The sequence below is a fragment of the Nelumbo lutea genome, chromosome 1 (assembly GCF_056320005.1).
Source record: "Nelumbo lutea isolate HS-2025 chromosome 1, American lotus-T2T, whole genome shotgun sequence".
Taxonomy (NCBI): Eukaryota; Viridiplantae; Streptophyta; class Magnoliopsida; order Proteales; family Nelumbonaceae; genus Nelumbo; species Nelumbo lutea.
Window position 1 is genome coordinate 8,330,151 of NC_142684.1, and position 122,560 is coordinate 8,452,710.

Here is a 122,560-nt window from a genome sequence, read left to right on the forward strand (position 1 = left end):
AATTGGTTGACAGTTATGTCCATTCAGAATTGGATTGTTGGTTCATCTTTGTATATATTGTGTGTTAGATTTGTGTTTTGAATATCATTTGAAGGGTTGCTGATAAATACTAGAGAATATTTACCTTGAGGGAATGATATTATGAAGCAAGAATTGTGTAGACCTTTAGCTGGGATAAGGTTGAGTTGTATTTTTTCCCTAATCTTTCTAATTTTCTTTATAACAACACTTTGGAGGCATACACTCTAAAGCCCCTAACCTCTGCCTAGTCAATCATGATCTTTTTGTCACTTGCTTTTTTAGTTAAGTATCCGTGATTGCTTTAGTTCTATTTGAACCCACTTGAGAAGCATGTTATTATTAGTCCATATGTAGATTATCTATGTGTGAACTGTTATTACTGTACAGTCTGACTAAGCTATTCTGAGTAAATAACCATGACCCTCCAAGTGGGTTCAGAGAAAGTGAATTGAATATGTATAGAGCTAACCTTACTTTATTTAAAGAAGAAAAGACATGGTTGGTATTCCTAATGAATTCATGGTGATGGTTTCATTGTGGAAAAAGCAAAACAGAAATGGAAAACCTAAACAAGTAAACATTTGTAGTTTGTTTTCAGTTATTATTGCTAATGAATTTACAGTTCAAAAAAAAATTCTAACTTAAATTATCTGATTTCTAACCAAATTCATAGGTAGTCATTGAGATCAGTGCTTTACATGAACTTCTATTTCAATCTTGAGCCACTGGACTTAACTAGACAGCTATTAAGTTATTCATATTGAATCAGTTTTGATCATATAACGTATGCTTATCTTCCATGGGAGGAGTCAATCTCTTAACCATTTATCAAAGATTTTTTTTTGAAGTTCTGTAAAACCATCAGTAATGAACCCATTCAAATTCTATCTAGAGATATCCAGTTGGCTTCAATTGTTAAACACTTAATTTTATTCTGCATGTAGAAAGGAGTCCCCTAAATTTTCGTCTGTCTCTCTGATCTTGCCTTATTTTGTACTCTGCCTATTGGAAGTCTTATGTTATTCTTCTGTGCTCCTTTGTGTGTGCAGAAAGCATGCTTCATTTAGATAATGGATTGATAAATTTTGTAACATTTGTACTTGCAACAGGTAACACAGATACACTGGGAACTGATCTTCTAGAAAGTTTGTTAAGGATGGCTCCAACCAAAGAAGAAGAACGTAAATTAAAAGAATACACAGATGATTCACCATTCAAGCTTGGCCATGCAGAGAAATTTCTTAAGGCAGTTCTTGATATTCCTTTTGCATTTAAGAGGGTGGATGCAATGCTATATATAGCCAATTTTGATTCAGAAGTTGAGTACCTTAAGAAGTCATTTGAAACGCTAGAGGTAAATCTTTCGTCAGCCTTCAATATTTTTGTTTATAGATGCATGAATCTTTAAATTTACTGTTGAGTCATCTTTCAATTTCTATTCCCAATCACATGTATCCAAAGTTGCTTGCTGTCTAGAAAGTTCTCTATATAGCTGACTTGAACATTTTCAAGTTCAAGGTTGATGTCTTTTACTGATAGTGGAGCAACCAATATGGTACATCTACAAGCTTGTGACTTGAAGAGTCAGCTGGGCTAGCATATATTTGTCCTAGATTCCTAGTTGTACAAACTGTGGTACATTTCTTCTCTGCCTTGGTTCTGACTTTTGACTTGAAATTCAAGTACAGAATGCATGGATGAGGAATATCAACAACCCAACTGGGTGCCATTGCTTGGTGCTTTGATAAATTCTCAGGCTGACAAGTGTGAGAAAATTGTTTTGAGGCTACAAGTGGCCACTTTGTGCCAAAATGCTAGATGCTTTGTATCCAGTCCACCCATTCCAAAGATCTCGGATCACTATGCACCAGCCTTGGTTTGAGACTATGAGTGGCCACTTTGTGCCAAAATTCCAGAGGTTTTGTATCCAGTACACCCATTCCAAAGATCCTGGATCACTATGCACCAGCCTTGGTGGCCTTTATGTGCAATACTGTTGGAGAATTTGGTGGAAGAACAAAGATACTGATTTCTGCCTATGTAATGACTTTTTGTTCCATGGGGAAAAAAATTTGGGTTGCTCACGGACTATATTAATGAGGCAGCATGAAGACTTGAATGGTGTAATCCAAATGTCATGGTGTTCAAGTCCATGACCTGTCTATTATTGTTATTACACTTATCCTTAATTTTTAATTTTAGATCTACAAATAATAGTAATCTGATACCTGAACATGCTTAGCATATCCAAATGTCATGCTATGACATCAATCATGAGCCTTGAAAATGCATGCGTAAGAGTTGAAGTCTGTGATTGTCACAAGTTACTCTTAACTCCTAATGTTTTATTTTTAATTTTAATTTTTTTTCTTGTAATGAACTCCTAATAGTTCACATTCATGTATTGCCATCACAAAGATATAGATAGAATATTTTAACAAACTTTTCTATAAAAATTTTATAGATGCTTTAAATTTTGTCGAATTTAAGCATATGCTGATATGAATGAGTGGAAAAACTAGAAAGGATAGGGTAAAAAATGAAGGTATTTGATAGAACCTAGGAGTAGCTACAAATTGCAGCACAAGGTGTAATTCTTTGCCTGAAAGTTTACTGTTATAGTGTTGGGTTATTTGTAATAAATTCTACAGTCAGACGAAGACGACAAGATGAAAGTTCCTTCTTTTGCCTCTTCTAGATCATATATGCAGGGTATTTGCTCTGTACAGGTCATCGGGACCTATTTTTGATGGTACAATAAAATTGCGTATGGATGGAAAATGCAATTATATCTCATTATTGCAAAAACTTAGGTTCTGTAGTTTCTTGTGTCCAATGACGAGTTAGTTGCTTCCTGATCATCATCCTCACCAAATTTTCTTTTGCAGGCAGCTTGTGAAGAACTGAGGAACAGCAGGATGTTTTTGAAGCTTCTAGAAGCTGTTCTCAAGAGTGGGAACCGCATGAATGTTGGAACCAACCGTGGGGATGCCCATGCCTTCAAGCTTGACACACTCCTCAAGCTCGTTGATGTCAAGGGCACTGATGGGAAAACCACACTCTTGCATTTTGTTGTACAGGAAATCATAAGAGTGGAAGGTTCTCGTCTTTCTGGTGCCAATCAGAATCCAACCAATGGAAAAACCCAGCAATCCACCTTTAGGGATGATTGTGAAATTAGGAAGTTAGGCCTTAAAATTGTAGCTGGTCTTAGCGGAGAGTTGACTAATGTAAAGAAAGCTGCTGCAGTGGACTCCGATGTGCTTAGTAGTGACGTCTCAAAGCTTGCTAGAGGAATTGGGAACATCAATGAGGTAGTGAGATTAAATGAAGCAATGGAGTTGAAGGAAAGCAACCGCAGATTCTCTGAGTCGATGAATGCCTTCTTGAAGAAGGCCGAGGAGGAAATTATCCGGATTCAAGCACAAGAGAGTGTGGCTCTTTCTCTAGTGAAGGAGATAACTGAATACTTCCATGGAAATTCAACCAAGGAAGAAGCTCACCCATTCAGAATTTTCATGGTGGTGAGAGACTTTCTTTCTATCCTTGACCAGGTCTGTAAGGAAGTAGGGAAGATCAATGAGAGAACGATAGTAAGTTCAGCCAGACATCTTCCTGTGCCAGTCAATCCAACACTACCTCCTGTTTTTCCTAGATTTAATGGGCGGCGGCAATACAGTTCTTCAGATGATGACAGTTCATCATCATCATAGGACTTGGTTCTCTTTGATATTTTGATTGCTTTTCATGCCAACTTGTCAAGATGCCTTTTTTTTCTAGGAGAAGACTTTTGACAGGGGAGGATAATGGTTGGACGGGCCTCCCAAATATTTAATGAAACAGTCTCTGTTGTATTTATACAAATTCATGTTTCTTGTTCTGCATATAATATAGAAGAGCAATATCTCAAGGGAAGAATAAGGAAGAGTTGGTGATATGTTGATCTCTCTTGTAAATCTATTGGAATTGGATATCAAGAATGCGGTTCAGTAATAGATGTAGGGTTTTCATTGATGGGCTTTATAAATTTACATGCCATTTAAATCTCTGGATATTTCTATTTTGATATATGCTGACATTTATTTTTTTCCATCGACAGATTGAGGGGGTGTTTGGTACAATAGCGTTGTGTTGCCGTTGTGTTTTGGGTTGATCAATACAGATCTGTGAGAAAAAAAATGTATTGCCACATTATAGATGAATGTTATTTTATTAGAAAAATGCATGTATGTAAAAAACATCAAATTTGATGTTTTAGGTAAAATTAGCAATTTATATTGATATGTTTTCAAATATCAAATTTGTATTAATCAACCCAAAACATGATGGCAAAACAACAACACTGTATCAAATAGTATTGGAAAGACAATTTTAAAAGATGTATTAGGATATATTTTGGTGGTTGAATGTTACAAAAGATGTATCAGAACCTGATAGTATTCCAATACAAGTGTGGAAATATAGAGAGTTAGGCTTATCATGACTAATTAAGATATTTAATATGATAATAAAAGAAAACATGTCTAATGAATGGTAAAAACTCAGTATGATATTTATATTTAAGAACAAAGGTAGCCACATTATAAAATTTTTAAGAGAATAATTGAGCAAAAATTACAACATAAAAAAAGTATATCACAGAACTAATTTGTGTTTATACTAGGGACACCAACCATGGAAACTGTCTTTCTTTTGAAATAATCAGAAGAAAATTCCATTAATTTTACTGTCAGCAGACAAAATACAGCAGGTGTCCTACATACATCCCATTCATCTTCAAGATGTTTCAATGTGAATGTAGAGCTTGAGGCCTCTGCAATAAAAAATCCTATATGTATTCTTGTAAATTCTTGTTTTCTCTTATCGCAAGGTATATTTACTAATTAGTAAATGAATTGCGAGTTCTCAGCATCCATGCGGTCAAGCACCCGCCGTGCCTCCTCTTCTGTTGCTGGCACAACACTCCGAATCCTCAGTCCATTTTCCATGGCCTCTGGACGCACAGTGAATGTGAAGTGAAATGTATTTGATACCTGTTTATAACATAAAATGCATAAAAACGTAAGCTACTGCTGGAAGAATCTGCAATTTCACATCAAAAGTGTGACAGTTTATAAATAAGTAACTACTAAACCAGCTGGATTGTTGTTATATTGCTTCATCTTTCAGGATCTCACCTCACTAGATCGAAGTTCAGGCCTTGTAACATGAGCAACTACTTCAATATTGATGAGTGGCAGCTCCGGGTTGTCAAGTTCTGTGTAGAGCACACATGATTTGAGACGCAGAAAGTCTCCAACGTCCACCTGCATCAGCAGAACATGGTGATCCCTTCTAATATGTACTTGTTCTGAATGACTCCTAAAGCAGAACATGGTAATGTAAACGCTCCCCAAGAAGCTCGCAAAAATGGTAATCAGTAATATCCTTTTGAATAGATATATCAATGCAACATTTTGCTGATCAAGCAAGCTGTGCTAAGGAAATCAACCATGAACTAGCTAAAGTGTAAACAGAAAATCATAAAATGTATGTATTCTTTCAAATGTGTTAATTTTTGGTGTCAATGCCACATGGGTAGAATCCAACAATTTCCTTGTCAAAAAGGGCATTACCCAATGTTGGTCCCAGCTACCTGGGGTCTTGGGAGGGGTACACTGGCTACGGTCCTTGTCACATTGATTAAATTTGATAGCTAGGAGCTTATGACTTCACAACACTTCCTAGTAGAGATTCCAATTGAAAGTTTCAAAGATAATCTTATGCATTCTTGCCTTTGGACATAATGGAAACATGTGGAGATTGGGGAGAGGAATAACAATTGGCTACTATTATTCTGGAGTTTCTGATTCTTTTTTTCCCTTCCGAACTTGTGAATGGTTTATACACTGCAATTTGCTGCATGTCCATCGGGGTGGGGGGATGGGGGGTATGGGAAATTTGGTTTCCTCGTGGGAGTAGTAGTTGAGCCAAATCCTAATGATCCGAAGTATGAGAAGTGGATGCAAGAGAATCTCCTAGTGGTGTCGTGGTTGGTGAACTCCATCATGGTTTCAAATGTTGCCAAATGTTACTAATGTCGCCCGACATATGTCGACGTTGAGGTTCACCGACATGAAAATGGATGATAATATAAAAATTATATTATATCGGTTGACATTTCCTATGTTTCGGAAATGTCGACACATCGGTCCAAATAACAAAAAAAAAATACAGTTTTTCCTATTATGTCGACTAATGTACATTAAAAATATAATATAGTAGTATATTATATTAATATAATACAGTATATTAATATAGATTATTCCATTAATAATTTCTATTTAATATTTCAAATAAAATATTTATAAAAACAAAAGAATAAATTAATTACTTTATAATATAAAACATAAAATATTTTTCAAGTAATAAAATATTAACTAGTTAGTATTTTTTTAAATATCTATTAAAATCAGAAAATGTTTATTAAATTTTATAATAAACCATATTCTAAATTTAATATAAAAAATCAGAATAAATTTAATAAATTTTATACTAAATCATAATTTATTATAAATTTAGTATTAAAAATCACAATAAATTCATTAAGTTTTATAAGAAATCAGAATTTATCATAATCTTAATACTACAAAAAAGAGAATCAGATTATTAAATTTATAATTAAACATAATGTATTATAACTTTAATATTTAAAAAATCAGAATAAATGTATTTCTATTTACTAGTGTGAAATAAATATATTAGAATTTATAATAAATCAGAATTAAAAATAAGAAAAGAAAATATCAGATAACCTTGTAAAAACATCAAAATGTATAATAAATCAGTAAATCGTCATTTACTACTTTGTTATTGATCTTAGTTTCTTAGCTATATATCATGGTTGGGAATAAGATAATAGTCTAGAAATATATATTAATTCTTATTTTATCATTTTACAAAATATCTTTGCATATTTCCACAATGTCTCTAATTTTTACAATATTTCCCCTCAACATTTCCGACATATCCAACATATGTCATATATTTTGGTGAGCGACATTTTCATCGACATCTTAAACCTTGAACTCCATACATAAGTAGGAACTATCTGCGATAAGAACTGCCAAAGAAATTTGTGGAGTGTCAGAAACTTATTCCCAGGCTTTCAATGTTGCCTTTGCATATCACTTGAGATCTGAAGTGAACAATCTCAATTATGGAAATAGACCTCTATGTATTTCTCTAAAAGTCTCTTTGGAGGAGATTGATTGTTTGGAGACCATGGAGTGCAAGAGCTCCAAAGAAGCAGCTACCTATAAGAGGGAAGCAGGGTGTTTGGGTTTTAGGCCAGTCTGAATCCTGAGTACAACATTTATTTTTTTTTTTTATAGTAAAACAAAAAATTTACAGAAATTACAAAAAAGGAGAGAAGCAGTCACCCGAGAGAAGAAAGTAATCCTACACCCCAACCCAGCTCCAATCCCTCAACAAACAACCAACAGAAACACCCCAAAAGACATAAATACCAACACTGAAACAAGCTAAAGCATCAAAAAAATACCCAGGCACACAACCAATATTTTGATAAACAACTTACAAGTTACAACCCAAAAGGCAAACACACACCAACGAAACAAAACTTGACTCCATTACTTAGTTTCACCAATGGCTTGAACAGAAAACTCTTTGCTTCTCTTGGAATTTTTTTTTTGATTTCTTAACCATTTTTAAAGGACCAACCCCAAATAAACCCCCTTTCAACCTGGCAAAAACTTTTGAAATCTGCACTGTTTGATGAATTTTCTGCCTTCAAAATCGTCTTAGTGCATCACGCGTTTTCTCGGGATGATATATCTCTTTTACAGGCATATAGAGAGTAGAAGGATGATCATGTTCCAATAGTCAACATCTGATAATTCTACTCTTACTCTTGTCACATCAGACTAAAAGTATGGTCATTTTTATAAAAAGCCTATACACATTAGGAATACATGCTGGAAACTTTACCTATACCTTATTATTTCTCAGAACAACACGAGAAGCATAAATGAAAAACTTAGAAAAGGCACACCTGAGCTGTGGTGCAAGACACACTAAATGTATGCTTTTAAAAGGGGCTGTGCCTGAATTGAAGTACGGTGCATGCCTTAAATGTGCCTCACCTGTGCACACTGATCCAAATGTTCAACAACATTAACTACACCTTTTTGCATAATAAATGGAAGGACACTTTATTAATAGTGATGGCGTTCCCTTTAGCTGTGTTATTAGAGAAATTGATTCAGGATACATGGTATGCACAATTGGTGGAACCAAAATGCCATTTTGGTTTTAACCACTCATCCAAAATTCCAATTATCATATGACCATATTTTCTCTAACATGGTTTTAACCACTCATCCAAAAGAATGCAATGGATGGGATAGCTAACAGTATATGTTAGCCAGATATGATAAGGGCGTGGCTGGAAAAGGAGCCAGATATATGGAATTTACACTAAAACCCAGAAACTGTGAAGTCTGTTTTCTCCGGTGAAGGGTTTCTTGTCTGAAGTTATGGTGGAGAGTAAAGTCTCTTACAGTAGTAGATCAGGTGGAGGTAAGCGAAGATGGGAAGCCTTCAACTGGTACCGTAGATTGGAGAACGAAGGGAGGGCAAGGCGCAATCTTTCTTACAGTGAAGCGGCGGCAGCTGGGGTTTGGCCTGCTTTTGGGGCGTCGGAGGTGAAATGGGTGGATGGTAAAAGGGTGGTAGTTACGGAATTCTTGAGGAACTGTCTGGTGGGCAGATTCCGTAGGGGGGAGGAGATTAGGGAGGTAGAGAGATGGGCAAACAGATTTTGGAGGGAGGTGGGGGGTGTGAGAGTGAAGAAAATGGCGGACGGACTTTTCACCTGTCCGTCGAGAGCTGGTGCGGAATGGGTCTTAAGGCAAGGTCCTTGGCAGTTGGGAAGAAACCCCCTTTTACTGGACTGGTGGGGGGCGAGTGCGGGTTGTCATTACCCTAACCCTTTAGCAGTAGGGGAGGACTTAGAGTCGAGTTGGATTAGGGTTTTTGGACTTCCACTTCTGCTCTGGTGCCCAAGTGTAATAAGGGCTATTGGGGATGCTTGCGGGGGTTTCATAGAGACGGACGATTCTCCGTTGGAGATTGCGACCTGTGAGTGGGTAAGAATGAAAATCCGTAGGGGGAACCAAATCCCGAACAAGGTTGAAGTGGTGGCGGGGGAAGTGGTCTTCACTGTCCAGATCTGGCAAGAGGTGCTGCCGTCTGCTCGAAGATGGAGAGGTGGAGAAGAGCTGTCTCGTGATGACCAGATAGAAGAAAAGGGGTGTTCAAACTGCTCCAAAACTTTGGTCCTGGAAGACTTGGGCGAAAGCGAGCTCTCCTGTTTTTCTGAAGCAGTGCGTAGCCAGAAGACTGGGACGCGAGTAGCTTCTCCGGCGGCCGGTGATAGAGAAGAAGATGCAGGTTTGAGGGATCCTTTGAACCGTCCGATCTTGGCGACTTCGAATGGTCCAGATGGGCACGCCCAGGAATCTGCTGTAAAGGATATTCGAGTTTCAAATTTGCGGGCAGCGGGCAGGCTTTGGGAGTTGAAGCTATTAAAGACTTAATTAGAGAGTGCCTTGTCGAACTCCAGCTGGCACCTAGGGAGGGCCGCGTGCCAGTGAGTCATCACAAGGTCTACCAGCCCCCCCTCCTCGAGTCTCAGGGGGCCCATGGCAGTTCGGATGAAGTTACTGGGCCTAGAGTGCTTTTCCCAGCCCAGCCGGCTCAACAACCTTTTAACCTGGAAGTTGGGCCTGGGCCCAATGGTTATAATGAGTCCAGTTCCCCCTCTGATCGATGGGCGCATATGTCTCCAGATCTCAGTCCTCCAGTTGGGTGTGGTCATCAGGGTGTGGGTTCTGGTGCTGCTGGGGATTCTCAGGAACGACGGGGGATTGCTTCACGTAGGGAGAAGAAGGGAGGGGGGGGGAGCTTTGGACCCCGGCTCTGGGGTTGTGAAGTCTTTGCCTTCCCATTCTACTGCTTTGGAAGGTGAGATACAGTTAAAATCCAACCAGCTAGCGGTGCTGAGAGAGGAAGAGGAGCTGATGGAGGTAGATCCGATAGTGATGGTGGCTGCAGATTCTCAAGTTATAGGCGGTGGAGGTGAACTAGAGGGTGCTGGGTCACAGGTGGAAGGTAGGAAGTTCAGTGAAACCGCTAGGGGTGCTGTTTCGGATGAGCGGCCTTAGAAGTGCAGCAATCTGTTATTGGTTTAGCCGAACCTAGTAAGGGAGCATCTTGAAAGTGCTTTTGATTCTTCTCGGGTTTCTTCTAAGTTGATGGGTTTGGGAAAGTTTCTGGGGATCTTGTTAGAAGGTTTGGAAGAGGAAACAATTAAGTACTTGGAGGGGGTAGAGAAAAGAATGCATCTAGCCAGGGGGGAAAGCTACAGTAAAGAAGGGGGGTAACAAATCCAAAAGAAGTAGAGAATTGCTACGGAATTGCTACGCTTGACTTGGAACCTTAACGATAAAGCAGGCAGTAGTGGTTGTTTTTTGGTTTTGTTATTGGAGTTCAAGGTATTATCCTGGAATGTTAGGGGATTAGGGTCGGGGAGGAGGCGTGTAGTTTGTGACTCTCTGAAAAATTCAGGTTCAAAAGTGGTTTTGATTCAAGAAACTAAGTTGGAAAGTGTGGAAGCTGCAGTGGCTAGAAGTATCTTGCGGGGAGGGGGAGGTTAGGGCCAGCAGTTGGTAGTGCAGGGGGGTTACTGAGCATGTGAGACCCGACAGTTTGCAGCTTGATTTCTCATCAGATAGGAAAATTTTCGATTTCCCTTGTCTTGAAATTTGCAGATGGTAATGTGTGTCGAATCACTAATGTGTATGGTCCTAATGACAAAAATTGGAGGGAGTTTTGGGAGGAATTGGTCGTGGCTAGGGGAAGTCTTGCTTTTCCTTGGGTCATTGGTGGGGACTTTAATGTCGCTCTTTTTGCGGATGAGAGAAGCTCGGGTGGGAGAAGATCGAGGGATATGGTGCAATTTGTTGATCTTATCAATAGATTTGAACTTCAAGATTTACCTCTCCATGGTAACAGGTTTACTTGGACCAACAATCAAGATCTTCCTACCCTAGTGAGGCTAGACAGGTTTCTAGTTACTTCTAATTGGGAAGATATCTTCTCGAAGTTTAAGCAGGTTGCCCTTCCAAGACCAGTGTCAGACCATATTCCTATTCACCTGGTTTGTGGTGTTAGAGTGAGAGCAAAGGTTCCTTTCAAATTAGAGAATGCTCGGTTTGAGGATGATTCTCTTGTTCCTTTGCTGAAGTCTGTTTTGGAGGACCTACAAGTGGGGGGTACTAGTTCATTCATCTTAGTAAAGAAATTGGGGGCCATTAAAGCAAGACTAAAGATTTGGAAATTGGAGAAAAGTTTGAGTTTAGATACTGAGAAGAAGGCTTTCCTGAGTACCATAAAGGAGATTGACACAACTGAAGAGTTAGGCCCTATTACTGAGGAGCTCAGATTAAAAAGATTTCAGGCTAAGTTGAAGTTTGACAAATTGGCAGTGGAAAAATAAATTAAATGGAGGCAAAGAGCCAAATTGACTTGGCTAAAAGAGGGGGATAGGCTGAAAGAGGCCCTATTACTGAGGAGTTTAAGTTTAACACATTTTTTTCACAAAATGGCAAATGCTAAAGCTAGAGCTTCTGTAATTACCAAACTGGAGGGAGAGGACAGGGTAGGTATCACTGAGACTGATATGAAGCTTGTGGCAACTAGCTTTTACAAGAAGTTGTATAAGGAATCTTGGTCCTTCATACCTTTTCTTAGATCCCTTTCTTTTAACCAGTTGAGTGATGAGCAGTCTTCACTCATTGAGAGACCTTTCTCTAAGGAGGAAATTAAAGAAGCTATCAAGTTGTTGGTTGGTGAGAAGTCTCTAGGGTCTAATGGTCTTACAGATCTTTTCCATATTAAATGCTAGGATGCGGTGAGACAGGACATCTTGAATGTTTTCCAGGATTTTTTTGAGAGGGGTTCATTGCAGAGAAGTCTAAACACTACCTTCATTACCCTCATTCCAAAGATCGAAGGTGCAGTGAATATTAAGGATTTCAGGCCAATTAGTCTTCTCCATAGCTTCTATAAAATCCTAGCTAAAGTGCTTGTTGAAAGATTGAAAGCAGTCCTTGGTAGTGTTATCTCAAATAACCAAAGTGCTTTTATTCCAGGTAGGCAGATGTTGGATTCTGTTCTTATTGCCAATGAGCTCATTCATTCCAAGAAAAAAGAAGGTTCCCTAGGGTTGATTTGTAAACTTGATATTGAGAAGGCCTATGATCATGTTAATTAGAGATGTGTGGACCTTGTGCTTCATCAGATGAATTTTGGGCAAAAATGGCGGAATTGGATTAAAGTTTGTATCACTTCCCCAAAGTTCTCAGTTTTGTAAATGGCAAGTCTGCAGGTTTCTTTGATAGTTCCAAGGGTCTTAGGCAGGGTGACCCTCTATCTCCTCTTCTATTTATATGTGTAATGGAAATCCTCACACTTTTCTATAAGAAGGCTATTGTGTCAAGAGAATGGGAAGGTTTTGCAATTGTGCCGAGGGGAGAGAAAGTGAATATTCTTCAATTTGTAGATGATACATTGTGTTTTGTGGATGCCTCCCCCTCTCAGGTGGAGTTAATCCTTGGGATCCTGTCTTGGTTTGAAGTGATTACAGGCCTAAAATTCAATTGGGATAAGAGCCAAATTATCCCAATTGGACTTGTTCCCAATTTAGTAGAGTGTGCTAGTGCTTTGGCTTGTCAGATTGAGTCCCTCCAGTCAAATATTTGGGACTCCCGCTAGGGGTGAGTGGTGGTTCCTCTGCTATTTGAGACCCAGTTATTGAGAGATTGTAAAGGAAGTTGGCTTCTTGGAAGGCAAAATACCTATCATTTGGGGGGGAGGGTGACTCTGATTAAGAGTACCCTCTCCAATTTGCCTACCTACTTCCTATCTCTATTCTATATTCCTAAGAATGTTGCAAATTAAATTGAAAAGCTTCAAAGGAATTTTCTTTGGAGATGATGGGAGGAGGAGAAAAAAGTGCACTTGGTGAGTTGGGAGCAAGTCTGCCTCCCCAAAATTGAAGGGGGGTAGGTATAAGGAAGCTGAAGTATTTTAACTCTGCTCTCCTCGGTAAATGGATTTGGAGATTTGCTGTAGAATCTGATGCTTGGTGGAGATCTCTCATTGCCAGCAAATATGGTGTGAGTTGGGGCAATTGGAGAACTGGGGACCCCCCTCCTAATTGGGGTAACTCTCTATGGAAAGGGATAATGAACTTTCCAGATATGGTCAGGGGGTCTCAATCAGGGTTGGTAATGGTAATAAGACCAAATTTTGGAAGGACCCTTCGTGCTCAGATGTTCCTCTTGCTCAGTCCTTCCCACTTCTTTTCTAGTGCGCTTCAGATCAAGAGGCCTCAGTTGCTGAGTGCTATAGTATTTCTGGTGGTTCAGTTCTTTGGACTCCCTCTTTTCGAAGAAACCTCTTTGATTGGGAGGTGGAAGAGGCAGTGGATCTCTTGATCTGTCTTCAATATCAAGAGTTGGATTATAGTTCGGAGGATAAGAGGATAAGTGGCATTGGAAGTGGAATTCTGATGGGATGTTTTCAGTTAAATCTTTGGCTGCTATGCTTGGTAGGAGGGGTGTTCCTGATTTTCCAGTTCAGCAAGTGTGGAATCCCATCAGTCCGACTAAAGCCAGCTTCCTAGTTTGGACTATGGCTCTTAATAAATGCCTTTCCAAGGAGAACCTTGTGAAAAGGGGATTTCAGATTTCGGACCTTTCTTGCAGGTTATGTGGGTGCAGTGCTGAATCTACTGATCATTTGTGTATCCACTGCCCGTTTTCTGCTCAGTTGTGGAACCACTTCCTCAACGCTTAGAAGGTTTGTTGGGTGATGCCGAGGTCGGTAAAAGAGCTGTTATGCTGCTGGCAGATATTGGGCTTGAGCAAGAAAAAGACTTTATGGAAGATGATTCCAATTGCTGTAATCTGGTGTATCTGGACTGAGAGGAATAGAAGAGTGTTGGGTAACAAGTTTCGAAGTCTGGAGGACTTAACCCAGAAGTTAGTGGGCAAGCTGATTTCTTGGTTGTCTGTGGCGGCAGATTTTAGAAACTGTAATGTTTCAGATGCATTATTTTCTTTGTCTCAATGGCTTGTGTAATTGCTGATTAGATCGGTCAGCCTGTTCTGGGACTCATCTCAGCCTCTTGTGTGCATTTCATTCTCAATAAATATTACTTTACCTTTTCCAAAAAAAAAAAAAATTGATGCATCAGACATGATAGAGATAGACTACCTTTGTCTAGGTATCCAAGTGTAATAGCTCCAAGTTGTAGCATAAATGATTAAAATTAAAAGAATTACTTGTCAGCACTAATGCTAGTAAAAGGAATAAGAAATAGCCTTATCACTCACAGGTTTTAGGAAATCAACATGGTCAACTTCTAGAAAGCAGGGCACCATGCCTGCAAAGGCATAAGCCATAAGCTGTTGAGAATGCCAGCTCAAATGCTCTGTTCATCAAGAACCCTCCAAATATTCGACCATGCATGTTCCTTTGCTGTGGCTGACAAATCAAAGAATTCTGAAGGCGGGTATCCCTCATAAGAATGCTATCTCTGTTTGCCAAAGCTGGCATATCACAGAAGATTCGTCCTTCAGCCAACAAAGCTTCAAGCCGATCAACCTCCCCATTTGCAAGGTCTTTTTTATGTTGTCCTCTCTTCAATTTCCTCAACTTATTTCTTGCCTCTGCTTCTTCCCAAAGCTTCTTTTCTTGTTGAGTTTCAGGTGAGATCCGGTTCACTGGAGCAGATTTTCCGGTCTTAGAGTCACGAGCTACAAATGTGAAGTTTGCTGTAAGAGCTATTGAATTTGAAGGATGTAAGCTCTCTGCAAGACAAAAGTCTTCATATTATAATATGGAAAGAAAATACAGACAACACTAAGAAACTTATGAGAAAAAGTATCAAGATACGATAAATTATGGGTAAATACCCTTGGTTATAGTATCATACTATTATATCAGTCACATATTAATAGGATAAGGAAGCATACACATATGTCAACATACTTATTTAAGACAAGGAAATGAATGTCAAGTAAGATGGAGGAACAAGACTCATATAGCCAACACCAAATAGGTTGGATATGGCTTTGTTGGGTTGATGAACAGACACATGCTTTGCAGTATCACAAGTTGAACTGCATCTATAAGTACCCCAGGAAATATGTGAACATTTTAATCAGATTTCTGGAAGAAATAGCATACAATTTACCAGAGTTTGAATTTATCAAGTCCTAGAAATTGGTGTAAACTCTACTAGTACAGATTCTCAGATTTTATTCTGAAAAATATTAGATGCCTGTAAGCCAATTTGAAAGGAATGTAAAAAAAAAAAAAAAAAAAAAAATCTAATAATGAGTCCAAGTACCTTCTATAGGTTGAGTCACTTCAAGTTGAATCTCGATGGATGAGCGTCCAACCCATACGACAGAACCCGCTATTTTCAGATCAGTGTCAACACGGATTGGCTTCTTCAGAACTATTTTGTCAACAGATGCAGTGACTAATAAGAGAGGCCTTGTTAAGCTATCATCATTGCAACAGTGCTGATTCAAAAAAAAAAGTAATCAGGAAAAAAGGTCTGTTTCTATAAATTCAGGATTTTCTAATTACACAAATCAATTATATTGAAAACAACAAAAGATCAACATGATGGTATAGCAAGCCACAATTGCTACACCTACTATGTAAAGTTGCAAAATGGCCTACATCTTGGGTATTTGAGGTGTGGTATGCGATATAGTCCATTAAAGTGATCTAGGTTCAAATTTGAGTGGACAAGTGAGGTTCAAAATTGGCTCAATAAAATAAGCATAAGCATCTAAAACCTAGAGTTTTAATCCAAACCCAAAACAAAATGTCATTGGTGGGCTAAAGGATCTTATGTCAGTGGTTTCAAGGTCAATCTTCTTCTTTGGATCCACTGAATGGTTGATCTCACTGTTCTAGTTTGTATTAAAAACTTGAAGAGGCGGCAAGGATGTTATGACTGAATCACTTCTAGTTAAAGCTCAATGGATGAGCGTCCAACTCATATGACAGAACCAGCTATTTTCAGATCAGTGTCAACACGGATTGGCTTCTTCGGAACTATTTGTCAACAGATGCATTGGTAAAAAGAGAGGTTTTGTTATGCTATAATCATTGTAATAGTGCTGTTTCACAAAAAAAAAAAAAAAGTAAATCACGAAAAAAAAAGGATTATTTCTATAATTCAGGGGTCTAATTACACTAGTCAACTATATTGAAATCAACAAAAATAAACATGAAGGCATGGCAAGCTGTAATTCCTGTACCTATCATGTAAAATTGGAAATGGATTAATGGATTCAATGGAATCTAGCATCTAGATTCAAAATTGAGTAGACAAGTTAGGTTCAAAAATGACTCAATAAAATAAGCATAAGGATCCAAAATCTAGTTGGAGCAAAGAAATGCATATAAAATCTAGAGTATTTTTCAAACCCTAAAACAAAATGTTATTGGTGGGCTAAAGGATCTTTGGTCACAGTTCAATCTTCTTTGTTTGATTCGTTTAAGGGTAGAGCTCATTGCTCCAGTTTGAATTGCAAATTTTGAAGAGGAAGTAAGGATACCATGACTCGAGTATTACTCTTGATCCAAACATACTTCTTCAATACTAGTCAAAGTAAATAGAAAATCAGGAGCAAGAGCTGAATAGGGAAATGATGATATAAGCCATGGACCATGGAAACAAATGGAACTATCAAAAACCAGAAGCTACAACAATGTAATCCAAATTCCAGAAATTGGCTCTACACACTAGCAATTCAGGAAACCATATTTCCAATTGCCATGCCAAATAAAAAACATTTCACAAATCCACTTTGTTTTTTTTCTACTGACAAATTTGAGCCCCAAAATAGCACTTGTGGAATCTAGGGACTTTGACCGTGGTATCAGCAACCTTATAAGAAACAATTGAGAACCCAACATTTCTGCGGGAAACTACAAGGAAAAACTAGCTTCTTAACTGATTCAATCATTTCATGATAGAAGAGTAGCAAATTGAGCGAAACTGATTCAATCATTTCATAAAATCGTATTTCAAGCACAAACCATTAATATAAATCTTGCAAAACTGCAGTGGAAGAGCTCGCGTTACCTTGACAGATATGGTCCCCGCGAGGGCATCAAGATCCTCCAACAATTTTCCAATCCTGACTTCGTTCCATGGGTCTCTGTACTGCTCTCTCAGGACGTAATCAGTGGAAAAATTGTAGAGAATGCTGGTCCGGCTCTGTGCCGGTGTTTTTGTGAGCAATTCACTCTGTGGAGGAGCGTCTTTGGGCGGGTCGATCAGCCTCTCGAAAATGCTTGATCTTGCTTCCCAAAGAGCATTTGTAACAGGAGAATTATACATTCCGGGCCATAGGCTAAGTGGTTTTCTTATGGAAGAGCTCGCGTCGATTGATGGAGAATGCTCAAAAGGAGAAGTGAAGGTGGAAACGACAGGGATGGTATTGGAAGGGGAGAATTCAGAACCCATTGAACCCTCTGGTTTCTGAGATGGGTCCGATGTTACAGAAGAAAAGGCCTCTATTTGAATTGAGTTGGGTGGTTTTAGTTCAACGCTTTTGATTATCTGAGAAGATGAGGTTGCAGTTTTGGTGAGTTGCTGAACAGGGTTTGGTGATTTCTGCTCGAGTGTAGAAACAGAATCAATTAAAAAGGAAGAATGAATGGGTGTTCGGGTGGTTTTCTGGTGGAGTTTGATGGCGTTAAATGCAGTGGAGACGGGTCTGCAGAAATGGAGAAATGGCTTCACGGATTGTTTCATGGCTGGAGAGTGGAGAGACATTCAAATAATTCTTGGTTCATATGATGTCATGGCAATTGGAGGTTATCAACCATTGTTGATTCCTTCATGGCCGGAATCATTTAAACATGGGTAAATTACAAAGAGCCTCCTATGGAATCCGAGTCCGAGACAAATACCCCCTAACTTTCATTTGGAACAAAAACCGCTAAAGTTTTACTTTACAACAAATACCCCCTCCGTTAAAGTTCCGTCAATTAATTTCCAAAAAGACTTATTCAGCTGTTTATTTTTTTTAAATACCCAATTTAGCTTTTATCTTATTTATTTGAACGATTTATGATTCAATTAGTTTTCTAAATATAACATTGAATTCTTAGTTGCTCCAATAGATTTTTTTACAAATTTCTAGTTGGATTCAATAATCAAATGAGATGGCAGAGGTTTCTTTCTTAGATATAATTTTATGGATTTGTTTGGTTTTTCTTGATTCATTGGAGAAAGGAGTGTTTTTTTTTTTTGTTTTTTTTTTATTTTAAGATGAAGAGAGACATTTATGTCAATAAAATGAATCAAGATTTGAAAAAGAAAAACATTTTTTCCATGCCAGCAAAATGATTCTTGTTATTTTAACTAGTTTCATTTGAAGAAATAGAGATATTTAGGGTTTGAGAGAAAAGGGAAAGAAAAAGAAAATAAAGAAAATTTAGGTGGGCATTTTGATAATTTAATGCGCTCTGCCATCTGACTTAATGGCTAGGGGTACTTGTGGTAAAGTGAAAGTTGAGGGGAATCCTTTTTTGCAAAGTAAAGTTCAGAGCGTATTTGTCACTAACCCCATATCACAAGAGAGTCTTTGTAATTTGCCCTTTAAATATTTAATTCCTTCAAATAAAATAAAATAAAATAGGGATAAATACACTGCACTCCACCTCAGAATTGGACTCCACATGTAATGTTGATGTGGCATTATCCATAGATGTTCATGCCAAATTCCTTGACTGAATAGTTCAGCAATGGAGAGGTTGGATCTACTCCCAAGAAAAAAACTTTTCCAATCCACTCCAACATGATATGTGTCCTGGCATCCCACACATAATGGGTCTCTCAGTCTCATGGTGAGATGTGCAGATCATGTTAGATCACTCTAGGAACAGTTTTTGTTGTGAGCAGATCTAAGCTCAGCCCTCGAACTCACCACTGAAATTGTCAGACATTTTTGTGTAAAAGTAAACCCATGAAAAATAAATGGACTTTAACATGATTGATTAAGATAAATGAACTCTTCTAATTCCCTACAAGCAAAAACTCAGCTCATATACGAGCATCCATCTGCACATTGAAATTATCTCCCATCCATATATATGTTATATTCCAAATATGCAACTTGATTCGTATGCCTTCAGTGTGTGCATAAGAGTTTTTGCTTGTGGCTTGCCGGGAATCCCATGGCAAATGTTGTCATACTCTAAATCTCTAATCGGACAGAAGACCAAAGTAAAAGTGAGTCACAGGTTTACCGGTTAATCAGGTGGTTGAATTGTTCAACCCATTAAAAACGTTAAATAACGAGGATTTTGATTTGACATTAGAGTCTGATTACGCCATCTAACGCATTCAAGGAAAAAAAATTACCCTTTCTAATTTGGGCTTTTTACAAAATAAATAACATAGTTTTAACAAATAACAAATTCAGTGATGTTTTGAAAATAATGTTGAATTAGGTGAATGAGAGAAAAACTTGAGCTGCATTTGGACGAAAACTATAACACAAAAGCAAAATAAAGGAAAGTCAAAACAAAGTTAAACCAGAATTTACATTATTTATTATACATATTCAAATATTAAATTGAAGAACAATAAACATATCACTTAAATATTCAATGGTCAAGTGAGACCAGTCTTTGTAACTATGAGTGCTTGGGTTTAAATCTTTACATCCACAAAATTTTTTGGGATTTATTTCCAAACAAGTTAGGCTGGTTCTATTAAGATTAACCAAGGCCAGTACTTTGAGTTCGTTCTTTTTTTTTTTTTAAGGCTGTGTTTGGAAACGATGTAAGTAAGTGTGAATAGAAATATGTAGTGTAAAACAGTTCATATAAATTGCAAAATTGGGTTAGTTTTGCATTGACAATTTTACCTTTTTACCAAACAGACTTTTAGCTGCAATGGATGCAAACATGAATTCCAATAAAGCATATGCTTTTTTTTTTATCAAAAGCCCACATGAATGCAAATCTACTTCTTTTTTAGTGATGTACTTTTACATCTTATTATCAATGTAAATATGCATTGATTTGTCATTTGTCAATGCATAAATGTAATGTTGCCAAATACAGGCAAAAGCGAACTAGAGTACAAATTTACCCTGAACCGGTATTTACACTCCATTTGCATCGTTTCCAAATGCAGCCTAATGGTTCAAAGGGGTTACACAATGGGAAGTAGCCCATCCCCCAAACCCATAAACCCCCCAACCCAAGTGCAAACACAATTCAATCATAAATCTCCACTACAACCAACAAGAGACCTTACCAACCAGCCTGAGAGGAATTGGACAGGGTCAATTCCAGGTCGATTCCATTCAGTTACCAGGATAACCTACCCATTTGATCACCCCTATTATAAGGTCATTTGTTGCTCAGAAAGATTTGCTAAAGGATGCTAAAATGCTGATCTTTGATGGATGGGGAACTGATGTCTATTGTGATCTTTGACTAGTAAGCATCCTTACACTACCTCCTAGTTCACCTACTACATTGAAAGTTGCTGCCTTGATTGACGGAGGTGGATGTGGCTGGAATTTCAAACATGCTGTCTATAACATTTGAACCTAATATCATTGGCAGATTAAACAAATTGAACCACCTCTTTAGCCTTTGCAAACTGAAGATAAACTTGTGTGGGCACTTACACCACATTGCCAATTTACATGTCTATCAGCCACGCATTATTATAGAGTGAATGTGGAAGCTCATCTTCTGTGCATAATTCTTTTCTTGGTTTCACTTGAAACAATTTTTGGCTACAAAGGAGCTTCTCATAGGGTACATGTTTTTATGTGGAGGTGTATCACACATGCCCTCCCTCTTCGAAGCTACCTTGCACGTTTTTCTAAAAGGATTGATCCTTGTTGTGCCCTTTGTGCTGCTGCTACAGAAGATTATGTGGGTGTTTGACATTGACCACATAGATGCTACATCATAGAAAGCACTGCTTCAAATAATGCCTTTTTGTTTGGTATCGTTTTTCTAGAAAAAAACGTTGTTCCAGATCATGCTTTAGAAATTGATAAGTATAGTCTAGAGCAACGCCAAATTCAGTATGTGTTTGGTTTCGTGGTTGTTTATGGGTAGGGTGTTAATTTGCACTTTTCACTTTAAACGTTTATTTCCCCAAATGCCCCATGCATAGAAATCAAAGCGTTTCAATTAAACGGTGAAACCAAACAATTGTTTCATTTTGCTTCATCTGCAATAAATGCCAACTCCTATGTGGCACTAATGTGGGGACATTTTTTCAATAAACGCCAATAGAACCAAACACCCCCTCAATGTTTTTTGAGAAAACGGTGCATTTCTGCCAACGGTGCAATAATGTGGCATCATCTTGGACATTGGATAATATAAACCATGTTGATAACGTTGCTGCCAGCACTAGTACCAAACAAAACAAATGTTGTTTTTTCAAAAAGCAGCATATGTGACAGCACCGATTCCAAACAAAAAATAAGTACCATTTAAAAAATAAAATAAAATAAAATGTTTACAATTCCACATGCCCAGAACCGTTTTTCTCAATAAATGGTACAATGTTCCCAGCACCAATGCCAAACACCTACTATAATCATTTGTTTTTCTATTGTCCATTCATGAAATCTATTTGGTTCGGGTCCACGAGATGGCTTTTTTGCGTTGATGATTATCCTCAGAAGCTTTGACGAATAGCTAACATTATGGTGGAATCACTCACTGAGACTACTCTTGATGATATTAGTGTGTTCAGTCAATGTTCTATATTTCTTTGGACTATATATGTGTAAGGTTATATATATGTGGCAAGTTTATGGAAGATACTGATGTTTCCCCTGATAAATTTCTCTGCAGCACACTCTCAAATAAATGAATTGGTCAGTATGAAACATCTTAAAAGTTCAGCTTCTCAACAACCTTCACCACCAATCCCACAACCCCAAGTCACCTGGACTCTGCCATTCCATCCATTCATTAAAATCAATGTTGACGGTGCACATAATTGCACCGCTTCAGGTAATGCTTCGGGACCATCGTAGTATTCTCTTGTTGGCTAGATCTATTCATTCTCAGCTGGTTGTCTTAGAGCTAGTAGAGGCTTTGGCTTTCCGAGCAGATTTGTCAATGGCTCGAGATCTTCAGCTCAGCCATGTTCACTTGGAAGGAGATGTGCAGAAGTTCGTTTTGATCTTGTTGGATGTTAATTTGGACATCCCATGGCGTTTACACAATGCGTAGTAGCCGATTTCACATCCATTCTGCATTCTTTCCAACAGTCTCTCATCTCCTTCGTCCCCAGTACAGGTAATACTATGTAGTAACTGATTACACAATGTAGTAGCCGATTGCACATGACACTCCAGACTTGATTACTACTGCTTTCACTGGAAGCATTTTATTCAGTGGGCGGACAGTTTTTGCTCCCACATAATTCATATTTCTAGGAGGAGGTATATGGCTGGCTCCTACATACATGTGACCTTTCAAATTCAGATCATGGTTTTTGGAAGGAGTTTACCATGGCAATTGCTATCCCCAAAACCTTAGTTAGATTTTCTAGTCTGATGTAGGCGCATGTGGCAAGGCCCATGATGGCATCACATGGCATTGGCCAGATGCAATCCTGGCTGTCCACTGCCAACCACTCCTAAGGTAAGGTCAAGTATAAATACGGGTGTCCCTCTCCAGGTAAAGCATCTTGTTCACTCCTGCTCTCTTGCTAGCCCTTGAGTGACTTTATCTGAGACCTCACCTCAGACCTCGTCCAATCCCTCTTACACACTTGACTAGCTTGACCGTCGGAGTCTCCGCCCGAGAACACCTGGGGCCTCTGATGTGCGACCTCTTGCTCTCAGGTTGCACACATCGACCTCAATTAAGGAAACAGATTTATCTTGTTGCCCTCGGCCCATCCTTGGCAGAACATGGTCTATTTGAGGGATTCAATGGTTGCTGAACTTATTTCTGTTGGAAGCTGTTTTTTTCCTCCTTGGCATTCCTACGTTTAGTATCACTTGCAGAGGCTTCTCGAGCTAGTTTCTCCTTGTGCTCGTAATTAGGTTTCTCTTCTCAGCAAGTTTGGTCTGGTTTATCTTGGAGTTGCATTTTTCACCTTTCTTGCTGCTTGTTCTTCTTGCATTGTATTATGAGCATTTATAAAAAAAAAAAAAAACAAATCTGATGTTTTCTTCTTCGAAATGCTGCTACCATCAGTCTCCGCTGATGGCCATTGCTCTCCAGTGAACAACTGAACATGATGATGATTGAGGTTCTAGTGGGCCTCTACATATAGTTTCAAAGGGTGACAACTGGTTCTAGGTTGGGTTAATAGAGTACATCATCATGTCTGATGATTTTCAACGACTGCCTTCTACGATCATCAGGTCACAGATTGTCTGTTCCGCGGACATGAAGGAAATGGATGAAGTGATGGAGTTTTCGTCTAATAGTGGGTGTGAGTGCGACATAAAGTAACCTGTTTCTGGTCTTCCCTAACTCTTTTGGATATCCATAGACTGTCATCTCTATGTTGTAGACACGATGTTTATGACTAACAGCTTCAAACAGTACGTTGGAGAATGGCATACTCAAGGTACATACAGGTAGAGGAGTTGGAAATTCTGAGAAATAATGGAGAACAAAATTGGCACATCATCATTTCCAATAATATTTAACAAGGATGTCAATTGTTAAAAACTTTGGGGTAATTTAAGGGACTTTTCAAACAGTAGAATAAATTTGTCCGTTTCCCAAAACTTAAAATGGGTGGTTCAAGTATTTTACCCAAAATTTATCATCTCCAATTGCATTCAAAACGCCAGCTTTACCAATGAAGATTAATAAAAATTATCAGCTTCAATTTCAGAAACTAATTTTACAGGCATATTTAGTTATTTACATATGAGTACAAAATCAGCATTACATTACAGGCGACTGCACATCCCTTCGCGTGTTAATCTACCAGTTACATGAAGAAAGAGAAGGGGGGAAAAGAATAGAAACCCATAACTTAAAACGATAAAAAATAAACATAAATCAAGGGGATGGTTGATTTTATGAGGGGAATCGAGCATCAGCCTAGCAGAACTAAAAGGGGCAATTTGTAACTGTCCGTATAACCTTACTCCGCGTGCAAGATCAGAAACCTGACTTCATGAGCTTTACTTTGGGCTTTATATTAATCTTGTCGAAGGGTCTTCCCTGTTCAACATGTATATAATCTCTTGTCTTTAGAACCTGCATGCAACACAAACAGGCCACTAATAAGCTGTTTGATAAATATAAACCAGTATTTGCAGTTTGATTCTGAAATTAGGCTCAGTTTAGGAGGAATACAAATACATACAAAATAACATAAAGTAAAAGGTTCTGCACTCTATATATTTGTATTTGTACTCCTTCCAAATGGAGCCTTAGGCTCAGTTTGGAAGGTGTACAAATACAAATATGTAGACTGCAAAACATTGTATTTTATATCTATTTGGACTGTACATATATTTTGCATTTGTACTCCTTCCAAAACTGAGCCTTTAAGAATAATAAATGAGCTTGATTATGATAACGGAAGGGCATGATACCAGAAATGGTTTCAATTTGTAGCATAAAATACTTCAAAAAAAAATTGGTAACATAAAAGTGGTAATCAATCAGGTGGTTATTTATCAAATTCATGGAAGTGTTTTGATTGGTCAAAGCCGTTTTGGTATTACGTCTTTTCAGCAGCATAGCTTTTTCTTGAATAAATATAAGAGAATGAGCAATTCTCTTATATTGCTTGATAAATTAGATAGAAATAATATAATTCGTGCTTGATAAATTACATGGGTTAGAATGTGAACTGTGATTAGATCTCAGAAGCCCCATTCAGTGGAGTCTGACTTAAAAAAGTTCTATATCAACTATTTGGTGTGAACTACATAAATCCTGTTTCACAATGCACTCCACCAGTAACTGTACCTTTATTAAAATATGTAATTTCTAACATCCTTTTCATTTCAGCCTCCTTTTAGATCTTTTTTATGTTCTAACTTGCATGAGATCAGTGGTCTTTCTATGCACATAGATATGTTGTTATCAAGGCAACATGACAGTATTATGTGATAGGGTACGGGGTACCACCATATTTCCTATGCACTACTTGATGCATGTACACAGGCACCGGTTATGAAGTGTGTTTTTGATAAATCGGTTATGAAGTATTTTTGAATTTTACAACCTATAATTTATTGGGTATAATCCAATGCTGACACTTGCACACTCCTTAAGGACCACAAAATTTAGTTTGGCTATGACTAGAAAGACATGATACCAGAAAAACTTCCAACCAATCAACCGGTATCATAAAAGTGGCAACAAATCAGGTGGTTATTTATCAAATTCACACTTTCACATGGGGGTTTTGATTCATCAAAGCCCTTCCAGTTTTGATTTGTCAAAATGGTAATCAACCAACCAGCAGCACACTTTTTTCCCACAAATTTGTATTAAATTGTAGAGAACATTGATGTGGGCCCCACAGCTGTGGTCCCACTCTGTCCGTAGGGTAAATTGTTCTCTAGTCACAGCTGTGATCAATTTATTATTCTGTTATTCTAGTTGTTATTTACTTTTCAGTTTTATATTGTTGTGTGATGATGTAAACACCAAGGGCAGATATGTCCTTTCATGTAACTAGCATAACATATAAATATTAACTTAAAGTGGCAGCGGCAGAATATTGAGATTCTGTTCTTCTCCTCAAAATCTGTGTTCTACTGTTCTCTCATCACTCTTTCTCCTCCTTTACTTTCTCTTCTCTTCGAACCTGAAGTTTCTTAGTAATCAAGACTGATAGCAGTCTTGATCAACTACATGGTATCAAAGCCAAATTAGGGTTTCTCATGTGAGCCTAATACCAGTCGACCACATGAGAATCTCCTAGGACTGGGAGCTGAAAAGGAGGAGTTCGCAGACTGATTCTTGAAGATCGCCAGAAGTGCTAGCAGCTATTGGAAACTTATTAGGGTTGCAGAGTGTTGGTGGTCAGGAAGGATCAGAGAAGACTAGGGTTCGGGTAACCCTAGAAGGCAGCGAACAATTTTTTCTTGTAAGTTATTTACTTTCTAAGAAGTTATATCAGAGAAGATAGGTTGGACCTATCTGGAGGGGAAGGCCGAACCACTCTAGGGTTTTCTCTCTTCGATTCACTAGGGTTTTACAACAAACCCTAGGCTGAACTGTCTCAACTGGTTTCTTTCTACTCTAGGGTTTGAAAGTGATCTTGAGGCAAGCCCCAGTGTTTGACTGAACCTTGTGGTTTATATATATAGATTCTAGGGTTTTCTATTAACCCTACTGCAAGTCTATATACACAGACTGATTGGATTGTGCAACTGAATTGTTCACTTTAAGGACTAATTAAAACCCTAACTCTCCCAAGCATATCAGACCTATTTTAAGCTGTTTTTTCAATGTCTTACGGGATTAGAGCTCTACGGACAGCTACTGTTGTGTTGGCTAGTTGGTTTCAGTTCAGATTTATCTCAGTTTGTGCACATACACTGTGAAGACAGATCAGGCCCATACTGTTTTTTATTGTGATTGGTAGTCCAAGTGCTGTTTTGAGACTTGACAGAAATGGAGTTTAAAAATCAGGCAGAAGGCAGCCTCGGAAACATCAGTTATGGTAGCGTTTCTGAGATGTGTGGTTAGATTACAACCGTAAAGTTTGATGAATCAAACTATTTGGAATGGGCCCAATCAGCCATAATGGCTATTGGTGGAAGAGGTAAATTAGGGTACCTCTTGCGAGATATGAAAGAATCTCCCAAGGGAGACCCGACATATACCAAGTGGATTCAAGAAAACTACTTGGTTATGACATGGTTATGTAATTCCATTCAACCTCATATTAGCTGGAATTATTTGTAGGCAAAGACAGCTAAGGAGATATGGGATGTTATGAAAGAAACGTATTCCCAACCCCTTAATGTTGCCAGAGCATATGAATTGAAATGTGAAGTGAAAAACCTTAAACAAGGAGAGAGACCGGTTTCAGTATATTTCTCTACCTTGCAATCCCTGTGGCGTGAGATTGATCACTTAAAGACTCTTGAGTGGGAGAGTCCCAGAGATGCACAGATATATAGAAAGCAGGTTGAGACAAACCGGGTATTTGAGTTTCTGGCAGGCCTAAATTCAGAGTATGACATTGTATGGTTATAGATTTTGACTAGAGATAGTGTGACTCTCTCTCAAGCATACTCTTTTGTTCACAGTGAAGAGACCAAAGGGGAGTTTATGATGCAACCTCAGCCCATCACACTAGCCTTTGTAGCGGTCACACCCAAATCAGGGGGTGATTCAGAGAAGGACAGGAGGAAGGAAGACAAGAAAGATGTGGTGTGTGAACATTGTAAGAAGCCCAAAGATACAAAATAAACATGTTGGAAACTGCACCTTCACTTGGTTCCTGCAAAGTTGAGAAGCAAGAAGGGCACTACTCATGTAGCAGTGAACACTGATTCAGCATCCTCATCTGGCACAAAAGGAACATCTTTAAAGACCTTATCTATAGTTCGGGCTGCCCTAATGCAGTTAGAAAAGTAAGTTGGAAATTCAGTTCAGCCACCGCAGTCTTCATCAGCACCTGCCACATCTGCCTTCGCACATTCAGGTACTCGAGCTTCAGCCTATCATGCCTCAGCTCCAGGTACTACTGAACCTTGTTGGGTAATAGACTCAGGTTCATCTAATCACATGACTATCTTGCCTTCATTGTTTACTACTTACCACTTGTCTTCTGGTAGGGATAAAGTATCTATTGCTGATAGCTTCCTAGTTCCTATTTCTGAAAAGGGTGACATCAAGTTATCAGAAACTATCTCCCTATCATCTGTCTTGCATGTTCCTAAGCTTGATACTAACCTTCTTCCAGTCAGTAGTATTACCAAGCATATGAACTGCTCAGTAACCTTCTTTCATGACTGATGTGTTTTTCAGGACCCGGAGACGAAGAAGGTGATTGGGACTAGCCGTGAGACAAATGGGATCTATTTGCTCGGGGAGAGGTTTTGTCAGGGAGAGTCAGTTGAGAAGATGTCTTTTGTTTCTCAGAGTGAGTCTGGTTATGCTTTGGCATAACCGATTAGGTCATTTGTCTTTTCGGTCTTTATAGAGTCTGTTTCCTACTTTATTTGAGTCTATTGAGTTGTCTCAGTTACAGTGTGAAAGTTGTGAGTTTGCTAAGCATTGTAGAAAGCCTTATTTATTGAGTAATAAAATGAGTGATAATTCTTTTGATATTATGCATACTGATGTTTGGGGGCCTTATCATATCCCTTCCATGGGTGGGTACAGATATTTCTTGTTATTTGTTGATGACTATACCCGTTTTTCTTGGGTTTATCTCATGCGTTCACGAGATGAGGTACCTTCCCTAACCCAAAATTTTCACCAAATGATCCTAACCCAGGTTGATGCCAAGATTAAAGTTCTCAGATCTGATAACGCAAAGGAATATTTTTCTAAATCATTGACATCTTATCTTCTTCATCATGGGGTTATCCACCAGAGCTCTTGCCCTCATACACCTCAGCAGAATGGAGTTGTCGAAAGGAAGAATAGGCACATTTTGGAAGTAGCTAGAAGTCTCATGTTTACTTCCAATGTTCCTATCCGCTTCTGGGGTGATGCTATCCTCACATCGGTATACCTTATTAATCGGGTTCCTTCCAGGGTCCTTGATATGAGATCTCCTTTTTCCCTCTTACACCCATGTGATGACTTGTTTTCTATTCCCCTTAAGACATTCGGTTGTACATGTTTTGTTCAACTTCTCGGACCCATCACTCCAAGTTCGAACCCAAAGCCTCCAAATGCATCTTCCTTGGTTATGCACAAACTCAAAAGGGTTATTGCTGCTATGATCCTGTCTCAGGGAGGAAGTTTGTCTCCATGGATGTCACTTTCTTTGAGGGGACACCCTATTATCCTCGGGTTTCCCCTCAGGGGGAGAGCAGTGAGAGTGGGGGTTTGAGTTCTTGTCTTCAGGGGGAGAGCAGTGAGAGTGGGGCAGTTCCTTTACCTATTCCATTGGGTGATGAGGGCTGCAATGGTGAGGGTAGTCAAAGGGATCAAGAGTTGAGGGAGAGCTGCGATGGTGAGGGTGGCCAGAGGGATCAGGAGTTTAGGGTCTATCACAGGTGGTGCAGACAGGTTGATCCTGATCATTAGCAGTCCAGGCCAGCTCCAATCTCATCTGCAGCTCCAGGTCCAAGTACTACAGTCCCAGCCATTTCACCTTCTACAGATGATCTTGACCTTTCGATTGCGTCCGTAAAGGGAAACGACATTGTACCACATCAACAGCCCACTGTATTTCCCATTTTTTATCCTATGATCGCCTATCTCCTACCTACAGGTCCTACCTTAGTTCCATTTCCAATGTCCCTATTCCAAGAACAGTGCAAGAAGCCCTATCCGTCCCGGAATGGAAAGATGTAATGCAAGCTGAGATAGATGCCCTGTTGAAAAACAACACCTGGGAGGTAGTTGATCGCCCAAAGGAAAGAAACCAGTTGGATGCAGATGGATATTTACGGTGAAGCATAATGCAGATGGATCTATTGAGAGGTATAAAGCTCGGTTAGTTGCAAGAGGGTTTACACAGACTTATGGCATAGGTTACTTAGAGACCTTTGCACCGGTAGCCAAGATGACCACTATTCGAGTCCTATTATCCCTTGCAACAAGTCACACTTGGCCTTTATACCAAATGGACGTGAAAAATGCCTTTCTGATGGAGATCTGCAGGAAGAAGTTTACGTGTGTTTGCCTCCTGGATTCTATGATGCAGAGATAGGTAAGAAGGTCTGTCAGCTCAACAAGGCTTTGTATGGATTGAAACAGTCACCTATGGATTGAAACAGTCACCTACAGGCCCAGTCAGATCATACCCTATTCATCAAGAGGGTGGAGTCCTCCTTGACACTATTGGCAGTATATGTTGATAATATTGTGGTCACAGGGAGATCGAGTCCCTTAAACAGCTCCTTCATCAAGAATTTGAGGTGAAAGACCTTGGTGCATTCCGATATTTTTTGGGTATTGAGGTTGCTAGATCCAAATAGGGAATCTTTATCTCTTAGAGAAAATATGTCCTAGACCTGTTGGCAGAAACTGGAAAGTTAGGTGTCAAGCCTGCAGATACACCAATTGAACAGAACCACAGGATTAGTGACGAGAGTGGGGAACTTCTTGAAGACAAAGTTATGTTCCAGCAATTGGTAGGAAAGCTCCTATATCTCTGCCTCACTCGGCTTGGATATTACTTATGCTGTTAGTGTTGTCAGCCAATACATGCATTCTCCTAGAACCACACATCTTCTTGCGACAGAAAGAATCTTAGCCTACTTGAAGAGATGCCTGGGTAGGGGTATACTGTTCAAGAACAACAACCACATGAAAGTGGAGGTCTATACAGATGCTGATTGGTCTGGGAGTGATGACGACAAAAGGTCTACCTCAGGATATTGTGCCCTTGTGGGAGGAAACCTTGTCTCCTGGAGAAGTAAGAAACAAAGTGTTGTCTTTCGGTCAAGTGCTGAAGTAGAATACAGGTCCATGGCCAACGGAGTGGATGAAATCCAATGGCTAAATCTCTACTTGAGGAGTTGGGTATTGAGTATGAGAAGCCCCTGATATTGTATTGTGATAATCAAGCAGCCATTAATATAGCACATAATCCAGTACAGCATGACAGAACCAAATACATTGAAGTTGACCGCCATTTTATACGAGAGAGGGTCTCATCTCAAGAAGTATGCCTCCCTTACATCACATCCAGTATGCAACTAGCAAACATCCTCACTAAAGTCGTATCTATCCAAGTTGGGAATGATGAACATTTACTCCCAACTTGAAGGGGAGTGTAGAGAACATTGATGTGGGCCCCACAGCTGTGGGCCCACTCTGTCCGTAGGGTAGAATGTTCTCTAGTCACAGCTGTGATCAATTTATTATTCTGTTATTCTAATTGTTATTTACTTTTCAGTTTTATATTGTTATGTGTTATGATGTAAACACCAAGGGCAGATATGTCCTTTCATGTAACTAGCATAACATATAAATATTAACTTAAAGTGACGGCGGCAGAATATTGAGATTCTGTTCTCCTCAAAATCTGTGTTCTACTGTTCTCTCATCACTCTTTCTCCTCCTTTACTTTCTCAGTCTTGATCAACTACATAAATTAAGCAAATAATAGAAAACCTGAACCAGTAATCTGGTTCAAAATGACAACAGGAAATGAACCATGCAGGAGATAACTCGTATACCCTCCTTGATAACTATATCCATGTGCCACATTCCAGCAAATATCTAATAAAAACTTCCTATTGTTGTTTGGGGACTGTAAAGGCCTTGCTGTTAGACAATGTATGCTCTCAGCAATATGATTATGAATAAAAGTTTGTTTTCTTGTTTTATTATAAAACTTCTTAGTATAATAGCCCTTGATCTACATTATAGAGTTATGAAAATCATTAATTTGGTAGGAGACATTCATGATTGATATGTAAACTAAAAGTTCTCAACCAGTGGATAAACTTGGACATTTTATCCTAACAAGGTTGCCATGACTTATACCACCCAAGGTTGGAGCAATATGTCTCAACTGTCAGGGTTACCCAAGGTATAAGTATGGATATTTTTGAAACACTAAACTGGACCAATTCTAATGTACTCTAGACCTCTTGATTGTCGGAGCAATTGGATTGTTGCTTGTGGTCCAAAACTTGATAGTAATACTATGCCAAGCATCAAACTAGTCTGCTTTTGACATACCAACCAATGAGGACCTTCTAGGGTCAATACCTGAACATGTTGGAGCAGAGTAGGATGATATTTTGGAAAGTGATCATTGTGATAGGATCTACCACTTTGTCAGACAGAGAATATCCCCATCCATACTCCCTCTGATAGAAACTAATAAATTGCTAGTATAGGTTTCAAAGTATTTTGTAATCGTTCTTGCAAAATAAATATTATATAAATATATAGTTTATTTTGATAACTTGTTTGCAAAATATTTTTCCTAAGTTCCATCGTAGAAAAGAGTGCGACTCTGGGTATTTTCTAGTAGGGGAAGAAGTCCTTCCCAAATTCCCAACGCTGGATATTAATGAAAGAGAAAGTACAATGCAAATATTCATTTAGGTCCTCTTACCCATGGTTTTAAAAAACGACCTGAAAATGGAACCGTTCTGGCCGCCGGTTTCCGGGTCGACGGTTCAACTGTCTGGTTTGAACGGACGGCCCGTTCTGACAAAAATTAAAAAAAATAATTAAAAATAAAAAACAGCCACAAGCTGTTGAACGGGTCAATAGATCGACAGTTCGATCGCCCGCGTCAATGGGTCATTGACTGATTCAACAGTTTTTGGCCAGGGACCGGGTTTGGGGTAAAATGGAACAGGTTGCCTGGACGGTTCCCTGGCCGAACGGTGCAACCATCTGGGTCAACGGAAATTCAAAAACCATGTTTTTAGAGTTGACCCGCTGAAACTTGATTTCCAGTCCTCTGGTTAGCCATTTAATCTCCCTCCTCTCATTAGAAAATTTCCAAAAGTCCACTAACCTCTTGTAACCAACTTAAGACCAGTTTTGAGTCCCCTTCAATGACTAACCTTTGTATACTCAATTCCTTAGACTTCCTTATACCCTCCAGTACTGCATAGACCTCAGCTTTAAGAGAGTCTTCAACCCCAATGGGACCACTTGTCTAGTAGAGACTGATCAGTCCTACTCTATAGGAGAATTTGACAAGAACAAAAGAGAATAGAAGAGGAAGAAGAAAGAGAGAGAAAGAGAAGGAGAAAGAAGTTGAAGAGAAAGAATTCAGAAAAGGAGTGTGAGTTATAGCTTATATTGCCGCCCCACTCAGCTATTTATATTAAAGATTTAAAAGATAGCTAACTTACAATAATGCCCTTACTAACATAACTTATCAGGAACTAAAGAAAGAAACTGAAATAACTAACATACTGACACTACTAACATGCTAACAGCAACATGAAAAGGACATTATTGCCCTCCAACTCTACAGGACCTGAATACAAAGCAAGCACCTTCCCATCCTCATCTCTGAAAACCCCTCCTACACCTGATGGACCTGGATTTCCCTCACTACTTCCATCAAAGTTCAACTTTATAAGTCCACTTCCTGGTGGTGACCACACAGGACAAACTAAAGAGTGGGCAGGAACAGAATTTGCCACCTCCAGCCAGCTATTCAGCAACCCATTATCATCATCTCCAGAACATTATCATTTGTTCCTCATCTCCTATCTCATTTTAATCTTCTTTTCTTTTTCTTCTTCTTCACCTTTTAATCTAATTTCAAACAAATAAACTTCCGCTGTGTTACTTTAGGGACTTCAATGTAATATCAACACCTTTAGAATTTTTTAGTAATTTTTTTTATAGTTTTAATATATGAAATTTTTTTTTTTTTTGATAAGCAACAGATAACTTCATTAAGAAGAAAACCACTGCAAAAACACAGTAGAAAGAAGAGGACAAATAACAGCCAAACCAGCCCCAAAAGAAATTTACTCTAACAAAAACAACCAAAAAGAGAGAAAAAGGAAAACAGCAAACAAAAGGAAATCAAGTGTTACAAATTGCTGCCGGTCCTGGACATCCTCAATCAAGTTGACTCTTCTGTACCCCAGCCTTGGATAGGAAATCAGCCAGACCATTAGCACTTCTAGGTACCCACTTGAATGAGCTATTCAATAAGGATCCTAAGTGTTGTGCCTGTCTCACCAGATGTCCAACCCTCCAGGGGACCAACTCCTGCTTCTTCAGCCAACTAATTAGAGTGTGACTATCACTTTCCACCTTGAGTAAGGCCTGCAGTTCAACTCTTTGGAAGTAGCCAAAACCTATGGGCCCAGAAAAGCATAGCAAGATACATCCATTATGATCTCTGACTACACCCCCATACCTGAATTACCTGGGTTTCCAAGGCTGCAACCATCAAAATTCAGTTTCGTTTTATCTGCTGCTGGAGCACCCCAACTGAAAGTCAGCCACAGATTTCCTATCCTTTAACAAATCAATTAGGGAGATACCTTTGAATTCTTTACACACCAAGGCCCAGTGGGCAGCTCTGATCATAGATAGCTCAATGAACTTCTCCACTCCTTTCCTTCTCAAAAACTCTGGTGTTCCTTTCTTGCGAAATACTCCACAGCGCAAAACCTCTAACACATTGCCATGAAATCTTAGGTCTCTTTGTGCTACAAATCACACAGTTTGTAATAAACAATTATTTGATTTCTGAAGGAGGCACCCAAACATGCCCCATCAGCAAGAAAAAATGGGCCCACAATAGGGTTGTAAAAGTACAAGGCATCAAGAGGTGGTTAGTTGTTTCCATTTCTGAAAGAAAAGGATGCAAATATGGGGGTATGAGAAACCAGTCCTTCCACTTCTTCTGAAGTCTTTCACAGGTGTTAATGATTTGTCAAGCAGCTTCCCAAAAAAAAACCTTTACTTTTGGAGAAATAGGACTGCCCATTTTTTATCTCATTAGAGAGACAGAATTGGTGTGCAGCATTGTTAGACCAACAATTTCTACTATTTTCTCTTCCAAATTCTCTTTCTCATCATTCACAACAAGATGCTACATCAATAAAATCAAAATACTATAACCCTTTTGTTGAAATAATTTAGTTATTTGTGTTAGGGTCTGTTTGGCTAGTTAAAGCTTTTTTTTTTTAATTTTTTGTTATTGTACTCACTTACAGCAGGGGAACAAGAGTCTTTTCCCTTCTTATTTCTGCCGCCCTATATAATATAATAGAAGCTGGCACCGGCAGTACTGTTCCATTGCTCCAAACCTTTTCTTCTTCCTTTCTTTCTTCTTCCTTTCTTTCTTCTTCTCTTCTCTCTTCTTCCTTTCTCTTCTCTACTTCCTCATATTTCAATCGGATTTATTGCCAAGATGGTATCAGAGCAAGGTTGTTAAATCTGGGCGACCAAGTTTTCTCTTCAAGTTGCTGAATCTGAGCGGAACAAAGGATTGAATCTGGGCTGATCAAATCAGATCTGCAACTGGTACAACCCTAAAGTTTTCTTTCTTCTTTTATTTCTTTCTTTGGTCGTGTACCAAGTGGAGAACAAATGAATCCAAACCACTGAATGTCGGCAGACTTTTGTGAGGGTTATACCTCTTTTATTTGTTGGATCGTGTGATCCTATACTATGAAAAGGTGACTGTAGGTCACAGATGACTTGTTTTCTCTGCTCGTTAGTCTGATTTCATGTGTAGTAGGATCTCTCTTATTGATTAATGTTGTGGTGGAACTTACTGGAAAACCGGTAAGTTGGGACTTTTCTTCATGCAGATCTGAAAACCAGTCTCGTCATAGTTCTTCTTTGGAAATTGGTGCTGTTTTTTGTGCTCAGATCAAGTCCAGAACTGAGTTGTTGTGTGTGGAGTTTTTGTCGATATAAGGAGGGATCCTAAGTTGAGAGTTTAGATAAAAAAACTGTGTTTTTACCATGTCGTCTGAGAATTCTGCCACTTCAAAGATTTCATGGAGCCACAATGGAGTAGGGGAATGGATATGAATTTCCCCATGGTTGTTATTCCCTTTGATGGTCTGAACTACCTTGGGGAATAAAACTCTACATCACTGCTAGGGGGAAAATAGGATACATCAATGGGAGAGTGAAGGAACCGAAGAACTGAAGTGTTGAATATGATAGGTGGAACCAAGAGAATAGTATGGTGATGTCATGGCTCTTGGTTTTCATGCTGCCACAGGTAAGGAAGACTTTTATGTGGGCTGAAACTGCTTATGAGATATGGGAACAAGCAAAGTCCACCTATTCAAAGCAGAGACACTATGCCAAGATATACCAACTGCAAGCTGACTCCTCTACTTGCAAGCAAGGGGAGAAGAGTCTCTCGATGTACTATTCTGATTTGACATCGATAAGGAAAGAACTTGATCACTACCAGAATGTGAATTGGAAGTGTGATGAAGATGTGAAGGTGTATAAGTCACTTGTATCTCAGCAAGGGGTATTTGCCTTCCTCCTAGGGCTGAATCCTTCATATGAGTCCATCCGGGTGCAGATCTTAGATAGTAAAGACTTGCCATCAGTTCGGGAGGTGTATGCCTTAATGCAGTCAGAAGAGAGTAGAAGAAGTGTGATGAATTGTGTAGAGGGAGAGTCAGTTGCCCTATATGTCCGGGGAAATTCAGATACAAATGTCGGAGGTGCTTTTAAGAAAGGTGACTCTTAGAAGAGAACATATGATAAGAGTAAACTTTGGTAAACTCACTGCCAGAAAACAAGACACACCAGAGATACATGTTGGGATCTCCATGGAAAACCTAAATGGGCACAGAATTTGGGTAAGAAGTCAACACCTAATCAAGGCAAGAAACCAAGTCAGCAGAATCAGAAAAAGTATAACTCAACTAATATGGCATCTTTAGAGACTAGTCCATAGGAAACTCAGGAGAGGCATCCCAGTTTTGACCCTAAGGAAGAAATTATCAACTCCTTTCGTGACCATTTGGAATTGTATGGTAGCACTCTCCGCCAAATGGATTCTGGTCCTACTCCCTCTACCTCTTTCATGTCTACATCAGGTAACACTGTCACTACCTTCCATGTGTCATCTCATACCACTGATTCTCCTTGGGTTATTTGACTCCAGAGCCTCAAACCACATGATCGGTAAGTCAAATTTATTTCAGACATATAACCTTCTCTCTTGGAGAGATAAGGTGAGACTAGCTGATGGTTCTTGCTCTACCATAACTGGCCAAGGTACCATACCTCTCCCACTCGGCCTTACCCTTTCTAGTGTATTGCATGTTCCGAAATTACCTATTAATTTGTTGTCCATTAGTAGTATAACTCACTCCTTGAACTGTTCAGTCACTTTTTTTCTGTCTTCATGTGTGTTTCAAGATTTGGCCTCGAGGAAGACGATTGGTAGAGGAAGCATGGTGGATGGTCTCTATGTGTTGGAGAATAAAGTTGGTCTTGTAGCTACAGAGTCCATGAGTTTGTCAAGTGAGAGTCAAGCCTATTTATGGCATAGTCATCTAGGTCATCTTTCTTTTGAGTCATTAAAAGTTATGTTCCCAAAGTTGTTTGAGTCCTTGTCAGTGAGTCAGTTACAGTGTCAGACATGTCAATTGAGTAAACATTGTAGAAGTTTTTTACCTTTGAGAAATAAAAGATTTGAATTTCCATTTCATATTGTTTATTCTGATGTTTGGGGCCCTGTTACTCTACCCACTGAGGCTGGATATAAGTACTTCATTACCTTGATTGATGATTACTCTAGATACACTTGGGTTTACCCTATGCGATCTCGAGATGAGGTGCCAAAAATTGTGAAAGACTTTCAACGCATGGTGTTCACTCAGTTCCAAACTGAAATCCATATCTTCCAATTGGACAATACTTCCATAGTGATCTCACGGAGTTTTTTGCTTCGAGTGGGTCACTTCAGCGAAGCTCTTGTGCCAGGACACCCCAACAAAATGGTGTTGCTGAACGAAAGAACCGTCACCTTCTCGAATTAGCTCGTGGCTTATTAATTCATATGAATGTGCCAAAACGTTTTTGGATGGATGCAGTTTTGTGTGCTACATACATCATCAACCGTATGCCATCTCGGTTACTAGAGTATAAGGCCCCACATCAGCTTTTGTTTCCTACAATTCCGTTGTCCACCATTCCGATGCGTGTTTTTGGGTGTCGTTGCTTTGTCCATAACTTGTCCCCTACTTGAGGTAAGTTTGATCATCGGGCTATTCTTTGTGTTTTCCTTGGTTACCCTTTATCTCAAAAGGGGTATCGCTGCTATGATCCTACCTCTCGCAAGTACCATGTCTCCATTGATGTATCATTCTTTGAGAATCAACCTTTCTTCTCGGTTTCTCCTCAGGGGGAGAGTAGGGTTGAGGAGAAATAGGCGACTCAAACTCAACTACCTCCTTTACCCAATCCCCCTCCATTCCGGGTTTTTCATTGTCACCATAAAAGCCACCAGGGTTCAAGAGCTGTGGAACCTGACACTATGCAACCAACATCATCGGATTCACTAGAGGCAGATCCGTCTCATCAACCAAGTAAACTTGCTCCTATTGATATGCATGTTCCTCTAAATGCTGATTCACCTGTCATCAATGATCTTGATATTCCCATTGCTAAGAGAAAGGGTGTTAGATCTTGTACCACTAATAATCCTATCTCTAGTTTTGTGTCCTATGATCACGTTTCACCTTCATTCCGTGCATTCCTCTCTTCTGTGGACAATGTCCCCGTTCCTAAGAATGTGGCAGAAGCTTTATCTAAACCTGAATGGATAGATGCAATGTAGAAAGAAATTGATGCATTACACAAAAATGGCACTTGGGAGTTGGTGGACCTTCCTGAAGGGAAGGAACCAGTGGATTGCAAGTGGGTGTTCACAGTGAAACACAAGGCTGATGGAACTGTTGAAAGGTACAATGCTAGACTTGTAGCAAGATGTTTTAAACAGGTATATGGAGTGGACTATGCAGAGACTTTTGCTCCAGTAGCCAAGATGAACTCTATCAGGATTCTTTTTTCATTGGCAGCAAATCTTGACTGAGAACTTTACCAATTGGACATCAAAAATGCTTTCTTGAATGGTGACTTGGAAGAGGAAGTGTACATGACCCAACCTCCAGGTTTTTGTGCCAAAGGCAATGAACAAAAAGTGTACAGGTTAAAAAAATCTTTATATGGGTTGAAACAATCACATCGGGCTTGGTTTAGTAAGTTCCACTTAACAGTTAAAAGATGGGGTTCAAACAATGCCAGTCAAGTCACACTCTATTTGTGAAAAAAAGGTGAAGGGAAAATTGTAGCTCTAATTGTGTATGTGGATGACATAGTGATCACAGGAGATTGGGACACTCTATTTGAGGTAAAAGATCTAGGACATTTACGTTATTTCCTTGGAATTGAAGTTGCCCGCTCTCACAAGGGCATCTTTATTTCCCAACAGAAATATGTACTAGATCTACTAGAAGATATAGGCAAGTTGGGGGTAAAACCAATTGACTCACCAATTGAATCTAATCATCAGCTAGGAGACAGTCAGGGAGAGTTTTTGAAAGATGTGAAGAAATTCCAGAGACTCGTAGGGAGACTCTTGTATTTGTCTATGACCAGGCCTAATATTGCTTATGCAATGAGTGTCCTTAGTCAGTTCATGCACAATCCTAGGACAACTCACTTTGAAGCTGCAGAGAGGATCCTTAGATACCTCAAGAAGTTTCCCGGAGCTAATTTGTTATTCCGGAAACATTGACACTTAAAGGTGGAAGTATATACTGATGTTGATTGGGTAGGAGCAATTGATGATCGTAAGTCTACCAATGGGTGTTGTGCCTTTATAGGAGGAAACCTGGTCACATGGAAAAGTAAAAAACAAAGTGTGGTGGCTAGATCTAGTGCTGAAGCAGAATATAGAGCGATGTCTCATGGGGTTGCTAAAATCATGTGGATAAGAAATATGTTAGGTGAACTGGGTTTTGCAATGAGCAACCCTATGTCACTCTACTGTGACAATAAAGTTGCCATCAATATTGCTGCTAATCCAATCCTGCATGATAGGACGAAACACATTGAAGTGAACAAGCATTTTATTAGAAAGAAACTTGTAAATGGAGAAGTGTGTACTCCATATGTCAGCTCAGAAGAACTTGCAGATATATTCACCAAAGGTCTTCATCATGTGCAGCACAATGATTTGTGTGACAAGTTGGGCATGATTGACAACTATGCTCCAACTTGAGGGGGAGTGTTGAAATAATTTAGTTATTTGTGTTAGGGTCTGTTTGGCTAGTTAAACCTTTTTTATTTTCTGTTATTGTACTCACTTACAGTAGGGGCACAAGAGTCTTTTCCCTTCTTATTTCTGCCACCCTATATAATATAATAGAAGTTGGCACTGCCAGTACTGATCCATTGCTCCAAACCTTTTCTTCTTCCTTTCTTTCTTCTTCTCTTCTCTCTTCTTCCCTTCTCTTCTCTACTTCCTCATATTTCAATCAGATTTATTGCCAAGACCTTTCATTCCTTCTTATCAAAGTAAAATTCTCCAAGCAAATAAATCTAAATCAAAATGCAGTTGTTTAGAACTCTACAGAACTGAAACAATATCCCTTTGTCAAAATTAATATGGAAATTCACACATTAACAAAACTGTGTAGAACAAACAAGCAAAGAACGTCCACAAAGAATAACCAAAAATTTACTTTTCCTTATTGAACCATCAGTTCTTTAGCATAATCACAAAGTACCTTTCATATGGAATGTTTATGCACAACTGAGATGCTACATAAATGAGTCTAGAAAATATATTACATGTTTTAAACCTAAAGTAAGATTGGATAACTCACAAGTGTCTCAAAAAACATCCTTGATGCTTCCTTTCGTGTTTTCCCAGCCAATAGGTTATCCATTGAAAGTTCCCTTCTTCCATGTCCAGCTTCATTATCAAACAAGGTTTGGAGGTACCTTGCCACAGCTCTTCAAGAAACAGAAATCCAAGAAGACAAGATTCAGATACATATCATGAATTATGAGATGAACAACTAATAAATCAAATGAGTAATTACAACAGATAAATTAAGGCTGATAAAAAATAAAAGATAAAGAAACAACTAAAGAAGCTTTTTCCCCAAAAACAAGGGAAATAACAAAAAGGAAGATAATAATTTTTCACTTGGACAGAAGAGAAAGAAGTCATCAACAAAATCTGCCATAAATTTGGCAACTGCAGATCTACATCCGGACCAACCAACTTGATGGGCAAACCTAGCTTATACTGTCAATCTATTTTTATTTATTTCATTAAAAGATAAAAACAGACTACTGTATGATGAATTACATGGATAAATGCTTCATCTCCTGTATACTCTTGGTTGGTTTGAGGCTATATTTAGCTTGTGTATAAATTTAGAAAAGAGAAAGCTAATGTGAATAAGCTACCTCTCTGCTTCAGGTACAACAAGGTTACTCTTCCAAACAGATATTCAGCCTCACCCCTAGGAACCAACTGTAATTCTAAGGTCATTTGGGACCCATCATAGAGAGATTTGCAAAAAGATAAACAGCCGGGATTACCCACTACCCCATTAAAGGAGGCAAACACGTAAACTAATTAGAAATGTTCTCTCTAGCCTCCTTTCCTATTTTCTCTCTCTTTGAGCTTCACTTTAGTGACAGATTCTGGGAGTCTCTAAAAACCCCATTGAATAACCCTGAAATCTAGGTTCTGCTTAAAATTACTTCCAGAGCATCCATTGCCTGCAATTCTTCACAAAAATTATAGAATATACTTAGTAGGACTGATATCAAACAAAACTTAATCTCCAATCTCACCTTAACAACGAAATCCTAAATTGACAACCCTGTAGCAGTTCTGGGGCAAGAGAAAGTGAACAGAACAGCACCTTGCAAATACTCTAGTTGTCCCCATAACAGGTGGTGATCTCTAAGACTTTTAAGCCTTGAGCACCAACTTTAATACAGACTCTAAGCTCCCAATCAGATTTCAAATCAAATCTCTGGATTTCTCCTCAATTTTTGGACAGGTTCCCTAGAATCTTCTTCCAGGCATCTACCCACTAACCTCTCCAAAAGTCTTCCCAAAAGCCAGGAGATCAATGTTAGGCAGATGAGCAACTCAAAACCCCATACACACTGTTGATCCTAGTGATGTATGGGTGTAGACATAGAAAAGGAAGAAGGAAACCTGCTAAAAATGTTGATCCTGTATTTCTTTTACCATTATTTAGTGGCTGACTGATCATCATCATCATCATCTAAGCCTTGTCTCAATCTAATGCTAAAACTTCAACCCTGCAACTTGAACCAGATCGAAGGGATTCGAAGATGAAATCCGTTTAGGATTTTCCTAGCTTGATCCTTATTAAGGAAACAGCCAAGGTACTTTTCCAAGCACCAAGATGTGGTGCCCTGATGTTCCTTCCCAAGTGGCATTTATAGTCTAGTCAGTAATGTTGAGCGAGTGTGAGCAGATCGGCAAATGCTATGGCTGATTCTTTGGCTAAAAAAGGGGTCTCAAGGGTTGAATTATTTTGGGCTACATTATGATTATATCCTGTTAATAGTATGGTTATCATCTCATCTCTAAGGGGAGGTAACATCTTGTGCCTTCTCTTATTAATAAGATCATTATTTATTTATCAAAAAAAAAATGTTGGGCAAGTGTCTTCTATAGATTGTGAGTCCTGTTTTTGCATAACAGAAACTCCATTTATTTTTCCATCCACAGCCAAATCATTGCACTATCTCATCTCACCTTTTGGAAATCATTAAGGCTATGTTTGGTTTGAAGGAAAAAGTAGGGAAAGGTAGGGAAACCTTTACAAATCTTGTATAGGTTTCCCTACCTTTTCCTTCCTTTAACTACATTTTCGTTCAAACCAAACATAGCCTAAGTCTAAGCTTCATTGGGTAAAGTCTACTGATCTATACAGCCTTTGATTATATGAATGATATAGGGTGAAGGAGCTTTTACATTTCCAACCACAAAACTAGTTCTTAGAGCAAATCCGGTGGAGAGCTGTAGGGGTATCTACATGATGCTTTTCAGTTTGACCTCCTTTTGATTCTCATTATAACATATATCTACAGCTTAGACAATCTACCTTGTACAGAACCTCATCGCACATGGATTCTGATGTGCAAACAAGAAGACAGCTTTATAAATTACCTCACAAGCAATTCGATAGATCCGTTTCAAACACAGCTTTATAAATTACCTGGGAAGATCTCCAAGTTGAGACCTCCCCCCCTTCTGAAATGGGCTAGGAGTGTCCAACACAACTTCCTCTATCTCTGATTGAAAAATCCTAGAGTTGGCAAGGCTGTGCCAGGCCACGGTCTACCAAAAGCTGGTCTGATCTTATATGTGCAGGGTGTAAGCTGGACCTAGGTCGAACTTTAGCAAAAGTCATGTTGCCCAAAATTGGGGGGTGGTCATGGAGTACGTCTGATAGTTTACACAATGGCAATAATTGAATTATAATTAACTTTGTGATTAATAATTTTTGAAAACAATATCATTTTACAATTTTCAAAAACATTTTACATAGAAAGATGATGTACTTAACATTTCTATACATATCCCTAAGACAGCCCAGGGTCAGTTATAAGCCATCCTAAACTCAACTCTGGATCTGGCCCTGGTTGGTCATTTCCATATATCTGTAGGCTTTCTAAGCCCTACTTCAAGAGTGGAGCAGGCTGGATGACAGGTGCACCCCAAGTTGGGGTCCTAAAAAATTTCCAGCAAAGAATTTGTAATTCCACCTATTGGTAATGAGCTTTCAAGAGATGAACCCACACCTTGTACGGGATGACCATCCACCGTTCTCAAAAAATTGAGCTTCTTCAGCTCTTGGTATGCCATTGTCCTCTTCATCATCCACATCCTCATCATCCACATTCAAAAACTCTGCAACACCAGAAAGAGGGAAGAAAATCATTATACTAACTAGTAAGAAAATAAATGTTGGGAAATTAAGAAAACATTAACACAGTTCTAACTTTTGGTGAAGAACTATTATCCATTTCCTAACAAGCAACGGCCCCAAATTCTCAAAAGAAATTGCTACTAGACATTGAAAACTTCATTGTTGCTTTTCTTTGTTCCCATATAGTAATGTTATGGAAGCACTAGCACGCACTAGATAAAGGCATACAGGAAAAAATAAAATAAAATAAAATAAGTCAGGTTAAGGAGATGCCACTTGTGTTACATGGACACAGGTATGTGTCAAAATCTGACATGGATGAAGGTTCCTACTTGGTGAATAAAATTGGATATGGAGAACGTAATGTTTATTAAAAAAAGAAAAAAAAAAAAAAGCATGTATCATGCATATACAGGAATACAATCAACACTATAAAATTAAATATACCAAATTATCAAGTACTACAAATTCCCAATTAATGCCAAAACGCTTAATTAAGAGTTGAAGGTTATTCCCAAATGAATTTGCACTTGGTGAAGAGAGAAGACTTCCCAATTGTCAATGACGGTGTCAATTGCACCACAGTTTCAACATGGATACAGGCCCTATTTTCAATTGTGCACATAATAAAGGCCCACTCATATTAAGTGTATACCAAATTTTAGGAAATAAGTTAACTCATTTGAACAACAAATTAACATACAGATCAACAGTTTTTTATCTTTTTCAACCACCAATTCCCCCATTTCCAATATAGGCCCAGATACATGTGACCCAACCCAGATTTCATGATAAGTAGAAGAGGAGTTTTTATCAATCTCTAGTTACAGTGCAATTACTAACAATGCATTAATTAAAATATATAACCATCAGATATAACACAAGGACATGCAATATCACTTATCAATGAAAACCTGCACACCAAATTTTTATGGATAAGGTTATACATCAAATATATGCATTGTTAACCCAATAAGAGGTCCTTCGGTCCTTCAAACAAGCAACACAGTGCAAAGTACTTGGACCTTCAGAGTGAAAGAATGAGGACCAAAAACTTCTCTACAATTTCTAACATACAGAGCTGAAACATATAAAGCATTGACATCTATCTCTTGGGCCAGTATTAACAGTTATAAAGAAGCAATGACAAAAGGAGGGAAAAAAACCAGAAAACAAATTTCTAACATGCATATTTCTTCCAACCAAAATCGACAAACTTACATGCATTTTAAGGTTGAAAAGAATATAACATTTTCAATCTATAATGTAAGGTTGAAAAGGAAGGGAAAACATGCAAAATAAACACAGAAGATAATTGACTTCTGGCCATAAAATGAAAAGGAAAAGACCCAAACCTGTATCATTCCCACTTATTATATTTCCAAAATCCTGCAAACAAGCATAAGGAATAAAAAAAATGTCATTTAGTGGCTGTACTGACATGAAAATATAAAGGTAAAGAAAATTGAGCATAACAAGTAATGCATGTAATAATTCTTTCATGTCAGAGATTATACTGGAAAAACATTACCAGAAAAACTCATTTAGCATGTATTTCGATTTTACTTGGACTGGATATCATTTTTGGTTCAATTGTATGCATGTATTACTATAATCCGCCACAAACAATATATTACAGAACAATTGTATGCATGTATTAGCATTTAGGTCTTTGCAAGCTGTAACAACTTAAAAAATCCCCACCAGCAGCAGAGATGTATCCATATGTATTTTTATGTCAATGCATGTTACTATAAAAGTATATACTGTGCATTTCAGAAGATTCTACAGAATAATAGTTTTCATTGGTTAAAAGAACAGCTGGAATGCCAAACCAGAGGAGATAAAATATGTTCCCATAGGAAAACCAAGAAGATAGTCTAAACTCTAAACTATAATAACATAAAAGCTCTCAATAGGCTTTATGAACCCACTGTAAAAAGAATAAAAAAGCATAGTTCCTATTATTAAAAATAGGATAATGCCCACTTTTCTTCCAAATAATTGATAGTTTTTTTTTACTCTAAATTACTAAAGATAAGGAATTATATTCTTCTACCCCTAAGAAATGCATCTACACGGCATATCTAAAATAGTGCAGGACCCAACTGCAATGATACCATGTTTAGACACACCTGAAATGATACCATGTTCCAGTCCAAATGTACAGTGTAGAAGGAATTTGTAAAGGATTGAGGAAAAACAAGATTGTATACTTGGCATTTCTATTAAGACAAAATATAGGATGCTCTCCCAAAAATGCACCTCTTTTTTTACCTTACAAGGGGACCAAAATCCAACAATATAACCTTCTACAGACCCTAATATAGCTGTCTATCAACCAGGACAAATATGGCCTAGTAATAAAATGCTCTCTATACCCCCTAAATACCACAGATCTCCTAACTATGATGCCCAGATACATATACCAATACAGGTATCCATGTCACATACTTATATCATGCTTTTATATATAGTTTTTCAACCACAGACCCTTTCCTCATGCTTCAGAGTTTACACAACATTTGTTAATGTTGCAAATTCATTCATCCTAATAAAAGATATTTTTGAAAGACACTTGCAGTTATAAAACCTTTCTTTTTTTACAGGGATTAAGAATTTAAGACCCTAATATGGACTTGTTTGGGCTTGCTTTGAGGGGCTTGGTTGGGGATCCAGGGACAGCGCCCCGGGCCCAGCTGCTAAACACAAAAAAAAAAAACAGAAAATTGCACAGATTTTCAAAAGGTGCACACCTAGGCACACCAGGTGTGCTCCTTTTGAAAATACTCTGCCTGGGACCTAGGCGAGGCGCATACCCTAAAATGTGCCTCATCTGTGTGCCTATGTGCACCTTTTAAATCATTGGACCAGAAGATGAGCTGTGCCTCTTATTTTTTTCTCTCCTTTTCTCTGCAAGTTACACACCCATACAATCTTTCCCCTATATTATTGCATTCAAAATAACAAGGGTGTCCCTTCGTATGTTTGTTTTCTTTTGTTTTCATTTAACAGACAACATGCAGACACACTCTCTACATCTCCCACTTGCATTAACAGACTAGAGATCCATTCCCTAATTTTTCAAAGGCTGTATAATATTTTATTTCTACTTTTAGTTGTTGATTATTTTATGTTAAATCACTTTTAATGTTTTCTAATTGCTATACCAACCAAAGAAAAAGTTAAGTCATAAGAGAATAGAGATGCAAGAAATACCCATATTAACAAAACGTAGTTTAACAAATCTCAAAAATACATGCGAGTTACCCCTTGTCACCATGCAAGCAATACCCATATGAACATAACGTAACCAACAAGATACTCCATTGTTACCTAGCCTAAAGTTAGCACCCTAACATAATACGAGTACTGCAACCAATACTCATTAAAGTAACTTAGTTTAATAAATCTCAAAAATAATTGGCTTCCCTTTCATTTAATCTAGATAAATAAAATGTGCTACCCACTAGAAAAAAACCTACTTTCAATGCAAAGAAGAGTGAAAGAAAAGCACATCAATCCTTCATGGATACAAAATATAAATAAGGGTTCAACCATGAAAACAGAAGACATGATACCGGAAAAAGCTTGTAACCAATCAACCAGTATCATAAAAGGTGGATTCACCTGGGGTCGGAGATTGATTAGCCAAAGCCCTTCCTGTATCATGTCTTACTGGGAGCAAAGATTTTCCCTATAAAGAACTATATTAATTACACCAATGATGACCATGATCGGAACATAGAAGAATCCAAATGCCCAACTTACATCAGAACCTCTGACATCAGCAGTATCAAATGCAGATATTTCAGTTTCAGTGTCCAAAGTGCTCTTTGGATTGGCTTCCCAATTGCATGGATTTTCCACTCCATCCAAGGAATCATCTTGAATTGCCATATTGAATTCCTTTTCAGATTCTTCACCAGAAACAGGGTTGAAGGAGGGGTTATCCTCATCGTTACCCATCTTTTCCGCCATAACCTCAGACTCCATTCTTTCCATTCGCTCCACAGTTCCATCACCAGTAGTAATAACAGCACCAGTCTGTTCACCACCCTCTGCAGAAACAATTGGTAAGGAAGGATTTCCATTTTCAAAGGGAGTTGAGAAATCTGATAGATGAGATCTGGTTTCCGGTGAGCCGACTGCATACAAGGTATTTTCCCTTACATCAATGTCGCATTCTTGAGGAACATTTGGTCCCATCATATCAACCAACCTGCAATCTTCACATTCCTCCAGTGGAGACCTATCATTAGATTGTGATACACCTTCAGATAGAACTAAATTCACCTCATTTTCTTTTGAGACATCAAAGGCATCAACTTCCTTGCCATCAATTCTATCCATGAGAGATGCTTCATGTTCAAAAGAATGACTACCCGACTCCTGGTTTGCAGATGTACACAACTTATCATTCATAGCTTCTGGCCCGCTGCTTCCATCTAGAGGAGATGATTCAATTATCAAACCAGAGGATACATGGCAATTATTTCCAGCAAGAGGATTGGCTGTTACAATATGATCCACAGCCTCAGAAGTTACACCACCTCTTGTGTCAGCTTCCATTGCAGTTATTTGTCCCAAAAGCCCATCTTTTGAAGATTCAAGTTGAGTGACCTCAGCTGGACCCATAGTTTGGTACTGACCTTCACAACCAACAGAACCAGCTGCATGCCCTTCAAACTGCTGGTTCTCAGACAACAGAAACATCTCACCAGGTTGTGCTTCCCCATCATTCACAACTGTTACTGGTTCGGAACTATTTTTGGATTCTATAGTAAGATTTGTGGTAGGAGAATGTTCTACATCCTTCACTGCTTCCAATTCAGTTAGATCATATGTTTGGTTGTGCAAATCAATTAACTCCATGGACATACCTGACAAAATAAATCCAAAGTAACTGATTATCATTCAGTTCAGATGTTAAGATACCACTACATATGTAATATGTGAAAGCACTTCCAATTTTAATTAAAAATTATAAAGACAGAATGAAAACCAAGAAATAAATGACCCAAACCTCAAACAAGTTTGAATCTATGATACCAGGATACAAGGACGCATGCACAAAGCTAGATATACAAAATTTATGATGAAGTTTGAAGTATCTGAAACAATACACCACCTTTGTACAGGTATCCAGTATTGTAGTCGTAAAAATGAATATTATTTGCAAATACTGAAAGTGTTTTTCATTTCAACAGGAAAAAAATTAAAAGGTTCAATTTGAGTGTAACTTCAGTGTACCAAACTTCACAGAGAAAAATGTTTGCACACACAAGCAATTTAACACACAATATGAATATCAACATCCACAGGGTACACCAGGAGGATGGGACAATATCTAAGCTATGCAACTTTTTGGACATAAAAGGGGAAAATTATCAGCCCAAAGACAGATACCACTCTATTGTTCTATTCATTCAGTGAACTCAACTTTTCTGAACTAGGTCATCTCTCATCCCAAGGGTATACCCATTACCTGTCCTCATATGTACAGATACGAACATCCCGCCCATTATGAATACCTAATTAAACATAAATAGAGATCCAGCTTTTGGTCCTGAAAATCTCCAAAAGATAATACCATAGCCAAAGGCACAACTAATATTAATAGCATAACACCTGGGAAGTAATCTAGAACAAAACTCACCAGTAAATATGGGTTCACCGAAAATCTCAGCTTCTAACAAATTCTTCTGTATCATCCAGATTTCAGAAGGAGTACATGGAGCTTTCCTTCTTACACGGCGTATGTCTTCAGTATTTGTCAACTGTTGTCGTATTGTACTTAAAGGAAAAACAGAAAAGCAAATATGTCAAAATGCAAATATTGATTAAAAAATGCAGCAAGAAAACAAACATGCATGTAAAACATAAATAAAGTCCACATGCCATGGTAAATAATAAGGTGGTATAGGCACCTATCTTTCGTAGAAACCTTCATGGCTGGGAGCTTGAGGAGGTGACAACACTCTCCCAGAGTTTGAAAGCCTCAAGAAAGAAGATTTTTTTTTTATCAGAAAGCCTCAAAAAAGAAGATTTTGGTTTGAATTGTTTGTGTACTTTGTCAGACTAATTGTTGTATGAGATCTTAGTGTGGTTTCTTTTCTTGGAGTTTCTTTAGTAATGTTGGGTGGTGACATCTTGTCACCTAAACCATTTTGTACCTTTTATTTTTAATAAAACTTTCTTTTTCATTTATCATCGAAAAAACAATATAATGTTTAGCAATCCACAGGGATATGGATACATACTCGCCATGCAATACCATGGTATCATCCAGAAGAATTTTTCTCTTTGGAACACTGTTCCTGGATGCAACCCGAGGACGCTTTGAAGATGCTGCTTCATGTAGAGGTGGAGTAGGCCTCAACTTCAAAACAGAAGTTCTTCGTCCAACTGAAGCAACAGTAAGTCAGTTAAAATCAAAATCATGTACCAGTAGAATAGTAATCATTAGCAATGAGGATGCAAGATACTATAACTGGGATTTAAAGGTAAACAAGATCTAAAGTATCCCTTAACCACTTCAGGAATATGAAATGCAAGAACCAGTCTGATACCTAAGATCGATGACAATAGATCATCATCATCAGGAATAGACCCCATAGTTCTTTTAGATCGGGGTACCCCAGAAAGATTAGCTGAGTTGCCACTCTGCAGAATTGGTGTACTTTCCATAGAACGACGTTTCTTTCCAGAGAGGATTTCAAAATCATCCCCATTTCCTATATTCTCTGTCAGGTCTGCTTTGTCTGGTGTGGATTCCACTACTAAGTTGTTTGGAAGGTCAGTAACTCCTGATGGGGCTGAAAGCATTATTTCAGGTGCAGGCATGCCATTATCCAAATGTTCATCTGATTCATTACAATCAACCTGAAGGTCTTCTTCTGGAGGGGGCCCCAAGGTCTCAGTGGTCTCTAATGTTGTGTCCATAAGATTAGTTGGTTCGCACGCTTCACCTGCAAAATGAAAACATATTAAAAGGAAAAATAATATTATACATACACATATTGCTATATTACTCAGATCCTGTCAAAATACCTTGAACATCTGTTCCAGAAGCCTGGAGCACTTCCTCCCTTTCTGATATCTCACATGAACAAAGCCCGACTCCTCTGGGTGATAACTCAGGTGTATTTTCTACTAAATTACCATCCATGACAGATAATGAATCAGACTGGTTCTGGTTGGAACTGCAAGCCCGAAGCACATGACAGTTGGGACACACTTTTTCAACAGAATTAACTGTGTCCAAATTCTTAAAATCTTGTGATTCTACACAAGTTTTAGCTTCAACTTTATCGGGCTCATGTCCACCATTTGACTCCAACAGAGAATCAATTCTAGATGATGATGCATGGTCCGGGGAATATGCTTCAGCTAAACTTCCTACAGCTACAGGATTCACATTCTTAAGAGCTTGTGGCTCAGTCTCCTTTGAAGAACAATCAGTGTTTACACCTAATTCTGACTGATGATCACAAGCAGGAGACACAGTTTCCTCCAATGGTAGCCCTTGAGGAGCTTTAGCCTCACTATGAGATAGATCAATAGAGGAATTGTTCTCTATCTTGTTACTTGTGGCTCCAATCTGTAATTCATCTGCCCTTTCATGACCATGAGGTGCATTTACAACTCTATCTGAGCACTCTGATAAGGGAGAAACAGGTTTTGGTTGCTCCACTAAAACTGAAGTGGGTGAAGAAGCAGAACGTGAAACATCTGAAGCCATGTGTTCCATGCCCTCTGCAGCAGATGGAGAATCCCTTTGCTGCTTTACTTGAATTGCCTCTTCCACTAATCCAGGAGTAAATGGGGCATGAGCACACTCAACCAAGTCTTTTGAAGGACTTGAGCATGAACCCTCAACTGGATTACAGTGGAAAACATCATTTTGATCTGGGGTCTGAATGGGATCACCATGAAGAATATTAGAATTATCATCTCTAATTGGATCTTGTAGATCAGAACAAATTTTCTTCCCATTGGCATCCTCCATGACTTCAATATCAGTTGTTCTATCCTCATTGTTTTGGTCATCATCAATATACATGGTAAAAGGTGTCATAGGTTGGCCACAAGCCTGAAGATCCAAACTGGAACCAGAAAATATTAAATTTTAACAAAATGATCAAATTAATAACCATCAATGACAAACATGGGGCACTGAAAAGAGTCTTGGATGTTATGTAACATGAATATCAAGGCACTCCAGCTATCAATATTTGCTACCACACACCAAGTGTGAGAAGATCATAAACTATAAAAGATTACAGTTAGCTAGCAAAACCATGATACTTGTTCCCTTAATCTGTTGTAACAGGGAAATCTAATAAACAAAAAAGTTCTAATTGCTATAAACAGTTGCTGCATTTATATTAAATCTATAAAAAATAATACCAATATGTATGTTATAATCCTGACTTGGAATTTGAGTACAAATATAAAATAGAACATGTGAAATGGCCCAAGAAAAACCTTTGTGCATTAGATGATTACAGTGCAGTTGATATAAAACGTTAGATATTTCAAGTGGTCAAGATTAGCTGAAGAAGGGTAGCAATCTGGGGTAAGATGTCTGCCAATCTTGGTGGCTATTTAACAAGGAGATGAGGTACACATGTTAGGGAATACAGCAAATCTTCATTGCCAGCTATCATCAAACATGGTGTTTGCACATCATTCAACCGTGGTCTTTCATATTTTGGCCAACTGTTTCTCAAAAATAGTAAAATATAGAAACTCTCTGAAGTTAAAACTTGTCAAATGTCAATATCATTTTTGGTACTTTTTTGTCAGTAATGGCATTCATTATGTCATGAAAGAACAAAAGGCAACCATGTGTACAAAAGGAAAAAAAAAATCAACAAAGACAAGGAGAAAGCCAAATAGGAAACAACATTGCTCTCTATACAGAGATATGCAATTGAGCATTCTGACAATACCAAACACAACCACTAGACCAAACCCAAAATCCAGCACCACCAATGGATCGAATGTTAATACCATTTTATCATCTATCAGATGGAAGTTTTGACAAAACACCATAGACATGTATAAATGGTACTTGTAATTTTTTATGCTAAAACATTAAGGGCCTGCTCGTTTGCCCTGAAGCCTGACATCTGAAAGTGCAATAATTACCTTAAGAGGTATATTGGTATTGGTGAACCTTTCTTTCCTCTGAACACTGAATGCAGAGAATGTTGTTCTGAATTCTGAAAATGATCAAATATCCATTTTGACCCCATATATGAGAGTTTTTGTTTGTCTTTTTGGGGGTATCATTTTTTTTATCAATCTTTTTGGGGGTCTCGTTGGAAAACAAAAAGTTGTATGGTTGCACTTCAAGAGATGAAAGATAAGAGGAAACAAACAACCATTTTTCTCTTAAAGTTAAAAGATTCCTCTTAAGAGATAAGAGTTAAGAGGAAATGAACAGCCCCTAAGTTAATACAGTTAAATTTAATTTAAAAGTTAAATACCACTGTTTGTCATCCCCTAAAGAAACTACACCTTACCAAAACACTTTAGTGTGAATTTAGAGGTTAATACAATTTAAATTAATTACTTAACAGAGAATAATTTGGTCAGTGACTTTTTACTTGGTACCAAAAAAGAAAAATCTTTAACACTCTTTCGACATTTTACAGCATTTTAATTAAAACTAGTAACTGCTTCCGAAGAAAGCAAATTTATATTTTAAGGCAACTAAAGTCACTTTTAATTTTAGATCTGCAACTGGACAGTATTAATGGGGTAATAAGCCTTGTTTATAAGATTTGGATTGAAATCCAATGTCTCAAGCATCTTTAAGGTTGCACTGTAAGTCCCCCCCCCCCAACCTCTATTCTGGTTGAACAAGTAGCAGACATAAATGATATCCTCTATATTCTACACTGCTTCACCATTTCTTCTCAGGCAAATGAAGCAAGTCAAGTGCAGTTAAATGTGTATCAGGAATAGAGAATGCATCTTCTCTTATCAAAAGAATCCTGTGGAACCACATGATTGACAATGAACAAGAACCCTTTAAAACTTTATAACCACAATGGATAAGAATGACTCAGAATAAGCAGTCACGCAAAGCCTTCCAAACACAACTACTAAGCTACTACAACCAATCAGAACCACTTTTAATCAAGAAAAAAAAAACGTCATAGTTTACACGTTAACCAATCTGTCAATGAAAACAAAATAAAAGGGGCATAGTTTAAGCAAAAGGCAAGTGACCATCCAAAAGCAAATTAGAAGATGACTACATATTCAATGTTGGCATGAAGCAAGAGAACTTACTCGCCATCTATATCCAATGTGGCTACAGAATGCCCAGATGCTTTATCTTTGTTTAAAAACAAATCCTGTTTGGCACCAACCAAGAACAAAAACTACTAATAAGTATTAGAATAAGAAAGGTAAATTGATCAAATTTCTTTTTCAAATTACACAAAAGTTAGATAAGGGTTATATTTTCTTTTCCTTGTATATCCAACAAAAATAATGCAATTATTTTTTTGATAATTGATAAAAATAATGCAATTTTCAAGCCATCTTTACATTCTGTAATAAATCATTAAAAATGCTTTCATATATACAACTTTCACAAGAATTTAGTCATTTTACGCATTTGCAATAATTGTTAATAAAAAGGTCAAACTTGACAGAATACAAGTATTACAATCAGGAAATACCCCAAACTAACCACTTCCAGTACCTTGGCTTAGATCAATCATCCATAATGAGGGAGAAATTAAAGCAAATGTTGCCCATGGAATTAGAGTACAGTAGTTTAAGAGGAGGGGTACATCCAATATGTTGTATGCCTACTGTATACCACTGGACTAAAAGGAAAATTCTGTAAGAGATTACCAACAAAAGAATCTACAAGACTTATAAGACCAGTCCTAGAATTTGGAAAGAGTGCAAGCCAATCAAGAAATAACATGTTCAAACATGACTGCAGCTGAGTTAAGGATACTGAGATGGTGAATGGCAAGACTGGAAATTTTGATTGAGATGATTGAGATGATCTGGTTCTGGTCATGTTTACAACAACCAAATGACTGCACCAATGAGGAATAACTTGATGGTTGGTGCAAGTAGAAGGCTTTAAAAGAGAAAGAGAAAGACCAGAGAGGTAATAAATATTCTCAGAAATTACAATTTAACAGAACGCAAATTGTTGATATTATTGTTATTTGACTTCTTATTATCTATCAACCTATTATATATAAAGAACTAGGTGTCTCCAGCTTAGATTTTCAACTCTCCAAAATCCCCCCCCCCCTTCACTTCTTCTTTTCTCTTCTCTTCTTCATCTTTCTCCTCTCTTTCTTCTTACTTTCTCTTGAATAATAGTTGGGATTAAGGCTGTGTAGGGTTGATTGAACCCCATCCTAGAACTGGAATCCAATTTCACATGAAGAATACCCGAAATCAATGATGAAAAACTAATTCTTAAACCATTCACTACGTAGCAAAGTGAAGACAAACAAAGGATTCTGTGCACAAACCAGGACAAGACATGGATGGTGCTTTCCTTCCATCTTTCTCAAAGGTTTGATAACATAAGTAGCACCAAAAATTTGGAATTTGAACCATTTAAACCATAAAACTACTCAAACATAGACACATATGCATATGGAGAAGGTTTCCTAATCAGGACAAGCGGGGAATTTCTCTACACAATCATATGAATTTCTGCCAAGTGAAATAAACTGTAGCTAAGCCCAACTATCCATTAGAAAGAAAGAACCCTGGATTGAACATCTACCCAATCCCGCCTTCCATATCAACCCCTATACCCAACCTTGTATTAGAGTTGTGCAAATTGACACAACTGATACTAGCAATCCAGACTTTTTTTAGTATCAAAAGTTGTCCATACAATTTGAACATGTATTATTTTTGGATAAATAAAAAAGATCAACAACACAGAAATGGCTTCATTAATAATAGAAAAAATAATTATAACAAGAGGTTGTGAAAAAGAAAAAACTGCAGCTTCAGAAAAGCTGACCCAACCAACAATTACAATTGAGCCCAACCCATTTAACTTGGATTGGCATTTCTTTTGATAGCCATTTAAATTGCCTGAATTCATTTCTTAGATGCCATGTCACCCCCTCCCCCTTCTTGAGTTCCTTTCCTACCAAACTGTCCAAAGCACCGCTGCTCTAGTATATCTCCCCAAAATGGCAAAATCCTGCCCCTCCTTTTATGACAGCTAAAAACAAGGCTAAACAATCCTTCCAAACCAAACTACCAGGAAAATACCATCTGCACCCAAAGAGAAAAGAAAGCCAATTCCAAATAAAGCTAACAAAAGGATGGAAGATTAAGAGATGAAAAGCAGCCTCACTATTTAACTTACAATGGAAGCACCAGTTGGGGAACAAACATCAGTTTGGTCTTTTTCTTTGAAGCAAGTCAAAGATCGTACTGAATTTTGGTGGGATGGGAAAACACTGAACTTCCTTGACCGGGAAAGAAGGATAAGGGGAGGTGGCTACCAAGGAATTAAAGAACGACTTACATTAGAACAAACAATCGGGATTAAGGCCCCAAACCCTAGAATCCAAACCACCTTCTCCCAGGACCACTGGATTCAGCAAGCCTAGAAGCTCAGACACACTAGGAATTTCAGATTCTCTAAGATTCTTCTTGAAACCTAAGTTCTAGTTCATCCCTGAAGGATGAGAGTGCTAGCCAAAAAGTGAAGGAAAGCTTTCACCCAGAGGGGTATCCTTAAGACTGGAAAGAGCAAAAAAGTAAAGGAAAGCTTTCACCCAAAGGGATATTTCCAATCCACACATCCTCCCAAAACCTAACTTCCTGACCCAAAGCCAAGTCATACCTGACATGATTGAGGAAAGCAGGAAGAATATCACGAATGGCCTTCCAAGGAGCGGCCAGAGTAATGAAGAGTTCTAGATGACGAAGGAATCGAAAAAATGGTTGTAGAGTTGTCTGGGTTCCATGTGTACATAACAATTCTCCCTATTCATGGGGCAAGCTAGCCCAACAAATGAAGCCTCTTTCTTGTGCATGGTATTTTAACTAGGATTTGCAAATTAGAACTTTAAAACTAGCATCATATGGAAAGTGATCCAACACATGATGCAGTATAGAGCAAACATCAGTTGACAAATGAACAACAATGCAGAAAATCATTTACCTTATAACAGGTATTGGCTACACTAAGCATCCACATGTCTAAAGTAGGAGAGGTTATCCAGATAAGAAATGCAGTAAAGAAGTAACCCATCTAGAAAATCATGTCCATTTATGCAGCAATACATATCATTACCCATAACATAGAGTACAGGCATCTATTAAAACATTATATTAAATAATCACCTCATCAAGGTCTAAGCCAATCTGAGAAGCATCACCATCGCCAAACCTCTCTGGATGAACGTAGCAATCATGGAATCAGATCTAGGTACTACAATATAACCAACCACATCACCAAGCTAGCCAAATGGAAATATGGAATACCCACCATCCAATCCAAACTGTGATGTCGAATAAACAACACCATCCATGGTATCTTGAAGTGTAATCTGCTCTCTTGTACTAATATGGTGATCAACATAGTTACTGCATAAAGTAGAAAAGTTAATTCAGATCAATTAGGTATTATCCTTAATCCAAGTGTCATAAGCAGTATTTCCAATTTATAAATTAAATATCAAAAAAGTAAAGGCACAGTTGCACACATGCAGGAAGAAAATACTACCCATTGGATTACATAATGGATATTTACCATCTTTCAAATCAAAATGATCACATGAGGATAGCTCTCTCTTTCAAATTTAGCATGTCTGGCAAACAGCCCACAGAAAGTAGAGCAGTTTGGATGAAGTTAAACTTTTAAAGAAATTCAGATTCGACTTACTCAATGGTTAACCCAGCACAATTGCATTCAAATTTCAAGTAATAATTAGACTATATCTTCTATTCCAAGGAACAAAATGAACATTAGAACTGACCCCTGAAAGAATGCACTATCTGGTAGCTCAAAATCATCAAGATCAAAAGTTTCTGGCAAGGTGATAGAGTGATACGGTGCAGTAGATTCTTCTGGTGGAAGATCAACTGCAGTTGAGCGAAAAGCTTGCTTCACCTTAAGCAGAGCCTCACTGCAATCATGGAAAAGATAATTGACCTTCCGAGAATAAATCCTCACCACACCAAGTAGAAGATGGCTAGATAATCGCAATGCAATTGGTGCTTCAGGAAAAAGAATTGAATCTGCAACAGATAACCATCAAGTAAAGATCAGAAAAAATGAAGGAAAAAGAAAAGGACAAATAATACATTACAAATTTTACTTGCATGCCTTGCTTAATTTATTTCCTGCTGCATTGGCAGTTAATAGTTTTTTTTTCTTTGAGAGAGGCAACTGTTAACTTACTAATTGGTGATTAAAGAATGAAATGTGTACAACAGAAAATGTGTCAAGCAGACAATGGTCCCAAGAAACCCACTATCCCCCTCCCCCAATTTAAGTATACAGCAAGGGATCCAGCAACCCTATCCCACCCCTTGCTTTGCTAGAGAACCTGTCCGGATCCATTAAAATTGAGCTCTCAGTTCTAGCACCAGTTGCCCCTCATGATATGTCCATGTTTCCATGGTCCTTGATTGTTTTGCAGTAATTTTTTTATCAAAAACTGAACATTTTATTAAAGACTAGTGTAAGGACACATGCTATACACGTGTTCAAGTAAAGACAGGGTAATCCTTATAGAATAGCATACTTCGATTTAACTTTTATGGCCTGCACCAAAACTAAGGAAAGTATTCACTTATATAGCATAGATAACAACACAGTCCAAAGAGCATTACATTCATTCCTTTGCTAGGGTAGCAATAACTATCCTACCACTACAGAATCCATACAAATTATAAGCATGCCCAATGCATTTGATTTCTGCTAACCCTTTGGTTGGCTAAGGTATCAGCTAAACCATTTGCAGATCTCTGCACCCACTGTATCATAATATTCATGCTCCTTGCCAACCATTTGACCTGTTTCAGTTCATTCCAATAGCCCCATGCTGTTTTCTCACTGTTTTTCAGCCACCCGATTACAACATTGGAGCAACCTTCTAAATTAAATTAGTCAACTTCATTTCTCTTGCCCATCTTAGTCCATGAAGCACAGCATAAAGCTCAGCCCTTGTGGAGTTCCCTAGGTCAATTGGACTCTGAAACATAGCAATGATATGTCCTTCCGTGTCCCTAAAGACACCACACATACCTGATAGGCCCAGGTTTCCAACATTGCTCCCATCAAAGTTTAATTTAATAAAGCCTTCCTCAGGTGGTGTCCATTGTTTATGGGCTTTTGGTCTCCTCGAGGAGGATGCAGCCACCTCTCCCCACTTCCTCTACAAATCATAATGGGAGTAGGATGAGAATAACTCCAAGGACTTGACCCAGTGTACTACCCTAGCCATGACACATTCAAATATTGCTCCCTGATTCTTTCCTACTACTTGAAGATTCTTGACTTTCTTTCTTCCCATGCTGTCCACACAATTGCTGCCCTTGTACATCTCTATAACACCCTCCCCCATTTCCTTGGTCATGTGAAATCTTCCACACAAAACAACTTTGCCATATTTGAAGGCACTGTCCACCTACAACTGAAGAAAGTAAAAAACCTTTCTCCAAATACAAGTAACAAATGGACAAGAGATTAGTAAATGATAACAAGTCTCACCACTAGCCTTCAAAGTGAGCACCAGTTTGGGGATAAACACAAATGTGATCTTCTCTTTTCTAGCAGGTCCAATGTGTCGATCTTTTCATGATACACCAATTTGGTCTTTCTTTAGGAAGAATAGGCTTACCCCATACTTCTTTAAGAAGTAAAGATAATTGTGGGGTGAGAGTGGGTACAAGAGCAATAAGAAAGGAAACACAAGTGAAAAAACCCAAAGGATGAGGAGTCCAAATTCACCCAACTAGTTTTTAAAGGTGCAAACAAGCTTCATCTAGGGCTTTCAACAAATAGGTTACACTAGAAGCTTCTTAATCTTTCAACCCTCTTCAAAAACCCAAGTCCCAATCAAAACCCTTGGGTGAGGAGAAGGATGACAAGGACACAAATTTCAAGATAGGTTATCTTTAAAGTGGAGATAGAATAAAAATATGGAAAATGTCCTTTAGATGAGAATTTCCCACCCATAAGCATGGTTTAAAGTATCAATACGATACGCCCCGTATCGGGCGTATCGTATCGTATCTTTGGAAAAAGATACGGTCCGAAACGCCTATTTCCAGGTGTTTTGGACCCCCAACTTTTTTTAATCATAAAAAACACGTTCTAGGCTTCTCAAAAAACCAAACTTTGAAAAAAAAAACTAAAATAAGGTGTTTCAGCCGTTTCTAAGTATTGATACGATACGGCCGAAATGTGTATTGTATCGATACTTTGAACCTTGCCCATAAGTCTCTCCAAAGCCTAATTGTATTCCTAAACAAGCATAATACCATATAAAATTATGAAATTTTGGATGAATACCATGTGTAGCCTTCAGTGAGGAAGCCAAAGTAGCCCAATGTGATATACCTACATCCCAACCATTACCCAATGTCCCATGAACACTTACCACCACTTTACTCCACAATAACCTTTCACTTTCAATAGGCAGCCTCCACAACCATTTACCCCAAGAGCACCAAATTCATGGTTCCAATATTTCCAAGTGGTCCTTTTTTCCTTCTCTCAGTTCCCATAAGAAACCCCTCATCTTTGCAATCTTCTATGGAAACCTAAAGACTGACAAGTAGTAGATTGGAAGGTTTACCAGAGTGGATTTTATTAAGGTTATTCTATCGCCTAAGGAGATGCAGTTTCCTCTTAAATCTCTCTATGAAAGGGTTCCAGAATCTACTCTCTTTCGAATTGGTCCCTAACATTATACCCAAGTAACTCATAGGCCACTAACTAAAAGAACAACCTAGGATTCCAGCAAAAGAAGCTAGGAACACACATAGACCCCAGCTAATGCATCTTTTAGCAAAGTTTATCTTAAGGTTAGCCACCCTGTCAAAATGCTCCACCACCCACCTCAGAATTCTACCTGCTGCTTATCACCGTCCTCACAAAAATTTATTATAACATCAACACAACTGTCTAGGAATCCCCTTCCACCAATAAGTTTCAACCTTCTTTAATTGCCTAAGCTACTGCCATCAAAATTAAGCTTAACCTGAATTTCATCAGGAAGAAGCCAAGAAGATGGATATAAAGTTTTGGTTGAGAAAGATTTAGTCAGCCCCTCAATGTATCATACGAGGAGAAAGCATAAAAAAGTGGCAGAGTATTCATCCAATGTGCTTATGACACAGTTGTCTAAGAGAATTTCTTTTGGCCTTGCACACTTCCTTAAAAATTCTGGCATTTCTTTCCTCCCCTAAAAGTAGCTGCTCTAATTCATTTCCAAAGAATTTCCCCTCTTCTCTTAGAGAGGTTGAAGAAGGATTTTTCAAGCAGACATCCTACATTTCCCAAATGAAACCACTTGGAACCAAAAGGGGAAAAACATGCTCCCAAATATTAGAAGTACAGAGGCAGGAGATAAGTGAGGCATTACCGTAGTTATTCATCATTTGCTTTACAAAAAACAAATGTGAAGAGAGAGACATCAGTTAGGTCTTCACTTTTCCAAGACCTCATAAGTATTAATTTTTAAGTGCACTACCCCTCAACAAAAAGCTTTTAAGTTGAGGTGGCACAGCTCAAGACCAAATGACACAAGTTGGAAAAGGCACAGGGGTACGTGAATATCATTCTATATCCACCTTCTATGTCATATATAGGCAATATAGGTGTGCAACGCTCATTTAGTGATAATTTGTCTATGGCTAGAAATTCTTTTCCATTTCAGGAGCTACTATCTTAATGTTAACATCTTATCTTTCAATGAAATAACTCATGCTACTTTTTCACAATAAAAATAAGACAACTCATCTTAACTCAATAAAGTGTTGGGGCAACCATATAGAGTCGGCTATGTGAATCCTCTTCTGCTATTCTGCTTGTTCAGTGTCATATTCATTGCTAAATTATAGGCCCTCAAACCATTTCACAACTACTTCAACCTATAGCTGTTTTGGCCGGTACTTCTTCTATACCTTTCAACTTGCAATAGGCAACATCTTTTTCATGCTGTAGGTGATCTTTTCTGCACATGACCAAACCATCTTAATCTACTTTCCCTCATTTTTTCACCTATTGAGGCTATTCGTATATTCCTATGAGTATGCTTATTTCTGATTCTAGAATTTTTAGCTGTCCCACTCATTTCAACATTTGTAGAAAAAGTTGCATTTGGAATGCCCCAAAAGAATCCATTTTCTATGTTGGCAGCAATTTGATAATAGATTTGATTTAAAAACATGTAGATTTTAAAGATGCAATTCTGCCAATTTTAGCAATTTGGAATTCCTCTCTTGAGCAGAATTCTGGAGTTCATAGCATTCCACTTTATTTTTGCATTTCTATTCAAACATGATTAACAAATCCATAGAGATAAGTAGTGGGTTCAGGATTATTTCTATCAAACTCCCCAGTAAAATCCTTTGAGAAAGTAAATTACGGTCCTCTCATTGCAAAGAGGTATGTCTCTGATTTTTTGAACCACTGGTATTGTATGACCTCTTTCCACAGATCTGATTGGGAAGCTCTCATTACTTTATCTATCCTAAACTATCCCTTCCTGGTAATTCCATATAATAAATGCTACCAGGAAATACTCAACGAAGCCTGGTGAAAGACGTTTGTTAAGCAAAAAAATTTCATTTTGTTTTTAAGTGGCAACAAAAATAAATAATTTGCACGTTTACGTTCACTAGCTAAGAGCAGTCCATCTTATACAAGCTGCACCTAGTTAGGGTCTTCTAAACACATTTTCTGTCCTCATGCAACAGACAACAAATTGAGGTCTTCGCATGTATTTATATCAACACATCCACGGAAACCAAAAATCAATATTTATCATCAAAAGTTAAAGGATCCGTCCAAAACAGTTCCCTGTAGCCGTTTGGCAACTGAAACTGAATAGCACGAGCACACAATTAAAATATACTAAAATTTTAGTATACAAGTTTGAGAGGAACTCTGTAGATTTGACAGAAAATTAACCTCTGCTTTTAAGCAATTCTACTCCAAACCTCAAGCTTAAAAGAAGTAAAAGGAAGGGGCAAATAAATTGATAAGCTTCAAAAGCTTCTCATTGCTGATTTTAAAGTAAGACGAAAAAAAATCAAAGCTAACAAGCTAAAGCACAAGATTAGAATTGATACTAACCTACTGAAACACCAATATCAGTATCAGCAACCTGATTCTTTCGCAGTTTTCTCTCCAAATGCGCCGCAATCCATATCGTTCCAAGCGGCCCTTTCTTGGCCAAAATAAACTGCGAATAAAACATTTTCTTCGCAGCTCACAGAACAAACCCTAAAAACCCATCCAAAGCACCAAACTCTCAACAACTCCAAATTCCACTCCAACTTCTTCCACCGCCCAAACCTTGAGATCCCAAACTCAAAAAGTGTAGAATTCTCAACAAATGCTAAACCCTAGAGACTCCCAGCTCTCACATCACCTTCGAGCCCAAAAATTCCAGAACTGAGAAAACAAATCAAACCAACTCCAGAAAAAACTCCAAATTCAGCATTGCTACCACGGAATCAAACCTCTACGCAACCATACCCGCGAACACTCGAACCCCCAGTGTTGCAGCGAAGTTGTTGATGAATTCCCTCAATTCTCAGCATTCGAAACCCTAGTATCGGTGCAGAACCTCCATTTCCAGATCACATAGACCCACCGTAGCTCAAAACCAAAGCACAGAAAACAGAACCAGAGTTTTCAGGTGTCCGTACCGAGTCAAGATCGGGAACTTCCAACTGAGTTGAAGTTGCGAAGCTAAATTGCCTGCAAGGAACAGAGAGGGAAGACATGAGAGAGAGAATCTAGAGAGATTTTTCCAAAATGTAAACAGATTTATACCCTCGAAAATCGGAATTTTGAATTTCGATATTTTGTCCGCGAAAGCCCGATATCTCTCTTTGCGAGATATTGCTGCTGAAATTTTGAACGTTGGGACGGCATTGATCGCGTGTCGCAACACTCATTGTATGATACTGTACAACGTGCCACTCTGTGCAAAAAGTACAATCAACACGTAACGGACTTCAGATCGAAATAAATAGTGGGCTCCACGATAGTCAAGTGCATCAAATGGCCAGTCGTGTCTACAGTAGACTCCTGTCCCATTGCACTATCATATGTGAGCCCCACTTTATACTTTTCTACATGGTGGATGGAAAGTGGGAACCGGAAAACCATAACGGGTGGTACTTTGGACTTTGGAGTGCGTAATACGCAACTTGCGCCCCGCGGGCTGTTTGGTTGCACGAGATTTTATGAGACGAGTGGAAGCGTAAAAATCGTCTCCGCCAAAAGTAGTTTGTCCGAAATCTGAATCTCAACTGGAATTTCTCTCTCCTCTCTCTCTCTCATTCTTATCATTAATTTAGGACCTTCCGTCTTCCGTGACCCCGAAAAAACTGTTCGTTGGGCACAGGTTGTCCTGCCCTCACTTTTTATGGACGAAAATATCCTTTCATATTTTGAAAATGCCAGCTCGGGTGGTGGACAATGCACGAACCCTTGAAAAACTATGCAGTGGTAATTTTGGGCTTTGATTGTTAACAACCAACGAATGACAATAGTTCGAGCTGCTTACCGTACAGACGCCGCGTGGCGAAAGGAAAAAATCTGAGTACGTTATCTTAAGCAACTTACCAGGAGTGACGTCCGCACATGCGGCGCCATTTATTGACCATTTAGGATTGCGTCGGGTGGAGATGAACCCAGGCCCGACCCTAAGGCTGCATATGTTGGGAGGGCAAACCCGAATTTATCAATCCAGGCCCGAAACGAATTTGACCCAACAGCCAACACCAACGCACATATGATATGGCCCAATTTTGGAGTAGATCCGATGGTTAGACCATAGAACTGGATGGAACCATTCACCAACCCGACCTATTTTTACAACCCATTGGATCACTAAATCACTACAAATTTTAAAATGCTAATAAAAAGACTTTATAACCCCTTTGGCATGTATGTATGCTAATAAAAAAGACTTACATCTCTTTAATGTATATATTGATTAATTAAATGTGTGCATATTTTGAATAAAATGTAAGTTGTTAGACTTGAACTAATGATTAACACTCATAACCCGGCAAAAAATCCGGCTTTGTGTCTAATATTCATTTTACATCAATTGGCATGTATTTATGTAAGTATTTGTGGCTTCAACCCAAGCCCAACCTGCAACACAAAGATCCATGCCCAACTAGTGAAAAAACTGAGATTGGATCAAATCAAACTTGGGTTAGGACTGCCCAAGTTGCAACCCTATGACCATTTTGAATCAAAACATTAGAAAATTTAGAGGTAATATGTTGCACATAAAACAAATTAAAATTTCAAGCACAAGAGCACATTTTGAGACAAGGTTAGAGCTACCTAAGTCAAATCTTGAGTATTATAGGCCACGAATGGTTCTATTTTCATTATTGTTCATTCTCTCCAATAATAAAGTTCTAGAATGGATAAAAATTGGTGGAATGAGAAAATGTTGTTATGAACCAAATGTTTTTTTTAGAAACAAAAAATGATTGAGGATTATTTTTGTCTTAGATTCTTCTTTCTTATTCTTTTATACCCATTAAGTCACGAACAACACTTCGCATATTTAATTGCCATCATTAGATATTTAAAAAGTTTCACCACAATTTAATGCAACAAGACTTGCAACTAACAGAAAGCCCAAAAGTTTGATGATTAGTTATTGTGTTTGCAATACACATTGAAAATCAAATTTCCAAAATACTCGTAGAAATGCTGAAGGGTTTTGTGACCGTGAAATCCCTCTGCTTTTGAAGACCATACCCCCCACTGTCACGACCACACTCAAAATTTCCAAAAAGACCCCCAAGTTCTTTGAACCACACACTCTCCCCTGATCATGATTGAGGAAACTTCCCTTTGACCACCCTTAGAATTCTAGGGGCTAATTTTTTTCAAAAATTCCTTAGGATTTTGGGGGCTAATTTCTTTTAAAATTTCCTTAGAATTTTAGGGCTAATTTCTTGGAACTTTGGGGGTTAATTGGTATTTATAATAAAGAAAATATCAAGCTGACTTTTGCAAAATATTGGGCAAACCCACTCTTGAGCAAGGACTAATTTAAGAGGATATACTTATATAATACTAAAGTATCATTGCAGACTAACCATAATAACATGACTACAGGCTCCGCGGTTACATAGCTAGTAGTACTCTCCTGAAGAAAACTGCAAACCCTCATCATAGAGGCTAGTTGCAGACATTCTATGAATGAAATATGCCTTTCATGATACACAAGACAAAAGCAAAAAAAGTAAAACTATAGCTCAAGGAACAAAATAACTAAAAGGTTGATTGGACAACAGATATTGTCTCCCCCAAGATGACACATAGCAGGGATTACGGGCATGAGAATCAAAGCGAATATGTTCTAAAATTCTAAAAAAACTTAACTACCCAAAGAATATTCTAAAATTCTCAATCCTTAGAAAGCTCTTGACCACCTAGGGAATATTCTAGAATTCTTGCCCATGCATAAAGTGAGCCCTCTCCTCGTCTATAAATAACATAGTTCATAATGTGAAAAAGAGAGACATTTTCATTGATTCCACTATTTTGGCCTTCATAATAATTCATTCTACTCAGACTTGAGTCATTTTCTAAGCTTCTTAACTCTAGTATCACCCTGTCCTTTATTCCTTAAGATTTCCATTTTTATCTCTCTAAACTAGTCTCGTCTCTAACATCATTATCCTTCCCAACATCCTACTCACTATCTCCAAAAGTTAGACCATCTTCATAGTGCCAAGCCTACAGGGGAAAATCTTTTTAGTACCCAATTCACCCCCTCTTGAGTTAGGCTATCTAGGCAACAAGTGGTATAAAGCTAACTCACTTGTATATTAGCTTAATAGCTAGGTGGTTAGAATTACCTTCCAAGTTAATTTCTCCTACATTGAAGGATAGTCTATCCTTAGGCCTTTATTCTTTAATGGAGTAGATTTCAATTACTAAAAGCTAGAATGAGAGTCTATCTCATCTCGCTAGACTCTATATATTAAACGTTACCCCAAACTCTTCCAATCTCTTTTCTGAAATTGATTTATTTTCTAAATTGGCTTTACATATCGATATTACTATATTTTATTTCTTCCATGTTTTTTATAGACATAAACTTCATAAGGGACGAGCTTGTACTACATTCCTTAGGACTATTTCCATTACTAGATCCTGGCCTAAAGAATCTCCTCATCTTATCCTTCCCCTTAACCGTTAATAGGTAATCAACTTCAATGGCCTTTCACCAAAAGCGACTTCACCCTAGGTGTAAGGGCTCTAGCCTTGGGGGAACTGTTAGGTGACTAGTCTAACAATTTGGGTGCTAGCCAAGTGATCTCTCCGAGGGGTGGGGGGGCATTACAGCTTTGTCTTCTAGCCAAAGGTTCTAGACAATATCTAATGATTTAATAATCCTGATTCTTGTAGGGTTTTGGCTTTAATACCAAAATGGAATATAGCAATATGCATATGCAAAAAACAGTAAAACAAACAGTAAAGTAGAATAAAAGCTTCAGCAAAGATCTAGACTAAAATGTAACTCTAAACATACAAAATACTTAAGGTAAAGTACAGTTGTAGAACACTTAAAGAGCTTTAGTACAAAGAACTTTAATAAACAATATTACTAAAAAGTTACAAAATTCTCACTCAAGGGTTTTCACAACAAAGATTACAAGAAAGATTTAAGAACACTCAATAAGTTATGACTATTGGACTCTTGAACACTCGAATAACTTCATCACACCCTTTTCCTAAGAATTGATCCTTATTTATAGATAGGAGAGCAACTTTGAGATATATCTTTTTTGGATTCGAACTTATCTTGAGAGCATCCCTTTAAGACGCTTGTTGTATTGCTTTTGTCTTTTTTAGACAAGGTGATGAGCTAGAGATGCTTCTTTTATATTCAACGAATCTTTACTATTGAAGATAAGAGCAAACCTTTTAGTGGAAAGCTGTCTATTAACAATAAGATTCCTTTTATGATTATCCCTTAGTGGGGATTGAGAGACCGAACACTTTCAGTTTCTATATCTTTTGAGATTCCCTTGCTTTTTTCTTTCATTTTTTTCTTGAATTGAAGAGACATCCCTTCGAGCTCAATGGGATCGAGGTCAGGGAATTTGCTTTTAAGCTTTTCCATGTAGGATTCAAATAGGGCCTGAAAGACGTCATCTTCTTCTACTGCCTTGAGGGAAATTGTGAGATCAAATTTGTCCCACCATTTAATTTCAATAATCTTTTCAATTGTCAGGGGCATCAAAGAGGTGTCTAGACGATATTTCCATTTCAGAATCCAAGAGAGGCAATATGTTTTGAAGAATTCAAACAGTTTTACATGATCAAATTCTAAGTAACTTCTTCCTTGTCCAAAGTATGAGCATTTGTCTAGTAATTTCTTTTGAGGAGAAGATGTCGTTTGATGCTCCCCACGTAGTCCACCAAACATTGACCCAATCTAGATATGGCCCCTAAAATTCTTCAAAAAATCGGAAGAACCATGAATGCTTGAAGATGGATTTCTAGACCAAGAACATTCTATACCAAGCATCTTATAGTCCTAATAATTAAACATTCTAGGTTATCTATTGACTTGGGGTTGGATCTTGGTTTGTTGGAATCTCCCCATGATGCCTTTGTCATAAATTTAACAATTACTAGCTTTGAATAAGCTATCTCTGATTTGTTGGGATTTCTGTAGTAGTGTTGGATTCTAGTAGAGCATGTATGAAGGAGAATTTATTCATAGTATTTTTTGTCTTTGTTAAGACTACATACTTGATTGTCGTCAAGGTATTCTAAGGCGAGACGCTAGAGGGCCCCTTCTAGGTTTGCATGAAAGGATACCGTTGATGCTTCTTCTTAAGATATTGTTACTACAAGTTATGCATTGGCTAGAATTAGCCTCATCGATTGTCGAAGAAGATTCCTTAATTAAGAGAGAAATGTTAGGGGACTAATTAGTCCTAGAGCTTGACCTGAACTGATAAGTTCATAGACTAGACTGATTAGTCCTTCTAGAGTGCCTTTGATTAGGACTTGGAGGGAGATCTTGTCTCTTGCTAGCCATCTTTTATTAGATGTCCTTGAAGGAACTCCCTGGTCAAGAAATTTGGCAAAGTATTATCAAATCTTTTAATATATTTAATTTTAAAATAAAAACTGGTAAAATAGTTTGTCATCTTGCAAAAAATCTATTTTGAAACCAAGTTTTTAACATCATTTTTTAGAAATTCTTTCACAGATTTGCAATCAATTTGTAAAGTAAAATGTCGATTTATTAAATCACCTTGAAATTTTGCTGATGCATAGGACAATGCTAAGCATTTCTTTTTTGATGGTGGAGTATTTCTGTTGGGTTTCATTATAGGTTCCAAAGGTAAATCAGATAATTTCATCCTTACCATTCCTATTTTGTTTTAGGATTCCTCCATATCCTACCTCACTCGCGTTCATTTCAACAATTTTAGGAATTTTAGGGTGAGGAATATTGAGGCAAGAAAGGGTTTTTACTCTCTACTTTACCCTTTTTATTGTTTGAGTGAATTGCTCATTCCATTCTAGAGGGTTTTTTCTGGGTCTTTTTTGTAATAATTGGCGATCTTTGGCTAGGTCCTTATAATAGTCTGCTACAAAATTTAAGCTTCCTAAAAATCTCTAGAGTTGGGTTTTCTCCTTAAGCTCATTAGGGAATTTATCAATAAATTCTATTACCCTTTGGGTGGGCACTATTTTTCCATTGGATATTTAATATCCTAGAAATCTAATCTCTGTCTTGAATAGGTTCATCTTTCTGGATGATACTACTAAGGCATTCTCTTTCAAAATCCTTAAGAAGATATTTAAATGTTTTCAATGAGATTTTAGTGATGGAGAGTATACTAAAACATAATCTATGCATACTATTATGAATTGGGTGTAAGGATTAAATATTTCATTCATAATTCTTTGAAACTCTAAAGAGGCGTTTTTAAGCCAAATGGCATAACATTTCATTCATAATGCCCAAAGGGAACTATAAAGACAGTCTTGTATTTGTCTTTTTCATGTATCTATATTTTCCAATATCTTGATTTTAGGTTAAATTTGGAGAATATTTCTGCATCGTATAATCAATTTATTAAATCATATTTATTAGGAATAGGATACCTAATCCATCTTAGAGCTTGGTTTAATGGCTTATGATGAGGGTGGATTTGGCCCTCCAATGACATTGTGACACATGGCACCTCATAACAACTAGGTGACACCCGGAACCACTCAGGAAACAATTTGCCAAATTGATGGCGCCAAACTAGTGGCCAGGCCTAGGCATCGACCTGGCAACCTGCGAGGTGCTTGCCGACAAATTCGACATGCATACCTCATGATCCTTGGAGATTGGCCCTCGTTTCGGAAGATGGTCAACGTGCATGGCAGTTACCTCTGAGGATCTCAGACTAGTTAGACACAGCCTCCCGGAGATCTCGGGGGCAATACATGAGCAAGGCCTATATAAAGGCACCAACCCCAATGACAGAAGCAAGTAAGCAAGTTATAGCTCTCAGACTTTGTGATCTTTAGCTCGCAGTCTACTATGAGAGAACTGATGTAAGCATTGGAGCGACCTCGCCGGGTTAGCCACCCCGGGTCCTCTAACATTTGGTTCATTGTAGATCTCTAAAGAGCAACAAAGCTCATCAATCCAGCTCGGCACCTCACAAGCAGCCCTACACCTGGTCAGCCCGGTGCCTCACAGGTAGCTGGGCACCTCATAGGCAGCGTTGCACCTGGTCAGCCTGGCGCCTCACAGGCAGCTTGGCACCTCACATGCATCTCGGCACATCACAGGCAGTTCGACACCTGGTCAGCCCGGCACCTCACAGGCAGTTCGGTCTGGTTAGCTCCGCATCCAAGTCCACATCCAACAAAAGTTCTCCACTTCGGCCTCTGAGTCATCAGCCACTTGGAAGCAAACCAAATGATGAGGTACTTAGCCCAAAAAATTGATACATCATCTTATAGTTTATTACCAACCTTAGTACTCCTCTTCCAATTTTTGTACCATTTTCTACATAAAATGATGGGCAACTCCAAGGGGATTTACTTGGCCTAATTAAACCTTTAGATAATAACTCTAGGATTTCTTTTTTACAAATTTCTAATAATCTGCTATTCATTTGAATGGGTCAGGCCTTAGTGGAGATTTTAGCTTCGCTAAATTCTTCATAAGGGAGTTCCACCATGTGCTTCTTTCTATGTGAAAATGCACTAGGAGTTTTGGCACATATTTCTTTTTCTACTTTTGGTTGGAAGTTCACAAATTCCAATTGGGTTTTTGGCTTAGTAAGTGATTTAACCAATAGTTTTTCTTTTACCTCTATTTGTAATTCAAAGATAAATTTGACTTTACCTTTTAAACTCTCTTTTAGAGTATTTATTGCAGTAATTTTTGGTTTTTGTTAGAATTTATAGGTGATTAAGATTTCTCCTACAATAGTGGTAATTCTTGTGGATTCTATTTGAGAGGGTGGAATTGACAATAAGAATGGTGTTCCGAAAATGGCATTTTGATATAAGACCCTGACCATGAGGAACATGGTTTTTAGGCAAGTTCCTTGGTTACAGATATGATCCATAGTGATTTTGTATTTGATCTTCAGTTTTCTTCCATCAGCAGTGTTCACCTATTGAGAAGTTTTCTCAAAGTATTTGGAAGGTACAATTCCTTCCTTAATATAATTTATATATGCCCCTTAATCAATTAAGGCTATGGTTGAAAAGCTAAAATCTTTAATTCGAATGGTTACCTTTGAATACCATTTTTGATACTTAACTTCTTCAATAGAGTATATAAATTCTTCTTCCTCCCCTATGAATTCTACAGGTTTGACTTCTAACATCTTCTTGGATTGATCCGTCAAATACCTATAAGATTCTAGTTGTTCAACTCTAGACTTTAGTATCTTGACTTCCTTCTTAATATCATTGACCTCTTACTTAAGATCTATTAGAGTGGGAGGTCGTGAGGTACTGGCCCAAGCTTTCTTCATAATTTCATCATATAAGATTATATTTTCTGTTGTAAACAATCTTTTAGATTTTTGTTTTTTATCATTTTCTTTATTTTGCATTGCTATGAGCAAATGCTTTTTTCTCGTTTCTTCATAAGAAATTTCTTCTAGGATTTCTAAAAGGTGTTTTTCATCTAATGAAAGCATATTAACACTTTTTGATTCTTCTTCCATACTCATTTCATTTTTATAAGTGCAGACTATGTCATTGCAATGGGTTTCCGAAGAGGTAAAGATTATCTTTCTGAAGTTACCTTTTCTTCCCTTTCATATTCTTCTAACTCAATAATTTTCTTTGAGTTTCTAAAACACTTATTAGCATAGTGTCCATTTTTTCCACATTTAGAATACTTTGATTTCTTTGTTTTTTTTCATATTTTTTCTTATAGAACTTTGATTTTTTTTCCTGTGCATTGGTGTAGAGCTGGTTGGTTTGGGAACTATCCCAAATTAGTAATAAAAAGCTCCTAACTCTTTTTTTGACTTAGATTTTTCTTTGTTAATTTGCCCTTTTAGGCGCAAATCATTGCATAGGTCTAATCCTACTTGTTTTACTACTTGCACTAAATACCCAAATGTATAGTGATGGTATAACAGTCTACCACCACCTAGATGCATAAGGTAATTTCTAACATTTTTCTACAAACAATGGAGGGAGAGTCGAAATGAGTTGTTCCTTCCATTAATCTTGTTTAGAGGTGGTTAACATATGTACTTTGGACAAAAATACATCTTTATACCATAAAAAATCAAATAGTGCTTTACATCTAAGATTAATAAGTTGTTTGCATATTCTATATCATATCATCAGAGTTTTCTATGAAATGACTCAATATATTTAAGATTAGATTAGTTGTTGCGTCCTGAATAGGTTGGCCTTGACTTAAGATCATTTCACCATCTTCATCTCTTTTGACATAATTAAGGATATAATCCTTTTCTTCTTGAGTTAGGTAATGGAGCCACCATCCTTTAAGTTGTTTGGTGAAAGACTCAATTATTACCATGGCTATTACCTTTTCTTCATTTCTTGCCAATTTACTAGCACTGGCATACATGGTCATATGATGAACCATCTCATGAATTTGGTATTCAAAATTTTCATCTAGATTCCATTCGTAAAAGGTATTCTCATCATAACTAATATGTCGTTTAACTAGTTCTTCAAACAGTAAGTTTATCGGCATATGCCTAGGATGATAGGGCTTCTTACTTTTGCATGAGAGTTTATTTAGCTCTATTAAGGGATTTTCTTGAATTTCTTTTTCTGACTCCAAATTCAATTTCAGATCCTTCACTCAATAAATATAATGAGTGTGAATTAGATGTCTTTTCTATTTTCCCTATTTTAGAGAATTTAGATGTTTCTCCTTTTTCCCATTTAGATTATGAAATTAATTTTGTAGATAGTTCCTTATATCTACTTTAGATAAATCTAGATGAGCTTTCTTAATTTTCATATTAGGAGGGAATTTGGTCATTATTCCCATAGGTTTTTCTTTCTTAATTACCATTCTTTGTTTAGAGTTTTCTAATGAATTCAATAATGTTTATATCCTATTAGTTTATTCTCCTAAGATATTTAGGCATATATTAGTGTAATTATTTCGTTCTATTATTTGAGAACAGTGTTCAAGTATTATTGTCTCAGCTTTTTTTATTATATTAGAATTTTTGGTAGGACTAGCTATCAGTTCTTCTTTGCCTATTTTAATGGCTTCTAGAGGCAAATGTAATGATTCTACAGTTTTACCTATAGAAATAGTTTTCCATGCTCTAAATAATTTTTCTGTTACATAGAGTTCTAATTCCTATATTGGTGGTTTTATGTGTTTGAATTGTTTTTTCTTTATAAACCAATTTCAGAAGGGAATATTTTCTTTTACTTTTAACATATCTTCGTACCATAGTTCTTGGATACGTTCTCTCTCATTTTTAGAGAAGTTTTCAAAGAACCATTTTTTTTATTGGTTGTGAATTAAAGTCTAACTTTATTAGGTCTTTATCTATTTGGAATTCTTCTTCAATTTCCAAGATATTTATCTCAAGATTTGCTTTAGTTGGTTCGTAAGATTTTACTAAGTGGTCACACCTCTGGGTGGCGTATCTATCATAGGAGTTTCATAGGTTGCATATATAAATTACCACTACCGAGGTGGTTCCTCAAAGGTACAACCACAACTTTAAATTCTCTTTTTTTTTTCTGTTTTAATAAAGTTTGTATTGTTTTTTCTGTAGAAACCAATGACAATAGTAATTGCATGGATATTTTGGATATTTTCATGCCTCTTTTTAGAACTTTCTAATAGAGAGGGTCTACTTGCAACTGTGTCATAAAGTTCAGGGGAGGTATTTGATTTATTATTGCCTCTCTCTCTCTCTCTCTCCACAACTACATATGTAAATTTTAGAGGAAGAAGAAAAGATATTGCTATGAATCCCTTCCATGGTTGTATATGTATTATGATTTACTATGACATTGTCTAGAATGCATCATCATCCAAGCCTTGTCCCAATTATAAGGAGATAGCTACAAGCATGTATTGCCATTCCATTTTGATTAGTGTTATATCCATTGTTGAAATGGGTTACTTTTGAGGACCATCTTAACATACCCTTATCCATTTGGCACTACACTAAGGTTAAAGTATAAATTAGAATGTATGATCATAAGAGTTTGGAAAAGGTTTTAGTGTTGGGTGCCAACCGGACACAACCCTCCTCTTTTATCTAGGTTTAGCATGAAAAGATAAATCGATATCTATCTAGAATGCATCATGCATATAAATGGTTAGGCCCAACATTGAAAATTCAAAATTAATAAAAGAGGATAGATCTATAAATTACTTAAGGGAATGACTTCAAGTAGAGCACTGCTTTAAGAAACATTGAAGCTTTTGACCTTCTCAATGGTGCTCCACCATTAGAGTGTCCAACCTTATGATACATTAAGAATGGGTTTGATGAGGAACGGGATAGGAATGGGACAGTAGTAGAAAAACATCAATGCATTGAATGGATCTCCAACATCATTTTAATGGTGATCATTCAAGGAGTGGAAACTAGACTTAGCAAGGAAAGTCAACCTAGTGAGAATTCAATGGGTAAGTAAACAAGTAGTTAATTAGATGCTATCAACCCCTGGCGCGTGTTTTTAAGGGAGATCTAATAGATGTGGTGTAAGCTTTTTGCGTTCTTATTCTAGCCGTTGCTGCTATATCATAGATTCATAGTATTTACCACAGAAGTTGAATCAATAAAAATGTTAGGAGAAGATCTGACCAATGGTTACAAAAAGAATGGAAGTATGGAGGTTGAAGTTTTGATATCTATAGATACAATAAGGGAATAGAAAATTTAATGGTCTCTTTTCCCTGGAATAGGTGGTAGGAATTGAAATCTCCCCCGTATGGGGGAATGGCCATTTTAGGCAATGGGGTTCTGATTCCCATTCTAGAGTTTGTCAAAAAGTAAACAACTTATGACAAAAAGCCCCCCAAACCCTAAATATTAATAAAAAATAAAATATTATTAAATTAATAATAAATATATTAGTTATAAAATATAATAAGAATAAAATATTACTATAATAATAATAATAATATATTAATAAAATATTAGTTAAATATCAATGAAACAATAGAACTTTAATATAATATAATTAAAGTAATAAAAACTACTATCATATTAATTAATAATAATAAATTAATTTTAAAATAATGGACTACTAATAAACTAATAAGAAAGTAATGATAAAATATAATAAAATAATAAAATATAGTAATAACAATATTATTAAAGAAATAATAAATAATAGTATAATAATATAATATTCATAAATTCATGATAAATACTAAAATATTAAATAAAATAACAAAGTAATAACACAAAGCAAAATACTATTTATGAAATAATAATAATAATTAAAGTACAAATAAAATATTAATATAATATAGTTAAAGTAATAATAAAGTACTAACATATTCATTATTAAATAATAATAAATTAATTTTAAAATATTAACAAAAATAATATAATATTGATAAACTAATAAGAAAATAATAACAACACCTAATAAAATAGTAAATTATTAATAAAATATAATTAAAAATCGTATTAAATAATAAAATAGTAGAATATTATTAAAATATTGATAAATTAATGATAAATATTAAGATATTAATTATTAAATAATAATAAAATAATAAAATAGATTAATAAAAAATTGAAAAATTTCAATTGATTTCGCTTCCAACTCTAAATGAACCAAAATATTAGGAATAGGTGATTCCGATTCCAATTTCCCACTCAAAATGAACAAAAATTTCAATCAAAATTCAATTCCAATTTCCAAGTAGACCAAACAAGTGTTAGGAATAGGTGATTTCAATTTTGATCCTTGGGGATTCTATTTCTGATTCCAATTCTAATCCTGTTCATGAACAAAATGGACCCTAAATTCTTTTATCAAGATAATCCAATGAAAAGAGATTTCTAAACTCTTGATGAAAACCATGCCAGTCCGGATTTCCTACAAATTCCCAATACTAACACATTAAAATTATTCCACCTGTCACTAAGTCCTATCTAGTGTAACATTGACTAATGCCTTAATTAATTCCTCCGTTAGATACTATTTTAAAGAAATACCTATTTTTATGCATCAATTACATATTTCTAAAAATAAAAATATAATAATTTTGGGTGGTCTATAACTAGGGGTGCTCACGGTTTGAATAACTGAACCATGGGCCTTTTTGGTGAACCGAATTGGTAGTACTGGTTACCAAAACCGAACCGAAACTAGTCGGTTAACCGATTGACCGATTCGGTTAACTGACAGTTCGATTCATTGGTTTTTCGGTTTTTTTGACTTTATAGTATTTATTATAAAAATATATAAATATATAATAAAAATTATAAATAATATATTATATATATATATATATATATATATATATATAATACATAAATATATAAACAAAACATGTATACTGGTTGGTTCGGTTAACTGCTGGTTTTTTAAATTGGTTAGTCGAAACCAAACCAGTATCTTCAATTTTTTAAAAACACCAAACTGACCGGTTCATTTAACCGATTTAATTATATGCAAATTTCCCATTGTCTCTTTAATTATGCAAATTAATTCTCTAAGCCTAGTAAAGCAAATTCATGCATCGGAAAAAGACCATCCAAAATTATTATATTTTTATTTTTAAAAATATTTAATTAATGCATAAAAATAGGCATTTCTTTAAAATAGTATCTAATGGAGGGATTATTTAAGACTTTAATCAATCGTTACACTAGATAGGACTTAGTGACAGCTGGAATAACTTTAATGGGTCAGTAGAGAGGGGAGTTAGTAGGAAATCCTACACAAACCATGCATGGCATGAGTTGGGGGAACATTAGGAGAGCTGGAAAATGAAATATTGGAGGAATTAAGTTCCCTAGCTAGGTGCCTAGGTTAAATGAGGAACATGGAACTGCATTTGTTGAAATACCAATAAAGCAATAGATTTGGAGGTTGTAAAAAGGATTATCCCACATTAAGCCCTCCACCCGAATATGTTTACATAGTTCATTGTCGATTATGCAACGTCATCTATAAAATATGTAATAAAAAAGAATGCACCCATTTTTTTTTTCATAAGCTCGTAGCTCCAACTCATAAAAGTCTCAAGTAAAATGAGACAACAAATGACATTATATTAGCCAAAAAAAAAGATCATCCATCAATATGTCCAAAGCATATGGGAATATGAACAATAAAATAAATGGCATTTTTAGAAAAGTGGTGCAATCTCATCAACCAAAGCATTTTTACCTTGTTATAATCAATAAAAATGAATGGATATACAGATACAAATGATTTTTCAAATTAATAGAAAGGAGTATTGTCGAGGTGATCCATCTCTTCATATCACTTTATACTATGCATGCAAGTTTTGACAGAAATACAAGTCAAAAAAGCAGAGGAAAAGAAACTAATTAGAGGATTTAGTTTTGGAAAATGAGCTACTAGAATAATGCATTTTCTTTTTCACATGGACTGCATGTTAATTTGCGAAGTACATCCCTACCCACATACAAAGAAATATTGGGAAAAGATAAACTTCCAAAAATCAAACATACTTTTTAGCAAAAACCATACAATGCAAACCTCAAAAAGATGATGGGTATAAAGTATGTCTTAGGATAACAAATGTTTAGGAGCAAGATTAAAGATCAGGATGAGAAGGACAAAAAGTTTTTGAGCAATGCTACAAAGAGTGCAAAAACATATTGTGACATGGAGAGCAAAACTTTTATATCAATAGATCAAACCAAATTAGTTAAGGCAATAGCTCAAGCTAACCATTTCATATACAATGGAAGTGACAACTAAAACGGATAGAAAAGAAACAAAATCGACCCATACGATCATTTAGAGAAGAAAAAAAATATATATATCCATGCCAAAGTTAGGAGGCTTGGGGTTCAAACAATGCCATGAAATGAATAAAGTGTGTAGATTGATAAGAACCAGATAGTTTCTTGTTGAGGAACATCAAAGCCTAATACTACCTCAGGAGTAAGGTCAAAGATGGACAATAAATAGAAGCCTTCCAAGAACTGTTGGTCCCTACAATACCAGGTAACATTCCAATTAGAAAGCAAACACTAAGCTCTAATACATAAATCCACAAAGTATACGATTTTTTGAATCAAGATGGAAATTGGAATGATCACTTTCCGACACTTCAAAGACAATAGCTTGAACATTTTGCAAATAATACCCGCCATAGAAACAAGGATAGTTTACTATAGGTTAGACGGGGAAATGTACATCAAATCAGCATATAGAGCATTGAAACATCTAATGCTTAATTCTTTAAACTCTAAAATCAAATGGCTTGGGCCATGGAAATCTCACTGGTCCCTTGTAGAGTTAAAATATTTATGTGAAGGCCTCTTGAATATGAATCAATTACAGGAGGAATAACTAGAACCTGAGAAACAGAAGTTGACGAGTACCGAAACAACAAAAAAATAAGGCGGATGTGTGCATACACAATTCACTTGTCGTCATAAAAATAAGACTTATTCCAACTTCCTTTCCAATGGGAAAAGCCTTGCACAAGGTCAGTGTATCTAGAACAGGCCTTATTTCTAACCATGTTATTTATATTGGATTTATTGAGAATTTACATGACAAAATGCTTGCTAACCAAGCAGCTCCTTAGGTTATAGCTTTCGTTGGGTCTGATGGTGAACATTTTGAGATGTAAAACCCATCATATTGTATATACACTTGACTATATATGGGTTCGGTTACAAAATCACAGGCCGTCGAGAGGAGGCCTTCGAGATGTTCTTTGCTGCTATCACCTTGCTGACTAATAACTTCCACTTTGCCGCATCCTTTTTGCTCTGGTGCTGCATCTTTTCTTTGAAATGCCTGAAAGCAGAGAGCATTAACAGTTATAAAATCACCATTGGCACTCCCAGCATTACCCAAAGAAAAGGCATATCCTGTACTTCTCATGACACTATCATCAAAACCCGAAACTACACGTAGCACCCCACTCATTAAGTGTAAAATGAAATGCTTCTTACTAACGAAGAGGCCAGGCATATGCTGCATAACGGTCAGAATCTATGTCCATAAAAATACTGAATTTTTTGTCCAGCCAAGTACATATTGTAATATGTGATATGTCCAGCCAGGTATATATATTCAACACATGTTGAATAATGGACATTTTCACATAACCAATTAAATCATATCTATGTAGTGAAGGGAATGGCTATAGTGCAAGGCATTTTGTAAAATAAAATCTAGTTAAATCTCCCTAAATGCGAAAGAGAAACAATCTGTCATGAAACGAGCCAGACACAAGTAGGCTAGTTACAAAGTTACAACCTTTGAAATGTTCTTATGAAAATGTAAAATACTATTTATGTACGCATCTGTCAAATAAATTATGATATAGGTTGGACAGAAAATGCAGCCAAAGGATAGCAAAATAATCTGTGGTCAATGTCAGCAAGGGACTTGATACAAATTTGAAATAGAAGCAACTGTTATAATAGCCATTAAACTGTAGCAATGGTCATTGTAACAGTTACAAAAGTTCACAATAGTCATGATGCAACCAACATCATCCTTTAACTTTTGTTCCTTTCTGAATTTGATTACCTTTGTTCTTTTGTGAACTTGATCTTTTCTTTTCATGTTCTCCACATTTAAAATGTTGAATGTCCATCGGAAGTAGCTCACTTACCTACAGAGAGGAACCTTGCAAAAATCTGGTTCATTGCACATACGAGAATGCAGTTCAAGAAGCTGCCACATGCGCTTGCAGTGAACACATCCACCGGGCACACGTGTCTTGCAACTAGAGAAGTGTCGCACCAATGTCTCAAGACCCTTGCAAGCTGGGAAGCCACAGGCTACCTGGCTTCCTTTCAGGACTTTGTCACGTGGCCCAATAGTCCTACATCCATCTTTGCATATGTGCAGAAGTGCTTCCATGGCTTCATGCAGTTGCAGGTACATCCTCTTCTCTTCCATCTTCTTCATCTTCTCATGTTTATTCTGCACCAAAATGTGTGAAAATAAGAGGAAACAAAACCTAGCAGAAAACAATGCAGATGTGATCATGATGTGCAATGAAAGAAAAACTGATTGAGACTGAATTTACTTTGATGCCAGTATTCAGTAAGTTGTTTCTGCAAATCCAAATTAAACACATTAGATCAAGAGTAAGAGGCCACTGAAGAATATTAGGACATCAAAGTTCCTAAGTTGGGTTCCATGGAGCACAAATGGAAGAAATGCATGTTGACTAGGAATTCCCATTTGGTCATCTCAACCAAGAAAATCAGTTGCCTCCTATGCACTAAGAAGAGAGCTTCCTAATGTTAATATGAAATGTTTAATTACTTAAAATGACTTGACTTTGTTTGAGTGGAATAGGTCTTTGAAAATTGATAATAGAAGCTGCAGAAGTTGCTCTATGGACAAAGAATGACATTTGGCTTACAGAATCAGCTTCAACAACTAATTCAAGAATCTCTTGCTCAAGTGCAGGATCAGCTTTCCTCATCACTTTCCATCCTTCAGTTGCAGAAACAGTCTTGAAGTCCTTTAGAATGAGACGGACACAAATGAGGGAAAGGCGTGGTGCATCACACTGCCTTGCCAACTGAAGCACATCAGTTGCATTCTCTATGGTAAGCCATGCCTGCTCTAATAGGTTTGTGCATATCCTTTTTAGTGATGGAACCAAGAAGGAGTGAGACAAAACCAGCAGGTGGAGAACAAACTTCTTCATCTCTTCCTGCTCATAGCTGCAGAGGAAATCAAGTAAAATAAAACTTATGTTCCTTGAATCAAGAATATATTGGACAAAGAGAAAAACATCAAATCAAAAGGACATTGAGTCAATCCCTTGAAGAATGACTGATGGTGCCATTTTTCAAACTCTCTTCATATAAAATAGGTCGCATACATTTAGAGTTGCAAATGGATCAAATTGAATTTAGATAGTGGTATATCTAAAGTCAATTCAATTCCTTGAATCAAGAATATATTGGACAAAGAGAAAAACATCAAATCAAAAGGACATTGAGTCAATCCCTTGAAGAATGACTGATGGTGCCATTTTTCAAACTCTCTTCATATAAAACAGGTCGCATACATTTAGAGTTGCAAATGGATCAAATTGGATTCAGATAGTGGTATATCTAAAATCAATTCAACAGGAAACATTTGATATCCAATCCAATTCAACATCCGATGGATATGCAAAACTGAAATTTGAATTTGATTTGATAGATTCTCATATACTTGGTAAATCTGATTCAAATCAATTCACCAAATCAGACAGAGAAAAGCCCCAAAACGAGGTTTAACAAAATAATTTATAGTAATAAACTCTAATCCCTATCAGTTTATACAAAAATCAAGAATCAACAAAAGATAAATTTATGGTAAAGAAAAAACTTACCAATTTCTATTATTTTGCATTACTCTCACGTCAGACCACATGGAAGGGTATTTTTTTTGAGAAAAAGAGTAACTTTATATAAATAAGGAGAGAGAAAAGAGAGTACATGAGATGATGTACAAAAGGCTAGTCTCACACAGGTTACAAAAGCATTATGCTATTGCTATAAAAGCTTTCCCTGTGAGCACCTGACTGGCTAAATTATCTGCTACAGAGTTTAAATTTCTGGGAATCCAGATTAAAGATGCATTCAAGTGATGTAACAGATCTCTAGCCTCGTCAAGGTAGTGGCCAGTCTCCAAGGTCTTCCTTCCATTTCCCCAGCCACTTTATTGTGTTGCTAGAATCACCTTTGACCACCAGGTTGGTCAGGCCTAGCATTCTTGTGATACGGAGGCCATTTAGCACTGCTATGACTTCAGCCATTGTAGAGTCTGCAGTCCCTAATGGTCCACTAAAGAACCACAGAGGACTACCATCCCTCATAAGCACACCCCCACAACCAGCTGGACCCGGGGTTCCCTAGAGCACTTCCATCAAAGCACAAGGTCACCTCCTCCTCTTCCCTTGACTGAGAAAGATTAGAGGCTCTTTTAGCAATAGGTGAAGAGAACAGCAGCTCCACCAGGTTCTGCTGAAGCATGTTTAGAGAGAAGTCTTTGTACATCTCTGAATTTGGCACCCACAAATTTCAAAGGTGGGAGATATGAGAAGTTAGGTCTTCCAAAGTACATGCCTCATTTTTAACAAGTATGGAAGAGTATTTAGTATCCTTACCTATGTACATGCCTCTCCCAATTGGTAGCAAAGTGAAGAAAATGAATGACCGCCAAGATGTTCTCTCCTTGGTGAAAATAAAGAAGAAATAAAAGAAACCCTAACCCTTCTATAACCACACCCATATGAATGCACCTCTCTAAACTCAACTAATGTGGCTGCAATGGTTGGCATCGGTGAAAATGAAGAAGATGACTATTGGATCTCTCGCCTTTTGCTTAATTTCCAATATTTCTTCAAACAGACGGTGAATGAGCAACATTAATGGGTGTTTAATAAAGCAGCCTTTTGGGCTTAGCATTTTGGTGATGTATGCAGCCCCTGGGAGATTAGACAGGAGTACAATTTGTTGAAGAGGAATTCAAGTAGACAGAGTGAAGAACAGGATATAAAACCCTAACCCTTTGGTAAGAGTGAAGAAGATAGAAAATCAAAAACACTTTATGGAAAGGAGAGTTGTCATTTTGTCTTTTATATGCACTATAAAATTATATAAAATGAATAACATATTTGACGTAATGGATCGAACCGGTGTCTATCCGAATTCGATCCAATAAGGAAATGAATTGTAAATGATGATTCGAATTCAATTTGTTTAAGACTATTGGATATTCAAATTTGTTTTAAACGAATTCGATTCAAATTGGATTGGGTTAAAATCCAATTAATTTGCAGCCCTACATACATTATTCACTAGGTTATAAGTTGATTGCATTCAGCTATGTTGGACCAGAAAATAAGCAATTTGATCTCTAAGTCAGATGCTTTAAATGAAAGATGAGTAGGATGATCCATGAGCCATTTATTCTATCTTTTACTTACCACTCCCTCACAAGAAATAGCTTAAACTTAGAAGAGCTAATATCAATGTAAATAAGGAAGTTAGGCAGATATGCTTGTATTAGTAAATACTTGAAAGGGAATAAGAATTTTTATTTGCTTCAGAAAAACAGGTTGCATATAAAAGTTTGAAATGAATAAAGAAAAATCTGCTTAAAGAGGTGTAGTTGTTTAGGGCTCCCACATTATTTGATGGATTAGGAAAGAGTTCTATATATGGAATATAAGTCCTTCCTCTCACTGGCATGTTTTTTGTAAGGAGCTACAATTCATAAGGAAGAGGACAGATAGAAAAATGAGAGAAAAACCTAGGTCAAAGATCATGCTTTCAACTCCTGATAACATCAAATAAATAAAATGTACATATTTAATTTTATCCATTTCTTGCTCACCACTGTTATTGGGCAGTCTCAGGTTCTATGCCAGTTACACATGGCAGCAACTTAATGAAGGTACTATGCTAGAATATAGTTAATCATTATTCCTACACTGCTAATACACATGGGATAATGTCAAGTCGCAAATACAGGTATATACTTGAAGCTGCACTGTATTTAGGTGCATATGTGAAGTCCAAGTTAAGCTATAGAATGTATGTAAAGGACCTTACAATCATTGTTTGAAATTAACCTTATAATGTGGATGCAGCCAACAAGAAGCTCATCAATTTGGACTGTTCAATTAGACGTATACATCCTAGAGGGGCACAACCCAAAAGTATGGAATGGCCTCAGGCTCTAATAGCATGTTTTATGAACATTTGGATTCCAAGTACAATTGTATCATGGAAGATCAAGAATCAATTCTATTTTCATTCTCCCCCTGTATCCCATAGTTTAACTGGTCTCTATGGACGAATTACTTGGGATTACAGGGGTAAAATTATTGCGAGGGACCTAAGGTTCCTATTTAGCCTTAACGCCAATGCCATATACGTTTATTAAGGATATGGAGTAATGATATACCAGGAGGAGTAAAGAAAGCGGACAAAGGCATAAACAGCTTCAGAGGGTAACCCTGGGATCTTGATATATCTAATACCATTCCTAACTCTCGCTTGCTGCAAAAGGTTTCTCAGCACTGGTGATGCCATACCCTGTCGAAAAAACAAGAGGGAAATAAATCATAAAAAAAAAATCCTATATCCATATATTCCACTATTTGAGGTATACTCTTGTTTATGTTTGATTAATGCTCAGAATATTATAAACATATGGCAAGGAGCAATCTCCACAGCCCTAACTGCAGGTGCAATGAAATCCCAGGCACATGACAAATCAGCCGATAATAGTTTATACAATCTAAATATTTCATTGTTGACTGGGCTGATCCCAAGTCAGAAGACAAAAATCCAAAAAATAATATAGATTTAAGATAATGATTGATGATAATGTATTTTTTCTTTTTCCCTACATGTGGAGATATGTAATGACTTCTGATTCAGGTCTTAAGATACATCACAACTCCAAAGAAACAGAGATCAGTTAATTGCACAAGCAATCTCTCATAATTCCCAGTATATCTTTACATGTATAATCCATGATAATACCAGAGAAACAATCATTCATGAACGAAATTGGGTAAAGGCAAATTTCCAACTTCTGAGGGACTAATTATACTCAGTTTACTCACCAGAACACTTGAATGTGCAGGAATGATGGCTTTTCCCTCGGTCAAAATATGGACATCTGCTCCATATGCTTCCTTAAAAAGCTTATCCCACGTATCTTTAATTTCCTTGGAAACATAACTACAGTCTATGACCCTCTTTGGGAAGTTGACTTTGCCAAATTTTTTACCAGGGAATGGAGGTGGCTTTGGTATGGTATTCTTTTGGCATAATGATGAAGTGGAAACTTCCAGCACAGGTAAAAAGTCAGCTGGGTTTCCTTCCTCTATCTGTAGATTGAAGGAGTCCTGGAAGGATTCGCCAGTTGAGGGGGCCCAGGAAGAATCAAGTTCTGTCTGTGCCATCACAATTGCTATTCAAGACAGACTGAAGTCTTTTCCTGAAATCAGAAAGAAAGTAGAAAAGAAAAAAATTAGCCATGCAGTCTCCGTAAAATGCAGGATATTTTCGAACCCATCAAATTGTTAAAAAAGAGGAAACTCAGGAATGAACAGAATTTAAAGCAGAGAGAGAGGCATAAAACAAAGCCTATATTTTCAAGCAGGAAGAGCACCGAAAGAAGAACATTCTCGTGATGCCTTGCCCTCAATTTACAGTTTTAAAGCTTAGTTTGGGGTATAAACTCTCTGATTCCTTAATCTACAACAGAAAAGAAACTTCTTAAAAAGAAGCATAAACACAGAGTGTCATTGTACGAAGAACAACTGCATAATGGATAGGAAGAATTTGAACAATCAAACCTTTGGGAATTTAGACAAGGAAGATACCGATTTTTACAAGGAATTACTCCAAAAATTTCACCTTTACTGCAAGATACCTAACTTTACAAGGAATTACGCTAGAATAAGCAAACTTTGCAAAAGAATAAACGAGATAACATGAAGTACGATTAAATTATTAAATCTAAAGATCGTTCAAAAATTATTAAACCTAAAGAATAAACTACTAAAGAACCACCAAACATTTCAAAGGAAACTTTCACGATAAAGAAGATTAAAAACTAAGGAAATCAAAACCTCCAGGATTTAGGAAGACGAGATCCTATGTTTATTCTTTAAATATTCCAACTTTTGGAAATGATCCTTCAACCGTTCATGTGTCATACGTATAATAACCCATGCATTAAAGTCAGTAAGCACAGTTGCAAACAGAACAGAAGTACCGACTTCATTAGTTTAATGCTAAAATCTGTCTTTAAATCAAAGAGAGACATTGAGATATAAAAATCCTCTGAAAACAATGAACCGTCCAAATAATATAAAATAGAACAAGTTGAAGAAAGAGAATCCTCCACCACATATTTAAATCGAAAATGCGAAAAAAAAAAGAAACAAAAATATTAGAGTTTCAGTCAAACCACCATACCTTGCACCAAAACCCGCAAATCCTTCAAGAAAAATAATAAACAAGACTTTCTCAATCTTCGACCGGAATCTCAAAGTAGAACGTCAAGAACTACTTTGAAGCTACAAAATCTGAAGAAGAAAAAACGAAAAAATCACTCCACAGAAATTTCATCCAGAAAATTGCAGAGAGGAAATGCAAAACAGCACCAAACACTACAATCACAGAAAAAACAAAAGGAACTCAACTCAATCCTTGCCATGGAACTCGAACCAAAATTACTAAAAAGCAGTCAACAACAATAGTATAGTCGAAATCGAGAAGAATCGAAGATAAAAAAAAAAGAAGTTAAATCAGTGGAAAAGTCGAGCTCACTTAGATCATATCGACCTTCTTCGATCGTTCTCAAATCACTATCAATCCGTCACCTTCTCTTAGTAGAAATGTCTCGATGGGACTGCGAAACAGAGCAGAGAAGATTACAAACCTTAATGGAATATGCAAAGAATCTTTCCGCCTGCGCAAAGGGATTAAGAGAACTTTCGAGAAAGATTTCATAATAAAGCGATGAACACTTCGCAGAGGGGAAAGACGGGCAGGTGTCGGACGTGTGAAGGAAATCAGGTGCAAATACGGTCACGAACCCACTATTTATTGGGGGACGACGAAGAGAGAGAGAGAGAGAGAGAAATGTCTAAGGATGTAATCAAATGAGATTTTGACGGCTAATTTTGTTAGTTTTCTCGAGATTTCAGTTTCATTTTCTCGAGGGTGATAAAGGTGCTGAGGTCGCAGAGTGCGGCAATAAGAGACGTTCAGAGTTCAGACAACTGCCGGGTCGTGTAGATTCTTCGACATTTGGCATTCTATCCAATAGTGGACGGCCACGGCCACGTGTACTTAAAAACGCTTGTAGAGCAAAAAGAGAATCCGGATTAACTGAGCGCTTTATTTGTGTAGCACAGTAGCAGGTTGCGGGAATAATAACGGAGCGGGTTCGGGTCGACAACAATGGAGCGGATTCGGGGCCGGGCAACCTCTCTGTCCCCACCACGTAAACTAAATCTCCTACCGTATCTCGGCTCCATCGAAGGTGGTGGGGCAGGTTCGGGTTAGGGCAACTATCCCCGAATTTTTCTCGCATCAAAATAATAACTTAAACATATATCAAATTAATTAGAGATATTTTAGAAATGAGATTATGGAATGAGGGAATTTTAGAATTAAGATTATGGGAATTTGAAGTATTTTAAAAATGTGATTATGGAATTTTAAAGTTTTGGGATTTAAAGAAAATTTTAATGATCAGAAGTTAATAATAAGGGTAAAATAGAAAAGCCTGACTTGAGGTTTCTAATAATCATAAAAACCTCTCATATAGTTTCATTTTAATAAATACCTCCCTTGAACTTTTGAGAAACTCAATAAAAATTTTCTTTTCATTTAGGGGTGTAAATGGTATTCAAAATTTAAGTTCAAATCCGAATTTCAACATAATCGAATCAAATTCAGATTATTTGAATACCATTGGCGGTTGAATTCAAATGGAGCATTTTTACCGATTAATAATTGAATCGAATTCGAATAGTTTGGGATTTAAAGAAAAATTTAGTGATCAGAAGTTAATAATAAGGGTAAAATACAAAAGCTTCCCCTGAGGTTTCTAACAATCATAAAAACCTCCTATATAGTTTCATTTTAATAAATTACTCCCTTGAACTTTTGAGAAAATCAACAAAAACCTTCTTTTCATTTAGAGGTGTAAATGGTATTCAAAAATTCGAGTTCGAATTCGAGATTCAACATAATTGAATCGAATTCGGATTATTCAAATACCATTGGCGGTTGAATTCAAATGGAGCATTTTTTCCGATTAATAATTGAATCGAATTCGAATAAAACAATTGAATTGATGCAAATGTTATGATGATTTTTGGAACAAACAAAGTAATATTTTAGTATTTTTTATCAAAAGGCCTGCATCTCATTAATTATTCTACTTTTCATTTCAATTACTTTCAATTTACTATTCATCTTTCTTCTTTCTCGCCTCATCGGTTCTTATTAGATCGACAGGGAGTGAAAAAACTTCAGACCATGTTTCTTCTTCTTTCCCCTAGTGAAGAGGTTGGTGTTCAAAATGCATTTCGAATTTGAATCAAATTTGAATATTTGATTATTTAGACAAATTTGAATTCGATGTATTGCTCTAAGAAATCGCTGGATAAGGAATCAAATTCAAATATTCATATATTTAAATGGTTTTGAATTCAAATCAAGCTTGATTCAATTCGAATTCGCTCCGTCTACACCTCTACTTCCATTATTGTCCTAGACGGAAAATGTTAAATTGATGCACCGGTTTTTTTCCAAATATTCATTCTACCCTTTTATAAATTATTTTACATACAAAATTACTGAACTAATCCTATTTTAACTCAACAAAAAAAAACATATTTCAGTAATTTTTATGTAAAATTACTGAAATGATCGTTAAAAGAGGTTTTTGTTTCGTTAAAATGGGGTTATTTCACTAATTTTGTATATAAAATAATTTATAAAAGGGTATAATGGTTATTTGGAAAAAATCAATCTAACGTTTTCCATTTGGGACAGTGACGGAAGGGAGGTTTTTGTTGAGTTTTTCAAAAGTTCAGGGGAGGTATCTATTAAAATGAAACTATAGGGGAGGTTTTTATGATTGTCAAAAACTTTAGGGGAGGTTTTTGTATTTTATCCTAATAATAAATATAGGGTATTTTAATAATTTACAAGTGGATTTGAGGTGGGGTTGGGGAGTCACTCTCTAGTTTGAGGTAAAAAAATATTTCCCTCGACCCACCTTGTCCCCATTTAAGATTGGGGACGTCCCCACCTTGTCCCCATTTAAGATTGAGGAAAGTCCACCCCATTTGGGGTGAGGTGGGGTGGGGCCTGTACCAAAGGTGAAAATTTCCATCCCTATGTAAAACCAATGATATCTTTCCATGCCAATGATAAAATAAATGGAGCCTGCATTGAGAGGTTAGATGATTGTGGGTCTTATGTATTTTATGACTATGTGGAGTGTTATTATTAGTTCTAGAACTTGATAAACAGCTAAGGCCATGTATGGTTCAATTCTCATTCTTTCTCATTCTTACCCAAGATGAAATTCTAAAATGGGAAAGAATGGGTAAAAATAGGTAGAATGAGAAAATATTGCTATGAACCGAGACACTCTTTTCCTAGAAATGAATTCTTTTCAAACTGTCAAGTGTCTTATGTTGCTCATTTTCATTCTTCACAAACCACCATCCTAGGTCTCCAATAGTCAATGTTTACCAATTGGCATAGATGTTTTGTAAAAGTACTTTAGTAAAAGTGATTTTATAAAAATACTTTTGTAAAAGTGGTTTTATAAAAGTACTTTCATAAAAGTACTTTTGTAAAAGCGCTTTCATAAAAGTACTTATGTAAAAGCGCTTTCATAAAAGTACTTATGTAAAAGTGCTTTCCTAAAAGTGCTTTTGTAAAAGTGCTTTCATAAAAGCACTTCCGTAAAAGTGTTTTTATAAAAGTGCTTTTGTAAAAGTAATTCCATAAAAATGCTTTTATAAAAGTACTTTCATTAAAGTGCTTTTATAAAAGTACTTCCGTAAAAGTTCTTTTGTAAAAGTACTTCCATAAAAGTGCTTTTATAAAAGTATTTTTGTAAAAGTGATTTTATAAAAGTGCTTTCGTAAAAGTACTTTCATAAAAGCACTTTTGTAAAAGTACTTTTCTAAAAGTATTTTTGTAAAAGTGCTTTTCTAAAAGTACTTTCATAAAAGTGCTTTTATAAAAATACTTTCGTAAAAGTGCTTTTATAAAAGTACTTCTGTAAATGCTTTTATAAAAGTTCTTTTGTAAAAGTGTTTTCATAAAAGTACTTTCACAAAAGTACTTTTGTAAAAGTGCTTTAACCTCTATTTGATTTCACTTTTAAGTACTTATTTCTATAAGTAATTCTTTTAATACATGGGACCACACATTAAGTGGTTTTTTAGTACTCGTGGGTGTTTAGTAAAGGGTAAGAAGTAATTATTATTAAAAAGGTACTTAAGAAAGTGACATGGATATGGCTTTTTTTCAGCACTTTTTGAAGAAGTGGTTCTTCATTCGAATGGAATAAACCTGTCCCTATTTTTTTTCTTTAATGACAAAACTACCCCCACTTGAGTTTATCATCTTCTTCCATTCGAAACCCTAGAACAACAGGCAACAACGGCATTTGGTTGCAAGTCCACCGACCCTGTAAACAGTGAATAGAACAACACTAACGCAAAAAGCTGAAGAATTCAAAACATTAATGAAACCAAAATATTTCTGTGAGCCCAACTGCAAAAAAAAAAAATAAATAAAGAAAGAAAACATGAAGCTACAATTTATGGGAAAAAACTAAGAGATTGGGAGAGAATTACACTGAAAATGCCCATTTTCATATGAGAGGAGATACGACAACACCCAACACTGTTCTTAGTGTAGGAAGGGAAAAGCAACGGAAGTTGTTACAATACATGTAAGAACGACTGTAGGAAGGGAAGGGAAAAGCATTGTTGGGTTTTGCCAGTGGACCTGTAAGTGGTGGAGGTTCTTACAATACAACAGCCAACACTGTTTTCCCTTCCTACAACGGACGAAGGGTCCTTAAGGATGGGTTTTCTTGAATAATTTGAATTTCCTATTATTGATTTATATGTATAGTTAAAATTATCGTATTTTAATTTTTTTTATTGATTTATATGTATAGGTAATATTATCCTATTTTATTTTTTCAGAAAAATCTGAATTTAGTCATCCTATTTTATTTTATTTTTTTAATTTGATATTGGTGGTGTTTTTTTTTTCTTGAATAATCTGAATTTCCTATTATTGATTTATATGTATTGTTAAAATTATCATATTTTAATCTAAATTCCATATTATTATTATTATTATTATTATTATTATTATTAATTGGGTCCACATGGCGATTCATAATAAATACTTTCGTAAAAGTGCTTTTATAAAAGTACTTTCATAAAAATACTTCTATAAAAATGCTTTCGTGTAAAAGTGCTTTCGTAAAAGTATTTTCACCAAAGTACTTTTGTTTATAAAAGTACTTTCGCAAAAGTAAACATTTATGGCAACAATTTTATAGGTATAATTTCCTCAAAGAATGAAATGGGCAAGATGGGACATGATTATTTTTCATGTTGCATGCTACTCAATTTTTGTGCTATGGGGATGATTTATCATTCTAAACAGAATGTGGCCCTTGGCAAGAATTTTGTAACCAAACACTCTAATGTTATCCGTTCTTGCCCATTCTTGCCTAGAATGAGCAAGAATTAAGAGAATGATGCCCAGGCCAATGAACCAAATATGGCCTAAAGCATTCAACTAATCCTAGAGGTGTCCTAGGCCCAATAACTTCTCATGTGTTAGATGTTGTCTATTAATTGGTTTGATTTTAAGGTGGTGTTTTGGGACCATTGCCATTTTTTTTTGGAAAAAATAGTGTCATTTCAAAGCCACATCAGATTTTGAGAAAATGGCAAAAAATACATCCGCATATGGTATTCCGTTAGCCAATTTATCAAAAACTATAAAAAAAAATGTTTTGCCATTTTTTTCAAAATATTGTTTATCTTAGAAAACACCATTTTGATGTTTTTTCTTTGACAAAGCATTTTTTGGTATGGTTCCCATGTGGTGCCATTTTTTTTTTCAAAAAATAATAAAACCAAACAATACCATAAAAAATGTTTTCTCAAAAATTGAAAAAAGGAAAAAAGCAATGGTCCCAATAACCCCCTAAATTATCATTGCTTTTGTATTTAATGGTGTTCACTTTTGATGAAATTTCATGAAATTTGGAGGAAAACTAAGGTTGTGTTTGGTTTGAATGAAAAGAAAGGGAAAGGAAGTCAATTTTGGAAGTTCCTTTTCTTTCAAGTTAAACACAACCAAAGGGGCTATTTGATAATAGATGAAGTGGCTGAATTGAAAAGCTTATATCTTTGTCTAGAAGCAAAAAATAATAAAAAAAAAGGCTTATTACTTTTTCTTTTAGTATATAAGTTCCAATGTCATATATTTTCAGTACCATGGTCGCACCCAAGTTGTTAAGAAGGTTGTTGAAGCTGAAGTTGGGTAAATGACATCCATGAATATTTTATTATTTAATTATTTCATCCATTAAGAAACAAAGTGATGGAGTACAATCTAGTTGGTCTTAGCTGCCGGTAACTTTGTCTCTGATGGAGTCGAAGATACTCAAAACAAGGAAGAAATTGGAGATTTTTAGGGAGGAATCCGGTAGGAATACTCCGAAGCTCAAGTTAATACTCTTGAGAAGGCAAGGGAAAATAATAGATTGCAAGACCAGAAAGCACAAATATCACATACCTCCACTGTCCTCTCTGTCAGAGCCTTCTCTGCCACAACTGAGATGGCGATAGCAGGTGGCCGTTACGGCGTGATTGTCATCTGTCAGATCCAGACCAGTCGGGCATGTTGCCTCAGAGTACGGACCTGTCAGGTACGGTTTCACGGTTGCGCGACCTGGAGCCGAGGTGCCAGAGTGGTGCGCGAGGTGAATTCTTGAGTTCAAAATGGTCCTATTGTCCCGAGGTGCCGGCATATAGTTCAGACCGACCCGAGGTGGGTTAGTCCGGGCTTTGCCCCTTGCGGGCTTCTCTGTTAACCTCGGGTTTCTTAGGGAGAGTTTGAGTTTCACCTCCCAGGAAGTGTGGGTTCCTTTTGGGGACCTCGGGCCTCTTCTTGGGGAATTCGGGAGCTCGGGCCTCTTATTGGAGAGCTCGGGAAGCTTGGGCCTCTTCTTAGGATCGCCGTGCTATGTCACCGTGCCCAACTGACGTTCTTGCCAGGTCACGCCGGTTTCTTCCACGTGCTGCACAACCAAGGGGTCAGGTCAAATCTACCTCCATCAATTGCCCCCCACTCCCCGTGTCTGGGGTTTTGACCCGGCGCGGGAGTTCACAGACTGACGGGTGGATTTGCTCTGTGGCGTGCTTAGTCCAGCTCGGAGATTTCCTGGTCTGACCCGTTGATGCCTTTGGTTAGGCCAGGATCGGTGCGGCTTGACCAGAGTCAGCCCGGGTTGCGTACAACTCACGCACGGACGTCAAATGATTTATCAACTATCGGACGTCAAAATTTCGCGTTAAACTGATTTCACCTTGGGGGTCATGCAACCGGTTTTCCTGAGAGCCGTTGGATGGCTTTGATCTCGACCGTTGATGCGCAGGTGCAACGGCTCTAAATAGTGGGGTCCCTGGTCACTTTTTCTTCGCCAATATTCAGTGGTCGTTCCTTGAGCTCGCGTCCACGGTCCTCAGCTCACATCACTTTCCCTAGTTCGATGTCGTTTCCTTGGTGAATCCCCTTAGCCTTTCTCGATTTCCTTTCCTTTCCTTTTGCGATGTCTAGTTCAAGTAGTTCGGGTAGCTTATATAACCTCTTGGACGGGCCTGAGGCGGAGACCTTGGGTCAGGCTGACTCTTTTGACAGCCTTCTGGATGAGCCCGAGGTAGGGCATTCAGCCCGGGTTATCCCAGATAGTCTAGAGTTCACTTCTCGTCGGATTCGTATGCCAGACACGTTCAGACCCTACACCATGACGTGTGAGAGATTTCGATCCATTATTCGTCAGTTCAACCTGCTGAACGGACTTGCATAAAAGCACTTGGAGATTAACTTAATAAGATTTGACCCAATAAAAACACTACTACCAAATCATTGAAATCGTTACACTCTCTAAGCCAAATAGAACCATATATAGTTGTTGCAATAATGTTTTCATCAACATAGACCTTATTAGCTAGTGTAGAAACTATAGTATAGAAATGGGAAAGATAGCTTTGAAGCCTTGAACCGCTTTTTCTAATTACTCCACTTTATTGTCTCATGTAGAGACCCATTTGCTTCTAATGAAGCCCAAAGCCTTGAACTGTAAGAGATTTTATACCTTATACTATAGCCTTCTGTTGCCTAGTTTATTAAACCCAAGAAGGGGGTGAATTGGGGTTTAAGGCTTTATGATCAACTAACAAGGTTTGACTCAATATAATTGAATATGCTTAATTCGTACACCCTAGGATAGTGCTCTTTGCAAATTTCCTTAGAAGCAAATCAACTTAGTTTAAATTTGTTGATATAGGTGATGTCCCCCTGTTGCATCCCCCTGTTTCTACTACTATTTAAAATGAATATATGAATTCAATTCAACTTACTTAAAGCTTGGTTCAATAACTTTTGCACGATGAAAAATAATATTTCAGTGAATTTTATAACACACCAAGATTAATCTACTGCTTGAATCAAGTATGATGGAATTCAAATCAAATTTTAAAACTTTAATATCTTACAAGTGTTTAATCAACCTCTTGGTGATTAAGAAGATGGGATTCGAGAATTCTCTTGGCCCTTCCCAGTGCAGGTATCATCTTTTACTTTTATGTTATGTTTGGTTTGAAGGAAAAAGGTAGGGAACTTATATAAGTTTTGCAAAGGTTTTCTTACCTTTTCCTTTCTTTTCCAATTTTTTCCTGCAAATCAAATACAGCGTCAATTTCTCAGATGGGAACTTTATAGAACTGGTAAATGCAAATGAGATTGAAAGAATGACTGTTCAGCCCACCTGAGAATTCTTATCCACACTGTACAGGTGGGATGAGTCCTGACTGTGGATTGATGCCGAATCCACGGGTAGGATGCCGTTTATAGGGGGCTGTAATTTTAAAATTCTACAATAGTGTACTTCTCTCAATTTTATATAAAAAATGTAAATAATAATTGTGAACAAACGATGTAAAACCAAACTAGATGCAAAATTTTGATAAACCAGGTGCATCAATAGTGAGAAGAAACATCCCACAAATTATTGTATCCCTATCACTGCTCAATTATTTTTGGCTTATCTAACTTTTAGGCCATGTTTGGTTTGAAGTAAAAAAAAAAAAAAAAAAAAAAGGAAAGATATAAAAACTTGTACAAAGTTTTCTATCTTTTCTTTCCTTTTCCTAAATAGTATAAATGTAAATATGTACAGCATAACATTTGTATTCCTTCCAAGGTAAATGATATTTGATTTATGGGGAAACGTTACTTAGAGTTAGAAGAAAAGACAAAGCAAATAAAAACCATGGAATGGGGTTTGCCGATTTGGTAAAAGGAAAAGGAGCATGGGCGGCCATCTAACGACCGCTCAGAAAAAAATTGGACCCAACCAATGAACAATCGACACGGTAATGCAATTCTGTATTGGACAGAAATGGGGTGATGGGGACTAACGGTACTGGGGCGGCTGCTATAAGCCTATAACGCCAAAAGCAGAAAGGAATAATGAGAGAAAGAAAAGCATAAAAACATGATGAGCGGTCGCGAGGCGAGATCTGCGAAGAAAGATTGACACGTGGGCCCATTCCGTCACACTATGGGCCCTACTTTTCCATCCACTCCATAAAATTTCAATGGAATCATATTAGAAAAAGCTCTGTGGACTGTGGGCCTGAATTAAGGGATGGCAATTTTGGACGCCAATCTAAGATATATATATATTCCTTTACTTGGGCCTTATCACACAATTCAATTTAGAATTCGATTTTCATGGATTTGGATATAATTTTAATATTTTATATTATATATATAATTAGCCTTTTTAAAATTTTTTTAATTTTTTTTGTCATTTTTAAATACAACAAGATGGTTGCGGATTAAATCCAAACCCAATCCAAAATCTAACATAATAATCAGATGCAGATATAAATCTAGATATTTCATAATCAAATGTAGATGCGGATGCAACTGAATTTGATTAATTTACAATCTTACAAGACATATTATGTATAGAATTGGTGCAGATCTAAGCTGGACCTTGCTTAGAAGAAAATAATTGCTTGAGCCTGAAAATGGTCATCCCTAAGTAGGAGTTTTAACACATTTTTAATTGGACCACTATTAGTTTTCTTATCTTAATTAATTTTTATAATTTTTTTATGAAATGCAAGTGGCTTATTTATTAATTTAAAAAATTTTTACTTTTATTATTAATTCTAATTGTCCTATTAATATTAATTATTTTTAAATAAAACTTAAATGTATTTTAATTTTCAATTTATGAACTACTAATTTTATTAATTTCTTAATTTTAATAGTTGCTACATAAAAACTTGCTAAAATTTAATATTTTTATCAACTTTAGTAATTTTTTATTAATTTTAGTTATAATGTTTCAAATTATAGTTTTTGACAATTAACCAATTAAATAGAATTTGAATATGAAGTAAATAAATTAAATTTGGATGAGAGTAAAATTCTCTGTGTGTTTTCGAACCATCATTGACCTAGACGATCGGACCGTTCAACCCGAGAACCATACAAGCAATTGGTTTCGTTTCACCCTTAACCTATTCCTTAGCAAAAAACTATTGACTTGGTTAGCAACCCACTAACCCGGGTAGTCGAACTGCCAACTCATTTAACCTGAATAATGATTTTAATGTTGGAACAGGCCGTTTGTCTGAACTAGACGATCAAACCACTGACCCTGAAACCAGTGGCTGAAGTGGTTTTGATTCTAATTGGTTTTTAAAACCTTTCTCTCTCTCTCTCTCTCTCTCTATATATATATATATATATATATACATATATATAAGGCTAATAATGGAAGAGGCCTATAAAAATATACTAAAATAGGTTAATAATGGAAATATGCATGGGATTTGTTTTCAGCCATTTTTTTAACAAAAATAATTACTTACTATTAATTATATTTTATTAATGATTAAATGTTATATTTTTTAAGCATTACTTAAATATTAGTAAATATAATGATAATCAATTTCTATTAAAGTAATAACTATAAAATTTGAAGGTCTATTTCTGGCATTTAAACACAAAACTTAAGCCAAAACTCGGAATTTCTAGGCCAAGCTTGTCCTGGCTTGGCCAGGTGGACCCCCAAGCCCTAATAGTAGGAATTGCCAATTCCCAATTTAATTTAATTTTTAAATGGAACTTGGATGGACATTTTCTAATTATTTTTAAAATTTTCTTGATACGGGTTTTACATAACCCATTTTGATTGCCTCCTTTGCTTGACTTGGAAATCGGATTTTATAGAACCCGAATCATCCAAGCTTTTTTTTTTTTGCTAAATTTAATGAAAAGAAAATGGGCTAAAAAAGAAACTTCAAAATAAAAAATACATAAGCATTGTTCTATAAATCTTGTTGTTTCATTCTTTTGGGCGTGTAAAATACCCTTTCACCATACAAAACATCCATCATCTACTTTCTTCTATGATCTATCTGCTCTTTTCTCCTTCTCTTTCTTCTATTTCTTCTTTCCTTTCTTTCTCTAAAACAGGAAACAAAAATTAAAGTAACAAAGAATAGGAAAAGATAATAATATCAATTAATATTCTCTTAACTCTTTATTGAATGCAAAATCCCATTTTCTTTCAAAATTGTCATGCTTTCTTGGTGAGATGTTTTACAATTCCACCTCTTGAAAGTTTTATCCATTTGAACTTTGAAGCTGATGTTGCTCGATTCGAGGTAGTGCTTGAACCGGGGTCACGGTTAGATAGTCTTGCCAATTGGGCGAAGCCAAGGTGGAAGGATGAAGCCGCAGACCAAGATCTACGAACAAGAAACAAGTCAGAGGCCCAAGGAGTTATCCTGTGTAGATACTTCAATGCTCAAGTTAGTTGAAGAAGGTGGGTAGTCAGGCTGAGCAGTTGGAGAACATTGCTGATTTGAGTAGAGTAATAGTGGGAGTCGAGAGTTAGATCCCTTACCTTGAGTGGGAGGTACCTCTTTTTAACCAAGGATCCATGTCCTTATTAGAGGAGGCTTCCGGGGTTAGTAGGATAAGGTTAGCTGCTGAGGTTTTCAGGATAAGACCTAATCCCAGGCGGAGTTGTCCCCATCCACTCTCCTGTCTTAGTTGCGATTATCCACATGACGGGGAGTCAACATGGCTGGAAGGATAAGGTAGGGCTACAGAGGTGACGCGGTGGTGACGTAGCTGAAGAGTTAAGATGGGTCGTGGATATGACATGGTGCTAACGTGGTTGAAGAGATAAGATAGCCACGTAGGCTCCACACAACGTCCAGATCCAGTTTAACCATAACCCGAACACCACTCTCCCAGTTCCGAAGTCGTGAAGTGAAGTGCTTGGCCAAGGTGTAGTACGAAAGAGTGTTTGGGTCCTCGGCTAAGGAACTTGAAGTTGAAGTCTGGTTGAGCATTTGGTCTGGCCCGCTTGACCTGATGTTGGACCAGTTTTTCTGGTCTTTCTGGAGGAATCAGTTGGTTTAATGCGGGTTCAGTCTCCAAAATGGGCTGTCAGAGGTGTTGCTTCACTTCTTGAGGTTTTGCGTGTGCAAAGGGTAGAGGAGCTGATTGGCTTTCTCGGGCTTGTCAGAGCGGCGCTTGATCTTCACTGTCAATCTTGCTTTGATCTAGACCGTTAGGGGTCCTATAAATAGGGGGATAAGAGCATTTCCCCTTCGTCATTTGCGAAAGAAGTCTCTTGGAGAGCTCGGCAAGGAGTAGTCTACGATGCTTGGTGTTTGCTTTAGTTCTACAACCTTAGCCTACAAAACTTGGTAAGATGTTTTCCTTGTCCTTTGGTTCTTCCTCTTCCTTTGGTTTCACTACTTCCCCTTATGAGTCTAAGCCGGGGTCTCTCACTGAGGAGGTTGTGCTCGATGTTCCTGAGGCTGATGGTCAAGGCCCGAGGCTGAAGACTTTGAGGGAGTAGATTCTGAGAGGGTCACCGAGGCAGAGGAGGCTGAGGTGGGACCGTCGAGTGTCGAGGTAGAGCTTCCTATGCAGGCTGGACGCCAATTTGGGACCACCCCTTGTTGTCTGAACCCTGGGGATATAGCCTACATCCGGGCTTTGTACTGTATTCCTGAGGAGTACGAGCTCTGGTGTCCGGGGGCCGGTGATATGCCCACAGATGCTTAGTCGAGTGAGCTCTGCGTGTATGAAAAGATCCTAGATTCCGAGTTGAGTTTCCCTTTACACGAGGGAGTAGTCGGGGTGTTCGAGTGGTACTGGGTACTGCAGGTGCAACTGATGCCGAACTCCTTTAGTTTTTTGATCGGTCTCATGTAATACTATTTCATCCACGATGTTGAACTTACCCTGGGGATGGTCACCTACTTTTTTCAACTGAAGCATCGCTAGAAGGGGTACTACTACTTCTTGGCTAGGCAATGCATTAAGGTACTGGTCGGTGCCCCGTCCTCGGAGGAGCACTAGAAGGAGAAATTATTCTTTGTGCATTGTCCCGAAGGCTCACCTTTACTGGTTGGGCTTTGGAAGCTGAGGAATAAGGTGCCACAGGCCCAACTTATTGAGGAGGAGAAGGCAGCGATAGGCATGTTTTAGGAGATCGACATGATGTGCTACACGTCCTTCTTGATGTTGATCTACGTTGGGCTGATGAGCAAGGAGGGCGATCTATTTTGTTGCTTTAGTTATTTGTTTGTCAATCTCTTAGTTTCTGAGCTAATGACTTGTTGCTGATTAGGTGCTAATCTCAGTGCAAGTGCTAAGATGTCGAGCCAAGAGGAGATTCTTCATCAGATGAGAGAGGGGTAGGACAGATGAAACCGGGGTGATTGGGGGGCCCAACCACGATCTGATGTGGTGCTACCGAGGTCTTCTGAGGGGACTCCTCGGCAGTAGAGGAGAGTTAGGCCGTGGGGCAAGGAAGAGGTTGTGGTGGTCGACCCGGAGGAGAGCACCTGGGCCCTCCCCCTCCCATGAGTGAACGTGCCAGAGGGCAGCAATCCTTTTATCTACATGCCGTAGTGGAATGTTCGTCCCGTGGATGGCCTCGGAACAGAAGGGGTGCCCAAGCAACTTCTCCGTGGCATGTTGACGCTGCTTTTCCAGGCTGCTTTAGTAAGTCAGTGCTTGCGCTTTGGTTCTCTTTTTGGTCAATTGAAGTCGTTGTGCTGGCACCTGGTTTTTCTTTGTAGAATTCCTGTTTGGCGGTCGTGGTGGTTGATCGTCTTCATTCACTACAGCCTCTCTATGAGGCTAGCCATACCTAGGTCTTGCACTTGAAGTCGTTGTGCTGGCACCTGGTTTTTCTTTGTAGAATTCCTGTTTGGCGGTCGTGGTGGTTGATCGTCTTCATTCACTACAGCCTCTCTATGAGGCTAGCCATACCTAGGTCTTGCACTTGAAGGCTCGATTGGCCGAGCTTGAGGTGGCGGGTGTGTGGACGGCCGTGCTAGAAGAGGAGATGGCTGAGCTGATGCTGGGCATTGATGAGCGGACTAACACCATCTGCAATAGGAAGGAGCACATTTTGGAGATGAAAGCAATGTGGGAGCGACTAAAGGAGGCTGCGGAGAGGGAGGCCCAGGCAGGTGTGGAGGCGGTTGCTTGGTTTAGAAGCTCAATGGAGTACTAGCACGAGATGGATGACTTCGCCTCATGCTCTTTCGAGACGGGATTCAATCTCTTCCGGAACAGGATTCTATGCTGGTTTCTTGACCTTGTTGAGGCTACGTGGGCCTTGGGCCCTTACGATCTTGACACCCCTCCTGCCGAGGACAATGTGGCTGCTGTTGATGTGTCCGAAGAGGCTGAAGAGGCCAAGGACCACCCTGTTGAGGATTAAGGTGTCTGTCCACTGCTATTGCTACTACTATCTTGCTGTTGTTCCTGTTCTACTTCTGTGATGTTGATCCTCTACTCTTTAGTTAGGCTTTTTTCTTTTTCTTTTTTGTTAATGATGTAAGCAGCTCGGTACGCTGAGCCTTAAACCTGGTACAAACTTTGATGATTAATGAAAATAATGTTTTTGGTTCTGAGCTTGTGCATTGCTCTCTTTCTCCTTTTATTACTAAGTTGTAGGCCTCAGTCTTACCATGGCCGAGGTCAGAAGTGACTGAGATCTTTAGTCTTTGACTTACTTGGCCAAAGTGTTTTCCAAATTCTCATCTCTTGGGGATGCTCAGTTATCAGTCTTGGAAGCTTTCGACTCTTTGTGGGTTGGTCGTTCCTCGGCTAGCTCTATTTTGACAATTCGTCAACAGGGTGTGCGGAGTTTGATGACCACCCTTTGCCCTTTGGGGGTGGGGGCGTTCTTTTCCATTTCAAGCTCTAACTGTCAACAGCCAAGTCAATTGGCTTGGTCGGCTATACGCTGCTGAACTATGCATTGTGGGCTTCGGCCATCAGCGATCAGCCAAGTCGATGTGCAGGCACTCCAAGTGTTGTGATTTCATTTGTGAGGTGTGCTGCATAGTATGTGCTATATGCTGTGTAGTGTGCATAGTGTGTGTGCGGTGTGTGCTGTGCAATATGTGTTGAACAACCATCTTATAGAACAAAAACCTCTTTATTGATATTGATTACTAATAATACATTCAGAGGTTCTCGATATTCTAACTCCTCGGAATGGGTATTTCATCAAGGTCTTCTAGTCTATAGGTACCGAGTCTGAGGACTCTAGTGACTCTGTATGGTCCTTCTTGGTTGGGTCTGAACTTTCTTCTTCTGGTGCGAGCACTATGACTTTGTAGAGAATGAGGTCACTGGTTTTGAACTCCCTTCTTCGAACCTTGGAGTCATAGTATTTGGCCATCCTCTATTGTTGCGTTGCCATCTTGCTGTATGCTCGGCCCCATTCTTCCTCCACCAGGTCTAAGTTTGTGCGGAGGTCTTCATCATTCTTCTCCTCACTGTAGAACTCGGTCCAGAGAGTTGGTGAGCCTATCTCTACGGGTATCATGGCTTCGGCCCCGTAGGTTAGGCTGAAAGATGTCTCTCCAGTAGCCTTCCGCGGTGTATTCCTATATGCCTAGAGAATGCTCGATAGCTCCTCGATGCACCTCCCCTTGGCTTGATCGAGTTTGGTTTTTAGGCTATGCAATAGGGTTCGGATAGTCACTTTGGTCTGCCCATTACTTTGAGGTCGGTGTATGGATGTAGTCCGTTGATCGATCTTTAGGCCCATGTAGAAAGCTTCGAACTTGTGGTTAGTGAATTGTACTCAATTGTTAGTGGTCAGAATCCGAGGAATACCGAACCGGTAGACAATACCTTACTAGAAAAAGTTCTGGGCATTATGTGGGGTAATGCGTGCCAGGGCTTTAGCTTCCCCCCATTTGGTGAAGTAGTCCACTGCCAGCAGGAGAAACTTCTTTTGTGCAACTGTGGTGGAAAAGGGGCCAAGGATATTCATCCCGCATTACATGGATGGCCACAGACTAGTGATCGGCCTCAAGGGGACTACTGGCTGATGGTGGAGGTTGGAATGCCTCTGACAACTATCGCACTTTCTGACGAGCTGGGCTGCATCCTGCTTCATGGTTGACCAAAATTACCCTTAACGGAGTGCCTTATGAGCCAGGGTTCGGGCGTCGGGGTGATTTTCGTAAATACCTTCATGTATCTCCTTGAGTATATAGTTGGCCTTGGAGGGTGGAAGACACCTCAAGTAGGGGAGAGTGTGTGAGCGATGGTAGAGTTGTCCTTGGATGAGGTAATATTGGGCTGATCTGTGCACGAGTCTTTTGGTCTCTGTTCAGTCTTCTGACAGTGTGCCATCTTGGAGGTACTGTACGATGGGGTCCATCCAGGATGTTCTGTGTTAGACAGGAAGGATGAGGAGCATTGTCGGTGTGATGTTCGGCTGGGCCAAGGTGTCCATTTATATCATTGAGTTGAGGTCGGTCTGCGGTGAACTGTCTAGCTTTGAGAGTGCGTTAGCTTGGGGAATTTGTTGAATGTTGAACTGCTCGAGCCGCTGGATGAGCTCTTGCACCTTCTACAGGTAGCTTGCCATAGTTGAGGTCCGCGTCTTGAACTGACCGTGGATCTGGTTGACCACAAGTTGAGAGTCACTGAAGGGCTTGACTCGCTGAGTTTCGGGGTCTAGGGCGAGCCAAAGTCTAGCTATCAGGACTTCGTACTCAGCCTTGTCATTAGTGGCTTTAAACTTGAACCTGAGGGCATGTTCCAATATAGTGTTGTTGAGATTGAAGAGGATGAGGTCACCGGCTCTGCTGCCTTGCTTGTTGGATGAATCGTCCACATAGAGAGTCCAAATCTACAGTGCCAGGGTCGGGTCTTGCGTGGTGAAGGTGCACTTTGCGAGAAAGTCAGCTAAGGATTGGGCCTTGATGTCGGCCTAAGAAGCATAGTTGATGTCGAATTTGCTCAACTCTACACTCTACTTGACTAGGTGGCCAAATGCTTCTGTGCTCTGAAGAACTTGGTTGAGGGCCTGGTCGATAAGCACTCGGATGCTATGAGCTTGGAAATATGGTCTGAGCTTTCTCGCCGAGGTGACCAGTGCCAAGGCCACCTTTTTTAGGTTGGTGTACCGGGTTTCTATGCCACTGAGGACTTTGTTGGTGTAGTAGATCAGCCTCTCTACTCAGTCTTTCTCCTTGACCAGTATTGAGCTGACCACCTCGTACCCGACCAAGAGGAATAGCAGCAGCTCGTCCCTTGGCCTAGGTTTCGTGAGGAGAGGTGGCGAGCTTAGGTACCTCTTCAGCTCCTAAAAGGACTGCTCACATTCCTCAGTCCAATAGAAGTCTTTTACCTTTTTTAGATCCTTAAAGAAGGGTAGGCATCGGTCCACAGAGTTGGACATGAACCTACTGAGGGCGGCTACTCGTTCGGTGAGGCGCTGCACTTCTTTGTGGGTTCGAGGTAACTACATGTCAAAGATGGATTGGATTTTTTCTAGGTTAGCTTAAATTCCTCTCTACGTAACCATGGACCCTAGGAATTTGTCAGAGCTGACTCTGAAAGCACATTTGGTTGGATTTAGCTTCATTCTGTACTTCCTAAGGGTGCCGAAGACTTCCTTGAGGTCGGCTAGATGGTGCTTGGCCTTCTTGCTTTTTACAACCATGTCATCGACATAGGCTTCGACGCTATGGCCAAGTTGATCATTGAATACCTCGTTCACTAGCCATTGATAAGTGGCATCGGCGTTCTTGAGATCGAAGGGCATCACCTTGTAGCAGTATAGTCCACGGTCTTCTCCTAATCGTCAAGATGCATCTAGATCTAGTTGTTACCCGAGAATAAGTCCATGAAGCTCAGGAGTTCGTGCCCTGCCGTTGCATCGGCGAGCTGGTCGATCCTCAATAGGGGGAAGTTGTCCTTTGGGTAGGATTTATTAAGGTCGGTGAAGTTAATGCAAATCCTCCACTTACCATTGGCTTTTTTCACCATCACCATGTTGGCCAGCCAGTCCGAGTACTTTACTTCCTGGATAAAGCTGGCGTCAAGCAACTTCTAGACCTCATCGTTGATCACATGCCACCGTTCTACGACAAAGCTCCTCTTCTTTTGCTTGATGGGTCGGTAGTGTGGGTCGGCGTTCAAGCGGTGGGTGATGACCTTGGGGTCGTTCCCCGACATATCAACGAATACGTCAGCGTGGTCCCTTAGTAGCTGTATTAAATCCTCCTAAAGACGATCTTCTAGGAGAGAGCTAACCTAGATCGTCTTTTCGAGGTCTTCCTTGGAGAGTGGCACTTGGACGAGGCCTTCAACGGGTTGGCGGTGTTACGTCTTCACATCGTCCTGTAGATCTATGCTTTCGGTCATCAGAGTTTCTACGGTAGGGCGTGGTCCTCGGTAGGAAGTCAGGTAACACTATTGTGCAGTCCTTTAGTCTCCATGCACTACTCCCATGCTGTACTAGGTCGGGAATTTCATCGCGAGGTGGAACGTGGAGACAGAGGACCATAGAGCGTTCAAGATCGGGTGGCAAAGGATGACGTTGTACGACGACGGGCAACAAACGGTGATGAAATCGACCATGGCTATGGTAGTGGTATTGCCGTCTCCAATCAGAAGAGGGAGGGTGATCCTCCCGGTTGGCATGAGTGACTCCTCAGAGAAGCCCATCAGGGGAGTGTTGACGGGGACGAGACGGTTTGTATCGATGCCAAGCTTACCGAATGCATCTTTGGAGAGGATGCCTACTGAGTTGCCTATGTGAACCAGGATGCATTGCACTTCGAAGCTGTAAATTTCGGCTGTGATCACCAGGGCGTCGTCATGCTTGGCATGTCCAACCCAATTCTTAAAAAACTTTGGTTAATGAGGGGCAACAGTGCTGTTGAAAACATTCCTAAGAATGCCATGTTACCAATGAGAGGGGTAAAATAGTAATTATCCTCTATTTGATCATGTCCAGCCCCTAAACTCTATCAACAGCATAGGTTAGCCAAAATTTTCCCCTTTGGCCCCCATAGGAGCGGGGTGCTATCCACTAGGTTTGGTGAAGAGGTACGTATTCGCATCTGCACCCCATGGTCGCCGTCGCCCCCACAACGTATCCCAATGACAACTATAGGAAATATTCCCAATGCATGCGGGGAGATGTGCACGTGGGGCACCAATGTGAACTCAAGAGATATGCATGTGCACCTCAAAATGATTCTTGGAGTTCTTGTCTTCAGTCATAAATAATTAATAGGGTAAACTTCATATAGGGTGTTTTACTTGATTACTTAAGGCTCAGTTGGGAAAGAGTACAATACAAATATGTTCACTGTCTATACATACAAAATAATACAAATACAAGGCTTTGCACTCTACATGTTGTATTTGTACTTCTCCCAAATTAAGCCTAAACTTCATTTTATACTATGTTCCCTTTAAGGCTATGTTTGGTTCGAAGGAAAAAGTAAGGAAAGATGTGAAAATCTATACAATGTAAAGGTTTTCTTACCTTTCCTTTCCTCTCCTTATTTTTTCCTTTAAATCAAACACAACCTAAACTATCCCAAATGAAGAAAATAAGTACCTGGCCATTAGCATTCCATTTCAAGAGAATGGAGGAATAGTACATATCATGTATGTGATACATTAGACATTTTTAATATCCAAATTATCCTTTTGAATGTTTTTACTTTTGTCTTCATTCCATATTTTAAAAGGAAAAAGGGGCATTTTTACTTATAATCTCATCTAAAAGTCGAAATTTCAAATGTTATGCATTTCGATTCCAGGTAGACGTTCTACCAAAAATGCATGTAGGCAGCTTGGGGAAAAACAAGAACTATGGCTGTTGGGAAAAACAGTCTGTGCGTGGGGAGTGCACAATGAGAGCGGATTAGTTGAACTTGGTAGCTGGCCGTGGGACCATCAGTTTGTTATACACTAAGTAATCATAAAATGCAGATGGCCCACAATAACTCAATTTCTCAAATTTATTCATGGCTTATGTAGAACTAAACAATCGGTTCCACAGTCCATTAAATAATAATAAATTCGAGCCGAGATTTATTCAACAAAAATTGTCCCAATACACTTCTTAGAATGATGTGTATGCAAGAGGTGTAAAGTGCGCCATGAGTAGTTCGAGTAAAGTACGGGCTGTGTTGTGTTGACTGTTATTGGTTGTGCCACTCTTTTCGGTGAAAATTTTGAGAGTCGATTTGATACGGCCCATGGCCGAAGCCCATATGGGCCTGTACTGTGCCATGGGTTGAACTAACCCAAGGGCCGAGCCTTGGGCTAGGTCGTTCCGTGCATCGAGCTATGGATGTTCAAGTCACCTCATTTAATTTATTAAAAGATTTTCAATAAAACAAGAGGTGTTGTTGAATCATCCACTTGAAGAAGTGAAAGTACATATATATCTCCAAAGACGGAGATTTTTTTTTTATAATTTTCCGGGCCGCAATTGATATGGCTGAAATGATCATGTCAATTGGACCATATGATTCCTTTGACCCATTCAATGGTAGATATTATTGTAATATTTTTATTCTTTTGAAGATTTTTATTTTCATAATGTGGGTTGAGTAAAGTGAATTCCCTCAACTTTTTCTTTCTATTTTAGCACCCTACTCTTGTTAAGTTTAACAAAATAAGAGCCAATCGAGGGCTGGTTTAGGTGGGTTGTCCTGCAACCAGCACTGTGGGGAAAAAAGGTAAAAGGAGAAAGTGATTGCTGACTAACCAAGCTGTGCCCACCATTCTATTTGGTGACACACCTCACCAATTAGAACGGTGGCACACCATTTGCAAACCACTAATTGTGGTTTGCTTAATTATGAAGAAATTTTTTGAAAAACCCCATTATACCCCTAAGCTCAAGTATAAATAGGAATCCCTCCTATGTTAGTTGATAACATATTCCATTTCAGTGTGTTGAGATGAGTATTGAGTTTGGGTGTATTGAGTGTCAGGTACATGTGAGATTCCAATGAGGCTATTTTGTATTTTCTCCTGTTTATAGTAAGAAGGAAGCTCCGAGTTGCTACCCGTGGATGTAGGCATTTTGGTCGAACCACGTAAATCTGATGTTCTCTCTTCATTCTTTCTTTATTGCTATCTGCTTTTATTTTCTTTCTGTGATTTCCATTGTGCAATTCCAACAATTGGTATCAGAGCCACATGGTTCTGTTCCAGGATTCTGCCGAAATCTATATTTGTTGTTCCGGTATTGCACGTGTTGAATATGGCGAGTTTGAGCTCTACCCGATTCGACATACCAAAATTCAATGGATCTAACTATGCAATTTGGAAGTTGAAGATGCATGCTGTGTTGGTGAAAGAAGATTGTGCAATTGCCTTAGAAGGAAAAGAGAAGAAGCCTGTTGATATGAAAGACGAAGGTTTTGAGAAGAAAAACTAGGTATTCTTCTTGCTTTAGAAGATTCACTTCTATTCAACGTGTCCGAGGAAACCACTACCAAAGGTTTATGGGACAAGTTGCGAAATCTCTACGAGGGGAAATCGATGTCCAACAAAATCTTTCTCCGACGATAACTCTACAATCTAAGGATGAAGGATGGAGCCTCTTTGCAAGTACATTTGAATGAGTTCAACACTCCCGTAAGCAAATTAGTAGCTGTAGAGTATTGATGACGAAGAAAATGTTGCTATTTTGCTTTGTTCTATGCCAGACTACTGGATAATTTGATAATGAATTTGAACAATACTAAAGATCTGTCATTAGAACTTACTATTCCTATGTTGCTTACAGATGAATCTCGTAAAAAAGTTGGTGATAATTCTTCAGGTGATGCAATGATGGTACGAGGTAGATTGAATGAGAGAAACGACTCTATCAAAAATCAAACGAGATCCCAATCAAGAGGCAACAAGAAAGGAATCAAGTGTTGGAATTTTGGTAAAAAGGGGCACCTTCGAAAAGATTGTCGGCAACCCAAAGCAGAGCAAAATCGGCCCAACTCTAACAAAGATCTGACTTCAAATAATTCCCAAGGAAATATCACGGAAGGAAGTGATTCATTAGAAGATGGTGAGTTATTGTCTATTGATTCTTGTGAAAATTTAAAGCATAACTGGATATTAGATTCTAGTGCTTCTTTCCATAGGACGCCATGCAGAGATTGGTTCTATACATACCAATCGTGCAATGGTGGGACTATTTACATGGGCGACAATAGCACATGCAAAATAGTGGGAATTGGAGACGCTAGAATTACTATGTTTGACGGCATCACTCGTACAATCTCTGGTGTACGGTATGTTCCTGAACTGCGAAAGAGTCTCCTGTCACTGGAAATGTTTGATGAAGACGGTTACAAGTTTTCTGGAGAAAAGGGTCAATTGAAGATCAATAAATGAGCTATGGTAATTGCAAAAGGCAAATTACAAGGGAAGCTATACCACTTGATCGAGGATACCATGGTCGGCGATGCCATCGTTACAAATGCTATGACTGATTCTGCCATGATTTGGCACAGACGTTTAGGTCATATGAACAAGCAAGAACTTAAGTACTTCTTGATCAAAATCTACTTCCTGGCTTAAAATCTACTGATTTGAATTTCTGTGAAGATTGTTTATTTGGGAAACACCATGGAGCTAGTTTTCCCAAGTCTAAAGCTAGGAGTAGAGAGGTATTAGATCTAATACACTCTGATACGTGGGAAGCTACTACGGAATCTCTTGGAGGTTTATTATACTTTGTCTCTTTTATTGATGATTTATCCAGAAAAGTATGGGTATATTTACTCCAATGGAAGAGTGATACTTTTTCCTATTTCAAGAAGTTCAAAGCTCTAGTTGAAAATCAAAAGGGGAAAAGAATTAAGTGTCTGAGAACCGACAATAGGAAAGAATATATCTTGAAAGAATTTGAAGATTTTTTCAATGAGCACGGCATTTGGAGATAGTATACGGTTCTATGAACTCCATAATAAAACGAAGTTGCTGAACAGATGAATCGTACACTTATGGATCGAGTTAGAAGCATGTTGAGTGCAGATGGGCTGGAGCAGTATTTTTGGGCAGAAGTAGTCAATACAACATGTTACCTAGTAAATCGCTCTCCCACTATGACACTTGATTGCAAAATTCCAGAAGAGGTACGGTCAGGAAACCCTGTTGATTATTCTTTCCTACGTACATTTGGTTGTGATGCTTATGTTTGGATTCCTAAGTAGCAAAGGACCAAGCTAGAGGCAAGGTCCAAAAAGTGTATTTTTCTTGACTATGCAGAAGGTACAAAGGGATACAGATTGTGGGATCCTACTGCCCACAAGATAGTTGTTAGCCGAGATGTTGTTTTCATGAAGATTTGATGCAGAAAGAATCAAGCTCTAAGACAACAGAAAAAGTTGAAGTGGAATATTTTCAAAAGATTCAAGAGCAACAAATTGATAGAACTGTTGATGTACCTGAAGAGCACATTGAAAATTTTGAAGGAGAGACTTACAGTGATCAAGGTCGATCAATGAGAGCTACAAGACCTCCTGTCTGATTTCAGGATTATGTAACAGCTTATGCTTGTATTATAGAAGAGCACGAGCCTTGTTCATACAGGAAGCATGCAAATGTCCAAATGCTCGTCATTGGCAAATGGCAATTGAGGAAGAAATGAAAGCTCTGAAAAAAAATAAAACTTTGGACTTAGTCAAACTACCTAAGAATCGAAAAGCCATTGGTTGTAGATGGGTGTACAAACTCAAAAAGGGCACTAGCGGGAATATCGAAAGATACAAATCTCGACTAGTTGTAAAAGGATATGCTCAGAAATCAGGTATAGACTTCAACGAAATTTTTTCTCTTGTTGTTCGATTAAGTACTATTCGTAATCTATTGAGTATGGCTGTAGTATTTGACTTGGAGCTAGAGCAGTTAGATGTTAAAACTGCATTCTTGCATGGTAATTTTGAAGAAGAGATTTATATGACTCAACCTGAAGGCTTTGTCGAGGACGACAAAAAGGATCTAGTTTGTCAGCTGACCAAATCACTTTACGATCTAAAATAGGCGCCAAGGTGTTGGTATTAGCGGTTTGATTCCTTCATTATGAGCTTGGGCTTTAGCAAATGCGAAGTAGATCATTCTGCCTACACATACTTTGGTAATGATCACTTCATCATTTTGCTGTTATATGTTGATGATATGCTAGTTGTAGGTACTGATAAAGGAAGTATCTCAACACTGAAAGCTCATTTGGCTAGGGAGTTTGACATGAAGGATTTGGGGGCGATTAATCAAATTCTTGGGATGATGGTATATAGGGATAGAAAGAACATGAAAGTCTGCATAACTCAAAAGAATTATGTTCAAATGGTCTTGCGGCACTTCAACATGCAAGATTCCAAACCAGTCAGTATCCCATTTTCTGTTGGTTGCAAGTTGTCTTCGGAACAACCACCTAGCACTGAAGCTGAGAAGACAGAGATGTCCCAAATACCATATTCATCAGCAGTAGGGAGGCTTGTGTTTGGCATGGTGTGCACCAGACTAGACATTGCACAAGTAGTGGGAGCAGTCGGTAAGTTTATGGCAAATCCAAGAAGAGATCATTGGACTGCGGTGAAGAGAGTCCTTCGGTATTTGAAGGGTACTTCTGAAATCTCCATTTGTTATAGTGGCCAAAGTTTAAAACTAATTGGTTATGTGGATGCAAATCTCGCTACAAAAGATTCACACTAACAACAACGCTGCTGATATATTGACAAAGCCGATGATGAGAGAGAAGTTCATCTGGTGCAGGGCTACTCTGGGACTTGAAGCCACATAGCAAGAGATGATCTGCAGCTATTCTCGAACGAATTTTTCTTCACTATGAAAATTGTCTTCAAGTGGAAGAATGTTGAAAAGCAAAAGGTGGGCCAGTCGGTGGCCCACCGAAATTGCAATCGGTGGCCCGCCAAGCTGTGCCCACCATTCTATTTGGTTATCAATTGTTGAAATATTATCTATGAAACTGTTGCTTCTCAAGAATTGTAATATAGATATAATTTACCAGATTTCCTTAATGCCACGACAATTAATGCTTGATTTGTATCGATCCTAACATACGATGACAAATCTCCAAGGTAAGAATTTCCCCCGGTGCATGAATATTAAATATTTTCTGAGGCCTCTAGTACTACAAGAAAGAAAAGATTGAAACAAAACTGCCAAGACATACGAGCAAATCAGGACCTCTTGAGCTTAAACAAGTGATCCAGAAATTCTTCAATGTTCTTGTCTGAACTGCCACCTGCATCAAGTGCTTTCTTAGCTAACTCCTTCCATCTTGTTGTATTCTTCCTAATGGTTTCCCCTCTTACTCCTTCCATCACTTCCTTGAGGCATCGTTCAATTTCTTCCCCCCTCACAATCCCCTTCTCAATATCCACCTTAGCTCGTACTCCCACTTCCCACACACTCTCCACACACTTGGCATTAGTGGGTTGGTCCGACCACTGTGGGATTCCTACCATTGGAACTCCTAAGCTCAATGCCTCCAGCGTCGAATTCCAGCCACAGTGTGTCACAAAGCATCCAACTGCTCGATGATTCAACACCTCCAACTGGGAACACCACGGCACGACCAAACCATATTCTGATGTATCCTCTTCGAACTTCGTTGGCAGCTTGCTTTTCTCCTTTTCTCTCACTACCCATAAGAAATTTCTTTTGCTTTCCCTCAGACCCTTGGCTACTTCCTCCATCTGCTCCTCTCCCAATTTTGCAAGACTTCCGAAGGATATGAACACAATGGACCCTGCTTCTTTTGCGTCCAGCCACTCTAGATAAGCATCAGTGTTCGCCTTCCGGAGACTCAGATCGGTGTCCCCTTCAACACTCTTATTTAAATACACTGAAGGTACAGATGGGCCAATCGTCTTTACCCGCCAGAGCCCCACCAGGGTACTCAACACCTACATGGGACCAGAACATCAGTAACTCTCACAGTTGGTATTGTATTGGAACAGAACAAACAAGTTAAATGGATCAATTGGAACTGAATCACACAATATTCGAAGTCGAATCCAATTAGAATATTGAAAATTATTGTTTGAATTCGATTAAATATTTAAATATTCGATTCGATTTGAATTCGATTGATTAATTATATTTTAAGTAATTAATAAATGTTTTTATTTTTATAAATTATATAAATATATAATTTAAATATTATATATAGAAATTATATAAAATACTTAAATATTTTATATATATTATATATAAGCAGAATTAAATAATTGATTGAATTCGGATATTTATCGAATCGAATCAGGACATATCTGACTTCGATTTGATTACTTAAATAATATGAATATGATATTTAATAAATTTAACCGATTATATGATATTGGAATTATTCAAATTGGATTCAATTATGTCAAATCTTAAATATTGAGTAGCCAATGAGATTGTAACACCTCACGTTCGGAATGGTTTTAGAGGCTTACCTCACTCTCCAGGTCGTGAAAAGTATTGATGAAAACCCAATCTACTTTATCCAAATTAGAAAATTGACCCAAAAGCATACTGAAGAAGTATGAATTGTTAGACTCTTTGTCCACAATGAAAGATGGGAACTCCGTCAACCCAAGCGGTGGCAACCCAGGAAGCACTACTGTATCTTGCTCTGCTGAAGGGATGGTGACACACTCCTGTCGGACATGATAGTAGATGGCGAAAACAGCGCAGGATTGAGTGACGAAAGACGCTCCTTCCAAGCCAAATCTCTTGGCTACGTCCAGGACCCAAGGGAAAAACGAGTCATACACAAGACAAGTGAAAGGATACTCAGAGCCTTCATACTTCTGAATCACCTCGGCTAGAGTTCTCGACCCCACATCCTTGAATCGCTCATTGTAGGCCTCGGCACCTTCGGCGGAGTCAAAGCCACCTTCATCGAAGCCATCGGAGATCGTCTCAATTGGGATTGAGCCAACATCTGATTGCATGGATTTGCTAATGAAGACTGTCACAGTTAGTGTGGATTTGATGCCTTTGGAGATTAGACGCTTAGCAAAATGGAGCAAAGGGTTCATATGGCCTTGGCCTGGACCAACAAAAACCAGGACATGGGGCGTCGGCAATGAATCTCTTCCATTATTCTCCATTTCTTTGGCTACAGAAATCCATGGATTAGGGGGGAGAAGATGTAACATATATAGAAATGAAGGTGAACGTTACGTTCTAATATAGGACAGAATTATACTACCAAAAATAAATTTTAGGTAAATTGCTCAAACCTCCCCATGAGCAAAAACCAAAAAAAAAAAAAAAAACTCCCTTGAAGATGGATAATTGTAATCACCTTTCCTGAATTTTCTGATACAGTTACAAGTAGACCTCATATGTTAGAATCTTCTGAAAAGAAGCATGAAAATGTTCAAAATACCCTATAGTTATTATTGAGTCTGTTTTTTTTTTTAGAGAAAATAACACAAACTTTATGAAAACATGAGAGAGAGAGAGAGAGAGAGAAAAAGAATTTAAAATTGTAACTTTACCTGAGCGATTGATATGAAGGACAAATTAGAAAGATAAATCAATTTCAGAAAAGAGATTGAAAGGATTTGGGATGGTCAGTTTATATGTAAAAAAAACTTTGAAAATAAACTTTTTAGTTAAAGGTAGTGCATGGGTATTTTAGACAATTACATGTCTCTTTTTAGAGGATTCTAGCAGAGGGAATCTATGTGTCAAAAAGTTTGGAGGGAACTGATTACAATTACCATTCTTCAAATATGATTTTTGCAACAACCCACAATTTCAATAAAGGTTTCAGCAATTTACCCAGACTTTTTCCCCTTATAAATTACACTATAGCTAGACAATTGCTTGAGCAAACAAAAATCCGCTTCATGCGCTGTATCTCCCACATTCATTTTCACTTTGAAAATCTCTACAGTTCAGCACTAAAGGACCTTCCATTTTTGCAATCCCAGAAAATATTCTTGCATTGGCATCACTGTGCACGTGGATTGACTGTGCTAAATTTAATACTTTGGGTAGATTATAGACGAGCTTGCATTTCCTGCGTGCTTCCAATAAATTCTATGCATTTACTAGCATTTCCTGATCAATAAACAGTGCTTCCAATAAATTCTATGCATTACATCAACTGATTTTAAATAATTTTATTTCAAAGGCCGGTGCATTGGCAAGAGACTGAATCATTCTAGATATTATCATTGGTAGAACGTTTCAGAATACATCCATTCTGTATATTGGAAAAACCTCTTGATGATGATATCATCATTCTAAATATTATCATTGGTAGATGTTTCCAATAAACGGCAGGGTTGCATGCAATACTGTTGCAGGAAATGCTTTCTCACCCTGAACTTTAAGATTTGGACTGGTTGGAGATAAAACTATGCACACCGGGCTAGTTATGTCAGTGTTTAGTACATATGGGGCTTGCAGTGAATACTCACATGTCCACTCATGATAGGTAGCCCAACCCAATGTACATGATTTTGTCTCCCACTTATCCTGACTACAAAAGACCCACCCTGAACTTTAAGATTTCAGCACTTTGCCCTACTATCAGCATTTTATTAGTTTAGTGTTTTAAAAACTGACTTGGAAGTCAAATCATTTTTGCCTTTGGGTCGCAAGTCACCAATTTGACCGTTTTAGGTTGAATGGATTAGACTGTTTTTTATTTATATTTAATTTATGTTTTTTAATTCAGTTTTTTTTTATTTTTTATTTACAAAAATATTAAAAATTGAAACTTATGGCTAGAAAAGGGGGTTTTAGCAAAAAAGTGGGGTGAGACACATAGATCTCGAAAAATTACCCAAAATAAAAAGAAATCATCTCAATCGAACATTGGAGTGCAAAGTTATGACCTCCCAAAGTTTATATACATAGTATGCAACCTGTGACCCGACCACTGAATTAATCGGGTCAATGGTCCAACCATCTAGGTCAAACAAAAATTGACCAAATCAACAGGTTTTGACCTTTCTCCTGATTTTACTCAACGACGGGTTGAAAACACTATATTAGTTAACTTTAGAAAATTTTCTCAAGTGATTACCATGTCTGCGAGTAAACATTATTAAAACCCCAAACTGCCCTAATTTTATTTTATGAGGTCATTTTTGTAGAAAATTGATAAAATAAACAACAAAAACAAATACAGAGAATAAAGGAAAAGTAGGAAATTGAAAAAATACTGGAGTTACAACAAAAATGATTAAAAAGATGATAATTAATCAAAATAAAAAGACATAAAATATAAGAAAGAAAAGGCACAAAATATATAAAAAAGGAAAATATAGAAAACACTGAAAATTGCAACAAACAAAAAAACAAAATAAATACAAAAAAGAAGAAGAAAACTGAGAAAATACAACAAAAATATAGATAATTGGAGATAAAAAAAAAGGATGGTACAAAAATACGGAAAAATAAAAAACAATAGTAGGCATTTTTAAAATTTTATCACTACGTCAGGCTCGTTAACAGGGGTGAGGGCGAAGTAAGAGAACATGAAAGTTCAAGGTGAGCATTTTGTCACAACCCCCAAAGCCCAAGGTAGCAATCTATAATTTAAGTTTAATATTTTATTAAATTTCATTAATAATTTTATTTGTGTTTACTTTATCTTTATTTAGGATAAAATAATAATTAATTATCTATTTTTAATAAACCTTTTTAATCCTTTTTCTTTGTTTGTTCTGCTAAAGAAGATTCAAAAGGGAAGAAAATCATATTAAAGGCCAGTTCCCGGGTTGAACAATCAGTCCATTCTAACAAAAAAAAAAAAATAAATAAAAAATAAAAAATGGTCAAAACCGTTGAACGGTTCAACTGCCTGAATCAACGATTTGTTGATCAAATCAACATTTTTTAACAAAAATCTAGTTTTAGAGAAAAACGGAATCGGTCACCTGACCGATTCCCGGTTTTTCTGGTGCAACCATCTGGTCCGGCCCGGTTTTGAAAACCATGTTTTCAACAATGTGCCCTAATATCTTCTAACCCATAAGCTTCTATTCTTTGTTACAGGTTGGTCGTCTCTACTATTACCATTAGACTACTTATTCGTATCTGTGATTTATATATGCAGATTGTGATTATTTTATTAAAACTGAATTGCCTTATACTGCAACAATCTTAAATCTGATTTCCTTCAATTTTCATCACCACTTTGTTGAATTGAAAACTACAAGTTAACATCGCAATAGATCTTTACAGGGTCACAACTCACAACAGTCGCTCGCCGGTAAGCATATTGGGCTTGAATTTATTAGGGGAGAAGCTTCGGTCAAGACCCAAGTGGAATGAGGTTCATAGATAAGATTTTATTTTTTAATGCGCCAGCCCATTGGACTTGAAGCATGGACAAGTACAAGTTCACTTATACTTTGGGTTTCAATTTAATTAATTATAATGATAATAAGGATCGAACACTAAATCACTCGATTAAACAAGGTTTGATACCATCTCAAGAAAGCTTTTCAACCGAAAAGGTTAAACTATTAGATGAGGTCTCTGAATAAGTTTTCATTCTCCAACAAAGGATTGATGCCAGAGCAACATGTGATGAAAAATGTACAAGTTGGGAAGGATTTGAGGGGGCTGCCTTGGATGAGGAAAAGGCATGGAATGTTTTTAATGCGATTTAGTTCTAGACGATACCAATAAAATGGATTTATATGTGGATGATCTATTTGTACTACAAAAATATGGTGATGCCAAACACTCTGAAAAACAAAATCTACTTGTGGCAATGAATTCATGTGATGTGGTGGGGTAATTTAATGGAAATCTACTTGTGGCCATGAATTCATGCTAGGAGATACCATGAATTAAGTCATCAAGGGGTACAAGTTTAAATCTTCCCTATAGTGTAAATAATACAGATTACAAATCATAGTAAGGTTGAGCTTATAAATTCTTAAATGAACTAGAATCAGCTGGAATGGGATTTTGTTCTAAGAGAGGGGATTGATGGTCATTCCCTCAAATGAGAAATGCCATTCCATCTAAAAGGGGGAATGGGATTCAGATTCCACCCAACCAAACAGTTGGAAATTGGAATCGGAATTCCCCATTCCAAATGAGACCTTAAATCATAAGGAATAAAGGAATGAACTCAATGAAGCAGATATGAGTTTCGATTTTGAGTGAGTAGTTAAATTTCCCTTTTTAAAATGTTTTACAAAATCATCCCTACCCCACCTTCCCTCTTTTTCTTAATTTTTAGACACAGAAATTATTAGGTGGCAACTCCCCAATGTCCCCACAACCGCAAGGCATTGTTTGTCTCATACTACAAGTCCTGATGCAAGCTTTTTTTTTTTTTTTTTTTCCATTGTTTGTTGGTTCAGACTTGAAACCCTATGGGTCCCATAAAAACCGAAATTCACCTATACTATGCACAATATTGAATGGATTTACTTGCAAAAGGATCCAGGTTTTTTCCTATTTGAATATGAGCTAGGATTTGGGGAGAAATCCCGATCCTAATTCAACTCTACCCAAGTTAAATTGTGTAGTCTCATACTCAATCTGTATATATTTTAAATTTTTTTGTAATATTTTTTAAATTCTTTTTATTATTTCATATATAAATAATTGTATAAATCAAAATCCATATGGAATAAAATCAAGGTTTTTAAAACCGATCCAAAGAATGAACCGGCCAGGGGTCTGGTTCCTGGGTTAAATGGTCCAATCATTCAAACCAAACGGTCGGTTTATTCTGACAAAAAAATTAAAAAATAAAAAAAATAAAAAATGGTCAAAACAATTGAACGGTTCGAACAGTTCAACTGCCTAGGTCAATGGTTTGCTAACCTACGGGGATCGGGTGATGGTGCAACTATAGGTAATCGAGAATAGAGGATTTTTGTCCCCAATGGGGATTGGGAATGGGGACTCGGATTAATTTCAGAATCGGAATCGAAAACGGACAAATATAACCCTCGCCCCGAACCCACCCCATTGCCATTTCTATCATAAAGTATTTCCCCTTTTTCCCAGTGGATGACAAGGCACCACCTCTTTGTTTTTTGAAAAAAAAATAAATGTTGGATATGAAAATTGAAAATGGATACTTCCAATGAAAGAGCAAAGTAAAGCTCCCTCCAAATAGGTTAGTGGTATCCCTCCGAATTATATAGGAGGATTGGGATTAAACCTATTGAACTGCAGGCTTTCCATATATGGTATAGTAACTGCGCCTCACATGCACCCCTACTTTGTGCCGACCCCTGATTTCCCTACAATTCCAATTAGAGGTGCCCCTGATTTTTCTACAATTCCAAATAGGGGTGAGCATTGTTTGATTAAAACTAAAAAAGCGAATACAAAATTTTGGTTTTGGTTATTTTGGTTTTACAAAATTTTAGTTTCGGTTTTGGTTTTGGGGATTGATAATTCGATTAACTGAAAATTCAAATTAATCGAACTTTATTATCTATATAATATATAAGTTAACATATAATACATATATAATATGTACAATATATATTATATTGTATATTAAAAATATATAACTTATTATATATATTGTATTGTGTACATTATTTAATATATAATACATATATAATATGTATAATATATATATATATATATATATATATATATATATAATGATGAAATTTGGTTTTAACCGAAAACCAAATTGGAATTTTTAGTTTTGATTATTTTGGTTTCAGTTTGATTTTTTATTTAAATTTTTGGTTTTAAAAATTTTGAGTTATTCGGTTTTATTTTTAACTGAATAAACCGTTTGCTCACCCCTAATTTCATCTATGTAATACCAAAACAACATTACTCTGTTTAGGAAGAGTGCAAATACAAATATTTCCAGTGCAAATGCATATTTACTTCAAACATAAACGCAGACATTGTTTCAAGAAACACCGATTAGGGTTGTTGTTTTGGTAGGCAAAGTTTCAACAATTTGATTGATGTGCCATTGATATGGAGACCAAATCAGCCCCGCACAACATCCCACAGTATACTCCCGCCATGTATTGAAAACATTTCCCAATGATAATCCCAGAAATAGTGATATCGTCATCGGGAAATGATCCCAATACATGGCGGGGATGTGCTGTGTGGGGGCTGATTTGAACTCACTGATATGGTGCTGACATGGATGAAAAACACAAATTTCTCAAGTATAAATAAAGGTGTTTGTGTTTCAATTATAAATGACATTTCAACTCAAAACTCAAAACTGTAGTTAAAACACCAACAGTACCAAAAACAACTCATGTCAAGGCCTAATCTAGATTCTTGAATTAATGTATTTCCTGAGAAATATTACTACATATAATAACCATGCACTTATAAGATGTATTTGCAACTGTAAACAAGGGTGTGGCTTACCTAGTTCTGCAAGTGTTAGTGATGGATTATACTATCATAACAACTTGGAAAGAAAGAGAGAGCTCCTTCTTCTCTTCTTATTAATGAAGAATGGATGATGGAGAGTATTTTTCTTATTTTTTTCCTCTCCTTTATTTTCGAAATGAAGATCAACGTCTGAGACCACCCATTACCTTTTATAAGCACAGGAGGAACTGACTTGTGATTTTGAATTCTTTTCCATTTCAAGAGACCGTGGGTCACGCACTTATACTGATGAATATATTCTTTTAGACCACCAACTTTTTAGCTTGTGCATGGTTGTCCAATGGTTGCCATTGAATGATTCTTATAGCTCAAGTTCGTTTTGCTATTGTTATATTTGTGAAATTGGCATCATTCTTGCATCTCGCATTTGATATAAATAGAAGAGATCCATGCAATGTACGAACTGGTCAATGCTGTGAAAAATTTCTTTCTTGAGGCCAAATGGGGCCAAAAGCTTAGAATTATCCTTGATAATGTATTGATATAAGTGGGGAACTTGGAAGCATATCTCGGTCCCCCTGAAAGCACCCTACTAAGATGGGGTTTTGTGAGAGATGGACTCTAGCTAGTAATCTCAAACAATTCTTAAAAAAACTTTGGTTGTTGAGGGGCAACAGCACATTCCTGGGAATGCCATGTTACCAATGAGAGGGGTAAAATAGTAATTATCCTCTATTCGATCATGTCCACCCCATAAACTCTCTCAACAGCATAGGTTTTTTTAATAATCTCATCTAAAAGTCAAAATGTCAAACGTTATGCATTTCGATTTCAGGTAGACGTTCTACCAAAAATGCATGTAGGCAGCTTGGGGAAAAACAAAAACTTTGGCTGTTGGGAAAAACAGTCTGTGCGTGGGGAGTGCACAATGAGAGCGGATTAGTTGAACTTGGTGGCTGGCCGTGGGACCATCAGTTTCTTATACGCTAAGTAATCATAAAATGCAGAAGGCCCACAATAACTCAAATTCTCAAATTTATTCATGGCTTATGTAGAACTAAACAATTGGTTCCACATCCATAAAATAATAACAAATTCGAGCCGAGATATATTCAACGAAAAATTGTCCCAATGCACTTCTTAGCATGATGTGTGTATGCTAGACGTCTAAAGTGGGCCAGCGGCAGCTCGAGTAAAGTGCGGGTTGTGCTGTGTTGGCTGGTACTGTATTGTCGGTTGAGCTGGCCCAAGGGCCGAGCGTTGGGCTAGGCTGGGCTATGCATCGGGCCAAAATTATTTATTTAAAAAAATGACAAAAACTTAAAATTTTAATTTTATAAACTATATATTATTATATATATAATATGGGACATGTTATGGGCGGCTCAGACCGCTTGGTCGTGCTGGGCTGTCGTGCCAGGCCGGGTCGGGCTGGGTCAGGCTAGTCCAAATTCATGATGAGTCATGGGCGGCACGACTCAATTTACACTCTATGTCTGCACATCTCACCATGAGTGTAGGACTCACCAATAGGATAGGTGTAGGGTAAAAGAGCATGTACAGCCAAATTTCCTTTTATCCAAAATGACAAACAAAAAAGATAATGGAATAACAAAGATCCCAAACAATTAAAGTTCTTCTCTCATACATCAAAAGTTCCACACCTCCTTGGTGGCTTTTGGCAACAAGGTTTGATCCGTCTTAGGAATGGCAACGGGTGAATTTAGAGCAGGAACTATACTCTCCATCTCTAACCCCGACTTTCAAGTAAATTCCCATTCTCGACCCTGATCTCCACGAAAGATGAAAATGACCCTCCATCACTGATCTCCAATAGGGATGGATTCCCCATCAGCAAATCGAATCCCTGAAAATTTTGAATTATATTATTTAAAAAATAGATTTAATTAAAAGAAGAGTTTTTTAAATATAAAAATATTTTAAATATATTTTAATATATATATATATATATAAATAGCTTCATAAATAATATAAACAATATATATATATATATATATATATATAGGTTCGGAAGGGAAAGAAGGGCAATGGACTTAGGTTCGGACGAAAAAGAAGAGACCGAGGGAAATTTACTCTATTGATGGCCCTTGACCAATGACCAGATCACAATGGATCCAAGGTATGTCTCAACCCTTAATTTCCCAATGAATGGTATGTTTTGGAATATACGGGGTATAAGCAACGATCCCTCAATTAATAGATTGAAAAGGCTTATTCGGTTGCGTTATATTGGTATTGTAGTGCTCTTACAGATCCAATGGATGATGAGAAAAAGGTTGAAGCAGTGGCTAGGAAAATTAATCTATCATGTTGTATGATGAATGCCACAAAAAAATGTTTGATGT

At 37.6% G+C, this 122,560-nt stretch overlaps 5 protein-coding genes and 1 long non-coding RNA gene across 12 annotated transcripts in view; 2 read left to right on the plus strand and 4 right to left on the minus strand.

Moving 5' to 3' along the window:
• LOC148873409 (uncharacterized) overlaps positions 1–4,048 on the plus strand; it is a 6,934-nt gene extending 2,886 nt beyond the window's left edge. Inside the window, exons 3-4 of the mRNA XM_088964588.1 lie at positions 1,131–1,375; positions 2,910–4,048. Coding sequence (XP_088820714.1) covers positions 1,131–1,375; positions 2,910–3,734 — 1,070 coding nt within the window. The 3' untranslated portion in view covers positions 3,735–4,048. The remainder of the gene's footprint in view (positions 1–1,130; positions 1,376–2,909) is intronic.
• Positions 4,049–4,548: 500 nt separating this feature from the next.
• On the minus strand, positions 4,549–18,009 carry LOC148873410 (Thioesterase/thiol ester dehydrase-isomerase superfamily protein). Its single transcript, XM_088964589.1, is given in 6 exon segments — positions 4,549–5,054; positions 5,199–5,327; positions 14,484–14,549; positions 14,551–14,960; positions 15,503–15,680; positions 17,261–18,009. Coding segments are annotated over 6 exon segments (1,629 nt in total). The 5' UTR covers positions 17,957–18,009; the 3' UTR covers positions 4,549–4,904.
• Positions 18,010–24,005: 5,996 nt separating this feature from the next.
• LOC148873411 (sister chromatid cohesion 1 protein 4-like) lies at positions 24,006–63,761 on the minus strand. Its single transcript, XM_088964996.1, has 14 exons — positions 63,067–63,761; positions 57,734–57,995; positions 57,244–57,341; positions 57,099–57,148; positions 54,036–54,100; positions 50,781–51,835; positions 50,300–50,698; positions 49,991–50,135; positions 49,387–49,523; positions 47,499–48,610; positions 45,083–45,116; positions 43,600–43,708; positions 40,623–40,752; positions 24,006–24,405 (listed from the first exon to the last, which is right to left on the minus strand). The coding sequence occupies exons 1-14, from the start codon at positions 63,188–63,190 to the stop codon at positions 24,307–24,309; spliced, it is 3,819 nt and encodes a 1,272-aa protein (XP_088821122.1). The 5' UTR covers positions 63,191–63,761; the 3' UTR covers positions 24,006–24,306.
• Positions 63,762–79,085: 15,324 nt separating this feature from the next.
• Positions 79,086–87,385, minus strand: LOC148873412 (BTB/POZ and TAZ domain-containing protein 3-like). 6 transcript variants are annotated; one of them, XM_088963832.1, is made up of 9 exons: positions 86,985–87,354; positions 86,631–86,740; positions 86,033–86,082; positions 85,819–85,904; positions 85,268–85,644; positions 84,601–84,731; positions 81,053–81,359; positions 80,291–80,604; positions 79,086–79,464 (listed from the first exon to the last, which is right to left on the minus strand). In XM_088963832.1, the coding sequence occupies exons 5-9, from the start codon at positions 85,607–85,609 to the stop codon at positions 79,338–79,340; spliced, it is 1,221 nt and encodes a 406-aa protein (XP_088819958.1). In that variant the 5' UTR covers positions 85,610–85,644; positions 85,819–85,904; positions 86,033–86,082; positions 86,631–86,740; positions 86,985–87,354; the 3' UTR covers positions 79,086–79,337. The 6 variants fall into 6 exon arrangements, with proteins under 6 accessions (XP_088819958.1, XP_088819957.1, XP_088819956.1 ...); XM_088963831.1 differs by having other exon boundaries at positions 86,006–86,082; XM_088963830.1 differs by lacking the exons at positions 85,819–85,904; positions 86,033–86,082 and having other exon boundaries at positions 86,985–87,385.
• A 20,412-nt stretch (positions 87,386–107,797) lies between these two features.
• Positions 107,798–111,926, plus strand: LOC148873413 (uncharacterized). Its single transcript, XR_016105458.1, has 2 exons — positions 107,798–108,491; positions 108,643–111,926. It is a non-coding gene; the product is annotated as an uncharacterized LOC148873413 (long non-coding RNA).
• LOC148873414 (UDP-glycosyltransferase 74G1-like) lies at positions 111,854–120,525 on the minus strand. Of its 2 annotated transcripts, none has more exons than XM_088965932.1 (3): positions 120,228–120,525; positions 113,324–113,991; positions 111,854–112,789 (listed from the first exon to the last, which is right to left on the minus strand). In XM_088965932.1, exons 2-3 carry the CDS (start codon positions 113,981–113,983, stop codon positions 112,061–112,063), a joined length of 1,389 nt encoding a protein of 462 aa, XP_088822058.1. In that variant the 5' UTR covers positions 113,984–113,991; positions 120,228–120,525; the 3' UTR covers positions 111,854–112,060. The 2 variants fall into 2 exon arrangements, with proteins under 2 accessions (XP_088822058.1, XP_088822059.1); XM_088965933.1 differs by having other exon boundaries at positions 113,324–113,922; positions 120,228–120,378.
• Between the last annotated feature and the right edge of the window lie 2,035 nt (positions 120,526–122,560).

Bases quoted from the DNA above. Each gene is read 5' to 3' on its own strand.
- LOC148873411 (XM_088964996.1), bottom strand. From the start codon at position 63,190: ATGTTTTATTCGCAGTTTATTTTGGCCAAGAAAGGGCCGCTTGGAACG. The intron at 54,101-57,098 runs GTGATTATTTAA...GGTGCCAAACAG, and splicing joins TTGGCTTAGACCTTGATGAG to GATTTGTTTTTAAACAAAGA. The intron at 48,611-49,386 runs GTGAGTTTTGTT...TTATTTTGTCAG, and splicing joins CGGTGAACCCATATTTACTG to GTATGTCCATGGAGTTAATT.
- LOC148873412 (XM_088963830.1), bottom strand. From the start codon at position 85,609: ATGGCACAGACAGAACTTGATTCTTCCTGGGCCCCCTCAACTGGCGAA. The intron at 84,732-85,267 runs GTGAGTAAACTG...TTTTTTCGACAG, and splicing joins CTGCACATTCAAGTGTTCTG to GGTATGGCATCACCAGTGCT. The intron at 81,360-84,600 runs GTATATCATTAC...TTTCCTCTGCAG, and splicing joins CGCTTTCTTTACTCCTCCTG to CTATGAGCAGGAAGAGATGA.
- LOC148873414 (XM_088965932.1), bottom strand. From the start codon at position 113,983: ATGGAGAATAATGGAAGAGATTCATTGCCGACGCCCCATGTCCTGGTT. The intron at 112,790-113,323 runs GTAAGCCTCTAA...GGTCCCATGTAG, and splicing joins TTCACGACCTGGAGAGTGAG to GTGTTGAGTACCCTGGTGGG.